The sequence below is a fragment of the Sceloporus occidentalis genome, unplaced genomic scaffold (assembly GCF_023333645.1).
Source record: "Sceloporus occidentalis isolate IW3139 unplaced genomic scaffold, rSceOcc1.0.p SCAF_55, whole genome shotgun sequence".
NCBI lineage: Eukaryota > Metazoa > Chordata > Lepidosauria > Squamata > Phrynosomatidae > Sceloporus > Sceloporus occidentalis.
The window spans coordinates 5,022,051-5,166,229 of record NW_028317035.1 but is presented as its reverse complement, the minus strand read 5'-3'; the positions used below and the strand labels follow the sequence as shown (position 1 = coordinate 5,166,229).

The following is a 144,179-nucleotide window of genomic DNA, read 5'->3' as shown; positions in this document are numbered from 1 at the left end:
AATAATTCTATGTTATAAAGATGGTTATATTTGCCATTGCATACATGTGTTATAAGTGCAAATGACAGTTACATCCTTCTTATGGAGGCTGGTGTACTGTTTAAACATGTGAAATGAAGGAAGCTGGCTGAGCTCTGATATACATGTAAGAAACGGGGGCAGCTGGCAGAGACATTTCAGGGCTGGGTCTCTAGCGCGGAAGGGCTAAATATTCTTCAGGGATGTGGTACAGGTGTACTGTGGGCCAGTTGGATGTGTTGCAATGAATTATATCCCCAGGGAAGTGAATTGGCAGTAAATCTCATAACTCTCTTAGCAAATGTTCTGAAATTTAACTGGAACCAACCCAAGGAAAAAGATGAGATGAGGTACGGTGGGAGGAGGAAAGGAGAAAAAGAGAGAGCTTGTGAGAGCCATGGAGTAGGGAGGTTGAGTGCATGCCAACGGTAGTGATGTTGCATGGGGGTTGGGAATGAGTGGCTCTCAATCCCCTGTTTCTTTGGGAATTCTGCTCTGACCTTTAAGTGCAACAGTAATTATTTGCAACATTAAGCAGCCTGCAGCATTTACAGTATTATATTTATATGTCATGCAATACAGAATGCTGATGCTGATAGCACACAAGAATAAGGAACATACAATGTCGTCTAATGATGCTAGGTATCAGGGATGATCAACTGATGGCCCACAGGCTTTCCTATTGCCTATTTCTTCCTGCCTGAGCAACTTATGCATTTTTAATATTTTCTGCCCAAGACTGAGCCTTCCAGGCATGAATATGTGAAACGAAAGTGCATATCTGCATTGTCCCTAAAAGCACTATATTTTATAGATACAGCGATTATGTATTAGACAGTATAGTGATTTAAAATGTCTATACACTGATGATAAGCATACATCACTGTAATGATACCGAGTATCTATACTCTGATAACAGAACTGCAAAGTAATGCAACATGATGCACCTTATAATGATAGCGATTATTTATACACTGGAAATGGCTAATGGCGAGTAACTATTTAGCCATATTATACACATTGCCATGTGAATGATGCTGAGCATCAATAAACCGAAAAAAAGGTTTCCATAAATGGGCTACTTGTAAACTGATAGTTCTGCTGCAGTGTATAATGGTTATGATTACCCAAGCACTAACGCTGAACTTCTGAGATGCATTTCACTGCAGAGCCATATATACAATGATATCAAGACCCAACTGTATAATGAGTATATACACAATGCAATATTGTATAGTGATGCTGTGTGCCTATAAATTGATTACGAATTTCACTGTATAATTATTTAGATTGGCTATACAATATTTATAAACATGCTGTGCAGAAGTACATTATCCAAACACCAATGGTATGCAAATATATACTTGAGCAATAAAAGACACACTTTGGTGTTTTGTTCATTAATACAACTTCCGAGAAGAACATCAAGTCAACTTGAGAAAAGAAGTTTGCCCCAAAGCAGAGGTCCTGCTATAAAATTTAACCAATGCCTTTAGTATACAGTGACAAATTGGTGCAAATACTGGTTTGGGGATTTTTTTGGAAATCACTTCCTCTATTTTTTAATGGATTGAATGTTTCTGCCCAAGATCTGCTGGGTGTGACCTGTAGAACGGCAAAAAAAAACCAACAGAAAATAGAGGCTAGCGCAAAGTCAAGCTGTGGACAAAGTGTGATTACTAATTCTCTTATGAATTATTATTTCTCGTGTGAATAAATCATTAGAACCAAATTTGAATAAATTTGAGGAATGGAGAGGAACCGTTTTGTGCACCACTGCCTTGACATTTTACTTTTGATTTAGATAAACTCCATGTAATCTGTTTTAATAACGCATACAAACCACATTCCCACTGTTCCTGGACAAGAGCACCAAGTTTAGTAATTTGAGATCTCAGTAGGAAGATATTATCTGTTAACAAAATTGCAATATGTTAACAAAATGTTTTCTAGATTACATATCTCTGTAAACACTGCTTAAAACAGGTCAAGAATTAGTTTATCTTCCCAATAAAGCAGTGTTTTTTAATTTAGAAATGGTTTATTATGCAATATTCAGCCACAGGCATAAAAAATACATGGTTCGATATCATGATTGCTGGTTATGTATTAATAACGTGCACAGTTTAATGTGTCCACTTTTCTGTGAGCTACCTAAAAACACAAGTTCAAACATGCCCAAAATAATTTTCCTTTGCTGTATAAAATATAGAATAGACAGTTGCATTCTCATCCTCTTTATTCACAAGGCTCCATCAGCCACAATAAGATGTATTCAGCCCTAAGGGAATCCATGACTAGTAAGCAGACTTGCCTCTGAAGCTAACAGGCATTTTGTTGCACATTGTAGACATTGTTAATATACACAACTCTGATGGTTGAGGGGAGCAAGATCATCTACTAGCCAACGGTACCTGTTGGAAGGCCCCAGAACAGCATTTCCTTTCTCAGAATAAAGCTTAGTAAGACAACTAGGCTTTCTACCACGTCATCTTAATTAGCCATTAAAAGGACATTAAGTAACACAAAGAGACATATACTAATATTAGTCTAACCCATCCTACTCTGCCCTCCTTCTATCTTAATCATATTGCAGCACTAGAATTAGGAGCAGCTGTGATGATGACAAGCTGAGGACAGTGACACTAATAGTAGAACAGGGTGATACAGGGGCAGAATTATCATGAAAATTAAAATGGATCCGTGTATTGCACTCAACATCACAAAATATCAAGGAGAAGTTTTTACCAATGTTTAGATTTAAAAAAAATCCTAGACTGGAAAAACATGTGCTTAGAAGCCAATAACAAAATTAGGAGCCAGGAAAAAGAAGAAATCATACAGATATGTATAAAATACCCACTAAGAAAAGGCATAAATGTTCTGTGTTTTTGATGGCATGCATTTCATGTTTGTGAGGCTGGTTCAAAAAATGTATTGTTTGTACCTGATGATAGTTTTCCGTACTCTGCTTGGTATTATAATATCATTGAGTTAAGGAGTGGCACCTTCTGGCCCAGGGGCAGGTAAAGTCAAGTGGCCCCATCATCCCCCAGTTGCTCACACTTACACCCTCATGCTAACACACAAAAGTATACACTCATGTTAACACATACTCTCTCTCATACACTTATACATAAACATGCATGCTAACACACATATACACATACACATTGTGTATCATCATGCATACACATTCATGCTCACACATAAGCACTTATACATACACTCTCATTCTAATACACACACAGGCCTACATCCACACATATATACTCCCTCCCACACCCTCTCACTTCCTCCCTCCGCCATTGCCCCTCAAAATCTAAATTAAACGGCCACAGTCCACATAAGTGGTCGACTTAAGTGCCACTCAAGGGGCGGGCTCACATGGAACACCTCCTCATGACAGGGAGAAGAACACGTCGGATGAGAGCAGTCTGCAGGGAAGGAAGGCAGCAAAATAGGGGTATAAGGCATTTCTGGAAGGAGAGTGGCATATAAGGGGCATAAGGCATATCAGGGAGGTAGAGTGGCATATGGGGGGCATAAGGCTTTTATATAAAAAAAAATATACAGTTTGTTAAAAAAAATACATTTGTTTATCTTCCACTTTGGGGCTTTTTCATCCTGGCCTCCGTCCTCTGGTAGCTGCAGGCCGCCGTTTTCTATGGTGACAGGATGTCAGTGACAGGACATCCGGTGCTCCAGCAGTCTGAGTGTGAGGGGGCGGAGCTTTCACCCCTCACGCTCCTCCCATCACTATGCGGCCATCAGATTCATGGAAATTTAATCGAAACGGTCGATGCGGGCTGACACCACCGGCCGGAGCTACTTTAATTATTTTTTTTTTTACATTGAATATGCCGGATCGGCTTGCCATATAAAGTAAAATAAAAAAAGTATTAAAGTAGCTCCGGCCAGCGGTGTCAGCACGCATCGGCCGTTTCGATTAAATTTAAATTAATCTGATGGCCGCATAGTGATGGGAGCAACATGAGGGGTAAAAGGTCCATGCGAGGGGGCGGGGCTTTCACCCCTCACGCTGCTCCCATCAGTAGGCGGCCATCGCACACGGCCGCTGAGTGCTGATGCCGCCGGCCGGCGCTTCTTTAATACTTTAATAAAAAAAGAATTGAAGTAGCGCCGGCCGTTTAGATTAGATTTCGGGCAGCCGCCCGGCCTACGAATCTGCCGGCCCACCGGGAAATTTCCCGGTATCCCGGTGGGCCAGTCCGGCCCTGGTTGGATGGGGCATCAATACACAAGGGGAGAATCACACAAAAAACAAACCAGTTTGGAAAGCATTTTTTATGCTTTGTGTAGATTATCCTGTACTGATAAGGGTGTCGGTGTGGCACAGCCTGTCCTGGAGTGTGTGTGTTTGGGTATCAGTGGGAAAGAGCCTGTCCTGGTGTGTGTGTTTGGTGTGTCGGTGTGGAAGAGCCTGTCCAGGTGTGTGTGTTTGGATGTCGGTGTGGCAGAGCCTGTCCTGGTGTGTGTGTCTGTTTCCTGGCACTTTACTTACTGCAGGAATAAATTTAACAATTTCATTTTTACTTATCCAGACATAAAATGCCCTCCTGAATTTGTAGTCACTTCGAAATCAGTGAGAGGAAAAGTAAAGGTTTTGTGTTATTTACTCTGTTTCAATCTGCATATTTTATTAAAAAGGATTGGTGATACTAAATTGTGGCTTCAGGCATCCCATGTATGATGACTTTTTTTTAGTGTACTGATGTACTCCCAATCCCATCACATTACATCAATATGCGTTAGAAATTTAGGAAAAGATGGGCATGTATGGTGGGCTGATTCGGTGGCGAAACGGGCCACTTGACTAGACTTGCCCCCCAGGCCCTAGGCTGCCAGCCCTCCCCTGCATACACCCTTATTACATCCGCAGCATTCTCGCTTTTGCCATGGGGTCACATAACCTTGGGTTGTGTGACTCTACTGCGTTGCCTCCTCCTCAGGCCGGTCTGTTCAATTTTTGACCCCTCCCCCGCCCCTGAGTATAGGAAGCATTGTTTCTACATAATTTAAAGGAACACTAGAGTCATCATATGCACCAATTCTGGTATGTTCGCCTTGCAAATTCTACAGAACCCCACATGCATTTGCCCCCTATCCTACTACCAGCTATTTTCCATGTGAGTGATGTGTTCGGACAAACACATCTCCGATCATGTATACTTACTGCCAATAAGGTCCAGCTCTGGCTTGACAAAAGCTGTGGGTTTGGGTTTATTGATTTCCTGCCACTGAATGTACTTAATATGCATTGTTCTGTGGCGTGGTTGTTAAACCCCTTCATGACAAATCCCGCACACGATGCAATGCATTCGTGACAAAGCTCGTACATGTATGGGCTGCTTTCAAACACAGTTTCCTCTGCAATCGGCGGCTTTGCAGCATCCACAGAAACCTCACAAATGAGGCTAACCGAGGATGATGGGAGGAAAGCCATTTTTGGGGAGTGAGGCCAGCTAAAACAGAGCTTAGGAAGCGATCTCCTTGTGATTGCTTCGAATAGCAACCACAAGCGGCATTACTGCCACTCAAAAGATGGTGGTGCCAACTGACACACCAATGAGATCACAGAGGGTCTATCCAGACCCTCTTGAGAACTCTCGAGCTACTCCTGCAGGTTAAACACAGGTACTGCATTCAACTATGCTAGTCAATGGAGCCCAGCTCTCTAATCACAATGTGATTAGTAAAATAAAATAAATTAATTAAAAAAATTGTAACACGTAAAAATAATTCCCCCCTAAAAAAGTCCAAATAGATAAATATACATATATATATACAGTATCTCACAAAAGTGAGTACACCACTCACATTTTTGTAAATATTTTATTATATCTTTTCATGTGACAGCACTGAAGAAATGACACTGCTACAATGTAAAGTACAGCCTGTATAACAGTGTAAATTTGCTGCCCCCTCAAAATAACTCAACACACAGCCATTAATGTTTAAACCTTGGCAACAAAAGTGAGTACACCCCTAAGTGGAAATGTCTAAACTCACTTTTGTGAGATACTGTACATATATATATTATGTTTTTATCGTCACAAAAATTGTTGCATGGAAAGAGTTAAAATATTGTCTTTTTAAACGCCCATGTGGTGCCTAGTTTTGTGTATGATTTGATGGGGTAGATTGAATTAGCCAGGTTCGAAGATGTCCCAAGTATAGGACATGGACACAGACTGACCAGATGTCCAAAGTCCACAAAATGCACACTTTACAAAGGTGGCCTTTTATCTCCCAAAATCACTAAACACATATTGAGGTTTTTTGACCGTGATGTATACCAGGACTGGTAAGTTCATATCTGAAAAAACACACACATGAAAATACTACGGCAAACTGTAACAAAGGCTGGTGGTAAAATGTGTGCATGGAAAAAGTTTAAATACCAGCATTTAAAATTCCCAGGGGTGTATATTTTGAAAAAAAAAAATTTATGTTGTAAATTAAATTGGCAAGGTTCAAAGATATCCCAAATAGGATACATGGGCAGGATTGTCAAAATTCCAATTTGGAAAATGCACACATCCCAAATGTGGACTTTTAGTCCCCAAGCAACTTAACAAACCTATGTGGGGTATCACTGTGTTCAGGAGATGTTGCTGAAGTACAATGTTTGTGACCCCCCCCCAAAAAAAATTACTACCATAAAGTTTAACAATAGCTGGTGGTAGAATTAGTGCATAGAAAGAGTTGAAATACTAGCATCTGAAATACCCTGGGGTGTCTAGTTTTTAAAAATATGTGGTTTGATGAAGTAAATAGCTTTGGCCTGCTTCAAAGATGTCACAAACAGCACATGGGGCAGAATGACCAGATTTGGAAAGAAATGGTTTTGAAATAGCAAAACACTACTTATTTCCCTATAACTTGCAACAAAGAAAAAAAAACATAAATACATTGAGTATTTCTAAACTCAGGACAAATCAAATCTAATTAGCAAATTTTTTATTAGTTTTTGCAGATGAGTAAAATATTTTTCAATAAAAGTAAGGAAAAAGTCCTTTTTTTAAAAAAAATCACCATATTTTATACATTTTCTAAAGTAAATAAGATGATATGATAAAAATTATTTTATCTAAAGAAAGCTCTGCTTGTCCTGAAAAAAACAATATATAGTGTGGGTGCACTAAATTAGGTAAAACAGCTAAACAGCAACACCGGAAATATGTTAAAACAGCCTGTGTACTACAAGCAGTAGCGTACCTAGCGGGGGGGGCAGGGGGGTGCATCCACCCCAGGTGTTTCTCATCCAGAGACGGACAGTAATGTCCGCCACTAGAGGAGTAGGCTTGTTTGGGGAGATCAAGTATGAATCAAGGGAGCGGGAGGTCTGTTAATACAGACCTCCGATCCTGCTCCCATGCGATGCGCGCGGTAACTGCAGCTGTGTGTCTGGGTTTTCTGTCATATCCCGGCACATAATACTGAAGTCGCGCCCACCGCCTTCCACGCTCATTTCACCGTAAAGAAACAGAAGAAGAAGAGCCAAGAGGAAGAATGAAGAACAGGAGAAAAAGCAGCTGTAGTGGGAAAAGTGACCGTGACAGAGGAACGGTAGGAAAACATTCAGTGAGAGTGGTATTAGTAAATGTGGATTAGTAAGTGTGGATTACTAAATGTATATGAGTATATGAATGAGGTAATTAATGTTTGTGAATGAGTGTGTGTGATAGCTTGGATGTGTAAGTGGAGGGGGGCAGCATGGCATAGGGAGGCTGTAATCACACTCCTATCATGCCCAGGTTCCAGCATGATAGGAGTGTGATTGCTGTTAGCAATCATATAGATATAATATTATTATTTTTTTTTAAAGTGTGTGGGGGGGGTCATTTTCAGTTTCAGCCAAGTGAATGCTTGTCACGTCCTACCCAGGCTGTGGAGCTGCATATCTCGCTCTTGCTTCAGTTTCCCTGTTTTGCTTCGATCCATTCCTGGATTTCCTTTTGCTCTATCCTGATCTTCCATTCCTTGCTTCTGCTTCAGCTCTTTGCTTCAGCTCTGTTTCCTTTATAAGGTGTGCTCCACCCGTGTGTTCTGGTTGTCTCAGTCTGCAGTCTAAAGGTATGTCTCAGTGCTATGTGTTTAGATTACATGTTTGGTTTGTTTCGTACCACTGTCAGCAGGGATTAGCGTTAGGACCCACCGTCATTGGAGTACTTTGGCGTAGTGGTGGGCTAAGCATACTATGGCCATATGATGTGACGGAATCTTCAATTGTTATCACATAGTTCTAGGCTAGTTCCTGTATTCATGTTTGTCTGTCTCTTATGTACCTTTGCCCTTCTTCCTTGTATCATCTGAGGATTCTGGTTCCTCTCTCCTCTCCCCATGTCCTAGTCAATATGGCCTATCCTTGCTTAAAGGAGAAGCGTCCGAGGATTCTGGCTCCTCACTCATTCCCCTGTGTTCCTTGCCTTGTTCCCTGTCCTTTGTTGTGCCCTGTATCATGTATGTCTTGTCTGGTTATGTTCCTTGCTCTGTCCTCCTTGCTCCTTGCTCTGTCCTTGCTTGCTATGTTTCTGGTGATACTCTGCTTAGCTTCCGTACTCCCAGCCTGCAGCACCCTGTCATGAGTCTAGTGTTATGTCTCATGCCTGCTCCAGGGTGCCTGCAGGATATCTCCAAGTTTAGTTCGGATTTCCACATCCAGTCAAGTTTTGTTCTGCCTTGTTCTGGACATCATCAGCTGCTATGTCAGGGCGCTGGCACGACTCTAGGTGCTCAACACCTGGGTGAGTGTGGTTGCCCTGCAACCAGGCCCTGTCCAACTCCACTACTGCACTGTGACTACTGCACACAATCTTTGGGCGTGCTGGGTCCTCTCGGTCATCAGCATGGACCCAGCTCCTGACATATGGCCGCAGGCAAAAGGCCGGGAGTTCGCAGCATTCAAGCCCAGCATTCAGCAGCATTCAAGCCCAGCCAGAGGGCTACCTATCATGCACCCCACCAAAGGGGTTTCCTGTCGTGTGCACCCCACCAAAGGGGTTTCCTGTCGTGTCTGCCCAGCAAGTGGGTTACCTGTCGTGTCTGCCCAGCAAGTGGGTTACCTGTCGTGTCTGCCCAGCAAGTGGGTTACCTGTCGTGTCTGCCCAGCAAGTGGGTTACCTGTCGTGTCTGCCCAGCAAGTGGGTTACCTGTCGTGTCTGCCCAGCAAGTGGGTTACCTGTCGTGTCTGCCCAGCAAGTGGGTTACCTGTCGTGTTTGCCCAGCAAGTGGGTTACCTGTCGTGTTTGCCCAGCAAGTGGGTTGCCTGTCGTCTGCCCAGCAAGTGGGTTGCCTGTCGTCTGCCCAGCAAGTGGGTTGCCTGTCGTCTGCCCAGCAAGTGGGTTGCCTGTCGTCTGCCCAGCAAGTGGGTTGCCTGTCGTGTCTACCCAGCAAGTGGGTTACCTGTCGTGTCTGCCCAGCAAGTGGGTTACCTGTCGTGTCTGCCCAGCAAGTGGGTTACCTGTCGTGTCTGCCCAGCAAGTGGGTTACCTGTCGTGTCTGCCCAGCAAGTGGGTTACCTGTCGTGTCTGCCCAGCAAGTGGGTTACCTGTCTTGTCTGCCCAGCAAGTGGGTTACCTGTCATATGCCCAGCAGGTGCGTTACCTGTCGTGTTGGCCCTGTCAAATGGGATTATCTGCCTTGCCTTCGTCTGGACCTAAGAGTCCGCTAGAGACAACTTCCTCATTCCTGTTCAGATATTCTGATTCCTGTTTTGGAGGAGATTGGTCTGCTAAGCGGCAGTGCTGGTCATCGAAGGACTCCGTCTAAGTTTCTCAGTCTCCTGAGTATGCAGGTTCCTGGGTTGCCTTGTTTACGCAGTTCTTCCGTCAGAGTGCAGGCCTTCCTTCTGTTTATGTTCCTGTTCGCGTCCGGAGGCCGCTCATTCGGAGGGGGATACTGTCACGTCCTACCCAGGCTGTGGAGCTGCATATCTCGCTCTTGCTTCAGTTTCCCTGTTTTGCTTCGATCCATTCCTGGATTTCCTTTTGCTCTGTTCTGATCTTCCATTTCTTGCTTCTGCTTTAGCTCTTTGCTTCAGCTCTGATTCCTTTATAAGGTGTGCTCCACCTGTGTGTCCTGTTTGTCTCAGTCTGCAGTCTAAAGGTATGTCTCAGTGCTATGTGTTTGGATTACATGTTTGGTTTGTTTCGTACCACTGTCAGCAGGGATTAGCGGTAGGACCCACCGTCATTGGAGTACTTTGGCATAGTGGTAGGCTAAGCATACTATGGCCATATGATGTGACAGAATCTTCAATTGTTATCACATAGTTCTAGGCTAGTTCCTGTATTCATGTTTGTCTGTCTCTTATGTACCTTTGCCCTTCTTCCTTGTATCATCTGAGGATTCTGGTTCCTCTCTCCTCTCCCCATGTCCTAGTCAATATGGCCTATCCTTGCTTAAAGGAGAAGCGTCTGGGGATTTCGGCTCCTCACTCCTTCCCCTGTGTTCCTTGCCTTGTTCCCTGTCCTTTGTTGTGCCCTGTATCATGTATGTCTTGTTCCTTGCTCTGTCCCTTGCTTGTTATGTTTCTGCTATATCCTTTGCTTAGCTTCCATACTTCCATCCTGCAGCATCCTGCATGTGATTCTAGTGATATGTTTCATGCCTGCTCCAGGGTGCCTGCAGGATATCACTTCGTTTCATTTTGGTATACATCTGCTGCTATGTCAGGGTGCTGGTATGTGGCTGCACGACCCTAGGTGCTCAACACCTGGGTGAGTGTGGTTGCCCTGCAACCAGGCCCTGTACAACTCCACTACTGCACTGTGACTCCTGCACAAAATCTTTGGCGCGCGGGGTCCTCTCGGTCATCAGCATGGACCCAGCTCCTGACAATGCTGAATTATAGGTTTCGGTCCGGAATTTTCATTTTGGTCCATCCCTCTAAAAAAGTTAGACACCGAAGTGGTAGGCCTACACCACATCAATGTTTGGCTTAGTATATAGTGATAGGGGTATGCTGCATTATTGTCAATGTCTGGCTCAATTTATAGTTATAAGGATTATGCTGTACCCCCGTCAATGTGTGCCTCAGTATATAACGATAGAAGCTATGCAGTTTTACGGTGTGTGTGTGTGGGGGGGGTGCCACATCCAGGATCCACCCCAGGTGCCAAATACTCTAGGTACGCCCCTGACTACAAGAAACAATCTTGTCATTAAGGGGTTAAAAGCATTATGTTATATCAGCCATGATATATTATTGAATTTGTTTAGTAAGTGTAACGTTCACCCTTCGCTGTATGGACTTGTTTAATCTTGGTGCTGCTCCTTTTACGTTTCCGGCCACTAGTGGCCGCCCTTGCCACTCAGATGCCACACTGATTATCAGGTCCAGCTGCAGTTGATGACCTGATCAAGACAGCCTTTATAAACCTGCCCATCCCTGCAGTCCGGGCCTTGACATTGATGTTATAGGACTGCCTGTTTGGTTCCTGATCTGTTCCTGCTTTGGTTCCTGATCTGTTCCTGCTGTGGTTCCTGATCTGTTCCTGCTGTGGTTCCTGATCTGTTCCTGCTGTGGTTCCTGATCTGTTCCTGCTGTGGTTCCTTATCTGTTCCTGCTGTGGTTCCTGATCTGTTCCTGCTGTGGTTCCTGATTTGTTCCTGAGTTGCGGCCAGCGCCCCACTAAGTGGACTCTCAAGTCGAGTGCCCTGCAAGTGGGCAACCTGCCGTGTGCCCTGCAAGTGGGAAACCTGCCGTGTTCCTGAGTTGCGGCCAGCGCCCCACTAAGTGGACTCCCAAGTTGAGTGCCCTGCAAGTGGGCAACCTGCCGTGTTCCTGATTTGCGGCCAGCGCCCCACTAAGAGAACTCCCAAGTCGAGTGCCCTGCAAGTAGGCAACCTGCCGTGTGCCCTGCAAGTGGGCAACCTGCCGTGTTCCTGAGTTGCGGCCAGCGCCCCACTAAGAGAACTCCCAAGTCGAGTGCCCTGCAAGTGGGCAACCTGCCGTGTGCCCTACAAGAGGGCTTCTAGTCGTGTGCCCTGCAAGAGGGCTGTGACATTCTGCCCTGGTTTCCTGGCTCCTGTATTGTGCATTTAGGTTTTTAGACTGTTCCTTGTTCAGCCTCTAGTGGCCGCTCTGCCTATGTTTCTGCTCTCCTCCTTTTGTTGTCACCTGGCCTCGTTACCTGCTGCCCTGCAGTATAAAGGGCTGTAACTTCCTGCAAACTGGGCCTTGGCATTGTAGTAATAGGACTGTTTTGCCCTGGTCCTGTTCCTGAATTATTCCTGGCTTCCTTTTGTACCTGATTCTGTATTGCTCCTGCCTTCAGACCTGCGAGTGGGCTTCTTGTCGTGTGCCCTGCGAGTGGGCTTCCGGTCGTGTGCCCAGCCTGAGGGCTTCCAGCAGCATGTCCAGTCCTGTGCTCTGCCAGTGAGCTTCCAGTCGTGTGCCCTGCCGGTGGGCTTCTATTTCAGCATCAGCCTTGCCAGTTCCAGTCCCGCACTTCTGTCTGCCGTGTGCCTGTCTACCTTGCACCATGAATCGCAGTGTACAAACAGACAACCCTATCCCTGCACCGAGGCCCCTCGCTAACCTGCTTACCCAGTGTGTGACAAGGGCTTCTAGTCGTGTGCCCTGCAAGAGGGCTTCTAGCCGTGTGCCCTGCAAGAGGGCTTCCTGCCGTGTGTGCCCCATCCCGAGGGCTTCCTACCGTGTGTGCCCCATCCCGAGGGCTTCCTGCCTTGTGTGCCCCATCCCGAGGGCTTTCAGCCAAGAGACTTTCCTTGTTTGTATGTTGTACCATCATCTACAATACAACTCTTAATCCGCATCTTCTGTCTGTGGTTTATTTCCGGCGCCTGTCTGTACCAACCCCAAGCCATCATGCATCGTGGGGTACAGACAGAGCCCCTCGTATCCCCTGCACCTGGGCTCCTAGCAGACCTGCTCCCCCGGTTCGTGACAGTAAGAGAGGTGTTGTTAAATCCTTCTTTCTATGACGTTTGTTTTTTCCAACAAAAAAAATGTCAGAGCACAGCTTCTCTGGCATTAATAATTACTAGACTTGGGCACCAGGGGGCTCTTCGTGTTCGTCTTCGTACTTGTCTTCGGAGGAAAAAAAAACTTCGTATTCCGCGAATATTCGCCCGTTCCTGTCTTCTTTTCAGGCGAATATTCGTGGACATTCGTCTTCTTCGTTTTCTCCCGGCTGCGTAGCAGGGGTTAATACGGGGTTAAGAACACATCGGAGCAGCAGCAGCAGATGCGTTCGCGCCGTGAAGGTACGTGTGTGTGACTCTATTGGTCGCCGGAAGGGGGCTGGTCTGGCATCAACAAATGAATTGCAGAACTGCAGAATGCACCTCATTCGTTGATGGCAGGCGAGCCCCCTGCCGAAACGACCAATAGAGTTGCACACACGTACCGAGGTGTACTGTACACAATACACATTGCCCGAAACTGAGGGCCAAGTTCCTCCGAGCAGTCGTCTTGTCTGAGACCTAGACAAATGCTCCAAGGAACTTGGCCTCCTTTTTATCATACACAGTCACACATCCATAAATGTTTAATAAAAGAATAGGGATTATTTTACATTTTTAAATTGATTTTGGACCACTTGTAATACATGCCTAACATTTGCTACCTATTTATAATGGCATACTTTGTAACAACCCAACTTTTACTGGACAGGACTGGAAAAAAGGAGGACTGTTCACGAAAATGTTGGGTGTGTTGGCAGGTATGCGAATGGAAAAATGTTGGACAAGAACTAAAAAATAGCTTAGGGTTAATGTACGGTTATTTTTAAGATTATTAGCAGTGCACTGTTTTGGTTAAAGATGTATTATTATTATGTCTAAATATAATTTCATTTTAATTTTAATGGGTTTATTGAATTTTATTTAAAGTTATATTTATTATTTACTTTATTATATTTATTTAATGTTGTAGTGCTACCCTACCCAGCTATACCTATGTGCACTAGCATACCTAGTTTAGCTAAATTTGATGGGACAGGAAAAAAGCAGGACTGTCCCTGAAAAAGTTGGGTCTGTTGGCAGGTATGTGGATGGAAAAATGTTATAGGGTGAAGTGTGAGTTATAGCGTTAATGCTAGTGAGTGTAGAAGTGAAGGCCAGGGAAAATAACAGGAGGAAAGGTCCTTGTGATTTGTGAATAGTACATGTGTTATGTGTGTTGTGTGTTATGTCACTGTGTTATGTGTGTTGTATGTTATGTGTTGTGTCATTGTGTTATTGTGTGTGTTATGTTTGGTAGGTTGTTTATCAGATGGAAAAAAATGAAATGGAAATGGGAAAGGCGAATGAGTGGGCAATTGGCGACCCACTCACCTGTTTCACCCCAGGGCAAAGCATCCAAACAACTGTCAGTCTTAGACGTTTGGCAGCAGACTTCCAGAGCTCAGACACAAGGCCCTAGCGTAAGCTGGCTACACCGGCGGAGGTAGCAGGCGTTGCCACACCGCAAACAGACGCAGCCAGGGGGGAGAAACTGCCCTTACCATTAGGGACATTTTGGGCATGACTCTAGCCAGGAAGCGAACTGGCAAAGAAGAGAAGCTGGCACCACCACCAGCAGCATTGAAAAATGGAAAAGGCGAATGAGTGGGCAATTGGCGACCCGCTCACCTGTTGCACCCCTGAGCAAAGCATCTAAACACTGTCAGTCCTTGGTGTTTGGGAGCGGACTTCCAGAGCTCAGACACAAGGCCCTAGCGTAAGCTGGCTACACCGGCGGAGGTAGCAGGCGTTGCCACACCGCAAACAGACGCAGCCAGGGGGGAGAAACTGCCCTTACCATTAGGGACATTTTGGGCATGACTCTAGCCAGGAAGGGAACTGGCATTAAAGAGACGCTGGCATGAAAGTCTGTCAGTCCATGGCGTTTGGGAGCGGACTTTCAGAACTCAGACACTAGGCCCTAGCGTAAATTGGCTACACCGGCAGAGGTAGCAGACGTTGCCACACCACAAACACGTGCAACCAGCGGGAGAAACTACCTTGAGAAAGAAAATTAAATTTCCAAGCTAAGAGCTGGGTAACCCAACTTGGGCAGAATCTTAAATTCAATCTGCTCCATCAGATGAGGTGCCATGTGTGAGCGCTGTGGATTCAGTATGTTTCCAGTCATAGAAAACACGCGCTCACTTTGAACATTGGTTGGCGGACATGATAGAAGCTGCTGCACAACCCATGAGAGTGCAGGCAGGGCCAGCCCTACAATGGAGCCGACTGGGGCAATTGCCCCAGGCCGCACTTCAGAAGGGGCGGCACTTTGCCGCCCCAAGCGTTTTTTTTGTTTTGTTTTTTTTTTTGAAGCGGAGAAGAGAGAGAGGGGCACCGAGTGGTTTTCGCTTACCCGCTCGGCGCCCCTCTCTCTCTCCTCTGCGGCGAGTTTACCTGTTCGATCTCGGTGCCGGCTTGTAATGCAGAGCGCCGGAAGTGACGTGAATTTCCGGCGCTCAGCATTACAAGCTGGCACCGTGGCAGCACAGGGAGACTCGCCGCAGGACTGTTTAAGGGTAAGTACCGGTGGGGGGGTAGATAATTCCGCCCCCCCCCGGCGTCGGCGGGGGGCGGCATTTTAAACTTCGCCCCAGGCGGCGTTAAGTCTTCGGCCGGCCCTGAGTGCAGGCCACACACTCTTCTTTTCATCCCAGTAGCTAAGAGGATCAACATTAGGTGCAGAAGGAACTTCACAGAGGTAAAGTTTGACCATGTCAGCAGCACTACTCTCCTTTCTGCTGCTAGCTCTGTCAGATGGTCCAACTATACTCCCAAGTGCCTCTTCACAAAACGCAGCTGCTCCACTCAGCTGTGTTGTGATGCTTGTGGCACTGCTGCTGCTAGGAGTAGCAGACCACATCATCTCTTCCTCCTCCTGCACCTCTCCCTCCTCGGACAGCATTCCCATTTTACGCTGCCAGTCACGCACCTTGTTGACCAATTGCTCCCGGTAGCTACTGAGAACATTGAATTTCAAAGCTAGCCTTCCCTTAATTCTTGGATCGCAAAGGCACGCTAGCATCATTTCGGGACTTTCTTCCATGCGTTTGCGAAGGTGTACTTTTAGCAGATCCTTCAGCTTCCTGACTATGGCTACTATGTCAGGATGTAGAGTGCCACCTTGAACAGCCTCACGGTTTTCAAGGAACACATCCATCTTGCTGCCTAGATGGGAGAACACTGGGATTACCTGGGCCAGACTGGCAGTGTTTGAGCTTAAATTTTCAGTGGCATCCCTGAATGGTTTAAGGACTGCCACTAGCTGGGCGATCACTGTCCAATCCTCCCTATTCAATGGAGATGTAATCCCAATATTATGCTCTGAGGGAAGATTATGGATTGCCCTCTGCTGCTCCAAAATCCTCTCCAGCATGTCTAACGTGGAGTTCCACCGTGTACTGACATTGTGATGTAGGCAGTGTACGGAAAGACCTGACCTCTCTTGCTCTTCCCTCAAAAGTTGGCTAGCCTTAACACTATGGAGAAAGTGCCCAGCGATCTTTCTGCAGCGGGACAGAACTACTGCTGCTACATTAGTTCCTTCTGACATTGCTGCATTCACTACAAGATGGATGATGTGGGCTGCACAGCGCACACCAACAATATGACCATCTCGCAGCGCTTTCGCCATATTGGCACCTCCACCACAAAACCGACTTCAACATTGGTGCCCGCCTCTGCTCCCACCCAAAGGCTAAACATTTTCCTCATCGCATGCAGAATATTTTGGGAAGTGTGCTTTTCATCCATCACTTCTGCATGGAGAAGGAATGATCGGTAGCCTGCTGCAGCAGCTTCCTTGGGCACACCGGGCTGCCACCAGTGTGCTGTCAAAGAAAGAAAGGCATGCTGCCCACTAGGTGCACTCCACAAATCTGTTGTGAAATGAACAGACTGACCAGCAGCCTTGGAAAGCTCCTCTTTCACTACTGAAACACAGGACCGATACAATGAGGGGACAATGTTCCTGCTGAAAGTGGAATGTGACGGAACTGTATATTATGGAGCCACAGCCGCCATCAATTGTTTGAAAGGCTCCCCTTCAATCATAAAGAAGGATGCCCCTCCAACAGCAATGAACTGACCAATAAGTCGCGTTACTTTATTGGCCTGCTGTTTGGGCATTGTTCTCTTGGAGTGGAATGCCACAAATTGTTCCAGGGTGGGCTGGACATGCAGTGCTCCAACCTGCCTTGGTCTCTGGCTGCCAGCACTAGCTGCTGCTGCTGCTATTGGCTCAGAAGCAGCTGTTGGGGTTTTTCCACGGCCACCAGCTATGCCGCCTGCACTAAGTTTTACTTCTGCATCTTTCCCCAATAGCACAGCGTTGTGTTGAGTGCTGAGGTGATGCTTCATGCTAGCACTGGTAAAATGACCAGACACTTTCCCTCTGCTTATTAGCTTCCCACAATGTTTGCACTTTCCATAGCGCCCTTCTTCAACATTTTCAAAGTGCTCCCAAATTGGGGCGTGCATAGCCTTGGAGTGTGCCTTGGGTGCTGCTCCTACTGCTCGGGGTGGATGAACAGAGGCAGAACTAGTGGTGGTGGGACTGGTAGTAACAGTACTGGCCATAGTGGGACTGCTAATTGCTTTAACTCTAGATTTGGTAGGTTTTGCTGCTGCTGGTGGTGGTGATGATCGTAGCGGAGAAGGTGGAGGCTCAGGGGAAAATTGTGCACTAGTCATTTGGACACTGCTCCCTGAGGAATCTGATTCGTGACCACTCATCTCCTCTACTTCCTCTGGCTCATAGTCTAGTTCTTCATTATCCTGATCGAATGGAATTCCTGCTAGGCTGGAGCTAAGACTGATATTGTCGTGAGACTCGTGACTAGTAGTAGTGCAAGCAGGAAGAACAGACTCTGCACTTGGCCTCTCAGTCTCAGGCTCCTCTGCTACCTCGCTAGGTGGAGTTCCACTATGTGTAGCCCTCTCTCTAACTGTCTTTACAAAAATATTGTAAGGACTTGGTGGCTTGCTAGAGGTACTAGGAGGACATGGCGGGGCGGTACCGGTGGGAACAGTAGGCGCAGCACTAGTGGTGGTAGAGGTGGGGGTGGTGGTTTTCCCTACGAAGGAATGAGATCGCTTTGGTTTGGGAAAACCCCTCTGAGTCTTGCTGCTAATTTGGCTCTGCTTGGTACCTTGCATGCTGCTTGTGGATGGGGAAGATGCTGCTTGGGGCAAAAGGTACTTCTTTTTACTCACTGGGCTAGTAGAAGTACTAGTTGTGCTACCCTTTAACTTTGAACGTGCTTCTGGTGCTTTAGGCTTTCCGTAAAAAACCATAGAGCTCGTGGGCCTAGCTGCACTACTACTGCCTGCTTTTGGTGCCTTTCCTTTACTTGATGATCCTTCAAGCAATGCTTCCCCAAATGATAAGCGAGAGCTTGGCCTACTTGGCCGACTAGACTGACGCAAAGGCTGCATTTTAAAACTGGTGGTGGTGGTGGTAGATGGAGCTTGTCCCTCCTTAGTCCCAAAAGGAGGATCCATTTCAAATTTTGTGTTGTGTGTGTAGTGTAGTGTTAAGATTAGAATTATTTTAGTACTACAGCTAGTAGCTTGAAGCTTTGCTTAGTACAGTTGTTGTCGTCACACAGTCAATCTTTCTTGAAAAGAAATTAGAAATAAAATAAAATGTCACAGCAAAACAGTTAGCTTCACTGCTTGCTGAACAAAAACACACAGCACTTATGCGGCTGCACTCACTAACTAGCCCAACAAGTTCACTTCGCTGATGGACTGAGGTGAGCAAAACACTAAGGGTACTTTTAATAAAATTAAAATAAAATGTAAAATAAATGAGAAAATCTTTGCAAAACAGTTAGCTTCACTGCTTGCTGATCAAAAAAGAACACAGCACTTATGCGGCTGCACTCACTAGCCCAACAAGTTCACTTCACTGATGGACTGAGGTGAGCAAAACAAATGAAATAAAATGAAATATTATTAATTAAGAAAAATTGACTTGGTCTCTTGCTGTTGCTAAAACAAAGCACAAACTAAAGAGCTGCAGCACCAGTACTAATAAGATTATCTGAACTATAAGCTAGTAGTAATTAATTATTAATTTTATTTATAGCTAATTAACTATTAAGAATTATAGAATTATTGATATTACTGAATGATTTTAGATTAGACACTAGTAGATGTCTTGAATGTCTACAGTACACTCTACACTAGTATACTATTATTACTAACTATAGTATATATAACTGACAAATATATATATAATTTTATAATGTATTCAATTATTAATATTACTGATTTTAGATTAGACACTAGTAGATGTCTTGAATGTCTACAGTACACTCTACACTAGTATACTATTACTAATACTATACTAACTATAGTATATATAACTGACAAATATATATATATAATTTTATATGTATTCAATTATTAATAATATATTCTATTAAATTATTTATAAATTCTATTATTTAATTTATTTAAGCAGGACAGGCAGTAGGCACTAGTGCCAGCCCAGGGTAAGGGCACCCCAGTGCCAGTGAGGCACTGGGTGCACTGTCAACTCAACAGCACTACACAGTTGATGACAGACTGAAAAAAATTAAACTAAAAAATGATTAAATTAAGAAAATTATTAATTCAGTAGATGTAGAACTGAACACAGTACACTGTGAGAAATGGCAGGCTGAGGCTTACCAGTCTCACACAGAACAGAACAATCTCTCTCTGTAACACTCGGATGCAGCACAGCAGTGTTGCCAAAGCAGTCACAGCGAAAAATGAATGGATCTCTCAGGCAAGCTCTGGTCTTATAAAGGCCGTTTCAGAAATTCAAAAAACAGCAGCACAGGCATTGGACGAGACCCTTAGCGTGACGTCACAAGAGTGAGCTTATTGGAGAGACGAGGATCTGCTCACTCCTGTTTGAAATTTTGGCGGCTGCACGGCAAAAACGAAGACGATCACGAAGAATCTGTGAGTTGTAAGTCTTCGTCTTCTCCTACGTTTTGCCGGCACTGTATTCTCTTCGGCGTGTCTTCGGAACAAACCAAAAAAACGGCCTCTTCGTGCTCGTTTACATGTTCGCCCGAAGACGAATGCGCAAGTCTAATAATTACCCACCTGGTCTTTCTGGAAATGGGGGAACATTTATGAGTGTACATATATGCTTTCCTCATGGCATATGGAAAATCATTCATTTTATGGCTGATAAAGTTACATTGTTAAATAGGTTGAAAAAATAGATATGTTCTATTCAAACATTCCACAAACCCATATTAGTTGATCCAGAAGAAGGCAAAAAACCCACAATGACAATAATGTCATCTCAAAGGGAAATAAAATCCTATTTGATTCCAAGGCAGTCAGATTCACCCAGCATCAACATTATCTAAGCTACTATTACTCATCATAAACCTGTATGCATTTCGTGTCAAGAAGAAACATCCAAACGTTTTTTAGATACATTGATTGAATATCGATTTTGAATGGAGGTCTATTCCACAATTTAACCGCCTTAAGATTAAAGAAACCTTTATTGCACGGTAACATTTAAACAGGGATCTCCAAAATAATCTTTGTATTGACCTATAACAAGGTTTATCATATCCTCAGGAATATGTCTTTTCTCAAGATAAAACAATCCCAATTTGGACAGCCTTTCTTCATAGCTGATATTTTCCATTCCTTTAATCATTTTTGTATATCATAATATCATAAGTTAACACATTCATCATTCATTGAATTATGAAGACAATTGGTTGGATTACATCATTTCCCCTTTCCACCTCTGCATACTCTGCAACATTACAGTTTCTAATCTGTTGTGAAAGATAATCATCAGCGTTTGAATGCCTTGGCATTTTACCTTTGTTCTGTGCTGCCCCCTGGTGGCATGTTTTCTTATCAAACTAATCATTTAGGGATATTGCAAAATAGTTCCTCCCAAGCACATATTAGGCACCTTGGTTATTCCCCCTTCCTCTGAAACTCATACACATACCTCTAAAGCTCTGTGTAGAAGATAAATGTGATTGCTAGTTTAACTAATATCTACAGAATTAATGCAGCATATATATTATGAAGACATTAAACTCTCCCTTCAAAAAGCATAATTCAATACTATTATAATGAAATGCTTAGGTCTGTTGTTCCTACAGGGTGCATCATTTTCACATTGTGCTCTGAGAATGTAGTGCTTTGGGCTTGAGATTGTAACATAACAGCTCCTGTAATATAATTTCATGCATGCACAACCCAACAACTATGGTGGGCCTTCATACACTCTATGGGCAAAAGTATTGTGACACCTGACCATTACACTAACAGTGACTTTGATAACATTGCATTCTAAATAAATAGGCATTAATATGAAGTTGGTGCCCCCTTTGTAGTTTATAACATCTTCCACTCTTCTGAAAAGGCTTTCCACAAGATTTTGGAGTGTTTCTGTTGGAATTTTTGCCCACAAAGCCCTGACCTCAACCCCATCGAACATCTTTGGGATGAAGCCAGACCTTCTCATTCAACATCAGTACCTCTACTGGATGAATGGGCAAACAATCTTTAAAGTCCCTGTTAGTGTAATGGTCAGGTGTCCCTGTTGTCCTTATAGTGCCTGTCCAAAACACCCCAGTACAATCCACATAACTTAAAATACAAACAGCAAAAACCACTTAACCCCTTGAGTGCCTTGGAATCTGGACACATTTTCTCTGTGGGAGGCTGGGGCAATTCCTACGTTTGCCATTCAGCCAAAAGAGCATTTGTGAAGAGAAGGCCTGGCTCACAATCGGCATTCTGGGGTTAAGATCAGGGCTCTGTGCAAGCCACTTTGAGTTAATCCATGCCACATTCATTGAACCATGCCTTTATTAACCTTGCTTTATGCACAGTCCAGCTGGAATAGAAAAGGGTCTTCCTCAAACTGTTCCCACAAAGTTGGAAGTATACATTTGTCTAAAATGTCTGTGTATGCTGTACCATTGACATTAACACTTCACTGGAACTAAGGGGCCTAAGCCCAAACCTGAAAAACAGCCATGACAATTATCCCTCCTCCACCAAACTTTACAGTAGGCACTATGCATTCTGGTAGTTCTCCTGGCATCTGCCAAACTCAGTTTAATCCATGAGAATTCCAGATAGTGAAGTGTGACTTATCACTCCAAAGAACAATGTTCTAAAGTCCAGTGATGTGTGCTTTACATCACTTCCAGTTGACACTTGGCATTGCCCCTAGTGTCCTTCGGCTTGTGTGCAGCTACTCGGTCTTAGTAAGTATGCGGGTCAGCACTAGGTTGCCCTACTCGCACCACACAAATGAAAACGAAGCAGAGAGCTTCAAACTTTTGTTTGCATTTCATTATTTTCACTCTCACTATTTCATACTCTCTCTGTCTCCGCCTTTCCTTCGCTCTGCTTCGGGTCTGTTTCTTCTTACTTCTGTCTTCTCATATTATTATCATAATTATTATATTTTATTTATATAGCGCCAACAGTTTACGCCGCGCTTAATACAATACATAAATTCAAGGGGTATGACAAGACAAGAATTGTCATATGGCCTGATTGTACCAGCTCTCCGTAGCTTTATCCCGGCCTGGTGTTCTACTACAGGGCTTAGCCTCGGCACATACCATCTCCAGCAACTGGAGATTGGACAAATAGGGGAAAGACTGTCCCTGTGTCCTGTTGCAGAAGTAGAGAACAATTCAGACGGATCTGTAGAGAAAGAGAAGTGTTTCTACGCTGCCCTCTGTCTGTGGATCCATCTGCATTACTCTGGCCCGGGGTAATTCTTCCACAATAGGGACTTCTCACTGACGTTTTGTCCTCTGAAGTGACTACAAATTCAGGAGGGCGTTTTATCTCTGGATACGTAAAAATTAAATAGTTCCTACAGAAAGTAAAGTGCCAGGAAGCAGATGACCAAATACACACACCAGGACAGGCTCTGCCACACCGACACTCAAACGCAGACACCAGGATAGGCTCTGCCACACCAACACCCAACTACACACACCAGGACAGGTTCTGACACCCACTGGACAGGCTAAGCTACAACAATAAAAACAAAACAAAAAGGATTTTCCACACTGCTTTGTCGTTGACCTCACGTGTTTTTTCCCCCTTGTGTATCGCGCCCAGCCAGCACTATATGTATTTATGCCGCCAGCTTGCCCCTCTCTTTGGTATTGATTTATGTAATGGCCCCAGCTGCCCCCTTGTGCATTGATACCGTCAGCATAGATAAAATGCTGCCATACTGTATGGGAGATGTGTATCTGACTAGTTTGTTCCCATATATCCCCCATACTGCAGGGCGGCATTTTATCTAGGCTGGTCAGCAGAATGTAAAAGTTATATGTCCTGGAAAACATGGCTGATGTGGTCACCCTAATGCCCCCACACCCTTGTGTATTGCCCACAGCCCCACATTGTGTACTTATTCCACCACTCAGCCCGCGTTTAGTATTGCTTTATGTGATGCCCCCAGCCAGCAACCCCTTGTCAATTAGTGACCCAAGCCAGCACCCCCTTGTGAATTAATGCTTAATCCTTTAGTATCATGTCAGCCCTGGCACCCTGATTGCATTCACAGGCCAAACAGCATCAAACAGCCTCCCTGTGCCATGATTTCCCCCTTACACATCCATGCAATCACACACATATTTATTCATTTACTGATTCACAAACATTATTTCACTCATTCATTCACACATACTCATTCATTCCCTCAATCACTCATACTCATTCATACACCTACCCCCTTACCTGAACTGCAGATTTGGTGCCCCTGGTAAGGAGACAATGACAGTGGATGTGAGAGAGTATTAATGAGAGTGAGAAAGCGTGAAAGAGTGCTAGAGAGTGAATGAGATTGAGATTTATTTGAAATTTTGTTTCCGAATAAAAGAAAGACTCTCCAAATTTTTTTTGAACAGAAAGGACAGGAAAACGAATGGACCAAAAAATTAAATGAAGGATTTAGCTGAATAGTTTTTTCACCTAATGACCAATTCTACTGCCGATGTTTGTCTATGGAGATGGCATGTCTATGTGCTTAATTGTAAATGCCTGTTAGCAGGAGCAGATCCAAAGTCTGACCTCAGGAGGAGCACTTACACTAACACACATCCAGACACATGCACACAGACACTTACACCAACACATCCAGACATTCAGCACTAACATTAGAGACACTCGACACTAACACACATGCACCAACTAACATACACACCCAGACACCTACACAAACACAGATACTCAAACTAACACAACCAGCCTTGATGCTGCCTTTGTCAGTGCGGTAAAGCACTGTATTGCTATGCTTCTGTATACATGTGTGCCTGCCTAGGTTCCCAAAGAGCTATGGTTCCTTCTGTCTTTGACGCTAGTCCTGCCAGACGGTTTAAGTTTTGTGTTCCCGGTGGGCATGGGGAAAAGGAAGGATCGTCTGGTTGGTGTACCCAGTCAGGGTACAGGTCGTTCCTGTCACACGGACCATAAAATACATTAACACACACACTAAAAAACCCACACACTAACAAACCCAGATAAAGGCTCATGTTCTCCCACTAAAGTACTCACATACACTAACATGCTCAGACATACATACCCACCCAGACACACACTAACATACCTAGGCAAAGACACATGCATACCAAGGCAGACACACACAATAACATACCTAGGCAGGCACACACACTAACGTACCAAGGCAAACATACCCAGACACTAACATACCTAAACACACATACATACCCAGGCAGACACACACTAGCTTACCCAGACACTAACATACTGTAACGTTGGTATCAGGTAAGGAACCCAGTATGCAGGGATCAGCGAAATCGACAACAGGACGAAAATAACAGCAGAATCAGAAATGCTGAGCTTTACTTAGTAGATCAGATACACAACAGAAGCAAAGTCTAAATGTATATCAGGAGCGCCAAAACAGCAATGATGAGCTTCACTTAGTAGATAAGGCACTAAACAGGAATAAAGTCCAAATGTAATTCAGGAACGTCAGAAACAGAAATGATGAACTGCACTTAGTAGATCGGGCACTTAGTAGATCGGGCACTTAGTAGAAACAACTACTACAGGAGCTGTGAGCCTGGCTGACACGACAATCGAGCACTGAATGAGAGTCAGTGCTCGGTTTTAAACTTGCCTGGCTTTTTTATCCTCAAAGTGCGAACCTCAAATATTTACTGGGAAGTTACTCAGGTGAACAAGTAAACATATTTATTTTGGTCAAGTTGTACCAAATCTTTGCTATTTTCCCTGAGTTATATTCAAGTTGATCTTACTAAATATGCAAATTGCTCCTTTTCAGTCAATCTGCTTGTATTTGCATGAATAGAGCAACTCAGGTTAAGTCACCTTTTTCTAAAGTGCCACCAAGTAAATATATATATATATATATATATATATATATATACATACATACACACACACACACACAATTTGGGGATACATATCCTTTAAATACTACGTAGAACAGAGATTAAGGAACTAAGTCTTGGATTATATTCCTTTCTAGCGATTTCTATATCACTGGCTATTGTTTATATCACAGCGCCATGAAGAATAATTACTGAAAATGACTGTCCACTGAGCACACATCAGGGCTTCATTGTATACAACGAACAGTCTCCCATTCAAAGTATAATAAGTGTTTTGATTAAATTTGTCTACTTAACGTCACCACAGTGATGGCGGATAAAGATCATACATTTTTGGCACAGGTTATATAAGCTGTATCATCAATACAATTTGTATAAATTCAGACACTTTTGTAAAACATTACCTTAATCTTGTCTCCTTCCTAGATACACGTTGACTTTGTGACACATAGAAAGTTTGCTCACATGTCCTTCCAAATACATAGGAAAGAATGATTGGTTAACATGAAAAGTAAGTGACCCCTTTGGAATTACCAGCATTTATGTATAAATTTGATATGATGATCATCTTAATTACAATAATGAACCAACACAACCTGTTTTAACTGATAAACAAATTGTTGTATTGGTCCATATTGAATACATTATTCAAACATTCACAGTGAGGGTGAGAAAAAGTATGCGAACCCCTGGAGGATTGATGGAGATGACATTTTGCCCTAAGGTAAACTAACACAAAAATCGTGGTGCTTTAGGCGACGTCCTCTCCTCCGACTCGAGGGTCAGGGGAGAGGATGTCACCGGAAGCGTTGCCATTTTGGAGGAAGTTCTTGCCAGGTAATGTCCAAGAAGATAGAAAAGAGAAGATGAAGGACAAGAAGATGTGGAAGCGGATATGGTTGCCATAGAAGTTAGGGAAACATTCAGAGAGAGTGAACAAGAGTGTGAGTGAAAGGGCCCACGGAAAATTCTGAGCTTTGTGTCTGGCCTCGTTTTCGGGGCCTTTATTTTTTTTTACCAAAATTCTGTAAATTCGTATGAATCCAAATGCCTACTACCTATGGAATAAAATGGACACAGGATAACCAAATAAAAACATCAGAATGATGAAGTATATTGGAGGGAGAATCAATATTTAGGGCTGCTTTGCTGCCTCAGGGCCTGGTCAGCTTGACATCATCGAGGGGACAATGAATTCTTATCAAGGTATCATACAGGATAATGCCAGGGTGGCTGCCTACCAGCTGAAGCTCAGTAGAAGTTGTGTAATGCAGCAGAACATCAAAGTAAATCTACCATAGGATGGGTTAAAAAACAAGAAAATCCACCTTTTGGAGTGGCCAAGTCAGAGCCTGGACCTTAACCAATTAGAGATGCTGTAGCATTATCTCAAGAGACATCCTAAGAATATGGCTGAACTTCTGAGCAGTTCTGTAAGGAAGATTGGTGTAAAATTTCACCTGAATGTTGTGCAGGTCTGATCTGGAAGATGGCAGAAGCGCTGGTTTGGGGTTATTACTGCCAAAAGAGGTTTGACCAGTAAATAAATCAAAAAGTTCACTTACTTTTTCCACCAGCACTGTGAATGTTTAATGGATGTGTTCAATAAACACATAAGACTTTATAATTGTTTGTGCGTTGTTAGCTTAAGTACTTAAATTGCAAAGAGTCATTTAATTTTTCTAGCCACTGTAAATTTCCTAGGTATAACTAAATGTCTTTTGGCAGATTTTTCCTCATCAATTTTAAGTAAGACAGACAATTTGGTGGTGCATTTTTATTTTTTAATCCATCTAGTAACTTTACTTTTTATTATTTGTTGGGGCCTTTTTCCATGAGCTGAAGATATAGTCTCAAGTACATCACCTGACAACATGTCAGATGGCAGGTGTATTTCAATAGCCAGGGTCAACAAAGATAGCTGGGGTCAGGAACGCGGAGGTCAGCGGAGTTGCATAAAATAGCCAAGGTCTGGTACACAGGAAATTAGCAGGTCTTATAGAATAGCCAGTGTCTGGTACACGGGAAGTCAGCAAGAAATAATACAGCAAGGGCAAGAGGGTCTAAACGGCACAATAACTGAGCACTGAGTGATACTAAGGGATAGATAAAGTTTGGTGAGGGCACGTGCGCACCCAGAAGCAGCCATGCGGTAGACAGATGAGGAGGGAGCAGAGGTCGCGACATGGGGTCTCCAAAGGGGACTCTGACAGTTCCCCCTCCAGACTCTCTCGGGACCTGGCCGATCCGGACGGCGGCAATGGAAAGAAAAGACTGGGAGCATTAACCTTACTAGCAGATTTCCAGGAGTTTATCAGGGTCATACCCCTTCCAACGTATAGGATATTGTAATTTATTACGATGGTCCCGGGAATCCAGAGTCTCCTCTACTTCATATTCAGTGTTATTATAAATGAGTACGGGAGGAGGTGGATTAGGGTGACAATCAGGAAATGGGTTGGCCGTCCCTGGTTTCAATAATGAATGAAAAACGTGAAAAAAAACGGATAGATAGCCATAGAACTAGGTAACTTCAATTCAACGGCCGAAGGGGGAATTATACCAGAAATAGGGAAAGGTCCGATATATCTGGGACCTAAAGGGTAGAGGTCTGGCTCGCAAACTCCATTCCACTCCAAAGGTGTTTATTGGGGCCAGGGCTCTGTGCGGGCCAGTCAAGTTCTTCCCACCAAACTCATCTAACCCAGTCTTTGGACCTTGCTTTGTGCACTGGGGCACAGTCATGCTGAAATAGAAAAGGGCCTTCCCCAAATAGCTCCCACAAAGTGGGAGGCATAACATTGTCCAAAATGCTTACAGGGACATACCAAAACATTTTGGACAATGCTTTGCTACTGGATGAATGGGCCCAAATTCTGAGGTTGTGTGTTTTCAGGGGATATATAGTTGTTTTGGGTTATTTTGGTGTTGAGGGGCATTGTTGAGCGGCATTTTACTCCAAAAACATGAGGCGTGCCATCCTGGTTCAACAGTAAAAAAGTGAAACGTACTGCCATGATTTGGGGGTCTCTTGTGAGTATGTAATATCAATATACAACACATACGTGGTATCTAGTATTGGGGAGAGGTCTTCATCGCAAAAGCCGGCGTATTGTCCTGAGTTCAAGTTAGGGCAAAATGACGACGCTTTCGGTAACATCCTTTGCCCTAGTTGGAGCATTGGGGAAAGGACATCGCCGTAAGAGCCGCTATTTTTGCAGAAGTCCCCACCGGGTTATGTCCCCGACATAGTAGGTTGAAGAGAAGATAAGATAAGATAGAAGATGAAAAAAAGAAGATGTGTAAGTGATCAGCAGAGACAGTAGGGAAACATTTAGAGAGTGTGTGAGAGAGAGTAAATGAGAATGTATGAGAGCGAGTGAGCGTGTGAGTGAATGTGGGCCAACAAATTGGTCTCGCCGGACTCACCAAAATTCAGTAAATTTTCAATTCATACGAATCTGAATGCATATATCATTTTGGGGGGGTTAAATTTAAATATGGGGCCTCCACTGTGCCTGTTTATGTCTAAGCGAGACATGGAATTTTGACATTTCAGTTTGCTGGGTTCCAATTTGGACTCTGTAATGTCTGAAAAACATGACATAACAATGCATGTGGAATATCGCTGTACTTGAGGGGTGTTGCCACTGAATACAAATCAAAAGATGTTTCCTAACCCTGGGAAAAGGAATCTACTGAAAAACTGCAATGTGTGTTAAAAATGGAAAAAAGAAATGTTACTGCAATGTTTGAATAAAAAGTGTTAAAATGTCCCTTGTAAAATACTTTTGGTTGCCAGTGTTCAAAAGCTCTAAACTTTTTTTCAGCCGTTTTGTTTTTTCTGCAGCTGGTTTCAGGGCCCAACTCATTTTTGGAACCCATCTTGCCCAGCAACACATACCGATCAGCCATAACATTATGACCACCGACAGGTGAAGTGAACAACACTGACAATCTTGTTATCATGGCACCGGTCAGTGGGTGGGATATATTAGGCAAGTGAACATTTCTTCCTCAAAGTTGATGTGTTAGAAGCAGGAAAAATTGTCAAGCATAAAGATCTGAGTGACTTTGATAAGGGCCAAATTGTGATAGCTAGACGACTGGGACAGACCATCTCCAAAACTGCAGCTCCTGTAGGGTGTTCCTGGTCTGGTGGTGCAAGGAAGAAAAAGCTGTGAACCGGTGACCACAAGTGGGGGCAGAGGTTGACCCATGCGGTCAAATCCAACAGACAGCTCAAATTGATGAAAAAGTTCATGTGGCTTCTGATAGAAAGGTGTCAGGACATAAGACCTAGACCAGGAGCAATTGAAGAAAGTGGTCTGGTCTGCTGAATCATGTTTTTTAATTAATTTTTTTACCCATTCCGTGGATGGCGGGGTGTGCGCGCGTTGCTTCCTTGGAGAACACATGGCACCAGGATGCACTTTGCGAAGAAGGCAAGCCGGCGGAGGCAGTGTGTTGCTTTGGGCAATGTTCTGCTGGAAAACCTAAAGTCCCATTCATGTGGATGCTACTTTGACACTTACCACCTACCTAAACATTGTTGCAGACCATGCACATCCTTTCATGGACTTGGTATTCCTGATGACATTAGCCTCTCTCAGCAGCACAATGGGCCCTGCCACAAAGCAAAAATGGTTCAGGAACACACAAAAACAAATTCAAGGTGTTTACTTGGCCTCCATATCCATCTATGGGATATGCTGGACAAACAAGCCGGATCCATGGAGGCCCCACTGCGCAACTTACAGGATTTAAAGGATCTGCTGCGAACGTCTTGGTACCAGATACCACAGCACACCTTCCGAGGTCTAAGGGCAGAAATCTGTACCTTGATAGTAGATGGTTGAAGCCCACGGTCAAATTCCTCTTCCAGAATTTCGAGAATTGATCCTGGGGAACAGGATGAAGGAAGAGTTCCTCTGGAACTACACGAACTGGAAAACTTCTTCCAGATCTTAATATATCTGAGGGAGGTAACCTCCTTTCTACGGGGAAGAAGAGTCTCAGCTACTGGAACATTGAAACCCTGGGCCCTCAGTATCTCACGTTTAATCTACAGGCCTTGAGCTGAAAGATTGCAGGATTTGGATGAAGAAACTGCCCCTAACGAAGAAGGTCTCTCCAGGAAGGGAGCCTCAGGGGAGGGAGCGTAACTGAGGGTGACACGTCAGAGGAAATGGAGGAAAAAATGTAGGCAAGACGGAAATTCCAAATCTGGGCGAGTGCATCTACCACCACAGGATGATCCTGAGGATTCAGGGAGAAGGTTGGAACTTGGGAATTGTCTCTGGATGCCATCAGATCGATCACGGGTAGCCCTGGCTGTCATTCTGATGGTCTCAATCGAAGCATCGCAGAGAAAGTCCACGGCCAATTTAACAGCGGTGACATTCTTGAGGATAGCCTCTCTAGAAGTCTTGGCTGCAATATCCTCCTCAATCTGCGAGAGCCAAATCTTAACTGCTCTGGACACTGAGCCAGATGCGATTGCTGGCTTGAAAACAGCAGCAGAGGCCTCAAAAGACCTTTTAAAGGCTTGTTATGAAAATGATTTTCCCAATTTTGTGATTTACATCATAGACATGGCAGAATGACAGCAGAATTGATTTAATATAAAGGCTGAACTATTGACCTACTGGTCAATAGTTGTCCTAGGATCCCAACAACAACAAAGTTGCTATACAAGCTATCCAAGCCTGAGGCGATAACAGCCAGTTCTTGTTATTGGTGTTGCTTAGTTACATATAGGCAGAGGCACATTTTGTTTTATTCACATGTGTGTAGGTATAGGAAGTGTTAGTGATTCCGGTTTGCATGGTTACAACTGAAATATTGTACACCTTTCAACCGGAAAAACTGTTACTAGTTTACAATTGAGACAGGTTTCTATGTAAATAGCAACCATCAATACTATAGTAAAAGACACCTTAAAAAAAAGAACCATACACTATGTGCTAGGGGAACTTCAATCCAGGGCTTGACGGTGCCTGGATCCAGAGGGCTTCACCTGTCTGTAAGCGCCCTGGGTTATAGACCAGAATCCTTCCGTTTCATCAAGTAGTCATTCTGACCAACGGAGTTCCACTTGATATTGTTTTGCTGGGTTTCTTCATCTCTGTAAGCCGACCATCTACCAAAGCTAAGTATTATTGTTATGTTATTGCAATCTGTTAAGACTGGTGTGTGATTTTAATTCTGTGACCAATAAGTATAAATTACCATTCACCACAGTATTTATGTATTTCTCACCATTTGATCGACTGGAATACCTCATATTATATAACATTTTGTATATCAAGATACAGAGTGTATATAGATTAAATAAATTTTATTGTTGTTAAGTTTCCCTGATTACCTTAATTAAATAATTTAAAGATTGAATCAGGCCACAACAAGGCTGCTTCAGCTTTCTTCTCCATTAGGTCAGAAAAATGTCAGCCATCTTCAAGTGGCAGAGTGGTCTTTGTTGAGACCCTCATAACTGCAGTATCAACCAGAGGGGTAGCACATAACTGGGCAAAGTCCTCATTAAAAGGAAATAAATGTTTCACCCTCCTAGACAGGTTAACCCTTCTTTCCGGGTGATGCCATTCCTGCTTAATAATCTCAGACAGCGCAGGATGAAGAGGAAAGGAGGCTGAATGCTTGAAGAAACTGGCAAAGAAGGGGTCGCTCTTTTGGGTAGCAGTCTTTTCCAAATGCATCACAAACCTCACCGTGGAGATAAGAGTCAATTTCTTCCACCGGGAAAAAGAAAAGAACTATCTTCCTGGATCTCTCCTTCCTCAGATAAATACTCCCCTACCTCAGGATAATCAAACTGGTCTGATAACAGAGGCTAACGACCCAGGAGAGAGAGATCTTGCACTGCCAGAAGGTGAGGGTAGGCAGGTACAGGAACAGCTTGACAAAAGGCAGAGAAGGTTGACTGCATCTCCTCTTTAAGCCAGGCCAAAAACTCTCTTCCTCCAGCCGCCTCAGAATCCGTAACTGATTTCAGGCAAGCGGAGCAAAACTTCTTCCTGGAATCCTGCAAAGCTTTGTGAGACTCAGAGCACGGAGCAGGAACAGAAAAGCCAAGAACCTAGTCACCCTTCCTTTTAAATGGCTTGCAATCAGGCGGAAGAATGGTGCTAACAAGGCACTAAGCGGAAGTGAGTAATGCTCCGAGCCGGAAGCCAAAGGGTCGTCATATTCGACGACCCCGGGATGCCGAACAGCGATGAACAAGCCGCCCTGCGACAAACAAGCCGTCCAGGACTCCTATTGCACACGCGAGAAGGAGCCGAGATGACATCTCGCTGGCAGAAGGTAAGTGTGTGCTGGGCGGTGTGTGGCATCAGCCATCCAGCTATGGTGCAATGGCATCCCCCGCCAAGAGGGCTTAGCCCGGGGAATCGGCTCAACCTAGAGCCGAGGGAAAATAACTAATGGGAGACGAGTCCTCCCTTCTTGATGTAGGGCAGGAAAGTGAGAATTCTTACCTGGGAATTCCTTTTCCTTGTCCATTTCCAAGGACATATGTGCCGGGGTCAGTGTCTTCCAAGCTCCGAACAAAAGATTAGAGACCAGCGGGAACTACGGATGTCTTTCCTGGGACAGCAACCCCAGGAGCAATGGGTATCCGAATTGGACCAGCTGGTCCAACAGGAGGTAGAGCTGGAAGATCACTATAGGGCTCTGCAGTGGTATACAGAGCAAGCATATTGGGGAACTGCGAAAGATTGTTCTCCAGAGGGCTATGACTTTGGTGGCCCGGGATTATTATGGGATAGTCTTCAGGAGGATCCGGACTTCGGCAGTACAGCGGAGTGGCGGATTGAGGACATCCGGGATTTCAGGGAGTGGGACCTCCCAGATGCGCTAGGACTTAAAGGTGATTTAGACTTTTTAATTACGCAGGAGTGGGAACTGGAAAAGGCGTATAAAAAACCTGTTTGACCGAGTTCCACAGAATGCCCCGGTGTCCAGGGATTGTGTGGATTTTGTGGATGTTATTGAGTGGTCACCCGAGGATGTTGACTCAGGCGGGGTGGATGGGACAGCGGTCTCCACCCCTGAGTCAGAGGGATACTGGGCAGCTAATCCAGATCCGATACTGGAGCTGTGCGACTGTACTCCACAACCAGATCCAGAGATTGTGGATCTAACTGATTTTACATCTGAGGATGTTAACCCAAGAGGGGTGGATAACACTGCGGTCTCCACACCGGGGGCCTCAGAATGCTGGGCAGTCTGCCCAGATCTCTTAGTCCCAGCTGAAGAGCTGGCAACAGGGCAGAGCGCTGCTGGCTTCTGCCCCACATCTGCAATGACTACAGGGATCCAGGGAGATGTGGCAGCCGGCCCTTCTCCCCAGCGGCAGCTCACATGTCCGGGAGCGGAGGAACTTGTTTTTCCTCCCCAGCGGCAGTGGGAGGAACCGAGAGATGTGACAGCCGGTCCATCTTCCCAGCGGTACCCGGGAGATGGCGCAGCCGGCCCATCTCCCCAGCAGCAGCAGGAGCACCAATTTTGGGAGGGAATTAATGGGCCAAATAAACTGACTGACTACGGAGTCAACCCGTTTGGGGTCTCATCCTATGTCAGTCCAATTCGAAGGGGGGAGAATTGTGACGGAAGCCTCCATCACTGGGGCCACTGGAGAAGCCTGACTCTCCAGCCTCCTCCCTATTGACTATGGGCCCTGGGTTTGTAAAGACTTCTGTGGCTACCCCCAGCAGTATCATCTCATCACTGGCTGAGGGGATTATCTCCGGCAGACAGCCAGGATCTGCCACCAGGGAGTGACCACTATTCTTTGATGTTTAATGTTGTATAAATCAGTCTCCCCCTATTGTATTGTTAACCCCGTTACTGCCCCTGTTGTCTCTGAGAGGCAGATTAAGGGGGCGGTTTGTGTCCCAATATCTTGTTTTATGTTAATGTGTGTTTTGCTGGATATATCCAGCTCTGTGTGTCTAAAATAAATTAGTCTTCGTTTGGTTTTACCCTACACTGAGTCTCGGCTAGTGACTGGGGAACCGGGGAAAGTGTTGTCCCAGACTAAGGGAGCACAAGACAGGGGAGATAGTCGGTCGGACTAGCCAGCTCCGTGACAGACAGAAAGAGAGAGTTGGATTTCTTCCAGGCAGACGTACACCAGAGATAAGACAGGATACACCGATACACCTCCGCAGGTCTAGCGAGTGGAGTTCCAGCTCTTTGGGATCCAGACATAAAGTAGGTAGGACGATCTCCTGATCCGAATAGAAAGGTGAGACTACTTTAGGGAGAAACTCTTGTGTTAAACGGGGGATAATGCGGTCCGGCAGAATCATGAGAAAAGGTTCCACTCTGGAGAGAGCCTGGAGCTCACTCACCCTCCTAGCGGAAGTGAGGGCCACTAGGAGGACAACCTTGTAGGTGAGCAGCTTCAGAGAGGTATCCTCTAGAGGCTCAAAAGGAGACATGGTGAGTTGGTGCAACACGAGGTTAAGGTCCCAAGGTGGAACCGACGGAAGGAGCCTAGGGCGAAGTCTGCACATCCCTTTAGAAAATCTGGAGATCCAGGGATGGGAAGCCAGATTGGAGTCCAAGAAGTTGCTCAAGGCCGAAATCTGGACCCTGATAGTAGCAGGTTGTAACCCTTTATCAAAGCCGTCCTGAAAAAAGCGCAGCACCTCACGGATGGATGGAGAGGACACTTTGTGCACATTGCACCAGGTGATGAACTTTCCCAAACCTTCTGGTATTTAGCAGCAGTAGTTTTCTTGCGGCTGGAGAGAATAGTTTCCACCACTGATGAAGCTAATCCCTTTGAGGTCAGGATCTCCCTTTCAGAAGCCATGCTGAGAGGTTGAACCGGGAGGGATCTGGGTGGAGAACAGGACCTTGAACGAGAATATCCTTCACCTGAGGAAGAAGCATGGGCTCGTCTATGGTCAGGTTGGTAAGGTCCAAAAACCAGATTCTTCGAGGCCATAAAGGAACAACCAGGATGACTTTTTGAGGGTTTTCCCGAATCTTCCGGAGCACTCTGGGGGAAGCGGAGGAAAAACATATGCGAAATCGCAGTCCCAGGTCTGCGCGAGTGCTTCCAGGGCTCGGGGACGGCCGACTGGTGAAAGAAAAACTCCTTTACCTGTTTGTTCAGATGCGTGGCCATCTGAGGAGTACCCTATTTCCTTGCGATGAAGGCGAAGACCCTTTTGTTTAAGGACCATTCTCCCAGAAGTACTGAGTTCCTGCTGAGGTAATCCGCCTCTTGATTCAGTGAACCCTTGAGAATAACCGCGGAGAGTGCAGTGACTGAACTCTGCCCATCGGCAGATCGGAGCGGTCAGGGGCTGCAGGCGCCTGCTTCTGGTGCCACCTTGTTTGGAAAGGTAGGCCACAACGGTGACGTTGTCTAAAAGGATCCTGATGGACTTGTGCCACAGGACTGGAGACCAGAACCTTAGAGCCCTCCAGACCGCTAACAGTTCTAGAAGATTGATGTGCAGGTCTGATTCTTGAGGAGACCAAGTTCCCTGGGTAACATTGCTTCCCATAACAGCACCCCAGCATCTCAAACTGGCGTTGGTGGAAATTACCACCGAGTCTCTCGTCTGCCAAGACAGTCCCTGTGAAAGATTCTTGGCTGTCAGCCACCATCGGAGTGATTCCCGAACGAAGGGAGAAAGTCGGACCTTCTTGTATAAGGACGTCCTGGGGCGATCCCAGTGATCCAGTAGGAACTGTTGAAGAGGTCTTGCGTGAGCAAGTGCCCAGGGAACCGCTGAGATGGAGGAGGTCATTAGACCGAGCAATGACATGATGGATCTGATGGACACTTACTTGTTCTATAGGACCGCGTGCGTGAATTCCCTCAATCTTAGGATCTTGTCCCGAGGGAGAAACGTCTTCTGTACGTGTGAATCGTGGATCATTCCCAGAAAGGTAAGACGTCTGTTTGGAAGTAACTGACTTTAGTATGTTCACTAGCCATCCTAGGCTGTGGAGGGTCCTGAGAGAAAACTCTAGATGGGACTGGAGCAATGTTGCCGAGGCCGCTATGAGGAGCCAATCGTCCAGATATGGGACCACCTTTATGCCTTTCTGCCTCAGGAAGGCCACGACCACCGACACGAGCTTCGTGAAGATCCGTGATGCTGAAGCAATTCCAAAAGGAAGAGCCTGAAACTGGAAATGTCGAATACCCTGAGGCAATGGAACGGCCAGACGGAGGAATCTTTGATGGTCTCTTCTGATGGGAACATGTAAATAGGCATCCTGAAGGTCTATGGTGGCCATGAAGTCCCCCGAAGAAATAATCTCTGTGGCGGACTTCAGGGATTCCATCCGGAACCTGTTGTATCTTATACAGGTGTTCACCGACTGTAGGTTGATTATTAGCCTGAATTTCCTGTATGGTTTTGGCACGACAAAGACGTGGGAGTAGGTTCCCTCTCCTGTTTCTTGATGAGGAACCGGGACCAGAGCCCTCTCGTGAATTTAGTCGTTGAGTGTGGAGAAGAACCCCGATCTTTTCCAAGGATCTGCAGGGGGCATGGACAGCAGGAATTTCTGAGTAAGCTCCAGTGCATAGCCTTGCTCGATGATGCGAAGGACCCATGGGTCTGAGGTTCTCTTCCCAGGCATGAATGAAACCGGTTAACCTGCCCCCTACCTGAAGACTGCTGGCGTCAGAACCTTCCTGCTTTACCGTCCCTGCCTATTCCTCTCTGGAATCTACCTCTTGCGTAGGGTTTACCCCGAAAGGACTGGTAGTCTTGTAGGACTCTGTCTCTTGGAGCTCTGTAGTACCGTATTTGCTCGATTATGAGACGGCCCTGATTATAAGACGACCCCCCAAAATCTGAATATTAACTTAGGAAAAAAAAGAAATAGCCTGAATATAAGACGACCCTAAAGGAAAAAAGTTTTACCAGTAAATGTTAATTCATATAAACTATTTTTTTAAATAAAAGCTATGATTGAGAAAAATATTTTTTTGGTTTTTATTTCCTTGTATTTTCCAACCTGTCCCCCAGTTACGCACATCTGCCCCCAGGCTTGCCACACCAATATGGCACTGTGCCCCATGGTATGCCTTTTGACCCCCTATGTGCCACTCTGCCTCCAGAAATGCCTTATACCCCTATATCCCATTCTGGCATTTAGGGGGTTAAAATGCATATTATGGGGCAGAGTGGCATATAGGGAGGTATAAGGCATTCCAGGAGGCAGAGTGGCATTAAGGGAGTTAAAAGGCATTGTATAGCGCACTCTGCCTCCAGAAATGCCTTTTAACCCCCTAAATGTGGGGTGGCATATAGGGGTATAAGGCATATTATGGGGCAGAGTGGCGTAAAGGGAGGTATAAGACATTTCAGGAGGCAGAGTGCTCTATTAAATGCCCCCTTAATGCCACTCTGCCTCCTGAAATGCCTTATACCTCCCTATATGCCATATAGGGGTATAAGGCATTCCAGAAATGCCCTATGCCCCCATTTAACACACACACTTATGGGTGCTTCCAATTTCTTGCTGTATTGCCGGGGCAGCGGGTTGATGTCTCCTTCCGCTGCAGCCGGAAGGAGATTGAGTTGGCAGCGGGGGTTTGTCTGCGTCCGTTGCGCATACCTTCCCCGGCTGTCAGAGATCAGCAGGGAACTCTGATCTCTGACAGCCGGGGAAGGTATGCGCGACGGACGCAGACAACCCCCGCTGCTAGCCACACCTCCTTCCGGCTGCAGCGGACGTTGTCTACGCGGATCGCGTAGACGTCAACCCGCTGCCCCGGCAATACAGCAGGAAGCACCGGTAAGTGTGTGTGGGGGGGTGTTAAATGGGGGGGGGGGGGGGAGGATCCAGGTCCTCTGCAGCGGTGCGGGGGATCTGGATCTTAGTCTCATAATCAGACCTCTATTTGAGGTCTGATTAGAGGACGACCCCGATTAGAAGACGAGGGGTATTTTTCAGAGCATTTGCTCTGAAAAAAACCTTGTCTTATAATCGAGCAAATACGGTAATTTGACCTGAAACAAGGTGGTCCTCTTCTCTGAGGTAACCAGTGCTTGTCCCCCGTGGTGGATTCTAGAATCATGTCGAGATCGCTGCTGAAGAGGTGGCTCCCCTGGAACGAAATGCTGCACAGCTTGTGTTTTGAGGCATTATCTGCAGACCACGACTTAAGCCAGAGAGCTTGTCTAGAAACCGCTGATAGCGCAGTGGCTTTAGCAGCGTACAGACTGATTCAATAGAGGCATCGGAGATGAAATCAAGTGCTAAGCAGGTGTCGGACAAGTTACTTGCAACCTGCTCAGTCCCTGGAATAGCTGCAAGGTCTTCCACCGCCTGTTGGAGCCAGACTTTAATGGCTCTAGAAGTTGACGCCATGGCAATAGCTGGACGAAAGTTCGCCGCTGCTGCTTCAAAAGATCCGGTCCATGGGATCTTTGAAATGAGACGCGTCCTCCAACGGAATGGCTTTTTTGGTGGCTTTGGCTACTGCAGTGTCCGATTTCGGGACTTCCCAGGCATCAGAATTCTTATTATCGAAAGGAAAAAGCTTTTTGATTCTGGAGGATGTAAAGAATCTCCTGTCAGGGTATTTCCACTGCTCCGTGATAATGGCAGAAAGTGAATCGTGGACTGGAAAGGTCTGCGGTTTCCTAGAGTGACCCTGAAAAGGATCTGGTTTTGAAAATATGTCATCCTGTAGATTCAAAGTAGATCTGACTGCAGAGATGAGTTCCTGTTTCTTTGACTGGGAAGAAAAAAAGTTTCCTCTTTAATCTCCCCGTCCTCATCCGAAGACTGGGGGTCATTTGACTGGTAGTCATATTCAGAAAAAGGAGCCGAATAATCTTCCGGGGTATCTGGAAGGAAATTTGGTGGACCCTGCTGGTAAGGTTGTTGCTGGGGCACAGGCGCCTGAGTGGAGCTTGCCATGGCTCGAAAACAGTCAAAGGTAGACTGACGTTCCCCCTTCAACCAGGAGGTAAATTCTGACGTGGAAACTTCTTTAGGCCGAGAGCAGGAGCTGCACATTTTGCCCGAAGGGTCATGCAGGGTCTTCTTTACAGGATGAGCAGGCTTTGTGTTTCGTTTTTCCCACAGATTTCCTATGTGGGGAGGCCTCAGGAGGGATGTCTGGATTTTTGTCTAACATGACCGAGGAGAAAAAAAACACAAAGATGTAACCGCAGAAAGCAATGGAATAGGCAACGGAAATCTCCCTCAAAACCGAGAGGGCAACACCTACTTGAAATGGCAATATACAATCCTCAGGCACAGGCAGGCACAATAGAAGAGTAGTAGATTCAATAATACAGCACAGAAACGAAGAGCAAGGAAAGATCTTACCCATTCTGGCATTTTTATAGAGGCATTTAGGTGCCCAGGACCGGAAGACATCATATCCGGAAATTCCCAGCCGATTGACCTCTCGTGACCCCGGGTCGCAGCACCAGAAGTGATGCAGAGTGGAGTTTTGTAAAAACTGGTGCCGCGAAACCGGCACAGCTGGTTAGAGATCTTCTCCTGCCGTGCCTCACTTTGAGGATTCCCCGGGACGGAGTGAACCGGAGCCTGAGGATACACATCCCAGTGAGCCCCCTGGGCTGTGGGCAGAGCCGAACAGGGCTGAGCCTCGTGTGCATTGCCGCGATGACCGTGGAGTTACTGCCTCCGAGGCTGCGCGCGAACCCTGGATCCACACCGCTACCGGGTATCAAAAAAGGACAAAATAACTTACAGAAGTAAAGGACTAAGTGTGTGTGTGTGTAGGATGTTCCTAAGACTGCGGTGCTACTAGCCCCACTGCTTAGCCCACTTACACTATAGTGAAATGGTATCCCTCAGTGGTATGCTCCAGTGATACTGCAGACTACCCACCCCCCCCCACCCCCTTTGCCAATGGATCACATGAAAATTTAATGGACCCATGCAGATATATGCATTGTATTTTTGATAGCAGAGTGTCCCTTTAAAAAAAATCTAGAAGAGTGAATATTCAAGATGCAGAAAGTCTTTTTCAACTGCAGCAATGATAGATCAAACCAGGTATATCTAGAATAAAGCAGTTTTTCTAAACAAACAGGACATCAGATAAACTGTGGTGCGATTACCTGGTGGTATTTATGATCTGGATGTGAAAGATGACTGAACCAAAACCCATTACATAGAAGCTCAAGACTGGATTGTCAGTAGTAGCATGCAGCATAAACCTCAAGATCAGTTTAACTTAGAGTCAACATTGGCAGAATGAGTTCAGCTTTCATTATTTAAGATTGTAAATCAGAATACTAGATATAAAATAAGTTATTTGAACTAGAACTAATAAGGTCAATGGGAGAAGGGTGGCAGGGGGACAGACCAAAAAAAAAAAAAAAAAAAAATAGAAATTTTTTTACTCACCGTAAATTCCTTTTTCCTTAATACAGTGGCAGTACGATCGGGTAAAGCCTCTTCCTGGACAAGACGCTACGGCAAAACAAAGGGTTAACAGAGAGGAACCCTCTCCCCTACCCATAAAGCCAGGCTCACCCTGAACGAATCAGTAAATAACAAGAACACCAAAACTGAATGCAAAAAAATAATTTATTTAGGGAGGGAAATCCGTACTGCCACTGTATTAAGGAAAAAGGAATTTACGGTGAGTAAAAAATTTCCATTTTTCCTGCCATACAGTGGCAGTACGATCGGGATGTACCAAGATCCCTAAAGAATGGGAGGGCAACCAACTCCTAGGTAACAACCGCCTGGACCACCTTACGCCCGAAATCCGCTGCAGAGGATGAGAAGACGTCTAGCCGGTAGTGACGAACAAAGGTATTGAATGATGACCACGTAGCCACTTTGCAAATATCTTCCGGTGAAGCAGAAGCCTTCTCAGCCCATGAAGCAGACACAGCCCTGGTGGAGTGGGCCGTGACAGGAGACAAAAGAGGAACGTCAGAGACTTGATAGCCCATACGAATAGTTCCCGTGATCCATCTTGCTAGGGAAGCCTTTGAGGCAGCTTTTCCTGCCGAACGACCAGACCAAGAAATGAACAATTGGTCAGTGGAAGGGATGGAGGCAGTCCTAGAAATATATAACTCAAGGGCTCTCTTGACATCTAACGTGCCATTTGACTTCTTCCGGAGAGGAGGGAGATGGAAAAAATGATGGAAGAACCAGAGGTTGATTTATAGCAGATTTGGATAAGACCTTCGGCAGAAAGGAAGGCTGAAGGTGGAGAACAACTTTATCCTGATGGAAGATGGTAAACTTCTCCGAGGAAGAAAGGGCTTGGATTTCTCCCACACGTTTGGCAGAAGTAATGGCCACCAAAAACACCGTCTTAAACGATAAGATCTTCAACGGAACTTCCTCCAAGGGTTCAAACGGAGGCGAGCAGAGAGCGTGAATAACCACCGTAAGATCCCAAGCTGGAAAGTGAGCCCTCCTTGGCGGACGCTGAATGGTGATGGCCTTAAAAAATCGTCTGGCAAGCAAATGAGAAGCTAGGTCTTCCAGAAAAAAATGACTAAGGGCCGAAACCTGACCTTTAAGGGTAGAGACACTGAGGCCCGCGGAAAATCCATCCTTCAAAAACAGCAAAATGGACTTGACTGTAGGAGGAAAAACCGAAAAGCCCCTTGAGGCATACCAGAGAAGGAACTTCTTCCAGATCCGAAAATAAATCTAAGTAGAGCCTCTAACTGATTTTAACAGCAAGTCAGATAAATCATCCTCAACACCTTGACCCCGCAGAATCATCCTTGCAGTAGCCAGGCCGTCAACTTGAACATCTGAAGCTGATCCAGATGCAGAGCCCCATCGTCCAGCAAGTGATCTGAAGGAGGCAGTTCCCAACACGTTAGGCTTAGTTGTTTTAGGAGGGAGAACCAGCTGCGGTTTGGCCAATATGGGATGACGGCTAAGACCCGCGCTCTGTCTAAACGGATCTTCTGGAGGACGCGGGGAATCAATGCGACCGGAGGAAAAACATAAGCCAGACGGAAATCCCACTTCATGAACAGACCGTCCAGGAAATCTGGAGAATCTTGCCTGTTGAGAGAGGCAAAAATTGGAACTTTCCTGTTGCTTCTGAACACCATCAGATCTATCTCCGGGAGGCCAAATCTTGACACCAGGGAGGCGAAGGTCCCCTTGGTTAAAGACCACTCTGCTTTTGAGCATCCTAGTCTGCTGAGATCGTCTGCAATGGTATTGTCGCATCCTCTTATGTGTGTAGCTGATATGTCTTCCAGATGCTGCTGGGCCCAACTCATCAGAACAGAGCACAGAACCTGAAGGCTCCTTACCCGAGTACCCCCTTGCCTGTTTACGTATGCAACCGTCGTGGCGTTGTCCGACTGTATCCTCACTGCACGACCCTCCAACAGGGTTCTGAAGGCTACGAGGGCAAGAAGAACCACTTTTAATTCCGGAAATTGGATGAACGACGCAAATCTGCTGGAGACCATACGCCTTGTCGGAAGAGACAATTTAAATGGGCGCCCCATCCGACGCCGGAAGCATCCATGGTAAGTATTACCCATTTGGGGGAACGAAAAGAAAGGCCTCTGGAAAGATTCGAAGGCGTCCTCCACCAGGTAAGGTGGGATAAGACTTGACTTGCGATCGTAACAACTAGATCCAGGTCTTCCTCTAGTTTTGACCAATTCCATAGAATATCCCATTGAAGGGGCCGCAGTTGAGCTCTTGCCCACTTGACCGCCGGGATGGATGCCGTAAGGAGACCAAGAATGCTCATGGCTTTCCTGCAAGTTGGGTGTAATTGAAGGGACCTGATCTCCTTTTTGATCTTCTTGATTTTTGATGACGGTAGAAAAAATTGTTGAGATATTGAATCCACTACTAAGCCAAGGAACTGGATCCTGGTGGAAGGGATGAGGTTGGACTTCTTGCGGTTGATAATCCAGCCGTGATTTTCCAGAAACTGCATCGTGGTGGTAAGGTCTACCCGGAGTTTCCTTGGAGACTCGGCCTTGATGAGCCAGTCGTTGCGGTAGGGAACTATGTAAATCCCCTTTTCCCGCAGCAATGCAGTCAACGGAGACAAAATCTTCGTGAAGATTCTTGGGGCTGAGGATAGACCGAACGGGAGTGCCTTGAATTGGAAATGATGAACGACTCCACAAATTCGGATTGCAAACTCCAGAAATCTTCTGGAAGACCGTGCAATTGGGACGTGAAGGTATGCGTCCTTCAGGTCCAAGGTTGCCATGACGTCTCCTTGCTGAAGCAACTGGGCGACCGAAGATAAATTCTCCATCCGGAAGTGGCGATACGGTATGCAGCTGTTCACTTTCTTTAGATCCAAAACGGGGCGAACGGATCCGTCCGGTTTTGGGACTAGGAAGAGTCTGGAATACACTCCTTGGAAGTGTAGTGAAGCCTGAACCCTCTCTATGACTCCTTTTGAAAGGAGAGACAGGCAAGCCAAATGAAGCGCCAAATTTTTTAATTGGGATGGGTATGAGGAAATCAGGAACTGACTTCTGGGAAGTGACAAAAAAACTGATCTTGTATCCCTCTGAAATGAGATTCCGAATCCACTTGCTGCGCGTAGTCTGTTCCCAAACATGAGTGAACCGCTGCAGCCTCCCCCCTACTTTGTCAGAATTTTCTCTTTTCTTGGGACGATCCTGGAACTTTCGGTCTCCAAAGGAACTCCGAAAATTCTGTGATCTGGAAGATGACTGGAAGGGCCTGGAGGTTTTAAATGGATACCTTCTATTCCATCTGGAACGTTTATCCTGAGGAAGAGCCCTCTTAGCGTCAGACATTTGTTTAATCAAGTCGTCCAACAGAGCTCCGAACAATTTATTCCTTTCAAAGGGTAAATCACAGAGTGATGCCTTAGAGGCCGTATCCGCCGACCAGGATCGTAACCATAAAGCTCTGCGGGCCACCGAGGATAAGCCCATATTGCGAGCTGAAATCTTCACCATTTCCTGAGATGAATCCGTAAGAAGACTATTGGACAACCTCAAATTCTTTAGTAGTTAGGAGTCTTGATCGTCCAGTAAGAACTCTTCCAAGGCCTGTAACCAATAGCTTTGAGCCCTGGAGACCGCTGCACTGACTACATCAGCTTTGCATTGGGCACCTGATGCTTGGTATATACGCCTGCAGGAAGTTTCAATCCACCTATCCATCGCGTCTTTAAGGCCGGAGACTCCTCCAATGGGAATGGTTGTTTTTTTCGACAATTGAGCTATTTGGACGTTTGGGGGCTCATCCCAATGCTCATCACTCTGGAGCCTGAAAAGGTGTTTAAAATGCCTGGATAGAAAAACCCTCTTCCCCGGGTATTTCCATTCTCTTTCCATAAGTTGCTTTAGCTTGGGAAGAAAAAGAAAGCCCTTAATTTTATTAACATCTTCGTCCGATACAATACGAGTCACCTCTTTGGTGAATTTCCGAAGTTCTTGAGGAGGAAAAAACAGCCTCCTCCTCTGAACTGAACGAAGTTGTAGAGCTTGAGGACTGAGATTTCACCAGATGATAGCTCTGATCTGGAAGATGACCGAGATCTTTTGCGTTTGTGGGAGGACCTACTCGAAACCTTTGACTGGGCTTGAGCTGCAGAAACCTGAAAAGCCTCAAAGGTCTGCGCTAGGTTTTCCTGGAACCATCCCAGGAAGGATTGCAAGTCTTTCTGCTTTTCTTTAGAAAGTTGCTCTGCCGTCAGGCATTACACATCTTTTTCCTGCATCTGTCAGGAAGAGAGGTAGCACACTCAGAGCAAGCTCCATGCTGACTTAAAAGTGGCCTTCCTCGGAGTGGGAGCAGGTTTCTTGTCTTTATCCCCCGGCGAAACCGGACTAGACATCTGGCAAAAAAAAAAACAAATAGTGAGAGTATATAATATATATATATATATATATATATATATATATATTATATACACACACACACATACACAATCTTCTAGAGGCAGAGAAAAAGGAAAAGATAAAAAATCTTACCTCCAAATCCTCTGAACCGTGTGGGGGGGCTGGTGACACGGTATCCTGTGCTGAACAATGCCCATGCAGACAGACAGGATGATTTCAAACCTTTAAAAGGTTTGAATTTGGCACCCTCCAGAAGATCCGATACGCGCATGCGCGGTAGGCTCTTCAGTGGAAAGCAACGCCACCCGGGCATGCGTTCCACTCACTGCGCACAGCCGGAAGAATAAAGCTTGATCCATCCAAACCCCTCCATAACTCAAACGCTACAGAGGGGACCTCGCTCTGCTCACCACCCGGGGAGCAATCGGAAGATGAAGACCCCCAGGCAGCAACCCGTGCGCCTCACCAGACTGAAGATCTTTTGGGAAACATCCCCAGCCGTAGAACCGTCCGTCCCTGTAACGGGACAAGAAGAAACTGATTCATTCAGGGTGAGCCTGGCTTTATGGGTAGGGGGGAGGGTTCGTCTCTGTTAACCCTTTGTTTTGCCGTAGCGTCTTCTTGTCCAGGAAGACTGCCACTGTATGGCAGGAAAAAATGGAATGGCCCCACCGACGACTCATCTGAATATATATGGCTCACTTTGTGAAGTCACAACAAGGAGTCGACCCAGTTGAACTTCACCAGTCTACATACAAGGTTACACTGGTCAAAGCTAGCAACCACCACAAAGACAGTTCAGTGGTAAACTTTACAATCCAATTAACTTTATACGATATATATATATATATATATATATATATATATACATACATACACACACACACACATATGCAAAAAGATTAAACTAAGAAACCAATGAATGCTCTATTTGCAGAAGTTACTTGACCACAATTTGTTGTACAATCCAGACATTACCTTAATCAGAAGTAAATAAAACACTGCACAGAGAAAACACAATTTTAAGAAAAACAGATTTATTCAAAATTTTTAAAATATGTTTTATATCCCTGCCAGGTAGATTTAAATCTTTAAAACAGGCAGTGGAAACAGATTCTGTGTGTCCTACACGCCGTTATGTACAATGAAACGCCAGTCACATTAAAAAAATAAAGCGGTTATTCTGTTTTAGGGGGATTATTAAAAATAAAATGCATCTAAATCACAATAAACCTAAAGCAGTGGACATTGGTGGCACCCAAATGGTGCTGACCACATGTCACTGTCCCAGCTCCATAAAACCAATTATACAGGGAGGTTATAGAAAGACAAGCACAGTAATAGTATTGTATGTATATATTACACAGCGAGGAGAAAAGACAATGAATATCTCTGTGAACCTGGGGGGGAGCATAAAGAGGTAGGATGGTAACATACACAGGTATCGGCACATTACAGACTGATCCATGGATGAAGTCTGCCCCTCACAGGGAGCTGTAAATAATTATGGCCTATTTAGTAAAATATATTTAGATTTGGTGCAGTCAACTCAGGGAATCCATCTTAAACTGGCTGTCTTGGTTGAATTAGATGGCAGCTACTGGTAATCAGCTGCGTTTTCTCACAAGTAATACAGTGTGCTGACCTCCACTGGAGACGGACAAGACTTCCTTTCCTTCAAGCTGTTTCCCTGTCATTTCATAGGGGCTCCAGACATCATCTTCTTCACCAGTGCCTAATTGCTGGTTTGTTCCCATGCCCCAAGAAAAGACATGACCTGAACAAAACAGAAGCAGGAGTAAATTATATATATATATATATATATATATATATATAGTGGGACAACAAGAGATTTAGGACAAACAGTGAGATTGATGAAGTTAACATAGTTCATAAGGTTGAAAAAAGACCAAAGTCCATCAAGTTCAACCTATATACATATTGTGTCCCTACTGTGTTGATCCAGAGGAAGGCAAAAAACCCTTACGAAGCAGATGCCAATTGCCCCATACCAGGGGGAAAATTCCTTCCCGACTCCAACTATGGCAATCAGAATAAATCCCTGGATCAACGTTCTGTCCCTATTAATCTAATATCCATAAGTTGTAATATTATTGCTTTCAAGAAACACGTCCAGGCTCCTTTTGAACTCTTTTATTGAGTTTACCATTACCGCTTCCTCTGGCAGAGAGTTCCATAATCTCACCGCTTACTGTAAAGAACCCCGTCTGTGCTGGTGTAGAAACCTTCTTTCCTCCAGCCGTAGAGGATGTCCCCTTGTTATAGATACAGTCCTGGGTATAAATAGGTCCTGGGAGTGATCTCTGTACTGCCCCCTTATATATTTATACATAGTTATTAAGTCCCCCTAAGCTGTCTTTTTTCCCCAAACTAAATAACCCCAATTCTGATAATCTTTCTGGGTACTGTAGTCCTCCCATTCCCCTTATTACTCTGGTTGCCTCTCCAGCTCCACTATATCTTTCTTGTACACTGGTGCCCAGTACTGTACACAGTATTCCATGTGTGGTCTGACTAGTGACTTGTACAGTGGTAGAATTATTTCCTTGTCGTGGGCATCTATGCCCCTTTTGATGCACCCCATGATTTTATTTGCCTTAGCAGCAGCTGTCTGACACTGGTCGCTACAGGTAAATTTACTGTTAACTAAAACTCCTAAGTCCTTTTCCATGTCAGTCGTCCCCAGTGTTTTCCCATTTAATACATATTCCCAGCCTGGATTTTTCTTCCCCATGTGCATAACCTTACATTTATCTGTGTTGAACCGCATCTGCCACATCCCAGCCCAAGCCTCCAACCTATGCAGATCCATTTGTAACCGTGCACTATCCTCTATTGTGTTAACCACGTTACAGAGCTTAGCATCATCTGCAAAGATTGATACTTTACTATACAATCCCTCTCCAAGGTCATTAATAAATATATTAAAAATAGGACCCAAAACTGACCCCTGTGCTACCCCACTAGCAACAGTCACCCACTCAGAGTATGTACCATTAATAACCACCCTCTGTTTCCTATCACTGAGCCAGTTACTTACCCACATACACACATTCTCACCCAGCCCAAGCATTCTCATTTTATGTACCAGCCTTTTATGTGGCACCGTATCAAATGCTTTGGAAAAAAATCAAGATATATACGACATCCAGCGATTCACCCCGATCTAGTCTTGAGCTCACCTCATAAAAGCTGATCAGGTTAGTTTCACAGGACCGATCCCTTGTAAACTCATGCCGATATGGAGTCATACATTTATTTTCATTGAGATACTCCAAAACAGCATCTCTATTTTAAATTATAAATGTTTACACACAACAGAAGTTAAACTAACAGGCCTATAATTCCCCGGGTCACTTTTTGAATATTGGCACAACATTTGCTATGCGCCAGTCCTGGGGAACAGACCCTGTCACTATAGAGTCCTTGAATATTAGAAATAGGGGTCTGTCTATTACATTACTTAACTCCCTTAGAACGGGATTTTTTTAGGCGGCACTGCACTTCTTCCTGAGTTAGACAGGCGACATGTACTGGGGCATTTATCTCATCCTGCTGTATATTACCTGGCATTTCATTTTCCTCTGTGAATACAGCAGAGAAGAATATATTTGATAGATTAGCTTTTTCCTGATCCCCGTCTATAACTTCTCCCTCATTACTTTTTAAGGGGCCAACGCTTTCATTTTTAACCTTTTTACTATTTATATAGGTAAAGAACATTTTGGGGTTTGTTTTACTCTTTGGCAATGAGTCTGTCTCCAATTTTGCTGCTTTTATTTGATTTTTACATATTTTATCCCCCCCCCCCCGATAGCTTTTTAGTGCTTCCTCACTGCCTTCCTGTTTTAGTAGCTTAAATGCCTTTTTTTGCCATTTATTGCCCCCTTTACATTTTTATTTATCCACATTGGTTCTCTTGTTCCTGACTCTTTTATGCCCATACGGTATGTACCTTTCACATTGAGAATTTCAGATATTCTTAAAAATATCCCATTGAGTGTCTGTACTCTTGTTTTTGAGGACATTTTCCCAATTTACAGTGTTAAGGGCTTCTCTTAGTTGATCAAACTTTGCCTTCCTAAAGTTCATAGTTCTTGTGGCTCCTCTAAGAGTTCCCTTATTGAAGGACAAGTTATAACGTATCATATTGTGATCACTATTTCCTAGATGCCCCCTGACCTGCACATTAGTTACTCTGTCAGGTCTGTTGGTTAATATTACACACCATCCTGAGAAACTGCATAGCTGACTGATGCCCCACAGGCCACCGATGCTATTTTGGGCAGGTCCGGAATCTCAGTGGGTTCACTTTTCTCCTCCGCTTTCTCCCCAAGACCCAGCCTGCCATATTCTGCTCGACCAAGACTGTATGCCTTGCCTAGTAGAAAGAAAAAAAAAAAATGAAAGTGTGTGATTGTGTACACTTAAAAAAAAACAAACCCCAAAAACAAAAAAAAACAAAAAACTATTTACTTAATTCTCTTTACCTCCTGAGTCAACGCACACTGTGTGGTGCTGTCCTCCAGAAAAGCCTACCCAGGATTTGGTAGAGTTTTTGAAAGAAGTCAAGTTTTGGGGTGCAAAGCAAGAGTTGGTTGATTTGGTACCTATAATATAAAATAAAAAAAAGGGGGGGTCAAGGTGTCAAAGCCAGGATTTTGATTGTTCCAAATGGTCAATTACCCAAAGAGCAGCTGGTAAAATTAGTATCAAATTGGAGATATTAAAAACAAAAAACAAACAGCAGAATCTTACCAAGCTGGTGATAGTTGGAGAGTCCGAAACCATAAACATGGCCCTCTTTAGATATTGCAAAAGTGAAATAAGCACCGCAGAAGACATCCTGGAAATGTACACGACCTGTGCCCTTTACCTTTAAATGAATGCACTGTGGAACCAAAAGCCGCTCTGTAAAGAATGGAAAATACAAGTGTTTCAAGGTGAAAAGCCAAGTCTAGGGGAGGTTACACAGCTGCATTTTGTGCCTTCTTTCCGATGGATGCATCATTAGACGCCAAGGAATCAATGATACAATATCTAGAGAATGTACAAAGACTGGGCCACATGGCAGCTTTGCAGATCTGCTCTAAATTTGCCTGTTCTGCATGCAACATGGCAACAGTTATTTTACAGTGAGCCTATAAGCCCTTTATGGATGCCCAGATTGCCAATTTAAACCATCTGGTGGTAGTGGTCTTGTAAGATTTCTTAACTGTAAAATTTTCCTTTAGTCCATTTGGCAATAGCGAGGCTTTTGACCAACTTCCACCTGTAGGACAGACGCAGGATCCAAATAAAAAGCCACTGCACACTACTATACACATGCCCCTTTACCCATCTTTCCGGTGTAGAAAAGAGGGCATATAATACTGCTTTAAGCGAGAGGGAAATGTTCTGCCACAGTACTGTTCTTCCATGTTATTGGAGAAAAGATTGAACTAATTTGGCTGAAAATGTGGTACAACATTCAGTGTGGAATAAGCTGGGAAGAGCACTATAATATATATATGCTATATATAAATGAATCAGAAGAGAATACTGCCGTAACTGGAGGAATCTGGCACCATCTCTGCGTCTGGAACATGAGGAGCAGAGCTTGGATTTGGAGACATTTAGGGGCTTCTCTTATGAGGAGAGAGCTAAATGCTTTACTTAGGAGGTGTCTCCTACAGCGGCACCTCAGTCTGGCTCCTAGTCAGTCAATGTAGCAAATGCACTCAACCCCGGCCTCCAAATGGCCAATATGCGTAAGAAATGACAAGGCAGGCATGCATTATGCAATTGTGCACCAGTGGAAGGTGTCAGCCCACCCAGGGGACTACAACCAAAAAGCCACAACCTTGCAGGAGCGTGACCAGGGCTGAAGGACCAAGGACATGGAGAGTATGAGGCACCAGATTCCCATTATTAAAGGAGAAGCCCACTCAAGGGCCCATGAGGAGGCAGCTGGAATGGGCAATTTATTATTTTCCTGCCCTAGATCAGGTCTCTGCTGATAGTGATCACAAGGGCAAGAAAAATCCCCCATAAAAATTAAGGTTAGCAATTCAAGCACCAAACGCACTGGATTAAATTAACAACGTGAAAATCCCATCATGCTACCAGAACGCCACATGACATTTTATCTACTGCATTCTAGTGTCTGGATTCTTCTCACTTAAATATATACGTACAATTTTTTGGCAAATGCATTATAGCCCTCTCTCGTTGTGATCTTTATCAAATAAGTACAATTCTTCGCAACACATGTACTCCTGACCATGATGTTTTGTGGATAGTATAGCTTTTGACTTGATAAAGAGACTAATACAAAAGCTTGTCCTTAAAATGGAATGTTACTCTCATAAAACTATAATTGCTCATAACTAATTTCTTTTACATCTCTGTGGGACTGTCAAATAAAAACAGATCTAGCCAATTAAACAGCCAATAGCCAATTAAACAGTTAAAAATTACTTTAAAGCATGTTCTTCCTTAGTGTTTATGGAATCTTCCAAAGGGGTTGTAGCATGTGGGGTGGAAACCTGAACCGCTTGAACAAAGTGGCTTATTTAAAACACTATAAGAAAGCGGATGAGTGACATTACACGGCTCAGCCCTCAGTATATCAGAAGTAAAGGTGTCCAACAATAGAAAGGGGAAGTGATTGAACCACCAATGAAGGTCCTCCTACTCTTATCAGACGTCAGGAAGCATCAGCGTTTGCTACTATATTAGCATGCGTTCAAGGCAGGCAAGGAAGCAGGGGCATGTGCCTGGAATCACACTAAGAAGATCCTCACCTGCACTAAACATAAGGGTGCCTAAAGCAGCAATTGAGGAGGATGTTCTAGTTGTAGTTATATCTAGGGGGAAGCTCCTCCAATAAGGACTTCTGCGTTGTCCCAGTTGTCTACTGATGCATGAACAATTGGCAGGGCATCTCAAACAGGGAAAGGAAAGAAGGGGGTACTAGATAGCATTCCATAGTATCAGGACGCAAACTCTCCTGCTTGTCATGCACTTAGAAGTTAAAAAACGGAAAAAGAAAAACAAAAAATAAGAACCTGTCACTCACCTAAGCCCTTGCGTCCACCGCGGTTGGTAAACCTCTCTGGAACACGGCCAAGTTGACCCTGTTCTCCACAACCTGATGTATACAGATCACCATCTGCGGTTAGCATTACAAGATGATCATTTCCTAGGAGAGGGGAAAAAAAAATGAAATTTAGAGACCCAGTTGCATGCCTTGGGACACTTTTGTAATAACCCTCAATCTTTTTCTTACCTGAGGCTATTTTGAAAACTGGTACATTTATTTGCACCTGTATGGGTACAGCACTCTTTTTCATGGGCTCTAATAATCCTATAACACCATTATTATCCTACAAAAAAAAAAAAAAGGGAAAGAAAATGTTTGGTTTAAGTTCCACAGACCAGCTAAATAAGACAGTGTTACTTCACTCTGCTAGGAAAATAAAACTACAGGACCATACAAGTTTTAAGTGAAGAATGTTGTCATAGTGACCCCAAAAGCAATTCAAATATGCATATTATAGGAAATCGCATTGTGGCCAACTTAATTTTTTTATTGTTAAAAAGCATTTTTTCTTGGATGTGTATTTGTTACACAGTGAGAACCAGAGGGAACAAATATGCTCTGTATCCGTACCAGAAGAGTTTACAAAGCCAACAGTATACGTGCACCTATAAATGCTATATTGGTGTTGGAATCAGTTGTTGGAGTGAAATCCCCATGCCATATGATCAAGAAGTTTGTACCCTGAAGGATCCAAAAATAAACACGCGTCCATCTTCTGTCAGAGCAGCAGTGTGACTGTCTCCTGCAGACACTTGCACCACCTTTTCTGACAAATCCACTTTTTCTGGTCTCGTTTCTGACCCTTCTTCTGTTGTGTCCCGACCCAGTGCACCTTCATCATTACAGCCGAAAGTATAGATCTTATGGAAAGTAAAGAAAAAAAGTTGTCAATTGCCAACGTTCAACCACTGGATGCGACTTCTGCTAAGGAGTAGACTTACATTTCCAGATACTCCAAGGCACACTGTGTGCATTCCTCCTGCCTCGGCCTGCACAATTTCCTCTGGAAGAGGCACCAGTGCTGGTTTCTTCCTTTCCATCACGTCCTCTCCTAAACCCAGCTGACCAACATCTCCTTGCCCAAGGGTCAAAACAATACCTCCTACTGTACCGTAGGACTGGTGAGTCACAGCTAAAAATTTTAATGAAAGAGTAGAAACAAACAAAAAAAAGCCTGTAAATATATATTATCCACAAAACACACAGTTAGATTTCATATTAGCAGATGCATTTTATTTTCATTTGGCCACCTTAAACACAATACAGGACCAATAGGCCTTGGGGACTCAAGTGTTTTTTTTTTTGTTGAGGATAAACATACACAAGTAAAGTTTGCCTGCAAAACAGTCGATATGCACCCCAATTCTTACCGTTTCCTGGTTTATAAAACCATTCATAAAGTTGTACCTACAACTATAACTAAGTTTTCCTCTTGTTTTATACACATCTTCAACGTCTAACATAGGAAGCTTGACAAGTTTTTTTTTGTTTTTTTTTTTTAAGACTCAGCTTATTACTGTAGCCACTAATACATATTACAGATGTATAAATTCTTTATATTCAGTATATACAAAATTCTGATATTTGAATAATGATATTAAATGTACATTGGGTTCTTATAGCAGTACACAATACAAATACACATTTTTAAATGGGATGGAATGCAGTTTACAATAGCTAGAGTGCCAAAGGTTGGTTGTCAATATAAGAGTATTAAGTGCTGCATCATACTTTTGCACGAAGGCTCACTTTTGGGTCGCTTTGCGTCCGTTGTTCCATTGCTCTCCTCTGCTGGAACATTCCTTTTCAGCGTCTTTTTTCCCTTCATGGTAATCTGAAAAAGGAATACATTTATAGTACATATACTTTTACCATAGATGAAAATGACATAGCAGGGACGTAAAACAGAGGCCAGGTAGGTTTGCTTTTTTATTAAAGATAATTTATGTTAATGTAAAGTCAATAATACTTATGGAAAATGTATCTATCTTGACAACTGCTTTCAAAGAATATAAGACTCAACAGGTGTGTCATTTTATACCTTCCATTGAAAGTTTGTATATATAATGCAGGAATTAGCAATGAGACTACAGTCAGTTACAAGTTTTCAAATTTCAACAGTTTATGTGACAGACTGAGTCACTGATCATTGTCAGAAACAAATGAAAGTTTGAGGACAGGAAACTCATTTTATAACCCTGGCACTAACACCAAGTCATCCAAAGCATTAAGTTAACATCCAAAAAAAAACTACATGCAATCTTAGTTCAACAATGCGACTATAGCCCTTCAACAGAGACTGCTTTTGGAAACAGAAGCTGGAACCAACTTGCATAGTAAATATGCCTAAACACCTGCATGTTCAGCAGCTCACATCTGAAACAGTTTCAGCATCACCCATGTGGACTAATCAGTCATTTGCTTTTGTAACTGTCCTTTGTTGGGCCTCTGAAATTTTGGAGAACAGTTCGGGCTCGAACAATTCATATGATCATGATATAAGGTTTTAAAAATTACAGTGGTTAGGTAAGAAGGGCACCGCTAACGCTGCGTAGGCCCCCCCTCCCATCCTTCTAGAAGTAATTTAATCACACACGCCTTTGCATTCGTGGAAGGAGATTCTACGAGACACGAGGGCAGACAAACTGCCTCCCCAAACACCCAAATCACAGGCATTCTGTGAACAGACAGCAGCTCATGCCTCATAAAACTGCAAGCACCCAGTTAAAGTATTACCAAGCATAACCATTATCTATAACTTTGATTATTGCAAGCAAGAGCGTAGCACCTAATACAGTAATTCCGTGCCTTTTCGTCCCACTCGAACGATGCCTTGCTCTTACCTTACCAGTCTTTCAAAGATTCCTCAATTACCTTCTACCCGCGCGCGACTCCTTTAAGCAGCTGTCCAACACGTGCGGCGCGTTCTAGTGACGTAAGAGACAGACAACGTGACCAGGAAGAGAACGTCTCGGCAAGCCACACTCTCTTTAATCTAGCGTGACTTGTTAGCAACGAGACAGTGGTGGGAGGGCAAGGCCCGGGCGACGAACGATAAATATTATTTTGTAATACAACTACCCTGGTCCGTGTATTAGCTTAAAAGGAGATATAGATATGTACCAACTTTGTGCTTTGAGCGATAGGTAATAAAATATACGTATGTGTTGGATGCAAAGGTCGTCGTAAAACCGTTATTCTGCTTCCCAGCTTTTCATTTTTAGCTTGGCAAATCATAACCAAATGGTGACTCTGAATGCACATATGAGTAGATGTGCAGAGCACCGAGGACGTAATATTACGCACAGGGATATGCAGACATATTTTTATGCGGGTATGACATGCAGTAATATTTAAACAATGCCAATAAATACACATACACGTGTGTATATGAATTTCTTTGTGACGATGAAGCTCGTGTTTCTCCAACTCACTTGACTCCCTCCCTCCACTTTCACCGGAAGTTGGGTGGCCGCTCTGTGCTCCCTTTGCTAGCATTGTTGGTTTTCAGTCCTCCCCAGCACGTGGGACCGGTGAACAGCACTTTGTGACCAGCTCAGCGCAAAGACCTGTCTGCCGGTCGGGTGAGAGCAGTGGGTTGATGGTTAATGGCATATTCTACAGGGAAGGGAGCAGCATTCATGGCCTTTAGTGGGGGAGAGGTTTCGAGAAAAGAGTGCTTCTCTGTTTTGGGAAGTTTGTACTCACGTGGTAAATGAAAGTGGTACAGTAATGTAAAAGTAGGTCACCAAGTGTCTATGAACGGTCTTAGAAGGAAACGGTCTACGTTCGTGTTTTAGCTAAATCTAGTCCAGTTGCAGATGTCTGCCGTCATTTAAATAGGAAGGAACGTAGTTATTTGTTCCTGAATACGGTTTACTCAACATCATATTATCTCCTTATATTCCACTTCCTTTTATGCAGTACCATGCACACCATCAGCCTCTAGTACAACTATTGTTTTTCTTTTACACAATATTAATTGTGTTTAATGAAGCACTTTATCTTATAATATATGGGTTAGATGTGCAATCTGTGTAAGGATTTGATGCTAGAGTCCTTACTGCCATGCAGATTGTTTTTCTAATGTATTTAGCAACTCTAGAAATGTATCAACGACTAGACTAAGTAACCTATGTAAACAAAGAGAATATATTGTGGTAAAATATAGGCTAGCGGTGTCAACAGGTATACTGATGTGTAGGACATGAAGCATGGATTCTGTATGTACACAAGTGTCGCGTTGTTTTATACTGAATAGGTCCTTCTATGGATTGATGAAGTTTTTTTTTTTTTTTACATATTTAGAGAGAAAGAGGCTGCACACCATTCATTTTAATAGAGGTTATTGGCAAACCCCAGATTAAGTGAGATTCTTCATTTTGCTGCAACGTACTATTTAGAGAACAATTTTTTTCTTCTGTAAAGTCCAATTGTATTTAGCTGAAGAATATGTTCATGTTTTATAAATGGTTGTAATATTAAGCAATTAGAATTTTCTTTTTTAGGATACAATATGAAGTATATACTCGTGACAGGGGGAGTGATCTCCGGAATAGGGAAGGGAATCATTGCCAGCAGTATTGGGACGATCCTCAAATCCAGCTCTTTGCGTGTCACTTCCATTAAAATTGATCCATACATCAACATTGATGCTGGAACCTTCTCTCCGTATGAGCATGGTGTGTATTGTGGTATTGTTAACTGCCTATGAACTTGCTACCTGTTTTATAGAAATAATTTGGTTTTATAGCTTATATAAAACCAAAATGTTTTTGAGGTATAATTTATTACCTCTAGCATGGCGATAACATGATAAACTGTTCTGTTATAACTGCTATATATATGTCATTTCAGGTGAAGTATTTGTGCTGGATGATGGGGGTGAGGTGGATCTCGACCTTGGAAATTATGAGCGTTTTCTAGACATCCGATTAACAAAAGACAATAATCTAACAACCGGAAAAATATATCAGTCTGTGATTAATAAGGAGAGGAGGGGAGATTACCTTGGGAAAACTGTTCAAGGTGAGAAATAATTAATTAGTTGAATCGGTTTATAAAGAAAAAAAAAACTCTAGATGAAAACATGGTCTTTATGCATTTTACTTCCAGCTGTTTCAGAAAAATATTGTGTACCTAAATATAATTTCCCACTTTGCAATTTTCAAAAACCAAACAAAAATAGCCCCACAGACACCCATGGTGACTTACAAATGAGCATCATGTGTCTTTCTTCCATTTGGCCGTTCACACGTATTTTACACATAACCTTGTGTTACAAGTCAACCAAAGAGCATTGTAAAGAGCAGAATTATGGAGTTGGCTATACTTTCCACAGTGAGATGTAGGGGAACCTGGTGTAGTATAGGTTAAAGGCTGCCATAACATATCCACCACTTTTTATAAATGTGTAAATCTGTTGTAATTAATCTATAGCTAAGATTCCTTAACTTGTACACCTGCATTCATTTTTTCTTGAAACTATGTAGTTTGTTCCACACTTTGCATTTTTGCAATTATACTCTTATGGCATATGGGATTCAAGTAGATTCTGCCACACCAGCAGCAAAATAAATGGACGTGTCTATACTCATGGTAGGTATTCGGCTAGCATAATGTATAGAGGAAATGTATGTTGACCGTGAAATGAACCCTCTTGTCCACGATGTATTTTAAAATTCAAATTATTTTATGTTTCTTTTCAGTTGTTCCTCACATCACAGATGCAATTCAAGAATGGGTAATGAGACAAGCTTTGATCCCTGTTGACGAAGATGGCATAGAACCAGAAGTCTGTGTAATAGAGGTGCCCAAGCTTGTGGCTTTTTTTTTTTTTCTTGTACTTTCGCACAACTGCGTGTTTTTCTTGAAATATTTATCTGTCCCGTCTTTTGTTTCCCCTAGCTGGGTGGCACAGTCGGAGATATCGAAAGCATGCCATTTGTGGAGGCTTTCCGCCAGTTTCAGTTCAAAGTTCGCAGGGAGAACTTCTGTAATATTCATGTCAGTCTTGTACCTCAGGTAAGGGGGGAAAAAAAAACCGCTGGCAGTGTTTCCTTTTCCTGCCCTCCATTTAATCTGAATTAAAAATAACATTAACAGCTCATAGGGTCAGGATAAGGTCTACTTCCCACAGATTGATCTGATAAAGTGCAAAACAGTTGCTGTCCCAACTTAAACAGTGGAAACTTAAATTACACTGAGAGGCGTAAAGCCCTGAATGCATTGTCGCACGGTCTGTGACTAGAAATGTTTATGGTTAGGGAGATTATATGTGTTCAGTCCTAAAATCCTAATTTATGGACTCATTGGACTGCTTGGATTTTCCGCCATTTTCAGAACAATTGCTAATTTTGTAGAGAGATTTTAAGCGGGGTAAAAACATTGAAATACCTTAATTTTTGTTATCTTGCTGCCATATTTTTTTTTGATTTGTCTCACTTTACTAGATTATCTTACAATCGCAACTGCATTTAGTGTATAATTTATATGCTTACAATATATACTTTTGAGTCCAGTAAACTTTCACTTTATTGAGTGTGGAAAAATATACTTATGTACATCAAATATAGTGTTCTTCTTAATGTAATCTTTTTAATATATTGAACGAACATAATGTATTTGCAGCCCAGTGCAACTGGGGAGCAGAAAACCAAACCCACGCAGAACAGTGTGCGAGAACTCAGAGGGCTAGGCCTCTCTCCAGACCTGGTGAGTATGTCATCTCATCTAATCGATGTATACGTGATTTTACCATTGTGTTGGAGAATACAATAGGCTGTTGTAGAACATTTAAGGAGCAGCGTGGTTTTAAATTTGCTTGTGCCCACTCAGTTCTTCCTGCTCTAAAATGGCGCAGGGGAGAGTGGCCTTCTATGAACCGATATCTCCACCACCAATGGGTGCTTTTTATTCTCAGAACCTAGTCAGGATGATTGAATTAAACTCAAGAAGGAAGTCCTCTTTAGTGTAATTACAAAGTGAATGCATTGCCGGTGAAAATTATAACGTTTCAAATTATGACCTATTAGTCAAGATCGTTCCTTTCAGCAAACCTGACTCAATAATTGGGCTGTTTCGATAAGTGATTCATGTTGGAAGTGTAACTTTTAATTAATCCTGCATCTACTCTCCCAGTGCCATTTCTTTGTCACAAGTGTCTTTTCTTACTTTTTCTTTCTACTTTCTTACTCTCTAAATCCTCTCCCCCAGGTGGTGTGTAGATGCTCCACACCTTTGGACACATCAGTAAAGGAAAAAATATCCATGTTCTGTCATGTGGAACCACAGCAGGTATCTTTCATATTCTTGAGTCCACTTAGTTATTTTGCCTTTCCATGAAGAATAAATTTGACTTGTCCTATAATGTCTTTATTCCGATGTACCCTAGGTGATCTGTGTTCATGATGTCTCCTCTATATACAAAGTCCCACTCCTGTTGGAGGAGCAGGGAGTTGTTGAATATTTTCGTCAACGGTTGGATCTTCCTATTGGCCGTCAACCTCGCAGGCTGCTGACAAAATGGAAAGAAATGGCAGACAGGTGTTGAAAGTTACCATTTTTTTAACAATGAATTAACGTGTAAGGGAAAGTGTATTAATTTATAGCATTAACAAGGTTATGTAATGTAGTTGTTCTCGTTCTCTTGCCTGAATTTCTGGCTGAAAGTGATCACCATCATGATAAGAATTACATTTGTAATAGAGATAGGTTAGAGAAGGCAGAGATACCTGGGAGCAAATGTATAGATATGGGAAAACAGTAGAGTTTGAAGTTCAGGAACAAGAGTATTGTACGTAGCAGAGGTATCTGGTGCTGGATTGCATCATAACGGTTGTTACCCTCAACTTAATATTTGGCAAATATGAAGCCTTGGATATGTCTTTGACATGTCTTTTTCTGGTAAGAAGTACCATGTAAACCAGGGGTCCTCAAACTACGGCCCGCGGGCCACATGCGGAGCGCATTTACCCGGCCCGCCGGGTGTTTTTGCCTCAGGACATCAATGTGTTCCGAAAGATGCTTTCGGAACACAAGGATGCCTCTGTGAAGTCCCTGCGGCACGCGTTTACTTTAAAAACGCAGGGACCGCCGGGAGCAGGCGCACGCAACCGAGCGCCGCAATATGCCGGCATATTGCGGCGCTCAGCAGTGAAACAGCCGGCACCAGCAAGCGGCTTTTAAACACTGATGCGGAGGAGAGAGAGGGGCACCTAGCAACCGCTCGGCGCCCCTCGTTCTCCCCCGCATCAAAAAAAAGAAGACAGCCTTTAAAAGCCGCTCGCTGGTGCCCGCTGCTTCACTGCTGGGCGCCGAAATATGACGTCATATTACGGCGCTCAGCAGTGAAGCAGCGGGCACCAGCGAGCGGTGCAGGAAGAAAGAAGCATCGTGCTCCCGTCGCTGGACTTCAAGGTGAGGAGGAGGAGGGGGGGATATATAATGGGTAAGGGGGAGAGGATATATAATGGGTAAGGGGGGAGAGGACATATAGTGGCTAGGGGGGAGAGGATATATAGTGGCTAGGGGGGGAGGGTATATTTGTTGATTTAACTTTACTTGTTCTTCATTTTAAATATTGTATTTATTCCCGTTTTGTTTCTTCACTTCAAAATAAGATATATGCAGTGTGCATAGGTATTTGTTCATAGTTTTTTTTTTTTTAACTATAGTCCGGCCCTCCAACGGTCTGAGGGACCGTGAACTGGCCACCTGTTTAAAAAGTTTGAGGACCCCTGATGTAAACAGTGTGTTACATCTATATATATCTATGGTGTAGGGCCAAGCCAAGCACACAGATCATTAAATAATCTAGGCTTTTGGCTCAATCGCGTACCATCTAGCCCAAATCCAGCATATTGGTTTTAGTGTGTGCATTAACAGTTAATTCAATTTAGTATTGGCAGTCTGATATCATAGGGTGCAATAGAATCCATTATTCCTGTTTAGAACATTTTTTTTGCCAACAAGTATTTGTCCGGCTAAACCACCATAACGCAAGTTATTTTTAGTAGAACAAACTCTGGCTGAGAATCATGGGCATTGTGGTTCAGCAAGAGGTGAATAAATACCTGTTGATAACCCCTGGTCTAGTGGCAATCGCATTCCCATCCACTATCTTACTGATGTCAATAATACCAAGAGTCCACTTTGCCGATTGTGTATGAATCATTCTTTATCTTTTAAATGTAGTACTTGGCTTTCCAGTTTTTTTTTTTTTGTTTTTTTTTTTAAATCATTAAATGTTTTATTGTGCAGAATTCGTACCTTTTTACATTAAATTGTGTGTCCAAATGCATTCGTTTTGCAGGTATGATCGCTTGTTGGAGTCATGTAGTATCGCCCTTGTTGGAAAGTATACCAAATTCTCTGATTCTTACGCTTCAGTTATTAAGGCCCTGGAGCATTCTGCGCTGGCGATAAACCACCGCTTGGAGATTAAGGTACGTGTTTGCGAGTAAGAGACAGCAATGTTGATGGCAGAGAAATCTTGGCAAGGTTGTTTCCCTGCATTTAGAGACATCAGAAACTTACTGTAGTGTAAAAACCCACATACTTATGACTACCTAACGTAGCAGTGTAATATTATGTCTGTGTTCTTGTTGTGCGTGTATATATAGTATAGAGATAATCAAATTCCACTATCTGTGGTCTACTTGTATGGTATATACAGAAGTAACATGGTTGCATTTTCCACATGCTGATTTGTATATAACGTTACATTGACAGTATATAGACTCTGCTGATTTGGAGCCAGCCACTCTGCAGGAGGAGCCTGTACGTTACCATGAAGCATGGCAGAAACTTTGCAGCTCAGAGTAAGTATAAGAGGCACAATATACGCTTACATTGATCTCTGCGTTGTCTGAAACTATATTTATGCTATTTGTATCTGGGAACCATAATTGTCAGCACTATGATACATGGTTCTACATGTATCGTAATACCGTATAGTTTTTAGATTTTAATGATCTTCCTCTCTACATTGCAGTGGTGTGCTAGTGCCCGGAGGATTTGGGGTGCGTGGAACAGAGGGCAAGATTCAGGCAATAGCCTGGGCTCGCAAGCAGAAGAAACCATTCTTGGGTTAGTTGCTGTTGACTTGTTTTGTTTTATTATTCATGCCGAAATCTGTTTCTGACAGTTGTGCTGCAGTGTTATTGGGAAGTTATCATGCTCATTCCTTTCTTACAGGAGTGTGTCTGGGGATGCAGCTGGCTGTAGTAGAATTTGCACGGGATGTCCTAGGTTGGAAAGGTGAGTTTGGCTTTCCTATATCTGGAACAGAGCCTCAGTGGCACAGAAATGATCAACAAGATGGAGGAGAATGTTAATTTTCACCTCTTCTTGTTTTGACAGATGCAAATTCCACTGAATTTAACCCCCAAACCAGCCACCCAGTGGTATGTATTATCTCAGGGAAAACAAATTCATATGTCTCAAAGGGACTTTGTATAAATGAGCCCCAAAAAGTTGTTTATGAAATATGGTTATGGGTGGTCTCACATGAAATACTAGCTGTGACACTTTTGTGTGACGCGTATGTAAATTCCCAATATCGTTATATGATAGAACTAAACTTTTGACAGACTTTGTTCTGCCCTTCATTGTGGTTCTTAGTTTCTAACATAGCAATAATAGTGCCCTTTTTTCTGTTTCCCTCAGTTGACGGTTTTCCGATTTGATTTTATTGCAGGTGATTGACATGCCTGAACACAACCCAGGTCAAATGGGTGGTACTATGAGATTAGGGAAGAGGAAAACCATCTTTCGCTCTGACAATTCAATTATGAGTAAGTCTATCTGTGCGGTAGGGAGTAAGGTTTTGCCTGTTGGTACTCCTCTATATGCTTTCTTTCATGTGGACAGGTGTTGTGTAGAAAGCCCATTTATATTAGATATTACTGTATAATATAGTATGTAAATTGTACTACATTATTAAAGATTATTTACAGCTCATAATGTATGGTTGTAATGTATTTCTGCCACCATAGTTTACTTTTTGTGCTTGCATTATTTTACTTGTCACTGGTTAAAGCTTAAGTAGATTTTATTGACAACGCTATTGACAACGATAGCCCATTGTTAAAGTTATGCTTAGTAGATGCTGTAGTACTCATTTCTGATTCTATTTATATTTCTTTTAGGGCAATTGTACGGGGGCCAAGAATATGTAGAGGAGAGGCATAGACATCGATATGAGGTTAGTTGTTGCATGCCCTGGTATCCTTTCTGAAGCAATTTCCCCTCTGTTTAATAATCCTAGTTGTCCGCCTTTGTCACCTTATTCTTACTGCCTCCTCCTGCTAATTTATTGTTAATTTAGTGCAATTTGTAGTATTGTCACTTAAGCTGCTATAACAAACCTCTGAACCTTGGTATGCTTTAGGTGAATCCAGAGCTCCGAAAAGAGCTAGAGGCAAGAGGTCTACATTTCGTTGGTCAAGATACAGAAGGGGAGAGAATGGAGGTGGTTGAGTTAGAAGGTATGTACAACTAAAAATAGTCTAATCAGTGCTTGTACTGTTAGCATTATGTTGTCTAAAATTTTGAAACTAGTTGCAATGCTAATGGTAATGTGAATTCTGCCCCTTCCCGTGACTTATTTTTCTTTATTTCAGATCACCCATACTTTGTTGGTGTCCAGTATCACCCAGAATTCACGTCTCGTCCCATCAAGCCTTCCCCCCCATATTTTGGCCTGCTCTTGGCATCTGCTGGGAGGCTATCACAGTATTTGGAAAGAGGATGCAGACTTTCCCCCAGGTAGGGTTAGTAATTTGTAGCTGGTGTCTTATCTTAGACCAATTGATGGCAAGATGTCAGATTAAGTCCCGTGACTGAAGTTTACCTTGCAGAAGTATCATGTTTCCTCTGTGCCAAGGATAAGACTCCATAACCATGACTGCAACCTTTTTTGATCAACTGAGCAATGTTTCACTTTTCAAGAGAGTAAATTTGGAGTCATCATCAGGCAGCTTCCATTGTTGTTGCTATTGTTTCGTTGCTCATTATACAGAAACCCATATATATATATATTGAACTAATGTGCACCTATTATATGGTGAGAGTAAAACTTTTCTTCTGTCTGTAGGGTGTCGGCTTCCTCACTATACGCTACGTCAGGGGTGTCCAACCTGCGTCCCTTCAGCTGCTGCAGGACTACATCTCCCATACTCCTCAGCCAGCCCCTTTGCTGAAAGACCATTATGGGAGATGTAGACCTGCAGCAGCTGGAGGGACACAGGTTGGACACCCCTGCACTATATTATACTATACACTATGTAGGGCCAATTCAAGTGAGTTTCTGAAGCTAGAAGTTTTCCTGGCTCTGCATAATGCATAGGTAAATTAGACATTTAACAATATTGAATTCTGCATTATACTGGACCAGCTCTTCACTTTCTGGAGAAACGTCCCAGTCTTGGCCCCCCATAATGTATAATGAAGCGAGACAATGTAAACCACAACTCTTGCTTTGCTTAATAAATAAATCCCTGATCTCCAAAACCATATCTTTGAGGTTGTTCCTGTTCTAGTTAGCTGAGACAGATAAACTGCTCTTGAAAATATTAACACTTTTTTTTACATCGAAGCCGTCACACTGTAAAACAAAATGTGAAAAACGAATTTAAACTAGCCTGGGAGGTGTCCTCAAAATCAGGAACTAAACATAGTCTATTTGACAATGCGTCTTGGTGAGATAATGACATCTAAACAAGACTTCATTTCTAGCACTTGTCTATTGCTTGAGGAGTTCAAATGGCACTATTACGGAACCTCCCTTCTTGTAAACGTTTAGTGCCATCAGGGTCTTGACTACAAAACTAAACTGATCAGTGAGAATTTAACTGGTGTTCCCCTTTTTTATCCCACAGAGATACCTACAGTGACAGAAGTGAAAGCAGTTCTCCAGACACTGAGATTGCAGAGTTCAAGCTACCGGTCATAAATAGCGAGTGATCCTAGCTAATGTGTCCCAACCGAATGAAGTAAGTTTAAACTTAAACAAAATGACGTGATAAGTATGCAATACTGAAATCAGTAGCGGAGAAGAATCCAACTGAAAATACTAATATACTATTAAATTGGTGTATTTTCTCTTTACTGAGGCGGTACTTATTTCTCAGGTGCATGTGTGTTCCTGGTAGGCTCGTCTTTAGCCCTACTGATTATTATTAGTATTAATATCTTTATATAGGGCCAGCAATTTATGCTGCACTTCACACAATACATATATTCATGGTATATGACAAGATTGGAAGAGACCGACTAAGACAAACTAATACATTAGGTAAAGAGGGCCCTGCTCACAATCTAGAGGAAATGGGAGGAGAAAAAAGTATGGAGAAAGGGGAGAGGTAGTGTGGGATTGTAATTATTGGTAGGTAAGATGGTATGCATCTTTGAAGAAGTGGGTTTGGGGATTTTTCCTGAATATTGGGATGGGGAGGGTGAAAGCTGGAGGATAGGTGGATGTTAGTCCAGGTATGAGGCAGCACAAGTGAAGTCAAGTAAGCAGGACAAGAGAGGTGAGAAGAAAGTGAGGGAAAAGCCTTAGCCCATGTAAGGATCAAGTAGGGGGAGTATTTTGTTATGAGAGCACAAGTATGGAGGAGCAGTGTTATGGAATAAGGAGCCAGTGGAGAGAGGAAGTTAGGCGATTGCACACAATCTGTTCAAGCAACTTATAGACAAAAGGAAGCTCAGAGAGGAGCGGTAGTTAGACAGGTGGCATCTAAGGAAGGTTTTTTTTTTAGAATATGTATGATTACGGCATGCTCAAAGGTTGTAGATACAATTCCAGAGGAGGGGGTTCAATAGGTGGGCAAGTTATGGGGCCAAGGGGACAGTTTGTTGAGATGAAGAAAGACAAATGACTAGTTCTTCAGTTGTAGGGGCATAACGGATAAGTAGGGGAGTGTTGGTGGGTGCTGTAAGTGAGGGTTGTCCCATCTGATCATTTCAATCTTGTTTTTGAAGTGGCTAGCAAGATCTTGGACAGTGAAAAAGGTTTGTGGTGTGGGTAGTTGAAGGTGGAAAAAAGCATTGTGGGTTGGAAGAAAGGGAGGATATGAGAGTGGAGAAATAGTTGTTTAGCTAGAAAATGGGCAGAGGTGTAGGATAATAAATTTGTAGTGAACAAAGTCTTTGCTGAATTTGAATTTTCATAAATGTTCAGCAGTGCGGCAGCACTTCTGATGGAAACGTGTGCTTTTAGCATGCCATTGTTTTACTTCTAATTTGTTGTGGGTTGCATAGTAAAACCAATGCTATGCTGCCAAGAACATTGTAGTTATAACAAGAGTCTGGACAAGAAGGGGTTAATATGGAAGGTAGGACAGGTTCCAATGTTGTGGAAGGGCCTATGAATATGAGGTGAACACTGCAGAGTTGTGTTGTTAGGTGTTAGTACAGGAGAAAGGGTTAGAAGGGAGAGATGGAGAAATCTCAGAGGAGCACAATCTAGAGAAAACCAAGCGAGTGTTCCTCAATGTGTGTGGGAGAACTAGTCCACTGAGAAAGACCAAACCAGGAGGTTACAGAGGGGTTGGAGTTGGTTTAGTTAAATATCTCAAGAGGAATGTTTAAATCAGCCAGAATAAGACATGGGATATCAGAAGGGAGAAGGGGAGCCGGGTGATCAAAGAACTGTGAGGTAGGACCTGGTGAGTGATATATATATCACTGCCATTAGGGGAGAGAAGGATGCCTACACCGCCACCTTTTTCGTAGTCTGCTTTTCATCTAGCAAGCTAAAAACATGGGCTTCGCAAACATTATTTATATTTGCCAGTAATGTGTGTTTTCTCTTGAAGGAACACTCTGGCTATCACATTTTATGTTAAATTATTTCCCCTCTCAAATGCATAAAACAAAATTGACTTTTTTAGCATTTAGAAGTCGTTTTTTGTTGAGGAGACTTGGACCATAGATGCAATAAAATGTCTGTGCTCAGTCATAATTCTTGTGGGTGCCAGAGAATAACTCCTATATGACCATTTTTCTCTTCCTTTCCAGGTGACCCGTCTGTGGGATATTTCCCTTCTGAAGAAGCGGCCTCCATTTCCTCTTACTATACCCATTACGTTTTATTTTAAAGTCCTCAGCATTTTGCTTTGTTTTATTATGGATTGGCCAACGTTCCTCCTCCATACCTCACTCCTGTCTGCTATGACCGTTATTGTTTTGCTGTATACCAGAGGCAGCCTTCGTCAACACACAGCGCCTTAAGCATTATCCTTAGGCCGCAAAAGCATGAGATTGAATTGTACAGAAACCTGCATTTACACCAAACATGCTGCAGTCTAAAGCAATAATGGGATGCGCTTCAACCTTGTTTATATTTCGGGGCATTTTGAAATCTCCTGTAAAAAATTCCTGTGTCTTGTGTATTATGTGTATCCCTCTGGACAGTGGCAGTGTAGTAATGATTGCATATTGGATTTAAAAGTCTGGACTGCATGAACTATTATCTCCAGGTAGCGGAGTCTTATGTAATGAGTTAAACTGTGGCCCACTATTCAGCCTCTGTTTAGTTGAGGATATCCTGTAAACCTACCCTCACTTTTGAGAGCCAATGAGTTGATGTTAGACCTTTGCCACAAAGACAATACACTGTATTGTAGCTACATGCTACAACTTGTAGGCAGTATTTTTCCAAAAAGCAGTGTCAGGGTTTTGTTTAATTGAACAATCCTTGAAATCTATAACCATACAAAAAAAAGTTTAAAAACTCTTACTGAGTGATTGTAAAATGAAGAATAGTTACAGGTGGAATGTTTAAAACTGCACAGGAGACTCTGACAGGGCTTTCCAACTCTTGTATATTATGTTAAGTGCGCCTTGTCATAATGTCTTTATTAAAGCTGCCTTTTGGTTCATCTAATCTTGGAACATGTTTCTATAAAATGTGTTGTGGGGTCAAGGATTTGTAAATTTTGTCTCCTTTGTTGAGGAAGGGGTAATCATTCCCAGCGTTAGTAGATGGCTCTGTGACTTTATGCTTAGGACTGCTATAGAAGCATAATGTTACTGTGTCCATGTCACATGCGTGTATGTATATTGCCTGCCTATTTCACCTTATGTAAAGACAGACCTTAATCAGTCCTTGGTTTCCTTGGGTTTAACTATCCCATACATGCTTAAATTCTTCTGTATATATTCTTTCATGGCCTCTTGTTGCTATGGGAACACAGGGGAACTGTCTGTAGTATCAGTAGTCTCCATGAGTCTGAGGCCATTACTTTAGATTACTTAGATTTTGGCAATAAATAAGACCATAATGTTTACAAGGTTTTGAGAATGGACTGAAAAATAAAGCAAACAGCTTCATCTAAGGGAAGCACACCTTTTGGTTAGACCTGTATGAAACAACTCAAGCCGGTTTGTTGCAATGGTTGTCATCACCATAACAACATACACTGGATAGAATGGGGAATCTACTCATTAAACACCCTGACTTAACAAGCATAGTGGGTTATGAAGTGTTACAACCCGAGGGCTCCATGCAGTATGGACCTGATCAAGGATGAAACGTGAATAAGTAAAACGTGCAGGACATAATATAGGAGAAATAAAGAGATGTAAGCAGGGGAATAAGGAAGACATTACAAAAGAAATGCCTTCTCTCTCACCACCACTCTAACCTTCTGTACAACCCTTGCACCCTTTCATACCCTGATAGCCTTGTTGAATCCACAGCCAACTCTTCTCTTCAACACAACCGGCCCTTGAATTCACACCCATGCCTCAATTCTCAAACATGGTTAAAAGAGCTTATGACAAAGTGCTTAGTTAAGCATGAAACGCGTTAAGCGATTAAACCTTTCATGCTTAGCAAAATTATACGTGCTGAAACCTTTGTGCTATACCGTTATAGATACTGGTTCGGGTTGCTGCAATCGCTTCTAGCTTTAGAAATCTTTGCACCCTCTTTGTGGCAAGCCTTGTTGTGCTTCTCACCGCATTGCATCTCTGATTATTAAAAAATAAATTGTATTTTATCTTTTGCTGTTGTGCCACTTTGTTAGGGGAGCAGATTTGACACGGTTGACATTGTTACCTCGTACAGGCTTCTTTACTGCGTGAGAGAGAAAGTTATTTACATTCAACTTTTTTTCCCAAAGATGATGGATTTAGAGCATGCTGTTTATAAACTAGTTACTCTGTTCAGTTTCACTATAATGTATTATAATAGGGAGCGGTTTCCACTAAGATTACTCTTCATTTCATTTTTAGGCTACTTTACCGTACTATGAGCTGGGTTTCATTATAATTATCAATAATCATATTGATAAGATTGATAATTATACCCACCCATTATTTGGGGTACACCATACTCTGGAATTTGAAGGTAGTTATTTCTTCCTAAGAATGTTTATTCCCATACTGACTTGACTAGACCCACTTAGGTCTTTAAGACATTCCTATAAACCCGCAGACCATTGTAGAGGGAGGAACTAAGAAGTCCATTCTATTTCCCCTTTCCCTGCTAAAACGGCTCAATGCACACCTCTAAAGTAACAATAGGAAAGGTATTAGGCACCTGACATGAAAATGGCTGTTATTTTCAGTAACAGCTATAAGAAACCACAGACACACAAAACTCTTCAGTTATGCGATTGCAGCAAATCATGCATATATTATTTCCATGACTGCTGCATACCATTCACTATATATTTTATGTGAAATAAACAGATTGAGTAAAAAAAAAATATCACCAAGAAATACGATGAGTTCTGTTGAACAGTTGCCAGGTTTTCTAAAAAGATGTTTTATAGGTTTCCACAATTTATCTATCTGAACCAAGTAGAAAGAAGACTTTTTCTCTGGTTTAAAAGGTGAAAGAGAAAAAAAAAAATTTAAATTTGTACAGTGGCACTAATATTCCAGAATAATTTCTTTATGCAAAATAAATCAACCTCATTCCCAATAAATACCAGCAAGTAAGATGGATTTTGAGAACAATGAATGTGGGCAGTATAGCTGGCTTTATTACAAGAGCAGACTGTCAGATAATATTAAACTGGGGAGGGCAGAATGGTCTATGAAGTATAAGGGTTTATAATGGTCACCAATAATTCTGACAAAGCATTAGATTGCAAAATTTTCTGGACAGTAATTCATTGTGCCTATTATACTCTACTATGTACAGCGTGGTGTACACTGCCAGTGCTATATATGATAAGAAAAATGTATTGTCAGGATTTATTGGGCACACATTAGGGAGCACATCCCACCCCTAAGTGTAATGCCTTCATCTCCCATCTTCCCGCTAGTTTGAAATACCAAGGACAAGTTCACAGGGCTTGAGGAAGATCTCATTTTAGAAACGGTTCTTCTTGTCACCATTTTGTAACCCCACCAAAAAAGGGGTTTCAGGGCTTTGAGTCCCATTCCTCAGAAGGTGATTCTCCAATAGACTGCTGGGGCAGCAGAGTCCTAGACATGAACAGTTAGAGGATGCAAAAATGTAACCAAAATGTTGGTCAGAATTTCCCTTGCTTCAATTTGTCTATATGGTGAGAAAGCTTAAGAGCAGGTCCCAACTTTAAGCCCATGTACTTCATCATGACATCACTTCTCAGGAGGAGCAAAGCCTTGCCGTCAATTTCCTAAGGACAAGAGGGGACAAATGGGTAAAGACATTCAATATGGAGGTTAATAACATACCTATAAATTTATTTGGTACCGTGTTTCCCCGAAAGTAAGACAGCGTCTTACTTTCTTTTTATCCCTAAAAGCCCCACTATGTCTTACTTTCGGGGTATGTCTTATATTGGGAAAAATTTTTCGAATTTAATGCTTTCCTACCTTTCCTTTCTTCTTTCAGCTTCTTTTCCTCCTCTTCGCCAGTTCTTGTCTCCTTCCGGGTCAGAGGGCACGGACAGCGGTGGGCGCGGCTTCAGTGTTGTGCGCCGGGATCTGACAAGAAACCCCGGCGCACAACAGCTGTTGCCGCGCAGATCACAAGGGAGCGGTATCGGAGGTCATTAACAGACCTCCGGCTCCCTTGAGTGATTTTAAGCCGGGTTGAACCCGGCTTAAAATCACTCAAGGGAGCCGGAGGTCTGTTAAAGACCTCCGATACCGCTCCCTTGCGAGCCTGCTCCTCCAGCGGCGGACATTACTGTCCGTCTCTGGAGGGGTGCCGGGTGCCGCAGGTTGGCACCCCCTGGAGTGTGGCGCCCTGTGCGGTCGCACACCCCAAAGGTCGGCCCTGCTCTAAGGGGCCGGCCTTAGGGGTCTGCGGCCGCACAGGGTTTAAATAAAAACATCGGGGTTTTTTTTCAACTTTATTTAACATCCTCCATGTTAAATAAAGTTAAAAAAACTTTATTTAACATCCTCCATGTTAAATAAAGTTTTTTTTAACTTTATTTAACATGGAGGATGTTAAATAAAGTTAAAAAAAAAACCCCGATGTTTTAATTTAAATCCTGTGCGGCCGCAGACACGTAAGGCCGGCCTTGGTGGGGACTTCCCGGCCCCTTAGAGTGGCGGACCCGGTCGCAGGTGCGGCGGGCCTAAGGGGCAGGCGCCCCTTATGCCCTGCGTTAATGCGGCCGTAGGCCGTAGGCAAATCCCCCGTGTTTCCCCGAAAGTAAGACATATGTCTTACTTTCGGGGTACGGCTTATATTAGCTGACCCCTCTGAAACTCCCGATACGTCTTACTATCGGGGGTGTCTTACTATCGGGGAAACACGGTATGTAGGATAGGACTTTTCTTTATTTTGTGTTGTGGAAAGTGGTAACAGAACCCCATCCAAATGCTTATGGTTTTGGAAAGCATGTGCTTTAATCAACATTTTATCATGCTACTGTTCATGTGACTAGGTGCAGTTCATAAAGACTCACATGCTTACGGAAGAGATCTGCATGGGATCCCAGCTGTGGATCAGCATCTCTTACAAACTGCATGACATCCTCCATGTTCCATGACGATGGGTCACGAGGTCCTGCTCTACCATTTTGAAACCGCTCTGACTCTAAAAAAAAGAACAGCAATGACACATAAGGAGGACATTAATTAGATCTCTGACACTTGTTCTTTTTGCATGATGAGAAACAGAATGGGATTTTTTTTACATTTTTGGGAGTTTTTGTGGAGTCTGGAGGAGAGTAGTGGTCAGTTGAGTTAAGGGTTAAGTAGACTGACCAGACTTGATCGAGGTTGCATGCCATGGCTTGCTTTAACTTGCCAAACCACTGCTTCTTAACCTCTTCTCCCACTCTGTGCACAATGGGATGAGGGTAAACATTAAAAACCCTTGCAGGTTTTTAATAGATACCATCCCCCCACCCCTGCACAGGCTTAAATTGCTTAAAAAACCCTTTACAGAAGCATATGAAACCCATCCCTTCCATCCACCCCTCCTTCCATCTGCTCCTATAAAATGCACGCAGTTGTAAATATATACAGTATTTAAATATACTTGAAAGGGACATTTATCAGAAAATCGACATTTCAGTCCCTCACGGGGGATTTTTTATCGATCAGCTGGAAAAAAGCAGCATGCACAGGAGATGTGCTGATTTTTTTTATAATTGATAAAAGTGCTCCTTTCTTCATTTTATATATATATATATATAAGGAGGATGGGACCCATTGATATGAATGGTATACCTTAAGTCAATAGAGGATGCAATGCACATGCAACTCATAGATTCATGAATCCACAAGCTGCTTGCTTTTTTCCTACCTGATGTGAGCTGGTTTTAGTGAATTTGCAAGTTGTGCAGGTTAACAGATACAAACTCACATTTTTTACCAACTGGTGTGACCTCAAAGCATGAAAAGACCCCAGTGTTGTGAAAGGCCATCCTTAGGAAGTATATTCTTCCAGAATGGCTGAGCTGGGGGTGCATAATGCATAGCTCAAGACTTTCTTGATCTATGATCTTGATCTTTCATCAACCTAACAATACATTAGACAGAGGTATCTCAGCACAAGAATCTAATTGAGGAATTGATAAACGCCATTGTGTTCTAAAGTGCCCATATATCTTGTGTATCTGGGACATCTTGTAGTGCGATGACCAAGGCCACAGGTGTTTCTTTGTGACCATGTTAGGCTATGGTCCATGGCCCATAACATCATCCTGTTTGTTCTACACTGCAAGAGGTGTACATAAAGTTATAATGTATGATGACTACACTGCAAAATGAGGCTTACACAGTGTATTTATGCCTAACTTACCACCTGAGCTCAGCCTACGCACTGTTCCTTGAGAAAGGCTGCTTTGCTGATGAAGACTGCGTTGAGCTGGAGAATGGTAGTTTCTGGAGATTCTACCAGGGCTGGGACTATTGGGAGAATTGGTAGGGCCCAGACGTTGCTCCATGGACCCTGGGAGACCAGCATCCAACAGGAATGTTTCCCCTATTGCCAAAAATGGAGGGAAAGGGGCTGCAATCAGTTTTTTAAAGCTGTGCTTGTGAAAAATATTCCCGTGGGGCAGAGAACACTTCTAGTTGGTTTATACTGAGCATTTTTTTATCCCATCTACTAAAAACGCAACGCACTTTTGAGAATGCTATACATGGATACAACATAAAGGTAGTCAGAGAAATGGCAAGTAATACCTCCAATCACTGATATAAGAATAAGGGTTGGAGCCCACAAGGCCCAAGTCCAAGGGGAGCATTTATGCATTCAGGCAACTCAAACCTGAAACGTGTAGGCTAGTTGGGGGGAGGTGTCAGGAAGATCTCACCTTCATAGGCACATCTCCTGTTCCCTATTTTTAAGTTATTGCAATATAATCAAAGAGACACTGCCCCCCTCCACTCATGTTTTTTCCTGAACATAGTTAATGTAGTGAGTTAAATAAACAGTGATGTAGGCCTTCAAAATATGTTGAATAGACTCCCTACTGCATTCTTATTAGCACAAAATCAGGTATCTACATGCAGGAATCTGAAATAATTAGGTCTGTTGCTTATGAACACATTAACACTTAAATGAATGATACTGAACATTACATTTAAGGAAGATACGCAACAAAGCAACCCCCCCCCCCCACTGCAACATCATTTCCCATTATTAAGGTGCAGCTGGTATAGAGGGAAGGTGCAGGAATAGTCACTTTTTTGACACCACTATATTGAGATCTATAACTATCCTTAACTAAAGAGTGGTATCACTACTATATGGAATTATATAATGGAAATAACATATACATAACATGTTATCACAGAGATAGTTCTTAGAAAAAAGCTCATGCTCAACAGTTGGAAAATGGGCCTTTTGTGTATATGAATCTGAATTTTCTAGAATAGGCTTAATGCCGATCACATATATACGATGAGTATGTAATTTAACTGGCAATATAAAGGTGATTGGCTAATGGTCAAATAGCTGATTCTTATCTCCAATGAAACCTGTTTAAGGTTTGAATGTCAGTAACCATATATCCAGGAAGACAATGTCCACAATGCCTTACCTTCTGACACATGACAATCATTCTTTGGTAGTTTTGGACATAAAGGGGCATTATAAGGAGGTACTTCATGTGGGTATCTCTTGGAGCCTCTTCCTGGCCCATGGACCCCGTTCTCAGCGTTACCCCTTTCTAGTAAAAAAAAAAAAAAAAAAAAAAAAGGTTTTATCACCATGTGGCAAGAGTTTCAAGATTAATACCTACTGTAAAGTCTTGCCTTTTTGCACACACACACCTGCTAGATACCGATCATCATACGACCCAGAAGGCGGTAGAGAGTTCTGTGTGAAGGGCTGGTTTCCAAATAAGTTTTCACAGTTCAGATTTCTGCAAAGCTTCTCGAGAAATCGAAGAACATAACCAATACTGTTCACTGCAGGAAGGTTCAGAGTATGTTGTTCCCTCTCGAACACTGCTATAAAACAACATATTGCTTTAATGGAACTAAGCACTAAAAGCAGACTTTAGTAGTAACGATGTTGGCGCATGTATGGAAAGATAGGAGGAATCACAAGTAGGTGGTCTTATAGACAGAACGGAAATCCATCAAGAGAACATGGGAGAAGGAAAAAAAACAGTTAAGAGAATTTTTTTTTTTTTTATCCTCACCGGATATCACTTCTCCACCATGTCCCTGTTTCAGGAAGCTGAACACGGTTTTCTGGTGGTGTGCACAGTCTATGCAAGCCTGAACTGCCTGCTGCAAGACGACTGAAGCCCGTGCTGGACCAAAATGATCTGGGAGGTGCTGGACCTTTTTCCGGTCTAGGTGTGGGCCTGAATCCCCGTTCTTGTTCAGGTAAATGCAAACTACAGAGATTGGACACAATATAGGACTGACTCCTTAGTATTCAAGAACTAGCATGACTTATTTCATTGCATGCCAGGGTAACATGTTTTATGTTACGAAAGACAATGACGACCTTAAGCCTTAGGCCTGGATGAGTATTGGAGATGGAGTACCTGTGGGAGCTTGCATTGCTGCACATGGGACAGTGGCAGCATCCTGTGGTACTGTACTGGTGTCAGGCTCTGGGGTACTGTTAGTGGGAGATGTAGGTACTTGGTTTAACAACAGTCGAGGCTTCCTCTGAAAAGGAATAAAGTAGAAATTAAACATGTTTTTAAAAAAGTCATACTGTGTGTTGTTCAAAACCACAAATAGTTTATTATGTTTTCCCAAAAGGCGAGTTTTGAGCATGCTTCAACTTCAATTGTCCATACAGAGGACACTTTCCAATCTTTTGTCCAGAAGCCTACTGTAAACTCATCTAACTCTTCTTGTTAACTCTTGGCAATCCACTGATAAGGAACCTGGATACTTGGGATTGGGGAGTAAAAGGTCCAAACCATGATTTTGGTGAATGGCGGTCAGAGGTTACATGCAGTTAATATGAAGTGGAAGAGCAGGTTGGGTGCAAACTTTATGTCTTAAATGAAAAATGCTAATCACTTTTCCAGTTACTGTATTTCTAATTGAGAGACTTAAGCCTCACTTGTCAAAATATGGTGGGTGCTTGGTTAGTACCCTCACCTTGCTTCCTGGTTTTGGACCTCTCTTCTTGGGGAAATGAAAGGGCTCTCTGAATTTTGGTGGTGCAGTTGTCAGCTGATGGATGAGAGCCTTTGGCAGCTGACCCTTCTTCCTTCCTGGTTTTCTGCGTCTGCGTCCAGGAACAACAGGCAGCAGGTTTTTGGGCCCCCGCATCATTGCAGTGGCAATACCCGCAGCAGGCAGAGGACTCTTTGGAATGGCAACTGTACACAAGGAAAAATATTGTGTGATGAGAAAGGTGGTGTAGTTATATTGATTTGTATTATAGGTCACCGTACTATTCGTAGGTGTACTATACTGTTGTCCAGCTGGAGATCTCCAGGCTGGATATGGCTTCCATCCCCAATCTTAGCTTGAATAGTTTGTGGCCCTTAGCATAAGAAATGTGAGAAAATGGTCAAATATTATATACATTTCAATGTTACCATAAAGGCCTTCATGTTGATAGCAACAGTACGAGAGGTGTCCCCAACCATCATATGGTGACTGTTACAAATAAAGACATACCTTTGGTCCCAGGTGGCTGTAGGTTGTCACCAGTTAGGGAGCACCATCCCACAGGAAAGATATCACGAGAGTCATATCTGCACCAGTAATCAAAAGCTCCTCTCCAGCCATCAAATGTTACAAGAATCTCACTACCCCTCACTTCCCCAATGGTAGCTGGGCAGATAAAATGTGGGTTCTTTCTGTCCACAGCCTCCAACTTCATCCCCATCTCAAAGTGGTTCTGTGCAGGAGAAGGAGGTTCCTGCAAAAGATAACCATTAAAATATCTCTTAGATCAATACATGCAAAGATAATATAACTAGATTAGATAAAACTCACATGTACCTTGTGAAATATTTTAGAAGGTGCCATCTCTGCTCCATTTAGAGTCTTCAGAAGGAACATGGGCCACGAGGAGGCATTAAGTCTGAAACCTGAGCACAGAATTAATATTTTCAAAGAGATTCTGACCAGCCAAACCAAGAATACGTCAGGTGATACAGCACACAATGCATTTCAGATGTTCTAGTGGTCAAGCAGCCTCAGTTTTTAAACATCTAAACGGCAACCAATAAAACTTTTGTAACTCCAGGACAGTAATGTAATTTACTCCTAACTCTTGAATAATTAGTTCAAGATAAATATCTACATTAGCACCAAAAGCTTATTTATACTGCATTTAGAAGTGTATGTAAATTATTTAAAATATAATTTTACATTTTCATTAATACACCACTTCCGATATATACTGTACATACATTATCTATGCATATATTTGAAGTCATTATGCAGTATTTTTGTAGGACTCCATTGACTGTCAACTGTGCAACTTTTCTATTGTCTTAGTAATTTTGTCACAGAGATTGCTACATAGTAGAAAATGATTGCTAATTGTTTACATGTGTTCTATTGTTCCTAAAATAAAATGTCACTGTTCTTTATCAATGACGCAAAAAATACATCAGGCTGACAATTTCTTGCTTATTTTACAAAGGAAATACCTAGGTGACATGTCAAACCCTGCCAAACCTTCCTTTAAAGATGACATGAACAGCATGAAGACACATGCATTTGAACAGATCGCTTATTACGGTAACACTCTATTCTTCATGACTATGCACAGGGCCGGACTGGGACTGAAAAGCAGCCCTGGAAAAATTTGGAGACCAGCCCCATATAGTTTATCTCACGGTGAAGCTCTTATACCCACACGCACCCCTTATACACACCCGAGACACACTATGTGCCATTCTTTTTATCTCATTATTTGTCACTCTGCATCCAGAAATGCCTTATACCCCTATATGCCACTCTGGCATATAGGGGGTTAAAAGGCATATCATGGGACAGAGTGGCATATAGGGGGGTATAAGGCATTTCTGGAGGCAGAGTGGAATAAAGGGGGTTAAAAGGCATATCATGGGGCACTCTGCCTCCAGAAAAGCCTTATACCCCCCTATATGCCACTCTGCCTCCCTGATATGCCTCAACCCTCCTATATGCCACTCTGTCCCATGATATGCCTTCTAACCCCCTATATGCCACTCTGCCATATAGGAGGTTAAAAGGCATATCATGGGACAGAGTGGCATATAGGGGGTATAAGGCATTTCTGGAGGCAGAGTGGCATGAAGGGGGTTAAAAGGCATATCATGGGGCACTCTGCCTCCAGAAAAGCCTTATGCCCCCTATATGCCACTCTGCCTCCCCGATATGCTTTATACCCTCCTATATGCTCCTCTGCCCCATGATATACCTTTTAACCCCCTTTATGCCACTCTGCATCCAGAAATGTCTTATACCCCTATATGCCACTCTGGCATATAGGGGGTTAAAAGGCATATCATGGGACAGAGTGGCATATAGGGGGGTATAAGGCATTTCTGGAGGCAGAGTGGCATATAGGGGGACACACTTACATACACACACATGCCGATTTTTTTTGTTTTTAACAAATACAAAAAACATTATACAGTACAAAAAATACATTATTTTACTCACCTTCTACTTCTCTTGACTTCCTGGTAGCTGCACACTGTTCTCCTCTATGCTGACAGGATGCCACTGACCTGACATCCGGTGCTGCAGCAGTCTGAGTGCGAGGGGGCGGAGCTTCCATCTCACGCTGCTCCCATCACTATGCAGCCATCAGACTGCTGGGAATGTAATCTAAACGGCCGATGCGTGCTGATGCCGCCGGCCGGAGCTACTTTAACACTTTTTTTTTATTTATATGGTAAGCTGGATCGGCTTGCCATATAAAGTAAGAAAAAAAAGTATTGAAGCAGAGGCGGCCGGCGGCATCAGCACGCATCGGCCGTTCAGATTACATTCCCAGCAGTCTGATGGCCGCATAGTGATGGGAGCAGCGTGAGGGGTGAAAGGTCAGTGCGAGGGGGCGGAGCTTTCACCCCTCACACTGCTCCCATCACTAGACGGCCATCGCACACGGCTGCTGGGTGCTGATGCCGGCCGGCCGCATCAGCACCCAGCGGCCGCTTTGATTCGATTTCGGGCAGCCTGGGGGGCAATTGCCCCCCTGCCCAGCCCGCCCCTGGCACCGAGGGAGGCGTTCAATGCCATTTGCAGCCGCTCAGCGGCTGTCTTCATGGTTAGTCTGCCGGCCGCCCAGCCCACGGACCTTCCGGCCCACCGGGAAATTTCCCGGTATCCCGGTGGGCCAGTCCGGCCCTGACTATGCAGTCTGTGCTATAAACAGTACCAAGCATGTAGAGCATTTACACAAGGTTAATACAGGGGACTCACCTAGTGGTGGCTGTAACATGCCTCCGTTCTTCTCACAGGTTCCAATGGGTTGGATCTCTGATGAGTCCACCAGTCTCCAGAAATCATTCTTGTTGTCACTGCCATCCAGTCTTAGTCTAATCCGAGCGCCTGTGAGGCCAACTACAGAAGCAATACAGGTTGATGTAGTGTTTCTTGGGTCCTGGGCTTCTAACTTCATACCAATCTTGTAATCATTGGAAGGTGGCGAGCATGACTGGAGAGTGTAAGAGAGAAATAGCCATTGGACAAATTAGTGATAGAAAGATTCTTAGTTATTCAAACCAATGCCTACAAATTTCAGAAACAATCCATATTATTCATGCAAATAATGGATGCACAAAATTGTCTTTTAATTGAGACGTGGAGAGGTGATACAGTAAGATATCAGCTTAGGTAGAAATAAGGTATTGTTGCAAGATCTGGACTTCCATGCAATACATTGCTGGTCTCCGAAGCTGAGATTAGGGCATATTCCAACTAAATCAGTCCAACATTTTCCCTTACCTGTCTGAAACAGTGAGGGGGTGCTGGCTGGGAACCAGTTTCTTTAAGGTATTTTTCCCAACTGAAGTGACCTGCAAATAAATAACAATTATATAACACATTGCAGCATTATGCTTCTCTGAGCTACAAATATGCACAGCCTATATATTACTGTACATTTAATTAGAACATAGAAACACATAGGAGCCGTTCTACTTTGACCATTCTTTAAAAAACTTCTGATAAGACCTTAGACATAATTTTGCCTGTGTTAACGTCTTATGTGTTTAGTGAACCACTTTGAATATTTGATTTTCTGTAACAACTCAACTTTTAGCAAACAGATTATTGTGATGTTTAGGGATTTAGGGCACTTACAATTTTACACTACTTAATTTAAGCTCCTGAAAAAGAGGGACATTAATGGAAGAAAGAGGGTTTTGGGTATATATGAAACACTGTTCCTCCTAAAGAGGGACAATGAGAAGGTAAAGTGTATTGTATGCTCTGTTGATTAATGATAATGATTTTTTAAGACAGGGCCATTTTAACACAGCCCAGACAATTCAGTCACCGTTGACATAAGGAAGTTCGCTTTACTAATGCTTAAAATAAATTGGGGACATAGCTGCTCATTTAAATACTAAACCCAGCAAGCATTGTGGATGTCATCTAAGGACACCCTCTTCTGTTTTTCTTTAATAGAAATTGAGTTTTTACTATTGCATAAACACTGTCTAAGCTCACACACATATTATAATAAAAACATAAAAAGGGACCACAGTGAAAGGTCTATGAAATCACTGTTTTAGCAGCCTGGCCTAATTTATATGCTTTGTTCATTAAATGTAAATGCGTAAAAGAAAAAGTATCAGCACCTTTTAACTTTTAAAATGGAATGATAAGACAATGCAGTTAATACTGAAAAAGAAGACTGCACAATGCATACCAAAAATTTGCATCTGCAAACTAGCACTGATAAGCCACATGAAATGAAAACAAAGAGAAAATACATGTACATATCTATCTATATAAAAAACCCCACCGAAACACAATATATATTATATAGAACAGGGGTGTCCAACCTGCGGCCCTCCAGCTGCTACAGGACTACATCTCCCATAATCCTCTTACAGCTAAGGGCCTGGCTGATGAGTATGGGAGATGCAGTCCTGGAGCAGCTGGAGGGCCGCAGGTTGGACACCCCTGATATAGAAGAAAGAAGCACTTGGAAGCACATAGAAGTTGTGATTGCTCAAGAAATTCATGATGAGTTTCCGTTAATACAATATAGAAATTTCTTATCTTAGTCACATAGGTTTATTTAGTGTACTGAACTGCAACATGAAGGATTTAAAAAAATGCTAATTTAGTAGGCTATACTTTAAGCTTTCAATAATAATTGCATTTTAATCTGTTCTTAACTGAAGGTTTTGTAGTGCTTTCCAAAAAATGAGTTTGCACCAGATACAACGTTTTGGTTTACTTGGCCGTTTAGTACCCTCATGCTCAAGACTCACTGAGATTTAATAAAACTACACTAACAATTTATGGGTGCTAGTCCAATGATGTACAATTGCGATCTGCCTTTTCTCATTGGCAAATGACATTTACACAGAAGGTCTGACAGGTCTCTCTATATTCGTATACAGCCACTTTACAAGGTTAAGTCTGAAACGAGAGAACATTAGCCCTTCAAATCACCAGACGATAAACTGCATTCTTTGAAGGGCACACCGCATATGTGTTTTGAGCTAACAACCCTTAAATGATGTTAAACCCAAATACTGGGATATTTGAGCTAAACTGAAGGGGCACATCATCTCTTTTCGGGATACATACATAATTTAATCATACATTACTCTGTTGCAGCTGACTATATAATTTTGGCAACTTTATTATGTATTATTATCATTTTTCAAGGACAGTACTTACAATTCCAATTATATATTTGTGCATCTGACTAAAGATGATAGCAATCATAAGACTTCATAAAAAGTTTTTTTTTTTCCTCTATAGACAAGTTAGTTCTCCTGTTATTACCTTTTTGTATATACTCACCAGGTCAGTACTTTCTGCAAGTGCCTGGCTGCTTTACACATAAACAAAATCTATTAATACTATAGCAAATTTTACTCACAAACGGGAAAAACAATTACCTTGATGAGTGTGTGTGTCAGACGGCCGTCCGTGTCTCCTGCCATCCTTCCAGTCAGTCGCTAACAAAAACAAAGGAAAAATCTTTACTTATGATATTAAAGTTTGTGTGCATGGCTATGTGTATGTTATGCACACACAATTGCATTAAACCGTGGACAGAACAGCGGGCACATTGGATCATAATACCAACAAGAATACTTAGACTGCTGTTAATGTAGTTAAAAAAGTGGATGTGCTGGCACTGTGTTTCTCATTTCTTACTGCGTAAGATAAACTTCATATACATTTACACATTGCATTAGTAAGACGTTCACTGAATGCCTTCCATATTAAAATGTATTTTCTTGCAATGTGTAGATTGGAAGAAGAGGGAACTTTTTAAATGCACCTATCTCAACCCAACTGTTTGTTTTCTTAAGTAGCATGTTTTAAACTAATCATGGACGTAAGTTAATGAATGACAATTTGGATATCGGAGCCAGCGGTTCATCTTGACTCCCAGCTAACTAATTCCAAGCTACTTCCATTGCACTATAATAAGGGTAATTTATATAGCCATATTAGCCCAAGAGAAGATGAACTCTTTAGTCAAAGTTGATATCTTTTAATTGGTCATCGTAAAGTAACATAAGGTTCCAAGACCTCAGATGGAATCTTTATTTGAGGTCACGGAAGCTTCTATCACTTTACATCTTTTTCTGTTGTGGTCCAATAAAAAGGTATAAATATCGCCTACCGGCTCCACTGCAATATTAAGAAAATATTGTGCTATACACTTGTATCTAAAGTTATCAGGGTCTCCAAACAAATGCAAATGTTATAATATTTACAGCAATAATTGATCAAAATTGTTTCATACCAATAAGGAGAGATGAGAGCATTTATAAATGTCTGCGGTCAACTACTAAAGGCTATATCTCCCCCTGATCAATAAAAGGACTGCAATACATAAGTAAACACCTTTTTGGCTCACTTATACGAGCTGTCAAATCAGAATGATTAACGAAAGCCCATGCTAGCTTTATAAATCATAAAATAAAACCTGCTATCAATCCATCCCCACTAGAAACTTCCCTACTAGTAATCACCCCTTAGATGTCCAGGTTTTCGCATGATCCGAGGAGACGGAAGTATGGTGCACAGGTCCAGCTAAGCAGATGCACGGTAGAGGTTCTGCAGAGAAACAGAGGGAGGATCCACAGATTGTTAGGTGGAGAATCTGAAAGCAGATAAGGAAAGGTCCTGAAGCTGGCACAGTTCAATGTAACAAGCTAAGGAAAGGTGTCACAAAAGGTGGTGGCAAATCAACACTACATCTACACAAATAAACACAATGCCTTCTCTGGGACAAACAAGCAAATAAAGAAAATGTGAACAGCCAGAGAAGCGCCACAATCTGCTTCTGGACAGGTCTGCAGAGGAAAGAGGGTGAATACACACATGGAGCAGTAACAGTAACACGTTGCTATCACATCAGAGGTTCAGAGGAAGTGCCAAAGCCAGCCTTAGCTTTCTTACATAGAAACAAAAATTTGTTTCTTGCAAAACACTTTTGAAATATATGGAAATATCTTTTATTAGACTAAAATTTAGCGGCAGTGTATAGGTAAAAATACTACCATACCGATAAGTTATAGATTACAGCATCTCATATACGGATAACATATAGATAACAGCAACCTATATACTCTTTCAGTAAATTATGCTTAGTTATGTATAGACAGATGTATTTATAAATAAAGAAAAGGAGGGAAGCCCGCCATTCAGAGCTGCCTTGTAGAGATCCCAGTGTAGTACAAGATTTGATACAGTACAGAACAGAAAGCCATGTTGCAAAGCATACACTGTAACACAAGAGACATTGTATGCTGTCAGAGGTAACACTATGGCCCTCACTCATATTCTCTCTCCATGTCTTTTTCTAAAGCACACCCCCTGCCCTGTTTTCTCCCCTCCCCCTCTCCCTTCCTCCTAATCCACAACCTAAACACATGCAACCAAATCACAGCCATTGCCCTCCTCCTCCTCCTCCTGCTCTCTCTTCCTTCCACTTCAAAACCAGCTTTTAACCCTTCTTCCTCCCTGCAGGGCCCTGTATTGACACAGGCTATTCCCTTCTCCCATCACCCTGCTGCTAATATGCAGAAGATATCTAGCCATGCACCTCCGGTGTCACACACTACCCTATTTTTTTCCACCAGGCTTAACATTCACTTACCCTTTAGGTTATTCAATTTTTTTCTCCCGGGCTTTATTAGAGAAGGGGGGAATCTCAGTCTCCGTCGGCCATGATCTTTCCTACGCAACCAGACGTAAAAACAGACACCCCCCCTCCTTCTCTCCTCCTCTCCACTCCTCCTTCTCCCTCCTTCCCCTCTCAAACCAAAAGGACACTTAGTGCCTGGTATCTAGAAGGCAAGCAGTCTGAGTTTAACTCCTGCACTTCCACTAGAAAAGAGTTGTGGCATTTATCGATATATATTTGTGTTTGTTTCTTCATGTTACCCAGTTGCTAACCTTTATAATGTATAACATATACATAACCCATTATTTATTTGAAGAAGATGTCAATAATAAAACACAGTTTTGTCTACAATAAGTAATAACATTAATGCAGCTTTGCAAATTACGTGATTTACAGTATATTAAAAGGTGCATATCACTCTTTCAAGGTCGAACAAAATCTAGTATGAATAGTCTAACTTTGATGACTTCATTTTGTTTTCTTGGACATGATATTTCGATTTTAGTAGTTCAATATTTTTCTTTTTTTTTTGTCATTCATATTCAAATATTTTTAAGGGCATGATTTTACAGTCCACTTTTGAACAGACTGATTATGCTTACTTTTTTAAAGTAAACTTGGGGTGAATCACACTAAAGACCTAAAAAGGAAACATGTACAGATTAGATACATTTATGTAACAATTCCTGCATTTAAGTATCTTTAATTTTATATTTGATACATTTATTTAACAATTCCTGCATTTAAGTATCTTTTTCATTTTATTCTATTTTTTTATTTGCTCTAGTCATATTTCATACTTAAAATCTCAAATCTTCTGGTTTTTACCACCTAATATCTGACTACAGAACATTGTATTAGGAATGTTGGAATGCCATTTCTGAAGATCTATGGTCTTAGCTCTAGAATTGGTATATTCTATTTCTTATACTACGATTTTCATGAAAAGGGCTCATGCCCACCACATAGACAAATGTTTCTCTAAGTGGAAAGTAACTTAGGACATTCCTAAAATTCAGGTTTCAACAAATGTGGTTTTGATCTAGGAGCAAGCCATAAAATGTAGGAGAGTTTTTTCCCCATTCCTGTTTTTTATTTTCATATAATTTGGTCATATCTCCACTCGTCCTTTTCTCTTCTAAGGTAATGCTCCACCATCATATGTTCTCTTAATGTATATATACATACACACATATATATATATATATAAAATACGTCCCATTGTAAAGAAAATAAAGATATCACAAAATATAAAAGTATATGTAATCATTAGAAAATAGTTTTATAATGTATTGATCAATAGATTAAATATTTGGCAAATATACATGAATAATCAGTTTAATAAAGAATGTATACATAAGTTAGTAAAAACATTAATCCATTTAATAAACTGATAAATACATTAAATATTAGTAAATCAAGTTACTAATTAATATTAATTGCTAAATAAATTGTAACTAACACACATACTAAACATCATACTGTAACAGACACTAATGCACACACATGCTAACACCATACACTAACACAGTAGCACATACAACATCATCGGCTCGTACACATTAACAGAAAATTCCTATACACATGCACACACTATCCAACAACATCTACTAACACACACACTGAACTTGGCACTAAACATAGATAAAATATACACAGACACACTATGCATATACCCACAAACACACTGACTCTGGCACTATACATACACACACTGACACTACTGTACAGTACACACACTGACTGCATCATTATATATATATATATATATATATATATATATATATATATACACACCAGTACTAGGCATACCTCGCAGGCCTGATACACCAGTACTAGGCATACCTCGCAGGCGCCAGGAAGCTATTTCTGGTGGCTAGGATTTGTCGAGCCCTGCATATGATCTCACCGGATACATCTACAGTGTAAAAATGCAAGAGTTGTGTTTACACATGCACAATAATTCTGCACAGTTTAATTTATTTATATGACACAGGTTATTTTTAACGCCCCTATTAGCCTTGCTCACGTAAAACCAGATGCAACTCAGGAGCTGCTGTTTAGTTTCGATTGTTGCTCAGCACCCATTATCACTCCATTACCTGGAAAACTCCCAGCCAAGCCATAGTGCCAACAAAAAGGTCATAGCCAAGTCTGAGTGTAAGAATTATGTCACATCAGCTACCAGCTTAGTATGTGACAGCGGATAAGGAAAAAAAAACCTGGCATATCAGTTAACAAAAAAAAAAAATTCTAATGATATCCATAAAAGCTACCACAAAACTGAAGAAAACATGTTCTGATTTGTTAAATCCCCTTGATATTTAAGAAATAGATATACCAAATTGTAGTTGTTCCAAATTATAAACTTTTCATTCACATGCTTGTTCTAGTCTTGCATGTGAGAAGCACTGGTGTAACTACAGGGGTAGTAATTCCTGTCTTCTCGTACCAGTTCAATTTTTTTTATTTTTATTTAGAAAGAGCAGGTTCGGTCCAGGTTGGAAGGGCACTTTCTATACTATTTTGAAACGTCACAGGGGGACAGGGGTGTATTGGGGTGATCCTGCGTTGAAACAGAGTTGTGCAAGCAGCTGGAAAGAAAGTTGGAGGAGAAATGAGATGTAAGCAGGGGCTGAAGGGAGGTGGGATGTATGTGTGTGTTAGCATGGATGTGTAATTGTGTGCAGGGCCGGACTGGCCCACCGGGATACCGGGAAATTTCCGTGGGCCGCTCCGCGACAGACCAACCTTCAAAACAGCCGTTGAGCGGCTGTGAGCGGTATTGAAAGCGGTTCTGACGCCACCCAATGGCAGTGCCTCAGCACTTCATCCCACGTCTTAAAAGGGGTGGAACGAAGAGCTGAGACACGACCATTGGGTGGTGCGATGCGTGAACACCGGCCCCTTTAACTTCATGAATGCCGGCCTCCACCCGCTGCCTTCACCAGACACCAGAAGCAGTGGTAAGTCGGGGGGGGGTTATATGGGGGCTTATATGATATGCCTTTTAACCCCCTTCATGCCACACTGCCTCCAGAAATGCCTTTTAACCCCCTATATGCCACTCTGTCCCATGATATGCGTTTTAACCCCTATATGCTCCTCCGATTCCTGATGACCGATTCCTTATTTCTATTTCCGTGGGATGGAGCGGTCACCAGATTTGTACCACAGCTATGATTGACTCTGGGGCTGCTGGTTCATTCATCGATTCCAGCTTCGTTAAGCAATACCATGTTCCCTGTGCCCCTCTCGGTTCTCCCATTGCCATCTCTGCCATAGATGGTTTCCAGTTACACCCCGCTGCCGTCACTCATAGTACTTTGCCTCTCCTGCTGCACGTTGGATTACTTCACCAAGAGACTATTTCCCTTATGGTCATCTCATCACCCAAGTGCCCCATTATCCTGGGGCTCCCGTGGTTGCGATTGCATAATCCTTCCATTCATTGGAGACTTAAAGATATCACAGCCTGGGGATTGCACTGCCAGAAGAATTGCCTCCTAAAACCTTCCCGTACCAAGGCTAACCTAGCCTCTGCCGCTGTTGCGCCGTTGCCTGCCTACTGTCTGGATTACGCAGATGTTTTTGATAAAAACAAAGCGGAGGTTCTTCCTCCCCATCGTCCCTATGACTGCCACATCGAATTATTTCCTGGTACCATGCCACCCAGGGGAAGAACGTATCCGCTGTCTCTTCCGGAATCTAAGGCTCTGGAAGCATATATCCAAGACAATCTTCAAAGGGGTTTCATTCGTAAATCCACCTCTCCGGCTGGTGCTGGCTTCTTTTTTGTTACTAAAAAAGATGGAAGTTTACGTCCTTGCATTGACTATAGGGGGCTCAATAATATTACTGTCAAAAACAAGTATCCCCTTCCTCTTATTCCTGAACTGTTTGACCGTTTGAGAGACTCTGTAATATTTACTAAATTAGACCTGAGAGGTGCTTATAACCTTATTCGCATTAGGGAGGGGGATGAATGGAAGACGGCCTTCAATACACGCATGGGACATTATGAATATACTGTTATGCCTTTTGGACTATGTAACGCTCCCGCAGTTTTTCAAGAATTGATAAATGAAATTTTTCGTGACATTGCACTTCAATTTGTTATTGTTTATCTTGACGACATATTGATTCATTCGCCGGATCTCGAAACTCATCAGAAGCACATCCGTATAGTCCTTCAGCGTCTTCGGCAGAATAACTTATATGCTAAACTCGAGAAATGTCAATTTGCAGTTCCACGCATCTCGTTTCTGGGATACATTATTTCTGCTTCAGGGTTCGAGATGGATCCAGCTAAGCTCTCAGCCATAGCAGAATGGCCCCAACCGGCGGCCTTAAAACCTCTACAACGTTTTCTGGGTTTTGCAAACTATTAGAGAAAATTCATAAAAAAATGTTCCAAGATCGTCGCTCCCCTTACCGCCCTTACCAAGAAAGGGGCCAATTGTAAAATTTGGTCCGAAGATGCCGAACGGGCGTTTTCTCTCCTGAAACAGGCATTTTCCTCTGCTCCTGTGTTAGTACACCCAGACGTCACTAAACCCTTTATTATCGAAGTCGATGCCTCCGAGATCGGGGTTGGGGCTGTACTTTCACAACGCAAAGAATTTCACAGTCGTCTACATCCCTGCGCCTATTTTTCCCGGAAATTCTCCCCTACCGAAGCTAATTATGACGTCGGTAACCGGGAGTTGCTTGGTATTATTTGGGCTCTACAAGAATGGCGACATCTTCTCGAGGGGGCTCGTAATCCCATCACTATCCTCACTGATCATAGGAACCTGGAATATCTCAGCACGGCCAAACGCCTAAACCCTAGACAAGCCCGATGGACTCTGTTCTTGTCTAGGTTTAATTTTATTATCTCCTACAGACCGGGATCAAAAAATGTTAAGGCCGACACACTTTCCAGACAGTTTATTTCTACCTCTGAGGACAATCCGGCTCCTGAACCCATTATCGCTCCAGCTCGTATAATTTCTGCTATTACCACGCAACTCGATTCTTCATTGACGAAGCGCATATTGAAGGCTCAGTCTCGTTCTCCGGTTCACAGTGCTTGGCCCATGGGTACTCTATTTGTACCTGAATCCGAAAGGCGTAAAGTGCTATACTGGGCTCATTCATCACTTACTGCTGGACATCCCAATGCTCGGCGCACGGCAGACATCATCTCTAGGGACTTTTGGTGGCCTGAGCTTCGATCCGACTGTCATGATTTTGTAATCACGTGTCTTCAATGTACTACTGCCAAAGCTTCTCACTCCCGTCCTGCCGGATTGTTACTGCCTCTGCCTGTTCCTGTTCGTCCTTGGTCCCATATCGCTATGGATTTTATGGTGGACTTACCTGTTTCTGAAGGTTGTACCGTTATTTTTGTCGTCGTTGATAGGTTTTCGAAGATGGCACATTTCATCCCTTTGCCCAAACTCCCCTCTGCACCCGAATTGGTACCTATTTTTGTACAAGAAATCGTTAGACTACATGGTCTCCCGACGCAGATTGTGCCTGATAGAGGAGTTCAGTTCGCTGCCACCTTCTGGAGAACATTCTGTAAAGCACTAGGGATTTCTCTAGCCCTCTCATCTGCTTACCATCCTCAAACTAATGGGTGCACCGAGAGAACCAATCAATCCCTAGAACAGATCCTTCGCTGTTTTATTGGAGACCATCACTCCGACTGGGCCAGATTGCTCCCGTGGGCTGAATTTGCGAGAAATAATGTCACACATGAAGCCTCTAAAGTTTCTCCTTTTTTTTGCAACTACGGCTTTCACCCTGCCACCTTGCCCTCAGTGTTTCCAGAGACTCCTATTCCCGCTGTTGATCATTATTTACTTCAACTCCCTTCCATTTGGGCCAAGGCACGTCAATGTTTATCTACAGCGTCTGAAACCTATAAACGCCAGGTCAATGGGCATCGTCGGTTGGGTCCGTCTTATATGGCAGGAGATCGTGTCTGGCTTTCCACAAAGAACATCAAGCTCAAAGTCGCCTCCTCCAAACTGGCTCCTCGTTTTATTGGTCCGTTTCGTGTTCTTCGGAGAATTAATCCTGTTGCTTATGAACTTCAACTTCCCGCTAGTCTTCGCATTCCTAGAGTTTTTCATGTATCCTTACTAAAGCCCCTTGTTTGCAATCGCTATGCCAAGAGTATCCCGCGTCCTCGTCCGGTATTAATTGATACCCACCTTGAATATGAGATCCAATCGATCCTGGATTCTCGTAGATTCCAGAATACTATTCAATATCTAGTACACTGGAAAGGTTACGGTCCAGAGGAAAGGTCTTGGGTATCCGTCAGGGACATTCATGCTCCTCGCCTTTTACTGAATTTCCACAAGAAATTTCCTGATAAGCCAGGTAACTTTCGGCCTTCGGCCGGCCCTCGAGAAGGGGGTAATGTCACCCGCTCCCGCGGATCCGCTGTCCCTCGTCGTCCTGCGTCCGTCTGTCCGGCTCCTGGCTCGACGCTACACTTACCTCGTGGCGAGGTCAGTAGGAAGCATCGGCCGGGTGTTCGGCATTGCGGTCGTGCTCCCCCTGCTGGACACGCGCGTTACTGCAGCTAGGTGCTGCCGCGTTTTGGCAGGTAGGGGGCGCGTGTGACGTCAGCGTTGGGGGCGTGGTGGCTACCGGCGCCAAATTAAAAAATCCGGAAGCCCTGTTACCGGTACCCTGGTGTGGTCTTTTGCTGGTTACCTGTCTAGTGCGTTCTATGATTTATCTGACCCTCTGCTCTGCGATTTGGCTGTGTTTGTTCCTCTACGTGTATGACCTGGATCGTCTGACTACCCGTCTTGGATCTGACCCACCTTCTGGCTGACTACCCGTCCTGTGTATGACCTGGATCGTCTGACTACCCGCTTTGGATCCGACCCACCTTCTGGCTGACTACCCGTCCCGTGTATGACCCCTGGCTCGTCTGACTCTGCGTTTGTTTTGCTCTCCTCCTACACTATTTTGGTGGAGATCTCTCCAGCTGTACCCAGAGACTATCTACCTCTCCATATCTACCTACTCCGGGGCCTCCTCACTGTTGGGATCATCGAATACCTGGGGGTTGCGTCTCTGCGCACTCCTCCAGGAGAAGAACTTCCGCGGTGAGTGCTCTGGCTTGTGGTAGACGTGACACTATATTTCCTTAAATGTCTCAGATTAACATCAGGATAAGACTTGTTTTACTTAAAAAACTAAAATACTAAAAGCTTATTGAAGGTTATAGGTGAGAGGACAGTTGAAGGTGATGAAAAAAGAGTTGTACAAGCAGCTCTTCTACCACAAAATGGCAATAATCTTCCATAACCTTCACCGAATTTTAAATGCCTGTATTTTATGACAATTACAGTCAGAACATGTGGCCATTATTATTAAAATACCCTGCCAGTAAGCAGGGAAGAGGTGGCACCTTCTGTGCCAAAGCATGTAACATCCACCCCCAACAGTAATTCACACAATAAGTAATGCACACATTGATTCACTCTAGCATACACATACAAAACTGATTTCCCTTGCACTTAGGCGTAGTTGTCATGCATTTACCTCTCATGCTATGGGATCCTCCTCTTCTGAGAAGTAGGGTAGGCCGAAGCGGCAAACTAAAATTGCACCAACTCTCTCGACACACTTCCCCCCATGTTTAGCGCGGCCGTTTGCATCAGCACTTCTTCCACATCCACCTGTACCTGTTGCAGAACTCCAGCCATGTCAAGACACACCAAAATATGGTTTTGGTAGCAGTATAAACTGTTTTGTGTGCCCACTATGTAGGAGGTGAGAGTAGGTTCTCACCCTATTGAGAGTATGCCTTGACGTGGCGGGTGAGCTTAATTATGCTTTGGCCAATTAATTTAACCAAAGCCTCTCATTTATATTATGTTTATATATTTGTTGCCAACTATATTAGGGTGAGAAGCACAGTTTTTGTTTGTTGTATACATTGTACAGCCAATACACTGTATTTGCAGCATGCTCACACCTGTTTAGCAGGCCTCATATTATACATTTGTATTATTTGAGCCTGAGACTAGCTTAGCGCACCAAGATTTTTTCTTTTCCCTGTTTGCAGAACTCCAGGTTGACAGAACTGCTGCCATACCAGAACCACAGGTTAAGTTACCAGCCTGTTTTTCCAGTGACCGTAGTCTTATATCATTCCTTTATAATCTCATGCAAACTATTATTCGCCTTGAAACCCAGAACATATGACACAGATTATGTGAATGTTTGTACAGCTATTTCCTGCTATCAGGAGCACCTATGTCTTGGCACATCATCATTTGTAAACTAAGAATCCAGTTCTGGATCCATGGGTTTCCTTCACAATAAACAGCCATTGCACAAGCCCCGCTGAGGTCCTTTACATGCTTTACATGGTCAATTCCGCGTGGGTCTGTCTGACGTGCTTAAGGACGAATTGGCTCGGGTAGCCGTCCCTAACTCTCTGGATGATATACCTGGTAACCCCAGTAGACTTATGCAATTAGGTGAAGCTTGTGGAGCTTTGAGTGACGACAAAAAGGCCACAAGAAGACAGATGGACCTCTGTTTATACTGTGGGCGTTCTGGTCACCAAGCCCAACTTTGTCCTCAGCTAGCGGCTAGAGGTTAGTCTGTCCCCTTACCATGTCCTCTACTCCTTGGTGGATTGACTCATCATTCCTCATCCTGTCAGGGGTACAGGGTGGCAACAAAGAGACCAACCAGAACTCTATTTAAGCTTCCCAGACAGACTCCCAGGAGCTGACAGGCTATTGGTCCTTAGGGTAACAGAAAATGCTCCATGCGTCTGACCGCTATGGAACTAAATCCCGGTCGGAGCTTGGCCAGCGGGTCACTAACACTTTAACCAGGTCTTGCTTGGACCCCAAAAAACAGATCATGTTGCTTTTTGTACTGTGGACAGAGGAGGTCCTATCCAACGACACCCTGGTTAAGTGGGTGCTCCACAAGGAAGCCTGGGAATCCACTTTTTCATGACTGGGGAAAACATCCAAAAGCCCTGGAACTCTGCATGTTGGAGGTCAGGCATAACCTAGTGAAGTATAAACGGACTGAATCAGGGGGTCCCAGTGACCAGTCAAGGTGTTATATGGACAGGTATAGGGAGGACCCTGAGCTATACAGGGACACCTTGTTTGTGGATAAGCTTCTTTGGGAAGACCATAAAACAGCAGTCGGAGCTTGGCAAGCGGGCCACTAACACTTTATGTTCTCCAGACTATTTTTCAACTGGGGTCCCAGAGTCAAGCGCCAGATACATAATCCTGTTTAGAAAACATTTTAACCTCTTAATGACAAGACTGTTTTTTTTTTTGTAGTACACTTTGGGACAAAGGGTCTTTTAACATTTATCATTGTTGCTGTTTAGCTGTAATCTTCTTCTTTCTCATATTGTGCACCCACACACACATTATATATTGTTTTTTTATTCTTTAGATACCATTATTTTTATCATAGCATCTCTGTTACTATAAAAAATTATAAAATGTGATGACTTCTTGTTAAAAATTACTTTTGTTAAAAATTAATCTTTTACTTATTAGAAATACCGAATGTTTTTATGTTTTTTTTGCTTTTTTCTGCAAGTTATTGGGCAATAATTACAGGTAGCGTTTTGCTATTTCAATATTTTTCCTGAAATCTGGTAATTCTTCCCTATGTGCTATTTCGGGTATCTTTGAAGCTGGCCAATGCAATTTACCCCATCAAACCATGTATTTTTGAAGACTAAACACCCCAGGGTATTTCAAATGCTGGTATTTTAACCCTTTCCATGCACTAATTCTACCATCAGTCTTTGTCAAACTTTATGGTAGTAATATTTTTGGTATTTTTTTCACACACATAGTACTTCAGTTGTGAGTTTACCGCTCCTGGCATATGTCACTGTCAAACAACACCCCAATATGAGTTCAGGAACATTTCCTGAGTACAGCAAAAAACCAAACATGCATTGGTTTGTTTTTTGGGAGGTAAAAGGCCACTTTTGTGAGGTGTGCATTTTTGACATTTGAACATCTGGTCAGCCTGTGCCCATGTCCCATATTTTGGACATCTTTGAAGCCGGCCAACTCTATTTACCCCATCAAATCATAAATCATAAAACTAGGCACCCCATGGGCATTTATAATGCCAATATTTTCACACTTTCCATGCGACAAGTTTTGTGAAGATATAGCGCTAATTGTAGGACTTGCTCATGAAAAAACTATTTTGTGTATGTATGTATATATATATATATATATATATATATATATATATATATATATATATATATATACTGTATTGGCTCGGATATAGGCCGCCCCCGTATATAGGCCACACCCTAAAAGTTTGGTGCTTTTTTAAAGAAAAAGTTTTTTTCTTTAAAAAAGCACCCAAAAAACATGCTGCCACTCTGTCCCCCCCGAGATATGCTGCCACTGTCCTCCTCCCCGAGATATGCTTCCACTGTCCTCCTCCCCCCGAGATATGCTGCCACTGTCCTCCTCCTCCTCCTCCTCCTCCCCCCCAAGATATGCTGCCACTGCCCCCCCCGAGATATGCTGCCACTGTCCTCCTCCCCCCCCCGACTTACCAGAGCACACTCCCGGGTGTCTTGCGGGGCCGGCGGGGGACATCTACGCAATACGCGTATACAACTTCCGGTGCCGGCACATCCGCTGCGTGCCGGCACCGGAAGTTGTATACACGTATTGCGTAGATGTCCCCCGCCGGCCCCGCAAGACACCCGGGAGTCTGCTCTGGTAAGTCTTGGGGGCAGAGGTAAAACGCATCATGCGGACGGTCACCGGCTGCGGCGTTGCGGGTAAACAACCTCCGCTGCCGGGACATTTGCACGATGTGCTTCAACAATCTCCCTTGCCGGGACTCCCCCCGTGGGAATTCCCGGCAAGGGAGATTGTTAAAGCACATCGTGCAGACGTGCCCGGCAGCGGAGGCTGTTTACCCGCATCGCCGCAGCCGGTGACCGTCCGCACGATGCGCTTAGACAACCTCCCGTGCCGGCACCCCCCCCCCGTGGAAAGTAGGATACAGGATACAGGTCCCCTGCACCGCTTGGTATGGGGTTGTGTAACTGACAAGCCTCGATTTCGAGGCATGTTAGCAACACCGATTTTGCTTAGAAAGCGATTGCTGATTGGGGAGGGCCCATTGCAGGTATTTAACAGCAGCCCGTACATGTAGGGGCTTTATCAACAACGCATTGCATCGTGACCCCGTACAGGTTTTGACGTGAAGGGGTTAATATATTAATGTGAGTTGGTGTGTGAGCCTTGTTGGGAACTCATTGTGTGTGTTAAACCAACTATGTCTGTTATCTGATTTAGCTGTGTATATAAGGCTGTGTGTTTCTTTAATACAGTGTTCCTGTTTCAACTCAACATTAGTCTTGCCTGATGCTTGGGGTGGAGAGCTGGACAGTACAAGCAATGTAAACACTACACTACGGCTAGCTACAGCGCCATTGCAGTTCCTGTGTAGCGGGATCCTTTCTCTTTACAGGGGAAGCAAGAACCCAGCGGTGTCACATCAATTTACATCACGTCACATGACCCTGCTCCGTTCCTGCTTCCCCTGGGCGGTACAAGAGAAGTTGCTCGCACAGAGTGCTAGCAACACAGAAGGAAGCAGAGGCTCCTGCGGAAGTCTGTGAGCGGCACAGAGAGGTCTGCAGTTCAGGTAAGGGGGTGGTGGTATGAACGAGTATGCATGATTAAAGGAATGAATGAGTATCTGAGAATGAGTGAATCCATATCTATAAATGAGTAAATGAATGAGTAAATCAATGTTTGTGAATGACTGAATTAAGGAACATGTGTGTGATATCATGGATGTGTAAGTGGGGGGCGAGCATGGCACAGAGAGGCTGTTTGAGGCTAGGATGCCACATGGAGGCTGTTTGAGGCTAGGATGCTATAGGCAGGCTGGTTGGGAGCAAAGATAGCAAATCCTATGCTTAGAAAGTGGGTGTTATGCAGGTCCTGAGGATGCAATCTGGATGCAAGGGCTGACACGATACTAAGGGAGGTGGGGCAATATGCAAGGGTGTGGGGGCATTAAGTGACAAGGGGGTGCTGGATAGTGGCATCACATCAATCAATACAAAGGGGGGTGGGCTGGGTGGTGGGATAAATATACAATGTGGGGTTAGCTGAAGGCAAAACATTGGCCATGTTTTCCAGGACACGTATAACTATTACATATTTCTGACCAGTCCAGATAAAATGCTGCCCTGTAGTATGGGGGATGGATAGACTAATATAAAGGAACCAATTAGATATACATCCCCATATTGCAGGGCACCATTTTATCTGGGCTGGTGGCATCAATACATAAGGGGGGCATTTGGGGCCAATACTAAAGGGAAGTACAGGCTGGGGGCATAAATACACATAGTGCTGGCTGGGTGCGATACACAAGGGGACAAAAACACAAAAGGTAGGTCAATGACAAAGCAGTGTGCGGAAAATACTTTTTTTTTTATTGTTGTTTCTTAGCCCGTCCGGATGTGAGTGTCAGTGTGGCAGAGCCTGTCCTGGTGTGTGTGTTTGGGTGTGGCAGAACCTGGCCTGGTGTGTTTGGGAGTTGGTGTGGCAGAGCCCGTCCTGGTGTGTGTGGGTTTGGGTGTCGGTGTGGAAGACCTGTCCTGATTTGTCTGTTTGGTCATCTGTTTCCTGGCACTTTACCTACTGTAGAAATAAATTAAATTTTTGCTTATCCAGAGATAAAACACCCTCTTCAATTTGTAGTCACTTCAGAGGACAAAACATTCTAGGCCCAGAGATCAGTGAGAGGAAATGTAAATGTTTTGTGTTATTTACTCTATTCCAATCTGCATATTTTATTAAAAGGTATTTGTGGCACTAAATTGTGGCTACAGGTGTCCCGTGTATGATGCCTTTTTTTGTGTACTGATGTACTCCCAATCCCATCACATGGATGCCAAGTAGTTAAGATTCTGTCTATTTTATTTATTTTCATATAAAGGCCGACCAAAATACTCAGCACCAGACACAGGATGCTCTTAATCCGGCCCTGCCCAAAAGAGTCTAAGAAGTATTTTTTTGTCTCATGGACAAAATGTGAGAAATAACGTATCTATATATCATACAACCACTTCAAAAACACATACCAAATACACTGCATATATGTTGTAGTTTGAAGAAAATATGCTTACAAAATGTTGTTTTTTTCCACCAATTTAAAAAAATGTCCCTGGATTTAATTAAAAAAATCTGGTCACCTTATGCTAGATGCTTGAACAGTTACAGCAGACCAGGGCAGATTCAGCAGCAGTAGCGTACCTAGCGGGGGGACGGTCTGCCCCGGGTGCCGCTCATCAGGGGGGTGGCACTATGCCGGCACCCCTCCAGAGACGGACAGTAATGTCCACCGCTAGAGAAGCAGGCTCGGTTGGGGATCTCCCTCTAAACGGCTTAAAGTCAATCAAGGGAGCGGGAGATCTGTTAATGCAGACCTCCGGTCCTGTTCCTTTGCGATGCTCCCTTTGGGTTTTCTGTCATATCCGGGCACACAACACTAAAGCCGCGTCCACCGCCTTCCACGCTCACTGCACCGGAAGGAGACTTAATAAGAGGAGCCTGGAAGAAGAACGAAGAGGAGGAGGAAAAGGAGCTGTAGTGGGAAAAGTGACAGAGGAAAGGTAAGAAAACATTCAGTGAGAGTGGATTAGTAAATGTAGATTAGTAAATATGAGAAAGTGATTGGTATTTTGCTGTAGCCTGTACCATTGTCGATGTCTTGTTCATTATATAATTATGGGAGTTATGCTCTAAAGTACATCATAACTTCCATCACTATATACTATGCCAGACATTACATGAATATGAGTATGAGTATATGAATGAGTTAATGAATGTTTGTGAATGAGAGGTGTGAGATAACATGGATGTGTAAATGGCATAGGGAAGCTGTAATCACACTCATATCATTCCCAGGTTCCAGCATGTACTGGCTGCCGGGGCATGATAGCAGTGTGATTGCTGTTAGCAATCATATACATATGTATACTATATACTAAGCCAGACACTGAAGTGTTTATGCAGCACTATTGTCAATGTCTGGCTCAATGTATAGTGATAGGGATTACGCTGTACCACCACCAATGTGTGCCTCAGTACATAGTGATAGGTGTTGTGCTGTACCCCCGTCAATTTCTGCCTCAGGATATAATGATAACAGTTATGCTGTCATGCGTGGTTGCACATAACCTTATGGGAAAGACAAATTGAGAGTTACTTTTTTTTGTATATGTCTGTGGCTAAATAATAAACACGTAACCAGATATTTTAGACAATACACCTCTAACTATTTAGCTGTCTAACACCTTTTGTTCTCCTCTTAATACTTCCTTCTTCTCTGTGCCTTCCAAATATAACTTTCACTCTCTCAATGACTCTTTGCTTCCTTTCATATCTCCTATTTGGTATTTTACCCTCTTCCTGCTCGGTCTCACAAATGTTATCAATTCTTCCCTGTAAAACTCTTGATAAACCACAATGAGGCGCTCACACTCCACAAAGTAATTCTTCCACAGCCAACGCTCTCAGCTCTCAACAACTCCTGGGGCGAACTCAGATGATTACAGGTGCAAAGTTTCCAATACAGAGACCCTCATTCCTTTTGACTGATGGTACATACACTACTATTCAAAAGTTTGGAGTAATTTGGAAATGTCCTTGTTTTTAAAAGAAAAGAAAATTGTATCCATTAAAATAACAAATGGATCAGAAATACAGTGCAGCCATTGTTAATGTTGTAAATAACTATTGTGGCTGAAAACGGCTGATTTTTAATGGAATATCTTCATAGGAGTACAGAAGCCCTTTATCAGCAACCATCACCCCTGTGTGCCAATGGCACGTTATATTAGCTAAGCCTATTAGCTAAGTTTAAAAGGGTAATTGATCATTAGAAAACTCTTTTGCAATTATGTTGTAAAATAAAAAGTTGTTTTCCATGAAATAAGGAATTGAATTTGCCCCTACAAACTGCAATTATACATGGTAAGTGGTTTGCAAGATATAAATTCTAAGGAAACACTAAGGGATCTTAGTATGTAAAGCTTGGAAGAAAGCAGAGAGGTGAGCTTATTTAACAAAGTACAAAAAGTAAGCTTGTTTTAAAGAAGGAACAATGTAAGAACACTAGAGGGTCAGAGGCTAAGCGGTAATGTAAAGAAGTCCTACTTTAACGATAGAGTAGCAGATAGATGGAATAGTCTCCCAGCAGATGTGGTGGAGGCTAATACAGTGAGGAAATTTAAACATGCACTAAATAGAAAAAAACTATCCTCGCTATGGAACAAGGTCAATGGCTAATTGGGGTTTGAATCCCTTACATCAGGAAAAACGGTCAGACTAGATGGGCCAAATGGTTTTTATCTACCATCAAATTCTATGTTTCTATATCAAAACTATCTGAACATGTCCCTTTACTCTAAAGAGGTAACCTTATATGCCCCAAGTCTGCCTGAGGTGACCATGTGCTGAAAGCAACAGAAAATTGTCTCCTATATATGGTCTAAACCCATACCTAGACGGTGCCTTTCACATTCCTATAAATGTCTGCTCTTAAGCAAACTGTTGCTTGCAGGTTACTGTTTAGATCCTTATGGAAGTGTGAATCATTGTTTAATGTGTCAGCTAATTAGTGCAGTTTCTCTCTCTCCCCTCCCTACTTTCTTTTTCTCCCATGCCTCTCCCCACCCTCTGTCCTTCTGTTTCAGTCTCCCTCTTACTTTCACCCTTTATCTCTCTATTGCGCTTTCTCCCTCCCCACTTTTCTCAGCTATCACTAATTACTCTGCCCACGGAAAACAGGATCATCTGGCACAAACCGCGCGAAAAATACTTTCCGAGAAAAGGCGTCAGGAAGACAAGGGAGGAGGCTTTTAACCCTGATGACTGCTGCAGATACTCATTATTACTGTGTATTTTCAATATAGGTTTGTGCAGTCTTTTTTCAGCATATAGATAGGCTGTATCATAAGAAGTGGCATGTCTTCAGTGTATAAATACCCAAAATAATTGTAAAGGGCTACCTTTTTTCATTCAGTTCAAATCTACTCAGTATCATTATACAATGCAGCATGCTGACTTATCTCTCCACATACATCACTTTACCATCAGGTCATTATTTAACTATACAGTATCCTTTAATATAAATCAATAGGGACTCTAAAAGCAGGTGCTGAGCACCATTAAACAGAGCAACATCCTCGCTATCTGTGTAGTCACACTCATCATTATTATACAAGTCACAGGTTAGCCAGGTATGGTGTGTTATGTATAGCTCAAGAGTTACTTACTGGTTACACCTGATTTAGACTTATGGAAAGTGCTGGCAGGGGAGGCTGTCTGAGCGTATCGGGGAGTAGGATGCAGGTCCCCTGCACCGCTGCGGGGGATCTGTATCCTAACACCGCTGCCTGCCCGGCGCCCGGGACTGCATGTCCTGGGCGTCGGGCGCTAGACCCCGAATATAGGCCGCACCCCCACTTTAAAAACTTAAAGTGGGGGAAAAAAGTGCGGCCTATATTCGAGCCAATACGGTACATCTATTTTAAAAGCAGTAGTACATAGGGTATGCTGCCACACACACACACACACAAAGCCGACAATTTGGATACCAGAATCTAAACTAGCAAGTTACAGGAGGAATGTGCACCACAAAGTGACAGATCAAATAAAAATGACTCCCTAAAAACAGATTGTCTTTATTGTTTATGGGTATAGACTAGGGCTGCGACTAAAGATTATTTTAATAATCGATTAGTTGGCCGATTATTTTTTCGATTAATCGGATAAAAAAATGCAAATTTTTTTAATTTAAAATAATGTAATAAAAAACGTACAATTTACACTTTCATCTCTTTATCGCAATGGCCTCTCTCTCTCTATTCACCTTCTTATTTTACTGACATAATAATAAAAGCTAGAAGAACCCAAACACAGTGTTTCTCAAACTATGTTTTAATACAGAGTTATTAGTAAATATTAATTCATATGTTAACTATTTTTCATATTTAATAAAAACGATTATACTTTCTTTTATTTACCAAACTGCCCCCAGTTATGCACATCTGACCCCCAGCTTGCCACTCTGCCCCCATATATGCCTTATACCTCCTATATGCCAGAGATTCCACTGTGCCCCCTGATATGCCATTGTGCCCCTGATATGCCTTATACTCCTTATATGCCAGTGATATGCAACTGAGCCCCCTGATATACCTTTTACCCCCAGATATGTCTTATGCCCCCCTGATATGCCTAATATCGATATGCCTTTTACCCCCTATATGCCTTATAACTTCCAATATGCCACTCACCCCCATTTATGCCTTATACCTCCCTATATGCCACTGTGCACCCCGATAGGCCACTCCGCCCCCCATAAATGCCCTGCACCACCCTGAAATTCATTATACTCCCTGATTCACCACTCTGCCTCCCCAGATATGCCACTCTGAAATTCATTATACCCCCATACACCACTCTACCTCCCCCTATACACCACTCTAACTCCCCCAGATATGCCATTCTGCCTCCCTGAAATTCATTACACCCCCATACACCACTCTGCTACCCTGAAATTCATAATACCCCCCATACACCACTATAACTCACCCATACACCACTTTGCCTCCTCCCCCCTCCCATACACCACTTTGCCTCCTCCCCCTTCCCATACACCACTTTGTCTCCTCCCCCCTCCCACACTCCACTCTGCCTCGTGTCAGCAACGGAGGTTCACAAGACACCAGGGAGCCGGGTAGAGAGGCAGAGTGGTGTATGGGAGGGGGAGGAGCCCTCTGACTCCTCCCCATCCCATATACCACTCTGCCTCTCTCCCGACTCTCTGGTGTTTTGTGAACCTCCGTTGCTGACAGGCACTTTCACTGCAGCTTCATAGAAGCCTCAGTGTAAGTGAAGGGCAGTAACCAAGGCTGTCTGTGCGCATCGTGTAGACCCCCACCAGCTGACAGAGAGGATGATCCTCTGCAGGAGACCTCGATTCTCTGTCAGCCGGTGGGGGTCTCCACGATGCGCACAGACAGCCTCCGTTACTGCCATTCACTGTGTTAAGAATAAAAACTTATTTTAAAGAAGTTGATAGAAATAGTTGCCATTTCCCCTTGTGGTTTGATAAAATTCTGAAGGGAAAATATCGTCAGGTCGAAAGAAATTGTAGTGAACTTGATGGTTTTTTTTGTGAGCAGAGCGAGGAATAGGTTTTTGGAGAAGAATTAAAATCTAGAAAACCTTGTAAAGGTGGAGAGCGAGATGGAAAAACTTGATCAGAACCTTATGCTACTACCAAGGGATACTGCGCCTGCATCTTCAGATTTCCAGTGCTCTTTTTTGACCCAATATAATTGTAACGGGTTTACCAAGAGAGCTGTAGTAACTCCCAGAGATCACCCACATGTATCCTTCTCTTGTCCCCGGAATCACTTCCAGCACCAGCCAGCATGCGCACCTTGGAACCCTGCTACGTGTACCCAATAAGTAGACACACAACTACTTTGAATTGAGTACAGCAGGAATGAACAGGTACATGTAGACAACCCAACCTTTAATACCCTTTAGCTACTGAGTATCCCCCTGGTAGCCATCCTGTTAATGGGATTAGTTTACACAAAGGAGTTCCTGCCTGTTTGGCAGCCAGGCCGGAGCCATCTCTAAGTAATTTGGGGCCCTGTATGACAGGTCATTCTGTGACATATCTCCCCTTTTAAAAAGAAGACTGAACTGGGGCCAGACCCCAACCGGGTCTGCATCCAGTTCAGTCGGGGAGCACAGCTCCATCGCTCCTAGAGTTGTGGATGCAGGGGGCTGGCAAAGGGCACCTGTCCCACTAACCAGTCCTGGGGTGCACTTAGAGACTGGGGAGTTCGGGTCCCAGACGAGGACAACAGTCCCACTCGCCAGGGCAGGGAGACAGGGTCCATAATCTGCAGGTAGCAGGCTTGCTTTCAGTCCTCTCCAGGGGCCCCAGTGATGGACAGTTCCGTCACACACTCCATCACATATCTCCTTTTTCTGGGGGAGACTGACGTCTGGTAAGACCCCACACGGTTTGACTCCAAAGTCAGTCTGTATATCCGGACCACCACTGCCAGCCACAAATTGGTACTCCCCAAAACAATTTAACAAAGGACCAGTACTCACCCAGCCGCACTCTGCTTCTCCCAAATAGTGTAACTGCCGCTGGGGAGAAGGGCCAAATGTGCCTTCTCCCTGGAGTCCTCTCAGCCGCTGGGGAGAAAACAGAGAGGCTGGGGTCCCTTCTATATGGGGTTCTGGGCTGACTGCTCGGCACCTCTGGGGACTGCAGGTGGCGACCGTAGTCCAATCCACCTGCATGGTACAAATGTTTGTATGATCCTCGGCGAGGGGAGGAAAGCCACATGCATCCCTTCCTGTATACTCCATCTGCTGGGGAGAGATGTCGATCTGCCTCTCTCCCATTGCCAACACTTCTGCTGGGGATACAGGATCCATAGAAATCACTGCCTCTGGGCAACATTGGGGGGGGTAAAGCCAATGGAGCTGGGGTCAGAGAGGGGAGCGGGCAGAGGCCAGCGGCACTCTGCCTCGAGGGCAGCGCTTCAGCTGCATTTGTAAAATCCAGGGGCACCACCAACTCTGTGGCTGCCTGACCGGACCCTCCTTGGTTACGGCGGTCAGGGTTGGGAACAAGTGGAAGGGGTGAGCAGAGGCCAGCAGTGCTCTGCCTCGAAGCCAGCAGTTCAGCTGGGGATCTGGCTGGGACATGCAGGGGGGGTCTTGGTCAGTTTCTGGGCCATATTGCGGGGAATAGGGCAAAGTGTCTGGGGTGAGGGAAGGGAGTGGGCAGAGGCCAGTTGCGCTATGCTCGGATGTTTGTGCTTCTGGTGGGGGCACAATACTCACAGGATCCACTGGGGCACACTGCTGAGCACGGTCAAAGAGTTCTCGGTAGGCCTGCTCCAGGAACCATTCTTGGTAAACCAAATAATAAAAACATCTGCGAGAATCCCTTCCCTGAACTCCCGGATCTCCTCGCACCGATATTTCGATGGGCTCCCAAATTCTCGGTCCTCTTTTAGGCTTTCCATTATCAATCCCGGGCCGCCAAAGTCATCGCCCTCTGGCATGTAGTCATCCTTCAGCTCTGGACACCACTGCACGGCCTGCCAATACAGGGCCCGGTATCCACAATCCACAGTCATTTCAAGTGGAAGCAACTTCTCCAACTCAACCACCAAGTCCTCTTGAGGCTGCTCTCCCAGGTACTGCATTCGCCAATCTAGTTGTAGCACGTACCATTCCTTGGAGGATGGGAGGACTATTCCCCGGACACCGTGGTCCACTCTGAGAGCCTTCATCCAGGCATTTATGTAACTTGCGACTCTGCTGTGCACCAACACGTCCTGTAGTGCTGGAACCATCTTTGGCTTGCTGCTGGTATACCCGCTGGTACTCCGATGGGACGTTTGCAAGGAGGATCCTGCCGCTGCCACCAATGTAACGTGTTCACCAAAAGCTGTAGTATCTCCCAGAGATCACCCACATGTATCCTCCTCTTGTCCCCGGAATCACTTCCAGCACCAGCCAGCATGCACACCTTGGAACCCTGCTATGTGTACCCAATAAGTAGACACACAACTACCTTGAATTGCGTACAGCAGGAATGAACAGTTTATTGCTGTAAAACATAGACTGATATAGCCACAGAACTTCATTAACATAAATCAACATTGATAAACAGGTACATGTAGACAACCCAACCTTTAATACCCTTTAGCTACTGAGTATCCCCCTGGTAGCCATCCTGTTAATGGGATTAGTTTACACAAAGGAGTTCCTGCCTGTTTGGCAGCCAGGCTGGAGCCATCTGAGTAGCTTGGGGCCCTGTATGACAGGTCATTCTGTGACAATAATATTAGGCCCAAAAAAAATAAAGATTTTGTGTTAGAATTGGGGTATATTGAGAGCTGATCTGATTCTAGGCCCAGAGTTACCTTTCAATCCTACAATCACTTTAAGGAAAGCTCCGAACGTGAAAATACTGTTGCTCCTAGTTTACCTAGAGTTATCAATAAACACAGGACCCCTCAGTTGGATTCCAAACCATTGGGTTTTTATGAATGTGCTAGTTGTAAAGCCTGGAAAAATATTCTGAACAACCAAAAGGACTTTTGTTCTTTGGCTAAAGGTCAACCTTTTTCTTTAAAACCTTTTATAAATCATAACACTACACATGTGATGTAGCCTATTCACATGTAAAACAAAATCCCCAACTGGTGTCACCATCAGGGGAACCATCCAGTCCCAACAAAGTGTAAAAAAAAGGCCCAAATTATATATATAAAAGTTGAATTTTTTTATAAACAAGTCCTAAAAATGATATACTAAAAGCTGTAAATTCAGACCTGAGGTGTGTGGAAAAAAACAGAAAAAAATACTACCGCAAACTTTGACAAAAGGCTAGTGGTAAAATGCATGCATGAAAAGCATTAAAATACCATCATTTTAAATACCCTGGGTGACTATTTTTCAAACATTTAGAGTTTGATGGGGGTAAATTGAACTGACCAGTTTCAAAGATGTCCCAAATATGACAAGAGGCAGAATTTTCAACATGTCAAAATTTCAAGTTTGAAAATTGAATTGCACATGTCACAAATGGGTGGTATCACTGTACATGGGAGATGTTGCTGAACACATATTGGGTGGTTGTTTGACAGTGACATATACCAGAAGCGGTGTGAAAACAAAATACTCCCACAAAGTTTGACAAAGGCTGGTAGTAGAATTAGTGTATTTGAAAGATCTTGGGGCATCTAACTTTCAATATGTATGGTTTGATGGGGGTAAATTGAACTGACTGGCTTCAAAGATCTCCCAAATAAGACATGGGGAAGTATGACCAGATTTTAAAAAATGGTTTTGAAATAGCAATAACTTGCCAAAAAAATATAAAAAAAATTAGGCATTTCTAAATTTAGGACAACTATTCGAATCTATTTAGCAGGTTTTTTTCATCAGGTTTTCTAGATGAGTAAAAGCTATATTGATATATTTTATAGTAATTTTATATGATCAAAATAATGGTATCTAAAGATACTTACTTAAGAATATTAATTAAGAAAATTACAGCCAAACATGAAATGTTAAAAAAGCTATTGTCACAAAGGATACAAAAAACAGCTCTGTCCTTAAGGGGTTAAATTCTTGGGTACTGATGTGATTCCATCATATTGGAAAAGAGGGGTAGGACTCATAGGCTTCTACAAAGAGAAGCCTATTGGATCTACAAGTTGAGCACTTTACACCCCTTTGGTTTAAATAAGGGCTTTGATTTACAAGCTTTTCTATAAACTCTGTAATCGCTAATCATTTATTAAAATAACATAACATATAACATATATATATATTACACATACACTCCCTGGCCACTTTATTAGGTTCACCTTGCTAGGACTGGGTTGGACTCCCTTCAGTCTTCAGAACTGCCTTCGTTCTTCATGGCATACTTTCTACAAGGTGCTGAAACATTACTCAGAGATTTTGGCCCATATGGATATGATCGCATCACGCAGTTGCTGCAGATTTGTCAGCTGCACATCCATGATGCAAATCTCCTGTTCTACCACATCCCAAAGGTGCTCTATTGGATTTGGTGACTGTGGAGTCCATTGTAGTTCAGTGCGCTCACTGTCATGTTCAAGAAACTGGTTTGAGATGATGTGAGCTTTGTGACATCGTGCATTATCCTGCTGGAATTAGCCATCAGAAGATGGGTACACTGTGGTCATAAAGGGATGGACATGGTTAGCAATAATACTCACGTTTAAACGATGCTCAATTGGTACTAAGGGGCCCAAAGTGTGCCAAGAAAATGTCCCCCACACCATTACACCACCACCAGCAGCATGAACCGTTGATACAAGGCAGGATGGATCCATGCTTTCATGTTGTTTACTCCAAATTGTGACCCTGCCAACCGAATGTCACAGCTGGAATCGAGAATCATCAGACCAGGCAATGTTCTTCCAGTTTTCCATTGTCCAATGTTGGCGAGCCTGTGTGAATTGTAGCCCCAGTTTCATGTTCTTAGCTGTCTGGAGTGGCACCCGGTGTGGACCTCTGCTGGTGTACCCCATCTGCTTCAAGGTTCAGAGATGGTATTCTCTTACTGTTGCCTTTCTGTCATCTCAAACCAGTCTGCCCATTCTCCTATGGCCTCTGACATCAACAAGGCATTTTCGTCCACACAACTGCAGCTCAATGAATATTTTCTCTTTTTCGGATCATTCTCTGTAAACCCTAAAGATGGTTGTGCGTTAATATCCTAGTAGATCAGCAGTTTCTGAAATACTCAGACCAGCCCGTCTGGCACCAACAACCATGGCACGTCCCTTAAATCCCCTTTCTTCCCCATTCTGATGCTCGGTTTCAACCTCAGAAAGTTTTCTTGACCATGTCTACATGCCTTAATGCATTGAGTTGCTGCCATGTGATTGGCTAATTAGCTATTTGTGTTAATAAGCAATTGAACAGGTGTACCTAATAAAGTGGCCAGTGAGTGTATATACGTGAGGGACGTTCAAAAAGTTTCCACAGGTTTGATTTAACTCTATTTATCAAAAACAAATGACATCACTTTTCTATATAGTCACCTTCCTTTTTGATGCAATTTTCCCAGTCGTACCAACTTTTAAATTCCATCAACAAGAAATGTTTTTGGTTGAACGCCTAGCCACTGATGCACCGCTGCTTTCACATCATCATCATCATGGATGCTTCCACTGCATACTGCCACTTGCTTTCGGGCTCGTAATGGTAAACCCAAGTTTCAGCACCTTCACGATAACAGGCCATGTGTCAGGAACAAATGTCTAAGCGCTTGCACTTATGATCCTCTGTCAGCTGCTTAGGCACCCACTTTACTGAACTTACATGAACTGTCATGAATCAGGGCATAGGCAGATCCAACACTCACATTCAGCTTTACTATAATCTCTTCAACTGAGTACACATGCAAAGATGAATTTGTGCTCCCGGCACACCTTCTGCCCACAAAATGTGTATGACAGAGGGCTGTTCCTCTGGTGCAATTTATAAGTTTTGCAGCAATCTTCACCCTAGGGCAGTAGCGTACCTAGCTGGGGGGGCCGTCCGCCCCGGGTGCCGCTCGTCAGGGGGGTGCCACAGGCTAGGGTGACCACATGTCCCGGATCCCCGGCAGCCTAGTCACTTTTTATTTTTATTTTTTTACACGGAGGAGGCCTCCTTCGCGAGGCCTCTAACTCCATCGCGGTGCGGGCATGTCATGCTGAGCGCCGAAATATTTCGGCGCTCAGCAGTGAAGCAGCGCAGCGGCAGAGCAGGAAGTTAAGTACAAAAACCTTTAACTACAAAGGGGGAGGGGGTAGATAGTGAGGGGGAAGAGGGGGGGGAGAGGAGTAGATAGTGAGGAGGTAGGGGAGGAGAGGGGGGGAGATAGTGAGGAGGGAGGGGGTATATAGTGAGGGGGGAGGGAATGGGGGAAGATAGTGATGAGGGGTATAATATCCCTTTTAATGCTTAGGTATCTAATTAGCATGTTGTCTGGTGCGTGGCAAGTTTCCAGACATAATAACATGTTATGAAGTAACTGTGCCAATAAGGGCACTAAACCCATGATAAGGAGCGCAAATATTTAGGCTGTGGGGGGAACAAAAAAAAAAGCTTTAGAGCGTAGTACTAAGCCTTGGATATCAAGTGCTAACACCTAGACTTAGCCAAGGCTTAGTACTACGCTCCGAACATGTATATAGTGAGGAGGGTAGATAGTGAGAAGGGAGGGAGAGGGGGGTAGATAATGAGGAGGGGGGGTAGATAGTGAGAAGAGAGGGGGTAGATAGTGAGAAGGGAGGGAGAGGGGGGTAGATACTGAGAAGGGGTAGAAAAGGGGGAAAGGTAGATAGTGAGAATGAGTGAGAGAATGAATGTGTGGATGAATTGTCTGAATGAGAGAGATAATTAATGACGGGGTGAGAATGCATTAATGAATGTGTAAATTTGTGTGAATGAGAGAGAATAAATGATTGTGTGAATTATGTGAATGAAAGTGTGAATTAGTGAGTGACTGTTAAAGTGTTTGTGTGTATGATGGATGTAAAATTAATTTGTGGAAAGGCAAAGATGGCACAAGTAGGATGTTTGAGCCTTGGGGACCAAGATGACACAGGCAGGGTGTTTATGGGACAAAGATGGCACAGGCCGGGCTGTTTGGGGACGAAGTTGACTCATGCTGGGCTGTTTGGGGATAAAGATGGTAAATCCTATGTGTGTAATCTGGATGCTGGTCAGGTTCTATGTGGGCAGTGTGTACGCCAGAGCTGGCTTTGCCTTGTGCAACCTGTGATCTATGCCTGTAGTTTTATCTCTTGCTATGTTTCCATACATTATTATTGTATACCTGCAAATACGGGATTTGTATGTCTGATATGCCTCCAGTGCTGAGTTCACATGTGAACAACAATATATATATATATATATATATATATATATATATATATATATATATATATATATATATATATATCATTGCTAACAGCAATCACACTCCTATCATGCCAAGTCAGCTAGTACATGCTGGAATCTGGGTATGCCTGGGCATGATAGGAGTATGATTGCTGTTAACAATTATATATATATATATATATATATATATATATATAATATTGTTATTGAAATTTTTGTCCTATTTTGCTGTGTTACTTACTTTAAATAAAAGTGTGAGATTTTTTTATGGTGGGGGTCATATTTGGTTTCGGACAGGTAAATGCTGGATTTTCGGTTTCAGTCCAGAATTTTCATTTCGGTGCATGAAGTGGTAGGCCTACACCACATCAATGTTTGGGTTAGTATATAGTGATAGGAGTTATGCTGCCATATTATCAGTGTCTGGCTCAATGTATAGTGATAGGGATTACGCTGTACCACCATCAATGTCTGCCTCAGTATATAGTGTTAGGTGTTATGCTGTACCCCGTCAATGTCGGCCTCAGTATATACCGATAGGTGTTATGCTGTACCCCCATCAATGTCTGCCTCGGTATATAGTGATAGGTGTAATCCTGTACCACCGTCAATGTCTGCCTCAGTATGTAGTGGTAGGTGTTATGCTGTACCACCGTCAATGTCTGCTTCAGTATATAATGATAACAGTAATGCTGTACCACCTTCAATGTCTGCGCCAGTATATAACCATAGAAGCTATGCAGTTTTAAAGTGTTGGGGGGGTGCCACATACAGGATCCGCCCCAGGTGCCAAATACTCTAGGTACGCCCCTGCCCTAGGGTGAAAACTCCTATATTAACCTGCAAGGACAGCCGGGTTTCCAGACAGAAATAGGATGTCTTTTTTTGATCATGAATATATTATTGTATATTTTATGGTTTGAATATTTTTAATAGTTATTCATATATGAGATTGTGTCCAGCATCTGAGTTATTGTTATTATTATTTGCTGGTTTCTGGTAGCGAAAGGGTGTATATCACCTATCAATTGTAAGCTCCTTGGAGCAGGGTCCTCCTCACCTGTTGTTTCTGTAAGTCATATTATGTTATGTTACATACTACTTGTTATGTCCTGTCTACCCATTGTACAGCGCTACGGAATTTGATGACACCATATAAAACAATAAATAATAATGTTCTTTGCCACCTTGAAGACTTTGAGATTAAACGCATTGGTGGTTTATCGGCACTTGGCTCCCTTAACATACCGGAACATTATCTCCGTGCACTAGATTTTTTATTGCAGATATTATTTTTCATTTTGCTGATACATATATTTTTGGGAAGGTATAGCATCCTACCATCTAGGACTTACAGGGTTATCTGTCTTTGTGTTACAAAGGTAAGCAACACAGATGCACATTTGTTTCCCATGTGTAAATTATTTTTTTTTTTACTGACCCTTTAAGTGCCAAAGTAGCTCAAGAGCGGAAAGGGTTAAATAGACACAAACTCAATATAAAGGAGCTGTTAACTACGTCATATGATTTGCAATCGTGGGTTGAGTTAATAAACTTTAGTTAAGACAGTGCTTAAACCAGGGGCATCCTATAAATGTCATTGGCATCCATGTATCTCATTGGCATCCATGTATCTCATTGGCATACATGTATCTCAAGTCAGAAGGGCTAACCTCACACAACCTATATTTTTCACATGCTCTTCTCAAGAGTTTAATCCAGTAAACATGACACAACCATTGGGTCAAATGACTTCTAAGTCATTTGCCCTACAACCAATTAAGTCATTGTAACTTTTCCACTTTGCTGTCCCCCTCAAGCAACGAGACTTCACATATTTAGATTTTCTATAGACCGCTTCCAACGGATATATAATAATAATAATAATAAAAAAACGGTTGCTTTTTTTTTTCTTGGAAGGCACACTGAGGATTACTGTGATTTGTACTCAGATTCCAAATGGAATCAGAGCCAGGAGCTAATTAAGCAAGAGGAGAAATTACAGAACAGGTGGTGATGTCAAATATTCCTAAAGGAAGAAGGGGGTGTATTATCCCACTATGTGTCTTATCAGAACCCCAGACCAATTCTTTTCCATTTAACCAAGCACTGAGTGGGCTGCAGCAATTTTTTTTTTGTCTTCACAAAAAAAATCCCTCCGACGTGACCCAAAGTTTTGTGATCAGGTCCTAAAAACACCCCTCTGTTTTTGCACATATTCTTTATATTCACAGTATACATTTAGCCTATAAGTAATAATTTATAGAAGATTGCAATCATTCAACTCCTGCTGAAAACAAGTCGCCAGTCTTTGTCTTCACAGCTCAAACTGATACTGTTGTACAAAATGAACAAATAAATGATAGACACTAGATACCATCCTTCATACGGATAATGCCAATACAGTCAAATAAAACAGATGAAACATTAGTAATTTGGTTTATACAGAAAGTGAATAAAGCAGTAAGTGATTTGGTTGCATTTAAACTGAAATCAAATCTAAATGTTAAAGGGTAATGTAAATATATGGGGTTGTCTTTTAAGTATCTGGCAGGTGGTAACAGATAGTGCAGCATCTTATAATTAGGCAATGTCTTTAATTAAAGAGTCCTAGAAAAAAAAATCTCTAATTTAAAGGGCTGACCCCAGACAGACAAACCCCACAGTGAGTTGTTACAGGATCATTCTCCAAGGTCGTTATTCCAAATCCTAATTATACAGGACAGGTCCCAGCAGAATCCTATGTAGTATTGAACATGTAAAGAGAAAGCTAATCTAATAATAGTGTGGTACTTACAGGGATGGCCCTTCTCTTCACCTTACAATTAAGACTGTTTGCAAAGTGACAATACGAAATTCTGTATGAACACCACCGAAGAACTGTTATTAAGGGAATTATTAAATCCAAAAATCTACATTTCAGTAATTATATTAAATTGATACTGACAACAGTGTTTAAACACAAACAAGACCAGTCGGGCCAAAAAGTTATGCCCATATAACATCAGAAATCAAGACTTGTGCATTACATCACGTGATATAAGAATACAAAAAAGTAACTGTCCACTATTACCTTATTTCCTTATAAATGCCAAATCAAATAAGTAACAGCAACTACAAAATTCTCTAAGTAAATATATCAATACATGTGGTTGTACATGCATGACGTTTACACAAACACACACACCTCATGTAGGTCACAGTACAGAAAATGACACAGAGTAGGTAGGCAAACATAATTGTGCTAAAGAAACAAAAATAATCATTCTGGCTGAGGGTGATGGGAGGTGTGGTCCACAAGAAATAAATGTAATTGTGTTTTTATTTTATTTTACATTTTGATTGGGAGAGAGGATTTAAGAGGGGGCACCAGCAACATTACAATCACTGATCCCAATATTTTATAGGAGACATAGTAAAGGATTCCTACAGTGCCATAGCAAAAAAACATAAATAAATGCTGGAGCCCCCAGTGAAACTTACGGTGGGGAGGCCAAAGCTCCTAATACACATATAGTGACAGACACTCTGCGCCAGGTCACCATGGACTATAAACCACTTATTGGTGCCCAGGGTGACAAGGGAGTATAAACTGGCCAGGGCTACCATTATGAATCCGGCACCCTACTCTTTCCTGAATGGGTGCCATGAGGTGCCCAGCAGGGTTACAATGGCAGCAGCGTGAAAGGTCTCTATAAGCTGGGGGGGGGGGGTAGTATATGTGTGTGTATACACACACACATGTACGCGCGCACACACACACTGACATATATACACTCACTGGCCACTTTATTAGGTACATCTATTTTGCTTGTTAACAAAAATAGAGTTTCAGCCAATAACATGGCAGTGACTCAATGCATTAAGGCATGTAGATGTGGTTGAGGGTATTTCAGGAGAATGAGCAGACTGGTTCGAGATGACAGAAAGCCAACAGTAACTCAAATAACCACTCGTTACAACCAAGGTATGCAGAATACCATCTCTGAATGTACAACACATCAAACCTTGAAGCAGATGGGCTACAGCAGCAGAAGACCACACTGGGTGTCAGCTAAGAACAGGAAACTGAGGCTGTAATTAGCACAGGCTCACCAAAATTGAACAATGGAAGACTGGAAGACCGTTGCCAGGTCTGATGAGTCTCAATTCCAGCTGCTACATTCAGATGGCAGGGTCAGAATTTGGCATAAACAACATGTGTTGCCTTGTATAAACGATTCAGGCTGCTGGTGGTGAAATGGTGGGGGGGACATTTTCTTGGCACACTTTGGGCCCTCAGAACTAATTCAGCATTGTTTAAAAGTGACAGCCTACCTGAGTCTTGTTGCTGACCATGTCCATCCCTTTATGACCACAGTGTACTCATCTTCTGATGGCTACTTCCAGCAGGATAATGCACCATGTCACAAAGCTCACATCATACTCCAATGGCTTCCACAGTCACCAGATCTCAATTCAATGGAGCACCTTTGGGATGTGGTGGAATGGGAGATTCGCATCATGGATGTGCAGCCGACAAATCTGCAGCAACTGCGTGATGCCATCATGTCCATATGGACCAAAATCTCTGTGGAATGTTTCCAGCACCTTGTAGATAGTATGACATGAAAAATTAAGGCACTCCAACCAGGTACCAGCAAGGTGTGGCCAGTGAGTATATATATACCATATTTGCTCGATTATAAGCCAAGGCTTTTTTTTTTTCTGAAAAATACCCCTCGTCTTATATTCGAGGCCCTCTTATAGTCAGACCTCAAGTAGAGGTCTGACTATAAGACTAAGATCCAGATCCCCCACAGCACTGCAGGGGACCCGGGTCCCTCTCTCTGGTAACCTCCGCTGCTGCGGGCACTTCCGCTGGGGCTTCTATGACTGAGCACTGAAAGGTCACGTCATGTTGGTGCTCCGTCATAGAAGCCCCAGAACTAACGGGCAGCAGAGGTTGTCAATGCGCATTGCGCAGACGTCCACCGGCTGGCCCCGCTAGACACCAGGGTGTCTGAATTACGAGGAATGAGTCTGGGGAAGCACTGGTAAGGCGGAGGGGGGGGGGGTATAAGGCATAATGGGGGTGAAAGGCATTTCATTGAGTGACATATAGGCAGGTATAAGGCATATCTGGAGGGTAGAGTGGCAAATACCCCTTGTTATGAAGGGGTTAACTGCAGTGCCGTAGAAAGAGGTGCAGCATCGAAGGTGTGTTTTATGTTGTATTGCCCCAATAAACATTGTTCAACTGCAGACTAGGGGATAATATATGAAAATAAAATTTGGTAAGGAAAAAAAAAGTTGGCTCCTAAATTTTTTCAGTGGCCCCTACACTAAAAACAAATTTGTCGACCCCTGCACTAAAATACAAACCAATGCACACAAACATACGAACACACACAACCATATACACACACACCTCTACCTTTGTCAGCTTAGGAGGAGGGAGGTCAGGAACACACTTGCAAACACAAGTAACATACTTACAGTACAGATACCTACACATAGTAACATATGAATATTTACTAACACACTTACTGGTGGAGGAGGGGGAAGTCTAGCAGCTTTTCTGCCGTTATATTGCGGCGCTCAGACTCTGTCACTGTGCTGGGACTGAGGGAGCATGGCCCACAGGTCCAGCGGTATGTGTGGCATGGAGTGGGATCGGCTTGGCAGTACTGGCATTGGGGGCCTCCGTTTTGCGAGTGTCACATATGAGATTCATGGTTGGCATCCTAGGTCCATTTTTCAACCATGTATCTCATGGTTGGCACTGTAAGGGTTAAAGAGGGAATCATCACCAACACAGCACTGTTAAAACCTCCTTTAAACTATAGCTTCTGCTTTTTGTTTTCCAATCAGTGAAACTGGTGGACATAACTGGAAATGTAACAGACTATTTTACTCTATGGAAGTCATGATCTGTTGCAAAAGGTGGAATAACTAGCATATTGATGTTCCATGCTCATATCTCCCACAAACACAGCCATCAATGAGGGTCAATAACAAAAAAGTGAGAAATAACTATACCCCTGGTATACAAATAAAGTGGCTATATATAAATATATAAGACACGGATTTAGTATACTAATAGCATATAGTGTTGATGAAGGGCAGGTGTCAGCTTATATTTAATATGTACATGCATATCCAACCTGTATAGGATTCCTTTTTCAATATTGCATTGTTTCTAATATATCAAAACGGGAAACATTCAATGACATTCTGTTTGTAGCTCTTGGTCCTTTATAGTAGTGCTGCAGAATATATTAGCACATTGTAAATAATAATGAGCTCTATGAGGTAGAGAAAGCAGCCGTGTTTTAGTTCTGACTGTCCTTGTGTTTATTCCCTTAATTATCATTGTAAACCTGTAAAATGTAGAAATATCCAAATATTCATACAGTTGGAAAATGTGTTGTGAATTCTCCTCCAGTGTGAGGTATTGGCAATAGATCAGCCACTGAACACCATTTGTGGGCCAGTTTATAGGCGCAGGACTATGTGATCCTCCTCAGAGACTACTAAAGGGTTAATAGCAGAAATGTCTGACTAATTAAGCAGTTAATTGGATTTGAAGAGAGCGTGGGGGTGTCCTTTCTTTCTTTATGCTGAGATTTAAACCTCCCCCAACTGGATTTGGGCCAGTCTAATTTTTAATCATGAATCAGGAGACTGTGTGTCATTTCAGTGACTTTTAAATATGACAACATCTCCCAAATGCAATGTATAATGGTGCTCAGAATCTCCATATATCACATCTGCTCATTTAAGTGAAAGTGAAATACATAATCTCTGAAAGATGGTACAGTTGGTCTGTATCTGCCACAGGTGAATGGCACAATGACACGGACAAGAGGATGATGGGATATGTAGTCTATACATGGTGATCCCATGATATGAAGAATATACCGTATTTGCTCAATTATAAGATGACCCCCCAACATTTGAATATGTATTTAGGAAAAAAGAAAAAGCCTGAATATAAGCCCACCCTATAGGAAAAATGTTTTACTAGTAAATATTAATTCATGTAAACTATTTTTCATATTTAATAAAAACGATGATTGAGAAAAAATATTTATTTTTGTTTATTTTTCCTTTTGTTTGCCAACCTGCCCCCCAGTTATGCACATTTGCCCCTATACCTGCCTATATGCCACTCTGCTTCCATGATATGCCTTTTAACCACTATTATGCCACTCTGCCCCCCCCAGAAATGCCTTTTAACCCCCTATATGCAACTCTGCCTACAGGAATGCCTTATATCCCCCATATGCCACTCTGCCCCCCGACTTACCAATGCTTCTCTCCATATTCGAAGGTCATGTCTTGCCAGCGCTCTGTCATAGAAGCCCCCAGAGCAAGTGACAGCAGCAGCGGAGGTTACCAGAGAGGAGGATCCAGGTCCCCTGCAGCGCTGCGGGGGATCTGGATCTTAGTTTTATAGTCAGACCTTTATTTGAGGTCTGATTATAAGACGACCTTGAATAGAAGACGAGGGGTATTTTTCAGAGCATTTCAGACCTTGTCTTATAATCGAGCAAATACGGTGTATATATATATATATATAAAGCATGATGAAAGTGTGACCTGGCAGTAAGATATGTACTGTATCCATCTGATTGCAGGGTAACACTACAACATTGATAAAAGAGAACTGGAAATGTTTTTCGTCTTTCCCAAAACAGGGTGGCACTGTGACTTGGTCACAGAAAAATAGAATGTTTCCATAAATATAAATAAAATCCATGCTAGAAATCATTGCTTTTCCCCCTCCATTTTAACTTCAGGTCTGGCAAGCCCATGATATAAATGAGATCTACAGAGGGTAGCTGGTCTCCTCTCACTAGGGTGACCACATCACCAGCCATGTTTCCTAGGACACATATCATTTTTACATATTGGTGACCAGCCCAGAGAAAATCCTGCCCTGCAGTATGTGGGATGTATGGACTTATGGACGGGAACCAATTTGTCAGTTATACATGCAGCATTTTATTTGTGCTGGTCAGCAATACGTACAAATTATATGTGTCCCGGAAAACATGGCCGATGTGGTAACCCTACCTCGCATGTGGATAACAGTGAGACAAAAAAAAGTTATGGAACAGAAACCTGTTGTATATTGATGAGAAGGCTTCATGTTAGCACTTCCAAAGCAAACTTCCTAACTTATCTGAGAAAATTATGGATGGAACCATGGTGCCATTTAATCTAAAATGCTTAGGCCACAACATAATGCACTTACAGTAAAATCTAAGGTATTTTTTCAGGTATGTTCTCCTTTTGAAGGAATCAATACAGCAATACAAGCTTTCTGTTCTTCTCAAAAAAACAAATGACAAAGCGTGCTTTGAAGCTAGAGGATATAGGGCTTACAACATAGAGTTTTGCAGACATTTAGAAAACACTTATATATGAACACAGCTCTATCAATCATACCTTGTCGGATATTCTGAAAGATTCATTTGTAAGCATCTCTTCCAACCCTGGACGTCTGGGTCCATGTAGATGAAAGGCTTGGAAGTTATGGAGGAGCAAATATTAGAAGCTAATACAGAGTTCTTTTACAAAATGTTAAATTTAGGGACATTCTAATGTCACTAACACCCCCACTTTGTGACTAATGATGTATCAAGTATGTCATGAAAAAATTCCCCTACAGGACCAATGACGGACTTGGTATGTCACTAGTGACAAAGTCAGTCCTCATTGGCAGTTTTAGAACATTATTTGAATATGTCCACGTCTTTTTTCTTATTGAGTTGCAATGTTATATTCCAGTTTCTGTTCCTGTGTCTCCAAATGAAAGGAGTTACTGCTAACATACTATCTAAGGTGATTAAATATGAAGTAATTGTTCTTTATACATAAATAGGTTCAGTAAATGTACACTGATTGCACCGTACGATGATACTCCATACTTACATACTGATAGCAGAACATTCTGCACTATATAATAATCATGCACTGCCTTTTACTCTTTCTATGCTGCGTGTATGGCACGATGCATTACAAGTGACCATGTGGCACAGTATAAAAAATATTAGGCATCTCCAACATGCTGTACAATGGGAGCATACTTGCGAAGGTTATTCTCCTCCATACTCTGTCATTCAAGGGACAGTACTCTATGGGGCTGAGATTGTCTCATGACCCAGGGGCGTCCCACTCAGGATCTATGTGTAATAATCATCCCGTGAGTGGGACACATGATGGGGAAGTGAAACGTGCAGCTGTTGTTTATATCATGAGATCTATCTGGGATTTACAAAAACCTACTCCCAAAAGGAAACTAGCACTTGTAATGAGGTAGCATAACAAACTTTCTCTAAAATAATGTTGGATATGTATTATGCTAATAACATTTCTTAAGGCAATACCTCAGTCACTAATGACTCATTTACTGGGTGGGGGCACACATGTAACTAAAGGACTTATGGAATTTACATACCTAGACCTGTACTTCACCTTATTGCATTGAGCAACAGGTTCATTATCAGCTTGCTATACATCATGGGTGTGCATCGTTCTGCTATCTGCCTAATGTCTGTCTCGGTACACCACATTCTTCCAAGCCTTCCTACCAGCTCCTGTTTCTGCACTTGGACTAATACATCGGGTCTCCACAACAGGAGACTGATGCCACCGTCTTTCCATAGACCACTGTATATGAAAAATTAACAGCCAGGACAATCAATGTACAAAACTTAAGCAGGTGTCAGGAAGATATGGAGGCTCATCCAGAATCTGCATTTTTTTATAATTACTTGCACCAGGAATTTTTTCTCCCATAGAACACACAAACATTAATTCTTCTTCTATAGAAGGATGTATTCCAGATTAGCGTTCATCTGCTAATGGCTGTACAAAGATGCTTTCTGTGCATATGGAGTGGATAAGGGGCTTAATTTTATGACCTCTGTCAGAACATTTGTCTACAGTAAATTGTGACGGTTTTGAGAGATCGGTTTTGTTCTTCAATTGTTGTTTTAGGCTATTGCAGCAATTTACCACTCTGGGCTCTGCAAATCCATCCATTTAAATTAATAGAGGGGATATACTGCTGTGCTATTCAAATGCAGTCTGTCACTGGTGCTGCATGTCAGTTAGCTGCATTTTGACAGCTAATTACACCTCCAGCCGAAGTTCCGCATAGCAACCCTTGGCATGCACTTGCTACAATTAAAACTCAAATGCATACGGCATTCACATAGTTAGAAGTGGGGAGGGGGTAAAGAAGCGTTTTGTTTTTTTTTAGGTGGAGTAACACTTTATTACTAATACTTTTTTAAATATTGCCCAGTGTGTGTTACGTCTGATAAACTAAACCAATAACAGATGGTAATGCCCAATTTTACTTGTTCCTTAGTCAAAGGGCTTTACTCAATAAACCATTTGGCGTAATCACTAAACAGGACATTTTGGAGGTTAGTTGGACTTTGAATTGACCACTCTGCAAAAGACTGTTAAAATGTAAGATGCACATAAGAAACAGTTCAATTTAACTATGCCTTATACAAGGTCAACTTAGTCCTTCTTAAAGGAGAAACTCCCTGGGATCTCTTATTCATAAAGGGTGTTATTTACTACTAGCATATGTGCCCATCATTATAATGTTAACAAAGAAACGGTTTTGATTTTTATTTATTTTTTCCTCTTATCAGCTTTTCCACCATTACACATAAACCAACTACTACTCATATATACCCACCCCTCTCCTGACACGTTAAATATTACAATGCTGTATATAACACAGAACTCCATGAGCTACAGCACTGTATGTTCTTACGTGACTTCATTACCAACAAAACCTTTGAAGGTAATGATCCCTACTCATGACCCTTGAGCACATTAACTATCCCAAACTTCCTACTGTACAGATACCATCCCCACACCCTCCTCCAATTACCCGTCATGTTGTGTTACCCTGTTTAGGAGACGCAGTACTCATCACTGGGTCTCACGTTACTGACATCCTAGCTTACGCTGAAGTTCTACCTGCTGTATGAAACTTTACAGTGCTTAATACTTTTCTACTGACACATCTTCTCCAAACAGAATGCTGGCATACAGTGACCACTATCATGTGGTTGCAGTGGGACAGGCTCAAATCATAGAGCAGCAACTGACAGACAACCCCCTTAGTAGCAAACCTTTTATATATAAAAAAAAATTACCGTGAGATGACATAAGGGAGGACATATATTTTTTATGACCATCATAAGTGTACATTAAAGGGCCAAAGCAGTGTGTCTTGTAAGAAGTGCAACATGGCCATGTATAAAGCATAGTTAGTTACCTATGATTTTAAAGGTGGAAGGTAACATTCCAGACAGAATCCTTGCAGCTCTTACCATGCTTTGTGGCCCCTAGATGTGCAGCTTCCTTGCCCATACCTAGCTAAATATAAATATACACAAGACTTTGATTCAAATACATAGCCGCACAATTATAAGAACCTGCAAATGTGGAAGGCACAATGCACGTATGGTCATCAACAAACAGAGTGTGTCAAGGCAAACGTTAAATCCTTCAGCACACCATTTTAGTATCTGCTTTTTATTTTGTTACATTTGTTTAAAAAAAAAAATATGTGACTCGCTATTAGCAAATGGATGCGGAAAATTGCATTAAAGACGTCCCATTCCACTGTCCTTGGCCATAGTATAACAAGATGCCAAAAAACAAAAAGTAAACTTGTGACATTCTCAAAAGCATTTCCATGTAACAATATTCAAGGCTTTAATGTAAGGCTATTATAACATTAAGATGCCTATGGAACACAAAGCAAGCTAGGAGACAGTTATAGCTTTTGCCAGCCACATTCAGATGCTAAACAAGCTGCTGGGCAGCCCAGTTCTTAAGACAGAAATTGTATTCTGAAAAAAATTTATGAATGATCATGGCAACACCCAACGTAATTAAACCACCATGTTTTCTAAAGTAGTCAATACTGGAACACTCTTGGATCCATGATAAAAATGTGATCTTTGTTTTAGATACTGGTGGATCATTGCTTTAACCCCAACAGACTTTTTTTTTACATGAAATGCAATACCCAATGTATGGTAATACCTGAAGAAGAAAAACTATTATATGCAGCTTTGAGTGTGCTTATACATGATCATAGAATATATAAAACTAGTAAATTATAAAAAGGGACCACCTTACTGAAAATGTATTTTAAAAAATCACATGCTCAAAGACATCCAGTATGCAACCAAAATATGCAATTATCTTCATCATGGCAAAAAAGCAGAGGCAAATAGGCATAACAGAAATTAGACAAAAAAGCCCCAATATTTAAACGTGGGGTAAGATTTCATCTTGCTAGTTAGTCCACAGGCCAAACTACCACAAACACATAAAAAATGTAGATAGTTGATGGCTATAAACTGCAATGTAAAATGAAATTACAGAGCCACAAGTTGACAGAAGTAACAAGTAAAATAATAATAAGGTATTGCATGAAAATATTAGCATTTGGGTCACAGTGATCTAGATCAAAAATGACAGTTATGCAATAAAGGGGGTAACAAAGGCATTATTAAACACTCATCCACATCTGCCAGGATCCAATCACATGCTGATAAGTCCCATTAGGGACAAAATAGCTGTCCATGAGTGGTTATCTGGTTTATGCACCCATGTCTGTTTAAAGGCTGTCTAGTACACTGGACATTTGCTCAAAAGGGGTCCATGTATAAAGTAGTTATACAGGCAAACGCTGATTATCATTGGCCTTGTTTACATATAACTACCCAGAAAACCTTGCAGCGGTGGTAGCAATACAACCACTTATCGTGGGAAAAGCAGGTCTTCCATCATCAGCTTCCATAGGCGGTTTTCCATCATCTTTACGCCACCACAACTTATGTTGTGTGTGCTTAATATTACACAATATAGGCAAAGTCAAGGGAGGCATACATTTTGGTGAGATTTATAGTTCACCAGCAGACTGTTGGACTCTTTGCTTATACCATACAATAAAAAATATTTCGAGTAATATTCACAAGTATCTGAATACTGGGAAGTTACATTAAACATTTGAGAAGAATGGAATTTCTTCTGTATAAATATGTTTAAAAAATATAATTACTTTGCCAAAGATATATGACAAGGTAAATAATATTGTTAAACAAATATAGATTTTCCATGAAATGGAAGCCATGGCTACTTTGGATGATTGCAGGATGACTTGCCTTTAACACTACCTGATTAATGTAGCACTAAGCTTTTCAGACTATGGAGAGGAAGCGTCTACTGTCATGTTATTGCAGCAGTTTGGACATACTGTACTTCATGTAATTTTTTTTAATATATTTAGAAGTAGAAATTCCCTATTCCAAATATATTAGAGCAAACTGAATACAATAAAATATCATTTGATATTAATAGCCAGTGCTAGCAAAAAGCATGGTTAATTGTATAAAGCAGGCAGAAATTATTTATTAAATATCAAATTATGCAATTTAGGAAAAATAAACAACCAATTACAAAGGGCATAAAAGACAATGCCATATATGAAGTTAGTTTATTCACTTGTATACAAGTGCATACTTAGCTTTGTTTCATTGACTGCTTATATATTTTATTATGTGTATAATAAAGGCCACCCAACAAAGTGAAAATAAGTCATGGTGGTCTAATGTTCCATCATCTTATATTATTAAATACCACTTTAAACAACATACAATACATGTGTCAGGGCCCAGGTTATCAGGTTGGGTAGGAGCCTCATTGCAGGGGATACCTGGGGTTCTGTCTGCACACGGCGATGCATGGTAACCAAAGAATATGACAGACAGGCACAAAGAAATACATCACAGGCAGAATTCCAGGTAATGCTATGTATTGTATATTATGGCAGGACAAGCAAATACAGGTTAAACAGTCTCTTAGCAAGAAACCGTATGGCAGGAAGTCCTCTGGAGGGGCGCACGGTAGGAAGCCTACTTGGCAGGGCTGAAGGCAGGAAGCCAACTTGGAAGGGCACAAGGTAGGAAGCCAACTTGGAAGGGCACAAGGTAGGAAGCCAACTTGGAAGGGCACAAGGTAGGAAGCCAACTTGGCAGGGCACAAGGTAGGAAGCCAACTTGGCAGGGCACAAGGTAGGAAGCCCACTGGGCAGGACACAAGGTAGGAAGCCCACTGGGCAGGGCTGAAGGCAGGAACAATACAGGATCAGTTACACAGCAAGCCAGAAACAAGTCAGGATCAGGTACAGGGCCAGAGCAATACGGTCCTATAACTTCAATCCAAAGGCCCTGACTGAAGGGCAAAGCTGGATTAAATAGGCAGGTTTCAATCCAAGAAACAAGCCTCAGCTGGATGTAATGATTAGGGCTGGGTGCTCCAGAGTGAGAAGGGTTACATCCAGGTAAGCAGAGGCAGCTGGTCGATTCGTTAGCTTACAGGGTACTGGCTGACAGGGTGGAATCCTGACAACATGTAAGCACATCATGATACCTAGAAGCATTTACTTAACACCATTAAAAACCCAGTTGCATGTGAAACAGCACATTAAACAAACCAGTGTAGTCCCTTTTAATTATTGCCACTTTAAATGCTCAGTAAACTTAATTTTTGGTTTATATCACCTACATCTGAATTCTTTATGCATCATGCAGGTTCTATACATAGCTCTATCCCTGCTGCCTTCTACCTAACTTTAGCTCCTTTCTTCATTTGTTACAACATTCACTTGTCTGTGAAAGCAAATCTTTAGTTGCTACAAGTATGTCCAACACAGAGGGAAAGAGAAGTAGGAAAATGAAGAGGTATAGTTGCTGAACCAAGAATGGACTATCATACTTTGGATAGAATTTAGTTAAAGGACAACTGAGGTAGATGATCAAAGGCTAAGGCTGAACATCACACTAAGGTGGTAGAAGAGTGTTTGGTAGTATATTGATCTCTTTGTCATTGGGGTAAAATTATGAGAAAGTGGAGTAATGAGAAAAAGATTTGGAGGGGGAAAGATGGGGAGGCCATTCGTATAGCACAGAGCTCTAACATAAAGCCTGCCAGACCCTATCCCAGAGTGCTGGCAACCGGGTAACATAATGATCTACTGCTTGAACTGGATTTTGTTAAATAAGGGAGGCAATAGAAGAGGGGTGCTAGCCATAATTACAAAAGCAGGGGAAGATTTTAGAGACTTCATGCGAGGAGTCATGTTCCCTTTCGGACTAGTGATCCAGAGGAAGAGAAACTGTTCCAAAGAATGATTAGTCCTCTCCGTGATCCCATTAGTTTGAAAATGACGAAAAGGCCAATAATATTCCCATCGTAGAACAGAAAGTTTTCCAAAAAGAGCCTCAATTGAACTGTTCTATCAGATACAATTTGAAAGACCATGAAGACAAATGATTTATTTTACAAAAATGGGAACCAATTTAAGAGCAGAGGTTAGTTTGGGTAGAGGAATAAAACTAGCTATTTTAGAAAAACGAAGATTATGTTACTCTCAGAGGAGGGAAGATCTACAATAAAATCCATGGCCAGGGGAGTCCAGGGACAAACAGTGACAGAAAGAGGTTGGAGAAGTCCAGCATTCGGGAATAAGAGGGTTTTCTGGGGGCACAGGGAACACGTGGTGCTACAAAATCTGTAGTTTGCATTTCAGGCCACCAAAAGTATCTGGAGCTGAATCGATCATTAGGATGTCCCGATAAGTGGGATGAGTGAGCCCCTACCAAAACATTGCATCTTTCCGTTTTGGGAACAAACAGAGTGCCAGTGGTCCATTTGCTGGGGACTGGATCACCTGACTAGGACTTCTACCTCAACCACAAAGGATTTGGAAACATCAAGATGAATTAAGACTGGCACTGAGGCAAAGGATAGCTTGGGTAGAACGAAGGCTTGGACTGCTTCTGCCGACTAGTGCTTGCAGCCTTCACTCTTTTTAGTCATGGCAGTTGAGTGGCGCCATGGTCCTGGTGAAGTCCTTTATGAACTTTCCATAATAATTTGCAAAACCGAGGAACCGTTGGAGGAGTTTGAGAACCTGGGTTTGAGGCCATTCAGAGATGACAGATAACTTCTCTTGGTCCACTTCAAAGCCAGAATGACTCATGCCAGGAAGGAAATACAAAGAACGTTGCATTGTCTCTTTTCCAGCTTGGCATATAAATGGTTATGTTGTAGACATTGGAGGATGACACATGAACATATCTCTAAGATGTCTATCCAAACCAGGGGAGTGTAACTGGATATCGTCCAGATATATTATTAGAAACTGGAGAGCAATGTCACGGGAAATGTAATTTATAAATCACCATGTATTCATAGTGACCCATACCTGGATTAAAGGCAGTCTTGCACTCATCGCCATTTATGATTTGCCCCCTGAGGTCCAGCTAGATGAGACTGGTAGAATCATGAAGATGATCAAAATCCTACTCCAACTAGGGATGTGGATTTCTGAATGAATCCTTTCTTAAGATTGTCTTTAATATATTGCCCCCAAAGAAAGGGATTCTGGTAATGACAGAGGTTAGGTTCTGCCACTAGGAGGGACGGTACCAGGAAGGAGCTCATTAGGGCAATCATACGGATGGTGAGGTAGAAATTCCTTAGCCTGTCTTTTGTCAAAAACATCTTGATAGTCCTTATAAGGACTGGGTAACAAGGAGGATATGAAGAAATAGACGTAGACGTGAAGGAGAATTTTTGTAGGCATTGGGAGATACATGAATCTTCCCGAGACTTGATGTCACCAGTTGATCAAGGGATTGTGGGCCTGCAGTCATTCTGCAGAATCCCCCCATGCCTTTGCCAGAGCGACAGCATAACAATTTAAAGGGACCAAGCAGTCTTCATTTGCATTAAAATGCATATGATGACTGGAGTGTCCCTTTAACGCTGATGAACCGGTAAAAATGTTAACATGACACAGGCAGTTGTTATGCTCTAATAGACAATCTATGGTACTGAGATGACTTTCATCAGAATCACTTTTCATACATAACCAGTGTTTAAATTGTAAGAAGCACCTTTTGTGCTGTGAAAAGTGGTCTTATCACTATAGCAACCACTGAAATGTTCTCTGGATCAATCCATCACTTGCTATTGTGACAAAACCCCTTTTGACACTTTGCACCCGAATGAAATTTGTATAATCCCAGATGTTCTATTAACAGCGCTAAATGATTACTTTTAGGGTCTAACTTTTATACATTAAGAGCAGTTAGACATTTTAATAATTTATAGCAGGTGAAATTAAAAATATAGGTAATTTATTTCGAAAATCTGAATAGATTTAGAAGAGCTACCATTCAGTATTTGTACCTTAAAAGCATTTGAGCAAGTGGTAAATGTAAGGTGAAGTTGTGCATTGTTGTGTACTTTAAGCAAGTCTGTAAATAAAAAAAATATATTCTCTATATAGTAAATCATGCTTTAAGGTCACGTCACAAATAAACAACTATACCTTCAAACAGAATTGCCAACTACATAGGCCTCTGCCCCTCATCGTTGCTCTTAGCAACCATTTACAACAGTCTGGCGACGTCACTCGGAGGGATTTTCCTGGGTCAGCCCACTTGTAAACCGGTTCCCGGCCAATATACCAATCCATGCAGGTGGAATGGTTCGACGTCACATCCAATCAACATGCAGCCGGCTAAGGCTTCCAACCTGCGGTCCATAAGATGCCACCATTGCGAACGGCTGCCGAATCAGCGTGCTGGGCGTGGCCAGAGAGCAGTAGCTTCACACCCACGTGGCCTGTGTGCTGTGCTGTGCTGTGCTGCGTTGCGCCGCTATGTGTGTTAGGCACGGAGCTCCACCCACTGGGCCGGCCCAGCCGACTCCACTGTGAACGGGGTTAGAGCCGCAAGAAGCATCCTCTGTATAGGTTACACGTATCCCCGGGAAATACGCGACGAAATTACGAATATATAATGGGAGTCCTAATTCAACTCCTACAGAAGCATGTGTGTAGACATATATGCAGACATTACGTACAACTGTATTATTTACACTTGACGTATATTTGTGTGTATATATATATATATATATTATTTATAAACACAAAAATATTATGAAACACCTTTGATATTATATATATATATTTATACATGCTCCTATGCATATCTCTCTTTCTACAGTTTTTAAATGTGTCCATATTAGCTCACCACTATATTACCTATACGTTTCTATGGTTACAGTCAATCTATATTGTTAGACATCATGTAAGAAATATCTATGCAAAAAAGAAAATCATCAAAAAATCACCAGCATATCTTGCAGTTTTTATGTATATAGCATTTTATAATTAATATTATTATATTTTCGTTACTTCAATAATATCCATATACATCCATGTACATTTAATATTGTTATTCATATTTAAATAATTACATTGTGCATATGTTTGTTTCTATGGAGATCCATCTAAATGTGTGTAATGTGTGTAACATATACATATATATGTGTATATATATATATATGTATTTATGTATGTGTGTATATGTATATATAATAATGTGTATATATATATTTAATATAGTGCGTGTATGTATTCACATGCATATATATATATATTTCCCAGTGATCACACTCCTTAGCCTTGTATAAATCCTAGTCAGTCTCTCATGAAAGTGCTGAAGGAGGAGGAGACAGGAGAGGAGGAGCAAAGGCTGCATCTTATTTATTTATTTCTCTCTGTCTCGCTCCCTCTCTTTAAATGCTTAAGGTGAAGAGTGCAGAGCTAGCCGATCCCAACACATGGTTCAGCCCAGCTCCGTCCCAGGAGAAGAAAGACACAGAGAGCAACGAAGCAAGAGAGAGACTCCCTGAGAGAAGAAGAGAGGAACATCTTGTTACTCATCCCTACCAAGCAGGTGTGAACCCCCTTTCATACAACCATCTTACCACTCTCCTACTGAGGGATCCCCAGCAGATACATTCTCTTGCCTTTCGATCGCACCTTTAGCTTCAGGGGATGGATGAACCCAATTATACCCCAAATGGCTACCATAATCACGACTATGAGGTTGTTAGCTGCTTACTTTGAAGACACAGCATCTCCCCACGTGTGGCTCCCTGTTGTAGTAGGGTGGCACGCGTAAGGACCTGGAGAAGGGGGTTCCACATTCTCCTATGACCAGGACATCAAAAACCCAATATTACAAAGGTACAAACTGGAACCACCCAGCATCAAGAATCCCCAAGAGAAGCGATGAATTTATTTCTTTTTTAAAGACCGGCATGAAAACTAAAGAAGGAGTGGTACTTTTTACACCCTAAATAGCCCACACCCTGCTAATTTGGGGTCAGACAGATGAATCGCCGTTGAATTTTAATAGAATTTTCTTTTTCACCCCTCTATATTTAACATCTGTTGCTGCTAAACACTGAGAAGAGACACCTTTTTGGACAGATTTCAAACACACCTCCCTTGCTTTTAAATTCACAGAATTCTCATTGTATATTATATCTGGAATTTACATTTTTGGCAAATTTCCTCTGAGACTTTTAGGAAGCTCATCAAATCCTTCAATGCTGAGCAGCAGCATCGTATTGCAAATTACAGTTTACTGACAATATTTTATATTGATTTATTGAACAGATATTTATCAATCTGGTGCCTGCATATGAAGACTATTATTTTAATGAAAATCCATTTGCAATATTTATTACATTCAATCAGACATTTAGATTTTTTGTTTCAAATTGTAATTGATATTTGAGGTTTTTTTTCCCCAATATATGGATGAATTTGGCTGCAATTAGTTTTGCAATTTAAAGAGAAATTAAATTATTAGACATTTGGAAAAAGTATGGTGTGTTGATACAAATTGTATCTTTCCAAATAATTACTCTTTGATGAATTAGTAAAAGGTGTCTATTCAACTATTAAATATATTGTGGAAATATTCCATACCCCTTGCCCAACAAATATTTTTTTATTAATATAAAGCGGATTTTCAAAACCATTACATAGAAGAATATTTGCAGTTTCCGCCAGAGAGTTCATTTTATTTGACTGCACTTTTTATTCTTAGGCTATTCCATTTTTATCTATATTTTGATCCAAATGAGGATTTAATGTTTTGACCCTTTTTAAATCTTGAATGAAAAGAGAAGGCTGTTTTTGGGACCCATAGTAATGGAGAAGTTGGAAGCTGAGTCGGATGTGGAGCCACAGGGTCGCCCCCGTTCCTGCACCTGGCCTCCTCTCCCTGACCCTTCCTCGGATATGCCTTTGCCACCTCATGGTCTGGACCCCAGTCAGATGAGGAAAGCAAAAAGTTCACGCAGGAATGCCTGGGGTAACTTATCTTATGCTGACCTCATAACCAAGGCCATAGAGAGTTCTCCGGAGAGGCGCCTTACCCTGTCCCAAATTTATGACTGGATGGTCCGATTTGTCCCGTATTTCAAAGATAAGGGTGACAGCAACAGCTCTGCAGGTTGGAAGGTGAGGACTCTGTTTGTAATCCATAAAGCCATTCCATAATTTCCATTGTTATTAGGACACTTACTGGAGGAAGGTTGTTCATACTTACAACATAACAGATAATGTGCTGGGGAGGAAGTTTAATGCAGAGTTGGAAGTGCTTCATCTACAGTGCAGTGCAGTACAGTGCATACCATTGTTCATAAGTTTACTTGCCATTTTATATTGATACCTGTCGATATATTCCTAGCGGTCTCGTACAGCAAAATCAAGCTGGCTCCTACGTTCTACATTTGTCCTTCCCTGACTGAGTTCTTTACATTTAAATTAATTTGTATGCGTAATGCATATATACAAATGTTTGTTGCCAAAGCAAGGGTCAATACAGTATTGAATACGCTCTAACTTTGAAAAAAAGCCATGTGGAAGATAATGGTCACCCCCATTACTTGACACAAGATTTTGTGTAATACACAAGTGACTACCTTTGTGACATTTTCTTACACCATCGCTAGATTTAAACTGAATAAGTGCTCAATTGTGGTGTTTGGTGAGACCCAGCTGTATATGGACCACATTCTCCATTTCTGTGAATAAGTACATTGTGTATACCCAAATCCCACATCCATTAATGATACTGTTACAAGCCTACCGAAAAGGGTCTGACACTATTTGCAAAGTTCAGCTAAATGTATATAGCCAAATGTATATTATTGGTTATATAGCTGCATTTCATTTTATGTAGCTATTGGGAAGCTCGTGCTACACCCTTTAGCATAACCTTCTCTGTTCCCCATATATTAAGTAAATATATATTGTTACAGTACCATACAGCATTTTAAATAAAACAGATTAGACAGCAGCATTTACATTTATACATGCAATGCATGTACAAATTAAATAATGTGTGTATGTCAAGCTTGTGTTCATTGTCCTTCTCCATGATCTAAGGAATATGTTTCATGAGAAAGAAGCAATGTAACCTTCCACAAGTTGCATCTGTTTTATAAAACAATTCCCCGTTAAATAATTCAAACAATTATTTTGGGGCCTTGATATATGGCTGTCTACAGTCAAATTTATTGAGCAGTGAGCTTTAAGTTTAGCAGCATTTTTCTCTAGGGAGTCAACGGTATCTTGCATTGGCTTTTCAGCAATTCTACTAAATAGTGCGAGTTTAAAACATCCCACTCTTTTGCTCTTCTCCCACACCCTTTCTTTATTTCTGTCTGTCACCCTTCCCTTCTGTCTTACTCTTTATTTCCTCTCCCCCTTCACTCACTCTTTACGCTGCATTACCTAGTGAAGTGTCTCAGCTGTTAAGCGATGCAGCTTTATAGTGGTGAAGAGAAGGGGGAGAGACTTGTAACCCATAGGAGTCTGTGATTCTGCAACACACAGAGAAAGACTGAATGCAGCTATATGTAGGGGGCATGTCTGTTGTACCTTTCATTCAATGCAGGGTGACATCAAATGAAAGTGGGCCATGAATATTATCCCTTCTCATTCAGTACAGCAGAGGAACAGATGGAGTAAAACCATGGGAATGGATCTTGTTGTTTGTAGGTGTCGCTGTAAAAGGGAGTGAAAGGAGCCCAAATTTGTCTCTGTTATGGAGGGTGACAGAGATACTGGCATAAAAGATTAATACGCATGGATTCTGACCGCAAATCTCAGGGTTACACCTATGGGGAATACAAGCTGTACCTCCTTGTGCAGAGTGACAGAGTATGACACCTGGATTCTAGTAGAGAGGTGAACAGAGCATGACCTTTAAATATAGATTAGGGCTACAGGAGGACAGGGTTATAGGTGTTGTCTGCCTGTCAAGGGTCATAGAGATTTGTATACAGTCGGGTTTTGTATTGGATGGTGGCCAAGATGCAGAGGCGACATGCCTGAGGATGAGATGTATGTATTTAGTCTTTCTCTCACCTTAAAGCTGACATGGGGTACAGTTTAGAAGGAAGTGGGTGCATGGTGATTGCCCTTCAAAGAGATTCACATAGGAAAGAGCTATAACCATTGTCTGTCCCTCTTACTGCAAAGCGGTAATGTAACCTCACTGAAGATTGGCACAAGACGGAAATATTATTGGAGCATAGTCTGGGACCTTTCCACCATGCCAGGCGACAGAGTGCACGCGAGTCTATCACTGCTAAGCAGATCAACCTTCCTGGGATTTAATGCTGGATAATATTCTTTAACCAGCTTATTTCAGACAGATTCCAGTATAGAGAATTAGCGTCAACCATTCCTTAAGTGGCAGCGTCAACCATTCCTTAATTGTGTATAGAAATACCCCTAACACAGAAGGGTCTTCCATTATTAATAATTAGATATACTGAGTATTTATATCTGTGCAGTGTTTAAATGATAGGCACAATAAGCCTTATTAGCATTATCATATAGTTTCATTGTCAGGGTTCAAGTCTAGTAACTCATAACAATTTTACAGTGTTTTGCTGTACACTCATTGCTATATATATTTTCATTTCCAAAGCATGACCATTATAAAAGGTAGTATTCATTCTTCGTACTCAGACATTATATACAATACCGGTCCTCTATTATCAGTTTGCGTATTTGTCATCCTTTTACAGAACAGCACTCATTATCACGGGTCACAGGAGGACAGTATGAGGTTAGTTTTGGGTTTATGTAGGGACAACTCTGTCTTTTATTATGCCTTCCACGCAGCTTTCAACTTTTAACCCATTATGGAACATAGTGTCTCTGAATAACTTTGTGGCAAGAGAAACAAATTGCACATACCATATGTCAGAGTAACTTTGTAGGGTGCAGAAACAACTATGCGGTGTAACGTCATGTGTTACATTGTCACTGGAGAAAAGACAAAAACTCAGTGTTTTGCGAAAGGTCCCACATGTTTCTTCCCCGTAGGGGATAGTCCTTTTTTGTCAACTAAAAGTTGTAAGAAAGGTTCCAATTCTATGGTTTTCTTCTTAACCCCAAGGGAGAAAGCACTGTTCTGCAGGGAGGGACAGGCACTAGAAACGAAACACTGGGTGACATCCTAACTGTTGTACATGTTTCTGTGTCTCTCCCAGGAATTAAAAAAAATCCTTATTAAATCCATCCTCCCCATTATAATATAGATGTTAGATTGTATGGCAGAGGAGAGATAGTTTTTCTCATAACTATAACTAATTTCTCCATTTTGCATGATTACACAAATATTCCCAAAGAATTCCATAAAGAAGAATGCATAAGCCAATCAGTGGCAGGTTAGCGCTGAATGGGAAGCACTTGCACGTAAGGGGAGATGTGTTCTGGCGAACACATCTCCTGCAAACAAAATATCTGGGGGAGGGGCAAATGCATAATAACCAATTGCAGCCCCTCCACAGTATAGTATATACAAACCTGTGCACACCATTGGCCTCTCCTATATGTAGAATACAGTGAGAAACAGGCTGGTTTCCTATGTCAGTTATTTTCCCTGTATGTCATTATGTATCTCGGAAGCACAGGGCCAATCTTTCATCTCTCACATGTTGTTATTTCTCCGAGAGAAAACATGGCCCGTTATGGAACTCACACATTGTAGTCCCCCTTTAATTTTTACTAAATGAATGTCTGCCTCCCCCACCCCCTACCCTCCACATTCGTCGTGTGCGGCATGATACAATAATTGGTGTCAGGGCCTGGCAGAGAGGTGACGTGCCATTCAGAGGAGGCCAGCTGAGTAATTGAAGGAAAATGAGGCACCTGTGGTGAAATCCCAAAATTCTTTGTGTCTCTGCTAAAATGGAATATTCACAGGGAAGAGAGATTTGTGGTAGGACGTGAAGATATATGGTAGAGAGGAGAAAAAATGTTGCATTCATACTTTGCCTGGCTAAAATATTAAGTCCAGAATGATATAAATCTGCACGTTCTGGCATCCTGCATTTGTCTTAAACAGTAAGAACAGCCAAAACTCAACTTTCTGCATAACCGTGGGCAAGTTGCCTGACATTACTAATTCATAAAATACCCGATGGTCAAAAAATGTGTGCAACAAAATATTTTGTCCAAGATTATATACATGAATACAGGTAAACTAAACCTTGTCTTAGTCATACTTGTATCGTTAGTCTTTAGGAAGCTTGCAGTATGGTGTGCAAGGGAGATGGCAGTGTGCAATGGAGATGGTGTAAGTGCACTGTGTGCAAGCCAGGCGGTGAGCTTGCCAGTACGCAACATGTGCTGCTTTAAGTGGGTGCTCTCAATAGTTGGAAAGGCGTCTGTGGTGGACTATTTCCAAATCCAGACAATCCTGCCAAATCCAAGATAAATGGAATGTACATTACTTGAAAAATGATCTACAAACACAAATAAGTAAATACAGAACACTAATGAAAAGGATACCAGTACATAACAATAAATAACAGTATGCTTAAGTCTCAAAAGTATATAAAAAAATTTTCATGTAGGAGCGCATGCAATATTCTGTCCCCAGAAACTTGTCCTCCAGTTGACTGTAGGTCTTAAGGTTGTTCTACAATTGCTAGCCTGTTATAACCTTAGCACACCAGCCCATAGAAGCTTAGAGCCTTTTCTATTTAGCAGTTACAACTTTTATTGATCTGAAAAGCACCCTCCCATCCCATAGTCCAATTACATTGCAATTTTTTTTTACCTGTAATTCAGTGTATATATTAATATAAATATTGGTTATGTGACAGTAATCGCTTGCTTAGTATAAATATTAATGTATGTCATTTAGCTCTGCACAAACATATATATATATATATTCACAGCACTCCTGCTTTAAATGTCCAGTACACATGATCAAAATATCCACCAATAATTTGAAGCACTCACCAGTAATAAAAAAATATTAAATTCATTTTTTATGTGAATTTTTTTATGTATTATTCATTTACTTTGAATTACTGGTGTATGATATATATCTATATACACTATACGGACAAAAGCATTGGGACACATGACACAGACTTTGATGACATTGGATTCTAAATACATAGACATTAATATGTAGCTGTTCACCCCTTTGCAGCTTCCACTCTTGGAAGGCTGTCCACACGATTTTGAAGCGTTTGTGTGGGATGTTTTGCCCATTCATCCAGTAGAGCATTTGTGAAGTCAGGCACTGATGTAGGACGAGGTCTGGCTTGCAATCTCCGTTACAGTTCATCCCAAAGGTGTTTAATGAGGTTGAGGCATGGACTCCACTAGACCTCTGAAAAGTGTGCTGTGGTATCTGGCACCAAGACCTAAGCAGCAGGTACTTTAAGACTTGTAAGTTGCGAGGTGGGGCCTCCATGGATGCATCCTGGCCATCCACATGATGTAAAAGTAAAAAAAAAAACAAAATCGTCAGACCAGGCCACCTTCTTCAATTGCTCCGTGGTCCAGTTCTTATGCTCACGTGCCCATTGTAGGGGCTTTCAGCAGTGGACAGTGGTCAGCATGGGCACCCTGACTGGTCTGCACCCCATATACAACAAACTGCAATGCACTGTGTGTTCTGACACCTTTATATCAGAACCAGCATTAACTTTTTCAGCAATTTGAGATCCAGTAGCTACTCTGTTGGATTTGACCACATGGGCCAGCTCTTGCCTATTTCTATCCTTTATTCCCTTAAGTTCTCTCATTTCTGTGCAGTAGTCCCAGGGCTTGTTTTTAGGTTCTGGAATCAAATTATTCAGATCCAGCTTTGCTGGTTTCACCTGTTAGACAGGCGTGTCATACTATTGCTATCTGTCAAATATGCAACACTGAACAGGGTCAGGGCAGCCACCTATTGTAGTTCTGGGCCCAGGCCAATCCAAAATAACTCTTGTGAAGACAGATTTCTACGTCTGTCCGCTACACATGACATACATCAGTTGTATTCAAACCTTGGACCTACTAAATTTGGACATGTATAGTTTTATACCAAAGGTGCTACATATTGAAAGTTCATGAGCGCTGAACTATGGAACTAATTTTAGGATTCTAATTAGGCACTTGTCTGTTGCTTGTTTTTGAGATGGGATCAAAATGCTAGAAGGTAGATTATGAAATGACCTTACAGGAAAGGGTAGTATGGCTCTAACTAATGTATACATAAATCAGTGAGAACTCTTAATAAACCTCCTCAACTTAAATATACATAAAAAAATTGGCTCATCTTGCAGGAGATGCTCACTTAGGTAAGCCCTTCATAATGCATAATAAAGTTGGTCAGTTGAAACTGTAACTCTCACATTAGTTACCTCTAAGTTTGCTTTGTGTCTGATTTCTGCATCCATTATCAGTCAATATGCAGAAATCATTTCTGCATTGGAAACAATGCCACTTTCCCACACTCATACCCCAAATTGATGATCTACATGCTTGCTAGAAAGGGAGAGTTTCAAATCTGTTATTATATGATTTCTACAAAAGGTTACCTGCAGTGTTAACTTGGGTGCCTTATTTAAGAAAACCTTCTTTGTATTAAAAGGGAATTCCAGTGTTGAAATATGTGAATTTATTGTTGAATGAAACATGAGATTGTATAGTGTGACAATTATCCTAAAAGAAGCATAGGAGAATAGGGAAGGGACGTGGTCCATTACCTGCTGATGCTCTGCAGCTGGGCAGCATTGATGCAGTGGTACATGTAAGATGCAGATTTGTGTAACTTATTTATTGCATTGAAGAAGAATATGGGATACTTAAGGACTAGAGCTATCTATACCATTGTTAAGATAATAATGCATGAAATCCCCCATACATGCCCACTGGGACCTGGTGTCCCTGCAGAGTGTGGCAGCGTGGATGCCTGGCTCCCTCGGGAAAGGCATGCTGTAACATTGCATCATTAGGAGAGGTGGGTTGTGTCCAAGGAAACAGGTCTCTGGGTAGCAGCACCTACAGTTAACTCTGCAAGTCCTGCCGCCTGACCTTTTTAACCCTTTTACTGACATACACATAATGGCAATAAGCTATGATATCTTTAACCAAAGAATGTCCGAGTATATTTTTAGAAAAAAAAAGTGTGTATATTTACATGATGTTGAATCATAATAGAATCCTTGCAGATAGAAAAGATACGTAGGTATTAATATGATATCTGTATAGTACGTGATTTATTTTAAAACACAAAAGAATGGCATATAGCACAGGGAGCAGGTAAAACTATAAGAGAAAGTAAAGAGTGGAGAAGAGGTCACAAAGACAGTGAAAGTGTTCTGCCATAATTGGTCCCTTAGTGTGGATGCTGTAATACACAGGCAGAGTTGCACACTGTATTACCTCTAGTATCTCCTCTCGCCTGCCCCCACCCTGCAATTGTACTCACTCCAGTTTGCTCTCTCCAATCTTAATTCCTGCTGTTTCTCCAGCCAGACATCCCAACCCCCTTCTCAATCTCTCACCCAATCTCATGTACTCAGTTTCTCATTTCTTTCCCCAGTTTCTGCCATATTCTGTCTTGGCTTTTTACCTTTCTTTTCCTAACAAGTTTTTTTACTATCATTCTAACCAATCTCCTGCTCTCATTCTCTCCTACTTTTAGTCCTGGTTTGACCCCCTACTTCCTCTAATGTTCTGGAACTACAGGGATTTCATCATAACCCCCCCCCCCTACACCAGGAAGTCAAGTTCTGTCCTCAAATGAACCTCATGTAAAACCCACTCCCACTTATATTCAAACAAGTAACACTTGCAGCTACGGATACTATACAACTTTCCGACGAACTCTGCTTGACACAAAGGACGTATAAACCACTGACATATGGAATAGGGTATACACAAGGGAAATGTTATATATTATATATAATGTTATATAAAGAGAGTGTATGTATAGCATACACTATAAAGAAGAGGGTGCATTGAGCTTATAGGAAGACATTTGGAGAGATATGAGGAGTTACAGGGAAGAGATATATGTAGAAGTTTTCTCTTTCTCTCTGTCTGCTTTGTATTGATCCCTCTCTCCAAGTGTCTTCAGAAACTCGAGGTCACATGAGGAGAGCTGACGCTCCCCGCACATATTTCTCATGCTGCCTACATCATTTTTATTACAGCACCATAAAAGGAGTGAGCGTTTTAGACCTGGGACAGTATAGCTGAACATAATACGCAATATAGTACTGTTGAGTATCAATTTACAGATTTACAGTATCAATTTACAGATTTACAGTCAACACAGCTTAATGAAATAATGCTGGTATCTACACAATACAGCCTGAACAGGGCCATCTTTAAGCCTGAAGCACCACCGTTTTTACTCCATGTTCTTGGAATAAATATGTGAGATACTTTGCGGAAAGTATGCAGCTGAGGAATCTTTATTTTTTAAACATTACAGAAAAATTCTTCTTATCTTACGTACAGTCAAGGGGTATAACAAACTGATACATTAGGTAAACACGGCCCTGCTCGCAAGCTTACAATCTAGAGGGGTGTAGAAAGACACAAGGTTGAAATAGGGAGAGATAGTGCCATAGATGAATATGGGTGTTGTATTAGTGGCATGGAAGATAAGGAGGTTCTAGCAAAAAATATTGTTTTGTGGGTTTTGAGGCCTCACTTGAATACTGAGAGGGAGAGTAAAAGTTGGGGGTTAGAGTTCCAAAGTGAGTTTCAAAGTGAGTGGTGCTAAGGGAGGAGGAGAGCTTTAGTCCATGAGAAGAACATAATGATCAATTAAGAAAGTATTTTGTTATGAGGGCAGAAATGTACGGGGGAGCAGTACCATGGAGGGCTTTCTATGTTAGTATGAGGATTTTAAATGTATTTTGTAAGCTTGTGAGCAGTATTTTTGGATAGCTTGCATAGGAGAGGGTTGTGAGAGAGGAATACCAACCAGAAGGGTGCTGCAATAGTCGTGGCAGTGGATATAAAGGAGGTAACTAGGATTTTTGTGGCTTCATTTGTAATTCATTTGAAATGTTTTTTAGATAAAAGCAGCAGACATATAACACTTTTGTTTTTTGCAATGTACACCAGGATACGGAATATCCCCTCAGTATAAGATTGGAGAGAAAGACAGAGTCTATGGTTGTTAATAATGACATTTAACTCTTGTTACTGTATACTGATACTGGGTATACATACAGATATAATGGAAAGCACTACAAAAGGACAAAAGGTGTGATAGTTCCAAAGCTGAAGATTCTAACCTGCAGCTTATGGCGCACCATATTTACAGCATGACTATCTTACATATTTCTCACATAATACCCATGTTTAATAAGTTACATGTTAATAAATTAGATTTTAAAAACAGAGGTAGAAGACCTGTCCCTCAGCTAGACAGTCCTACTAACTAAGAATGTGTTCAGGGACATTGCCCCCCCCTGGCATGATGCACGATGTGACCATATTTGACTGTACACCAAAGAAACTTAATTTTGTAACACAGATCCTTCCCGACTGCTAGAGGTGGCATACTAAATAGCCCTTACTTTAGCTTCAAGTAGTGTTTACTCATATTTCTGGCCCACAGATACCATGATCGTCAAAATGATCTATCTCAGGCAGGGGTCACCTTGGCATCTGAATTTGCCTTTCCTGGTCTGTAATTTACCAGTCACAACAGACCACTGCGCCTCAGATTCTCATTAAAATGTGTTATTATTATCCCTTAGATACCCCTCATCAATATGCAGAACTACAGTGTTGGTATGCATACAGAAATTACACTTCCATGTATCCACTAGCAAGTAGCAAGTGACAGTATACAAATTCTGATGAGGGATAAAGAGCCTCTGCCATTCTAGCTACTGCAGTTCTCATCATACTACTTTACTGGGCAAGCTAAACCTTACAAGAATTGAATTCAGAAGCAGTTTTCATTATAGAAGATGATCCTGATTGAGTCCTCATCTTCAACATTATGGAAGTATATTTAAAGTGAGTGGTGCTAAGGGAGGAGGAGAGCTTTAGTCCATGAGAAGAACATAATGATCAATTAAGAAAGTATTTTGTTATGAGGGCAGAAATGTACGGGGGAGCAGTACCATGGAGGGCTTTCTATGTTAGTATGAGGATTTTAAATGTATTTTGTAAGCTTGTGAGCACTATTTCTGATGAGGGATAAAGAGCCTCTGCCATTCTAGCTACTGAAGTTCTCATCATACTACTTTACTGGGCAAGCTAAACCTTACAAGAATTGAATTCAGAAGCAGTTTTCATTATAGAAGATGATCCTGATTGAGTCCTCATCTTCAACATTATGGAAGTATATTTAATTTTTAAGTGTATATTAAGTGTCTATCAACATTGCTAGCATATGAATAGATAAAAACAAATATTCCCCAAAACTGGTGCATTCATGATGCATTCTGGTTTGTTGCCTTCACTACAGAGAACATAATGAAACCATACCAGTGGACACATTTGTCGTTTTTATTTTTATTACTATTATTTTTTTTATATACCGCCAACAATTTATGCAGCGCCTCTCAGAATACATATATTCAATGGGTATGACAGGACTAGAATTGAAAGAATAAGACAAACCGATACATTAGGTGGAGAGGCTCTTGAGGGAATGGGGTGAGGACAAACGTAAGGAGCAGATAATGGTGAGAGGTAGTGTGGGGGTTGTTTCAGTGACAGGGAAGTTCTAGCAACTAAGATAGTTCCATAATGGCTTAATTTGTTTTAACATATTTTTCAAGCTATACATTTGTTAATCCGGTGTATAGCACTAGTATAGATTTAATTTTATGCTTGAAACATGCCACCATGACAGGTTCAGTGCAAAGCGAATCCCTCACACTTGTGGTTCTCTATAAGCATTTCTGAATGGATGGTGTATCAGCAGCAAACTCATCCACTGAATGAATCGTAATTATGGCAAAACACAATTTCAACTGAAAATATACATATATATCAAAATAGTATAGGTTGTTTATTTTTGTTACCAACCATTATGCAGCACACGTTTAATATCAGTGTTTAGATAGTTAATATCATTACACAGTGCAGCACATAGTTACAAAGAGTGGAATGTTTAATAGATTATTGTAGATATTCAACATTATCTTGTTACCTAAAAGGCCCATGTTCTCTTTACAAGATAAGGTAATGCGCGGTATACAGTAAGTATATGTCCTGGTCTCAATTTCTCTGTCCCTACAAACACCCTGTCAGGTTTCCATGCCAACCCTCCCGTCGCCGGGCGTCATGGTAACCGTCTGGGGCTCCCGTAACCAGGACGACGCGTGTGCTCCCCCCCCACACATGCACACACTTACAGAGGGAATTCCCTGCTCCCGCTTTTACTTAAAGGAGCTGTGCTTTATACCATTGTATAGCCGTGGGAGCCTTGCACAAGTAATCTGCAGAGATTTCTGTCCTTTGTTTGTATGATTGCGCTCTCTTTTCCATGCCCCTAATTATCTGCTTTAAGTTATTCTATGGTGGTGCCTCTCCTCCCCCCAGTAGTGTGTTTATTTATTTATTAAGAGCTAGGAGCCAATTTCTCTTTGCCCACATTTTTTTCTGTCTAATTTTGTCAGTGCTGCCTCTGCCTCCTTTATGATCGTTTTAACTCCTTCTGTGTATCTCCTTATTCTCCAAATTCCACTCTTTTCCTTTCTACTACCCCCTTTTTTTTGCTCATATATTTCCTTCGCTGCAAGTGTCGTGTGGCTGAGCGCCCCAGCAGTGCCCACACGCTGTTGCGAAAGATCTACTACTGCCAGAGAGGACATAATCTGTTACTCCTGGATATAGGGGTACTCTGCTTTAGTTTCGGGGCTAACAGTCTCAGTGTTTAGCACTTACCTGACACTGGCATTTCTGCTTAATGCCACACTTAACATCACAATGTATCATGTTTGCATCATTATAATGAGTTAACACTTACAGAGATATAATGGTTTACCGGTATATCTCAGATCCACAGTACAGCTGGGTAGAGAAAGGGCAGCCTCTGATGGCAGCATGCAGTCTCTGTTACTCTTATTACCAAAAATGGTATTCAGTCAGCTGCATTTATTATTAATGCGTAGATTACGTTTACAACTATATCTCCCAATTTATAATGTTAACAAGCATATCACCTCCATATCACTGCACAGCTCAGCCGGACAATTGCAGTTGTATATATGTTCTACATTATAAAATAGATTAGTTGTCTTAATGATATTGTTGTGAGAATCGTGAAGTATATTCTGTACTGCACTCCATGTTATATCACTGTACAGTATTGAATGCTAACTTTTCATATATTGAAAACCACATACTGGGCAACAGTATCAGCATATAGTATATATATATATATATATACATCATTATACACTGCAGCCTGTTGTATATAGTGCAGCTTAGCGTCACTGTACAGTGCATGATGCTCGTTAAAAGTATGTAGATTGTATTACTGAAGGCAGCACATTCAATATTCAGTATCATAGGGAAAGCATGTTCATTCATGGTGTGTAGGTACATCACACCATGGTGTGTAGGTATATCATACATAGAAGTGAGACTGCATAATTGTAGTTTGTCAATGTATAGTTTCATCATTAACGTCATCTTCCGTATCATGGTACAATACACATTGCTCTCCATTATCTCATTTAAGGGTGTCCTTAATATGGCGAGGTGTTCCATACCCTAATAAGTGAAACGTGCAACTACAAAAATGTTAATAGTGCATTTTTATCATTTCACAAAATGCAAAGGGAGTGAACAGGAGAAAAATCTAAATCAATTCAATATTTTGGTGTGACCACCCTTTGCCTTCAAAACAGCATTTATTCTTCTAGGTACACTTGCACAAAGTCAGTGATTTTGTAGATATACAGTTAGGTGTATGATAAAAAAAAATCATACCAAACAGGTGCTAATGATCGTCAATTTAATATGAAGGGTCGAAGCAAGGCTGTGTAGGAGGAACATCCAAACTTACTAACAAGGTGAGGCAGACAGGGGTTTCCAGATGTTGTATCCAAGCTCTTTTGAAGAATGCATACAACAAAATTCATAAAGAACTATCTTCAGCATAAAGAACAAGGAGTCCTGAAAGTGATGGTATGGCCCCCAAAGAGCCCTACTCTCAACATCATTGAGTCTGGCTTGGATTGAAAGAAAATGGTGGTCACACCAAATATTCTGTTCTATCATTTTGCATTTTGTTAAAAGATAAAAATAAGCTATTAACATGTCTATTTTGAAAGCATTCTTACTTTACAGCATTTTTCACCCTAACCCTAAAATGTTTATTAAAATATCCCTACGGTGGGGAGAAGTTCATGTAAATGGCAATTAGAAAAACAGAGGTAAAAATGTAGGTCTCCATTGTAGCATTGGGCTTTCTATGAGGGGATATAAATTGTTCCCTTTAATCTCCCTTTGATTCTCTAATGCTCTAACCAGTTTTACTTGGTATTTCAACTATTTTTAAGTCAGGTGACTAAATATTGATTACATTTGGCAAAACTTAGTAAAATGATAGCTGATCAGACCACAGCATGTAATGAGTCTTTGCTTTGCGCTAAAATGGAGACATGTATTTTTTAAATTTTTCTAATAACCATTTAGATGCACTTCTCCCCACTGCATGCTTCTTAGGGAAACTTTAATAAAAGTCAAGTTTTAATTATTTTGGGAGGTTTTTGTTGTTTTTTTGAGTTTCATGTAATAACTTTATTTATAATTTATTTCATTGGATTCTGTTCCTTCCTCCTTAGAATAAATATTTGTGTCTAGTCCTATTGTACAAGACACTTGTA

At 42.4% G+C, this 144,179-nt stretch overlaps 4 protein-coding genes across 6 annotated transcripts in view; 2 read left to right on the top strand and 2 right to left on the bottom strand.

Moving 5' to 3' along the window:
* Nucleotides 1–46,854: 46,854 nt before the first annotated feature.
* Nucleotides 46,855–54,180, bottom strand: RCC1 (regulator of chromosome condensation 1). 2 transcript variants are annotated; one of them, XM_089492328.1, is made up of 9 exons: nucleotides 54,084–54,180; nucleotides 53,294–53,484; nucleotides 53,033–53,212; nucleotides 52,539–52,635; nucleotides 52,329–52,451; nucleotides 50,027–50,179; nucleotides 49,759–49,878; nucleotides 49,497–49,649; nucleotides 46,855–47,024 (listed from the first exon to the last, which is right to left on the bottom strand). In XM_089492328.1, the coding sequence occupies exons 1-9, from the start codon at nucleotides 54,178–54,180 to the stop codon at nucleotides 46,855–46,857; spliced, it is 1,284 nt and encodes a 427-aa protein (XP_089348454.1). The 2 variants fall into 2 exon arrangements, with proteins under 2 accessions (XP_089348454.1, XP_089348456.1); XM_089492330.1 differs by having other exon boundaries at nucleotides 54,102–54,180.
* Nucleotides 54,181–55,885: 1,705 nt separating this feature from the next.
* LOC149287969 (CTP synthase 1-B) lies at nucleotides 55,886–65,318 on the top strand. The gene is made up of 18 exons (XM_089492246.1): nucleotides 55,886–55,936; nucleotides 56,861–57,034; nucleotides 57,210–57,380; nucleotides 58,061–58,161; nucleotides 58,260–58,376; nucleotides 58,983–59,066; nucleotides 59,568–59,648; nucleotides 59,746–59,897; nucleotides 61,666–61,798; nucleotides 62,085–62,173; nucleotides 62,347–62,441; nucleotides 62,550–62,612; nucleotides 62,715–62,758; nucleotides 63,052–63,148; nucleotides 63,503–63,558; nucleotides 63,745–63,841; nucleotides 63,977–64,121; nucleotides 65,234–65,318. The coding sequence occupies exons 2-18, from the start codon at nucleotides 56,869–56,871 to the stop codon at nucleotides 65,316–65,318; spliced, it is 1,776 nt and encodes a 591-aa protein (XP_089348372.1). The 5' UTR covers nucleotides 55,886–55,936; nucleotides 56,861–56,868.
* Nucleotides 65,319–70,846: 5,528 nt separating this feature from the next.
* On the bottom strand, nucleotides 70,847–83,390 carry LOC149287968 (polycomb protein SCMH1-like). Of its 2 annotated transcripts, XM_089492247.1 has the most exons (14): nucleotides 83,366–83,390; nucleotides 82,277–82,336; nucleotides 80,139–80,209; nucleotides 79,614–79,848; nucleotides 77,193–77,281; nucleotides 76,866–77,109; nucleotides 76,338–76,561; nucleotides 75,767–75,893; nucleotides 75,413–75,613; nucleotides 75,039–75,218; nucleotides 74,807–74,935; nucleotides 73,561–73,743; nucleotides 72,218–72,348; nucleotides 70,847–70,972 (listed from the first exon to the last, which is right to left on the bottom strand). In XM_089492247.1, the coding sequence occupies exons 1-14, from the start codon at nucleotides 83,388–83,390 to the stop codon at nucleotides 70,847–70,849; spliced, it is 2,025 nt and encodes a 674-aa protein (XP_089348373.1). The 2 variants fall into 2 exon arrangements, with proteins under 2 accessions (XP_089348373.1, XP_089348374.1); XM_089492248.1 differs by lacking the exons at nucleotides 80,139–80,209; nucleotides 82,277–82,336; nucleotides 83,366–83,390 and having other exon boundaries at nucleotides 74,807–74,931; nucleotides 75,035–75,218; nucleotides 79,614–79,827.
* Nucleotides 83,391–130,200: 46,810 nt separating this feature from the next.
* The window catches only part of LOC149287967 (forkhead box protein O6-like), an 18,475-nt gene continuing 4,496 nt past the window's right edge, over nucleotides 130,201–144,179 (top strand). Inside the window, exon 1 of the mRNA XM_089492321.1 lies at nucleotides 130,201–130,512. Coding sequence (XP_089348447.1) covers nucleotides 130,201–130,512 — 312 coding nt within the window. The remainder of the gene's footprint in view (nucleotides 130,513–144,179) is intronic.

What these genes read in the sequence shown, in the direction of transcription:
- RCC1 (XM_089492328.1), bottom strand. Translation starts at nt 54,180, where the DNA reads ATGAAGGGAAAAAAGACGCTGAAAAGGAATGTTCCAGCAGAGGAGAGC. An exon ending in TTATTTTTGGATCCTTCAGG is followed by an intron (nt 52,636 to 53,032) that starts GTACAAACTTCT and finishes TTTTTTTTGTAG; the next exon opens with GATAATAATGGTGTTATAGG. An exon ending in AGTTTTCAAAATAGCCTCAG is followed by an intron (nt 52,452 to 52,538) that starts GTAAGAAAAAGA and finishes CCCCTCTCCTAG; the next exon opens with GAAATGATCATCTTGTAATG.
- LOC149287969 (XM_089492246.1), top strand. Translation starts at nt 56,869, where the DNA reads ATGAAGTATATACTCGTGACAGGGGGAGTGATCTCCGGAATAGGGAAG. An exon ending in GTCATGTGGAACCACAGCAG is followed by an intron (nt 59,649 to 59,745) that starts GTATCTTTCATA and finishes GATGTACCCTAG; the next exon opens with GTGATCTGTGTTCATGATGT. An exon ending in GGATGCAGACTTTCCCCCAG is followed by an intron (nt 64,122 to 65,233) that starts GTAGGGTTAGTA and finishes TTTATCCCACAG; the next exon opens with AGATACCTACAGTGACAGAA.
- LOC149287968 (XM_089492247.1), bottom strand. Translation starts at nt 83,390, where the DNA reads ATGCGAAAACCTGGACATCTAAGGG. An exon ending in ACAGCCACCTGGGACCAAAG is followed by an intron (nt 76,562 to 76,865) that starts GTATGTCTTTAT and finishes CCTTGTGTACAG; the next exon opens with TTGCCATTCCAAAGAGTCCT. An exon ending in GTCCAAAACCAGGAAGCAAG is followed by an intron (nt 75,894 to 76,337) that starts GTGAGGGTACTA and finishes ATTCCTTTTCAG; the next exon opens with AGGAAGCCTCGACTGTTGTT.